General features: G+C 43.4%; 2 protein-coding genes and 1 long non-coding RNA gene across 10 annotated transcripts; 2 read left to right on the forward strand and 1 right to left on the reverse strand.

The window, feature by feature from the left end:
• Positions 1-17,690: 17,690 nt before the first annotated feature.
• Positions 17,691-88,764, forward strand: side (motor axon guidance molcule sidestep). Of its 8 annotated transcripts, none has more exons than XR_016196740.1 (19): positions 17,691-18,832; positions 39,930-40,715; positions 59,905-60,037; positions 61,241-61,455; positions 61,597-61,707; positions 62,897-63,109; positions 63,166-63,335; positions 64,718-64,853; positions 66,075-66,211; positions 68,884-69,022; positions 70,883-71,031; positions 71,794-71,944; positions 72,478-72,692; positions 74,061-74,235; positions 77,122-77,389; positions 80,283-80,533; positions 81,780-81,956; positions 86,802-86,907; positions 87,088-88,764. XR_016196740.1 is itself a non-coding variant. In XM_089259886.1 (18 exons), the coding sequence occupies exons 2-17, from the start codon at positions 40,403-40,405 to the stop codon at positions 82,001-82,003; spliced, it is 3,000 nt and encodes a 999-aa protein (XP_089116012.1). In that variant the 5' UTR covers positions 17,691-18,832; positions 39,930-40,402; the 3' UTR covers positions 82,004-82,006; positions 87,100-88,764. The 8 variants fall into 8 exon arrangements, 4 of the variants coding, with proteins under 4 accessions (XP_089116012.1, XP_089115978.1, XP_089116087.1 ...); XR_016196743.1 differs by having other exon boundaries at positions 87,100-88,764; XR_016196768.1 differs by lacking the exon at positions 81,780-81,956.
• Positions 88,765-92,148: 3,384 nt separating this feature from the next.
• On the reverse strand, positions 92,149-119,896 carry LOC115564255 (uncharacterized). The gene is given in 9 exon segments (XM_089263262.1): positions 92,149-93,942; positions 94,991-95,111; positions 95,180-95,459; positions 101,461-102,348; positions 102,350-102,570; positions 102,603-104,277; positions 104,344-104,656; positions 104,723-104,996; positions 118,882-119,896. Coding segments are annotated over 9 exon segments (4,539 nt in total). The 5' UTR covers positions 119,251-119,896; the 3' UTR covers positions 92,149-93,544.
• Positions 112,223-112,446, forward strand: LOC149092153 (uncharacterized). The gene is made up of 2 exons (XR_016196543.1): positions 112,223-112,344; positions 112,414-112,446. It is a non-coding gene; the product is annotated as an uncharacterized LOC149092153 (long non-coding RNA).
• Positions 119,897-121,896: the final 2,000 nt, after the last annotated feature.

A 121,896-nucleotide genomic window follows, 5' to 3' on the forward strand; every position in this document is an offset into this window, starting at 1 on the left:
CAGTTGATTGGATTTGGCTGTAAATTCGTTATGGTCTCGCTGATGTGTTTGCCATCAACGGTGAGGATATTAAGAACCTATATACATATATATATATGTATTGGTGTATATATGTATGCATCAGCGCCGACGTCGACTTTGATTTGCACTTAATTGCATTAAAATTGCGGCCGGAGCAGGGATCCGCTGGCGCGTCCCAGCTGCCTTCCTGGCAATCAACGCGATTCAATTTGTCGACGCCGAGCTCAGCCCAATCGAGCCAGACAGCAGCAGGCCCAAATGCCTGCCATGCCTTCTTCCATATACATATATCAGTTTCAGCTGCTCTACATTCCTTCAGCATATCATGCAGTTCAAGAAGAGGCACATACATACATATACATATATTATTCAAGTATAGACAGTTCCATCTTGAAAGAAAAATCATAAATTTCAGCACAGCTTCTCTAAGAGCATTCCCTTAAATGCAAATTATACATCGCCTGTGAATGCGTAACTTGTTAAGTGTATTAGACATTTCGGTTTTCCGTTGAATTTTGGGATTTTGCTCTTACATTGGCGTAAGACCCCGGACTCAATATTCAATTCCAGTCAAGATGCCTTAATGCGCGCACGTTGCCAACGGCCTGGGCTCCACCTTGGCCTGGGCTCCATCGGGTCAGAGCCGCACTGAGATAGAGAGAGAGAGAGAGAGAGAGAGTCGGACTCATAACCACTTGGGCTGCTGTGGCGCCGTTGGCTCATTGGCCCATTGGCCCCCTTTGACACTTTGCCTCATTTTTGGCAATTTTTAAGCAATTCAATTTAATTTTATTAGTTTTGGCAATACTCAAACAACTGGGACGATACAACAATAACAAGGTAGCCCCATCAGCAAGCCCCTACCTCCCCTCTTACCCCCTTAGCCAATCACAGACCGATTCGAGGAACCTTTTGTCCGGCTCTTTGTCGAGCTCATAAAATCGGCAACTGAAGCAAACTCGTAGATACACAGATACATATTTATATGTCGTTTGTTATGCTCTTCATTGGCTACATCTATTCTGGGTGGCTTTTCATTCGACTCGAATTTTTCGCCCTTGTCGCGCCCGCCACATAAGTTTCAAGTCGTAAAAAGTCCATAAAATGCATTCCAAATTTTTCCATATAATACGAGCCCTTTTTTTATTTTTGCTGTCCAGAAACTTAGCTCGGCTACTGTTTGGCTTGGCGCTCTGACATTTGATTTTATTGTAATGATTGGCAAAAATGATGTGGCAATGCGAGTCGATGTCGATGTCGATCTGTCTGTCCACTTGATGCCACTGCCCCGAAGCGCGAGCCAGTTCAGATGCTCCGACTCTAAATTATGCTCAAAAGTTGCCCACTTAAGCGTCAATTACTTTTACAGCTTAATTATGCGAATGGTGCCCGTATGGACAGCTTTCGAGATACAATTTGATGCGCGCCCGAATGGCCGGCTATCATGTTAGACAACCATAAATATCCCATCAAAACTAACACGATTATAATACGGGGCAGAGCACAGCGCCGTGCGTGAGTGCAGCGCATTCAAATTGTCTCTTGAGGAGATGAGGCGGAGGAGGCGCAGGAGGTGGAGGAGGTGCCGACTCAGCTAACTAGCATACAATTCATTAGGACTGTGATGCAAAGGGCCATTGATTAGCTGCTATTAGGCCGCGTTCGCCTAACGTTTTATGCATTTTTTATGAAATTCCTAATACATCAGCTGTGCACGCCCATTAAATACCGTTACGGGTTGTAACTTAGCTACAAACAGATGACAGCTGCACTACTACTGCTACTATCACTACTACTTATAGTACTCCTAATACTACTATAACTATGACTAATACTACTCCTACTATTACTACTACTAATACTACTCCTACAGCTGCTATCACTACTACTAATAGTACTCCTAATGCCACTGTCAATACTACTAATAGTACTCCTACTGCTACTACTACGATCACTACTACTACTAATAGTACTCCTACTACTACTACTACGATCAGTACTACTACTAATAGTAATCCTACTACAACTACTACGATCACTACTACTACTACTAAAAGTACTCCTACTACTACTACTACTAATAGTACTCCTACTACTACTACTACGATCAGTACTACTACAAATAGTAATCCTACTACAACTACTACGATCACTACTACTACTACTAAAAGTACTCCTACTACTACTACTACTAATAGTACTCCTACTACTACTACTACTAATAGTACTCCTACTACTACTACTACGATCAGTACTACTACAAATAGTAATCCTACTACAACTACTACGATCACTACTACTACTACTAAAAGTACTCCTACTACTACTACTACTAATAGTACTCCTACTACTACTACTACTAATAGTACTCCTACTACTACTACTACGATCAGTACTACTACAAATAGTAATCCTACTACAACTACTACGATCACTACTACTACTACTAGTACTCCTACTTCTACTACTACTAATAGTACTACTATTACTGCTACTACTACTGCTTTGATTTCCTGTAATTTTATTACCTTTTGATTTGATTACAAAAATAATAAGTAAAGACGTATATATGTATATGAAAAGCGAAGATACATGCTCGAAGCTTTTTCTGTTAACGATTTCCTTTAACTAACTAAAAGTTCTTTGTAAAAGTTATATTTATGTATGTACTTCTTATTTTATTAAGAACTACAAAAAAGTTCACAGAGATTGAGAGAGTGATTCAAACTGCCAAATAATTTTTATAAATAAATATTAAGTAAGAAAGCTCTACTCGAGACTACTCGACTACGATATCCCCTGAACCCTTCGAGGAACTGACATTTCAATAATGCTTCTTAATTGTTTATAATATTAAAATGTGTGTCTTTCCAAAAGCATTTGCAAATTTGGTGGGAATGGGGTGGATTTGGAGTCTGTATCCAATGGTATCAGGTCTACCACGCCCCGTTCTGCCTCTAGCATACCTTAAACAAAATCGTCATACCGTGATTTCCCATTTTCACAGAGTTTGGGGCATAAAAAAAAATAAATATTTGATACCAATTAAAAGCTGGGAATCAACCTCGCCCAGTTATAGGTCGCCAGAGCAGAATACAAATCTGCAATTAGCAGCTGCAACTTTGACAATTATTTTGTAAATAAAATGCTCTACGTCTGATACATACAAAAAAAATCTGTGAAATCTATGAAAGAAAAAAACAAATAGCAGAGAGATGGAAATCAAATATTTTGCTGGTATTTGCAAGCGTAAAGTTTCAGAATATTCTGACAGTGCAGCGGGGATGTCGCATTTGGTTGAACTATAAAGTGGACTTTGCCCTGCCTGAATAAACGAACGAACGAAGCGAATGCAATAAAAGGAGCGACAGGTCGCAACACAGCACCAACAATTGCTCGAACCGAGCGACAGCAGAAAAAGCCAAACCCAACCACAATGACCACGAACCAAACCGAAATTGCTAAGCCAAATCAATGCAGGCATTCAAAGGCAAGCAGGATTTAGAAAAGTGTTATCATTGCTCCGCTGAGATAATCCATGCGAATACCCTGGAAATTTGTGGTGAGTGTCAAAAAAGTCAAATCTGGGGCTTATCTACTAACTAACCTGCTTCTATATACCATAAATTTATAAAAAAAAAATCTAAAAGTTTCCCTTGGATATCTTCCGGATCGATTCGAATTTACCTGAATATCCAGCATTCAGCATTGCAGGGGAGTTACTTCGATAGCTCGACGTCAGTTCCTGTGCAGCGGGCGGAATTGAAAGGGGTGTGCAGGGGGGTGTGCGCTTTGAACTGGTTCGTAAATTTGAAAATAAACATAAATCGAGCGTAATTCGGGCATAAAACGTCGCAGCTGTGCAACTGGCCGCAATGGGACAGCCAGCTGTCCATGCGGACGCCAAAATTTGGTCGCTTTTGGCTTTTTATTTGTGCACAAATCGATTAAAAATTGAATGCCCAAAGAGCGTCGCTTTGTGGAGTGGCAGAGCAAGCGGGGGCGGCTGTAAAAGAGATAATCAGAGTAAAGAGAAACTGAATAAAGAATGAATGCGAAGCTTCGGGCTCTTTCAGTTAATTCCAATTGGAGTTTCTCTCTTGGCCAACAGGTGTTGAGAGGCTTTCGTCCTTAGCCCGTACTCGAAATGCCCCAAGATGCCCTGCCGTCCCGTCCCGCCCTGTCGACGCCGGTGCCGATGCCAATCCGTTTAAATTGATTGCTTTGTCGTACAGGCAAGCAGAAGAGGAAGAAATCAAAAACATGCTCAACTCATGCCGCACAGCGTCTAGAATATTATTCCGCACAAAGAGCAAAGCCCAGGTCCGAAATGAATATGAGAATGTTTTAATTACAAATTCTTCAGATGCCTCTCTGAGTAATTTTTCTTCTTTTTTTTTTTTTTGCCTTTGCTTTTGCTTTTTGTTTTTTGTATATGCAAAAATATGCGTCAGCTGTGCGTGTGTGAGTGTGTGTGTGCTGAATAGCGGGGCGTGCTGGTGTGATAACAATGTGCATTGCGAGTCCTTTAAGGGGGAATGTCTGTCAATAAATTTTCTTTGCATTTTTCTCCCACTGCCCGGCCACGTTTGCATTTCCGGCACTGGAGCGGCCGGAACAGCCGTGCACGGATGCTTTCCACGAACCGATGCAGTGAAAATGTTTTAAAATAACGCTGAGCCAAGCCGAATGTAACAACGATATGGTCAAATGGTTTCAAAAGGAACCAGGTGCCCAACACGCTCACTGCCTCCCTCTCTCTCTCTGTCATTCTCTCTCTCTCTTTCTCTCTATGCCTCACTCCTGCTCTCCCTTGCTCAGCTGGCACACACTTGTTTCGATTTCCCCTGACTGCTGCATGCCATACAGCTTCAGTTACTGCCTCTACTCCTACTCCTGCTCCTGCTGCTGCTGCTGCTGCTGCTCCTGCTGCTGCTGCTGCTCCTGCTCCTGCTGCTGCTGCTGCTGCTCCTGCTGCTGCTGCTGCTGCTACCGTTTAGTGTTGATTCATGATTTGGCCTTATGTAATTGATTTGCCTGCTACTACAATACAATACAATAAGCAGCATGATTTGGACAAATGTCCTTAAAATCCATGGACAAACACTGCATTATCACCAGCCAGAGTCGACAAAAAAAGGCAATTAATATTGAGCATTGAGTATCGATCCATATGGTGAGGTGGAGAGGGGGGAGGGAGTACAGTAGCTGGCCTCGCCTCGCCTCGCCCTGCCTCAGTCAATCCATTTGTATTCCATTCAATTTTATGGCGTAAATACACGCAGCACCAGATGTCGGTCCGTTGGCCAGCTGCTGGCTGCTGACTGCTGCCTCCCCTGGGCTGCCGCTGGCTGGGCCCTGCTGCATTTATGAGTTATTTGAAAAGGACCATGTCCTTGGCGCAGCAGCGTTCTGGGCTCGGCCAGCGGGGCCGTTGCATTTTGTGACAGCAGCGGCCGCCGTTAAATTGTTTTGGGCCTTGCTAATTTATCTGCAGCATTTGCCTAATTTATGTTATTGTCCCAGCGCCTAAATCGTATTGACAATGCGAGCCCCGGCACGCCCAGGGGCGGCAGTTTATGCTTTAAAGCAGCAGCAATTAGAAGTAAAAAGAACAACAATATTCGAACGGAAGAATGGAAATACCAGCGAACTGCTGAATAAATAAAATTAACTACGAGTTGCGGTTACACATTCCAATTTGCTGTTGTTGCATTTTATGCGGCTGTGAAAAAGGCGGCTATGAAAATAAAGTGGCCGCCATGAAAGCCCGCAACAGAGCCGCGCCACGCCACGCCCCGTCCCGCCTCGCATTTTGCAATTGAAGTTGAGTGAACAATCTCCCCCCATCCGCCGACTTGCCCACCTTCCAGCCCACACACAACCCCATGACCTATCCCAACACAGCGCCCGCATTCAGTTAAGGCATAAAAAATGCCAACAAATACAATGCGCAATGGCAATCGCGTTAAAAAGAGCAACAAAGTTGTTCGCAACTGCGGGACAGCCACCGAATGGAAAAGGTTGAGGGAATATTCGCACACACGCACCCACTCAGCCACCTAGCCACCCAGCCACCCAGCCACCCACTCTGCTCGCACCGAACTCCAGCCCAACCCGTCCGGCACAATAGTTTGCGTTTTAAACAAATGAAAAGCGCAGCCAAAAAAAAAAAAAATACAAATACAAAAATAAAATACCTAAAAAAAGAGTGCACAAACAGTTTTATTGAAGATTGCGAAACGCACACATCGGTACATAAGCACACACACTCAGCACTCGCTCTTTCTGTCTCTTTTACTCTCTCTCTCTCGCACGCTGCCAAAAAGGTAGATACGCAAAAATGCTAGCAATCGAAATACCAGGCTAGGCAATCGCCTTTATATACTCTGTTCTCCGTTTCTGAACGAGCATATAGAGTTCTCACAGACCTTAACTATCTATATACCTACCTACTCTATTTTATTGCTTATACATATTATATGTATGTATATAAATATCTTAAAATAATATAAAAAATATAAATATGAAAAAAATATGTATATAAAATATTTTATTGGGAACGTTTTTTATATATTAAAATTTTTTAATAAATATTCCATATATTTATAAGTGTATAAGAGTTAGGGAATATTTTTTTTTCAACACTTATATGATGTACTAATTCTAGAAAACAAAGAGAAAAAAAAAAAAGAAAAAAATATTGAACTGCCTTTTATAAGCTCCACTTTAACATTATTATTACTATTAATTTTATTAGAATTTTTTATTTTATTTTTATTTTCTTATTTTATTTATTTTTTTTTTTTTTCAAGCCCCTATAGAGTATTGCACAGCAGGAACTGTTGCCCTAGTCTTCTAGCTATTTGTCGTCCTCGATTGCTTGTGGCGCGAATGTTGTGCGTAGCCCCAGTCGTTCATACATAGTTGATAGAGTGAAATAGACAGTGACAGAAACATTCAACGCAACACCTAGAGCGGCTTCTACATCTGCACCCTGAGTAGCAGCAGAGGCAGCAGCACGTGTGCTCTGGTGTGGGTGAGAGCGGCGCACGAATTAACTCCACTGGCTGGAAATGCTCAAGCATTGCGCCATAATAAAGTGCGTGCCATGTTTTGTTGGCAAATCATGCGAATTGTTGTTGCAACTGTTGCAGTTGCAGTTGCAGTTGTTGCTGTTGTTCTTGTTGTTGTTGCTGCAACTATTTGTTGTCCTTATGCTGAGCTAGCTAAAAGCAAGCATAGGGACAGCGTCAAGTGGCAACTGACTATAAAGTTGCAAGCAGACCAATATTGTTGCAGACACGCACACACCCACACAAACACACACACACACGCACACATAGAGACAGAGAGAGAGCCTGCCACACGTCTGCAATAAACTTATTTGCATTTATTATGCCCTTTATGAAAAAAGCATATCCGTTGGGTACTTTGATTTCAGCTTATCCAATTTCCATTTCATGAGTAAAATAAAAATATATATTGCATAGAAGTTAGTTTTACTATAAGTAAATATAAATAAAATATAAATATTTCATGAGCTAATTTGCTTTGCTAGAACTGCTCGTCCCTATATGACTTTAATTCGCCTGACTGCACTAAAGTCCTGCAATCAGAAAGAAGCAAATTTTTCCCAGAATCGAACAATGTCTGACTGCAATAATAAGAAATAAATTATTTTGACCACTGAATATCTGCCATCGTTCGTATTTAATGAATCAATGTAAATATTTGTATTACAGCGAAAACTTTTCATATGATCCAAGCAAATATTTTCAAGTTTATTTAATATCTTCAATTGAACTTTCCGAATTCTCTGAACTGAATATGCAAAGAATTTCATTAAATATACATATGTATGTATATTAAAGAACAATTTCTACTTTATAAATTTTACTTTAAAAATGAATATTTAATTGAAATGCAATAAATTAATTTTATATATTACTTGCGTCTTTTTCTTTGACAATTTAAGTTTATTTTACATTGTTAATTTGTAATATTTAATTATATTTTGCTTATTTATTTCACATTTCTAGCAATTTATTTTCAAGGCGTATATAAAGTATATTAAATTGCTAATTCGGCACGGCAAGTGTTAAATGTATTTTGCACTATGCATAATATTATATTTCATTGGAATTCCTCGTATGGATTATGAGCGGAGCGCAACAATGAAATTCATGTATAAATATGTTTCGCATAAGTTGTTTTATTTTTTGCCCAGGGAAACGGACGGCAATGGGGAAAAAGCGCATGCAAAACTAAATGTGTGCATGGGCAGGATGTGAGGCAGCAGCAAGTGGCAGCGATTGTGGCAGCAACAGCAACAGCAATGCTAACAACAACAACAACAGCAGCAACAACAACTGTAACAAGCGACTTCAGCGCCATTCACATGTCCAGATAAGATCCGAGTGGTCATTAGTGTCGTGTCAACAGAGTGGACTGTCCAGGCGCCTTCTTTTTTATAGCTGGCAGAATACACAAATACATATTTATATATACATCCATATATATATATATACATTATACATTGTATATAAAAAGGAAACACAAGCCACTTGACCATAAACAAACTTTACACCTCACATTGTGGTGTGAAGAGTCCTGAAGTGGACTGAAATAAACACTTGGAAATGTGTGGCAACTGGCGAGACCACAGCCCGAGTCAGAGGAGCCACAACGGCGGCATTGTTGTTTGTTTGATAAAGGCACAGAGCTGGCGCAGGACACCGACACGCGCACGGCCGAACAGAACTGGCTGCAGCAGGGGATGGGGCAGGGGTTGGGGTAGGGGCCAGTTCAAAAGTCAGCCAGACAGCTGCTGAGCGGCACTAATGGGCACTGGACAGCGGCCAACAGGGATGGACATGAGGCACTGCCCATACCTGATGACACAGTGAGCGGAGGAGGGGTCGGGCAACGAGCTGCTTAGCACCGCATTAGACAGCTAATTGCGGCTCATTCCCGCTCGTGTTCCGCTACCAGTTGATCGATAAATGGGCTCGATATTTATTTTTATAGTTTTAAATGTCCACAATGGCATTTCGCATTTGGTATTTGGCATTGGAAAGGTGTGAATCTGTCAGAAGTAGAGCGCAGCAGGCGACAGTCAACCAGTCAAGCAGTCAACCAGTCAACCAGTCAGCCAGGTCAGCCGGGCAACACAAGCATTCAGGTAGGCACTCAGACGCTATTGGTGGCTGGCAGTGAATCAGCCGCAATAACAGCAGCATCCTTCACGAGTGCCAACTGACAATGGGCATTTGAATGGCCGTGTCAAGGACAAGCCAATCACTAACAGAGCGGCACGGGTGCTGCAGAAAAAAAAAAACAAAAAAAAAAACCAACAGCACTCAAAAATGTGAAATGTCTGTGGCAGGCATTTGTGGACTCCTGCTGGGGGCGTGGAGCTAATTATGAGCCCCATGCAATTTAGAAAACATATTGATTTTCGAGCTCAAATGTGCGACAAAGACAGCCGAGTGCATGCCCTGCCAAGAATATAGTCAATTTGAGTATATATTTATATGTATCTATATGAATATAAAAATCTATATAATGGCTGTCTAAGGAAATGAAATGATATCATTTATGGGATAAACCAATGGTAACTGTCGCTTAAAATTTGTTTATACAATTGATTTCGGCAGGATTACAGTGTGTTCGATATGGCCACGCCCATAATGGGTGTTCCTACATTATTCATATTTTTTGTTACATCTGATTTAGATGAATTGATGCTAAATTCATGTCTTGTAGCTCTTTAAAATGGAAAATACAATAGAGCAGATTTCAATTTGAGATTTGCCACGCCCCTAGCAGGCGTGTATATATGAAAAATTGTATTGCTTAACAGAATTACTAAGCCTCCAATGGAATATATAGAGTTTAATCCCAGCCAATGTATGGAACATTCATTGGAAATTATGAATTTAGGTAATTAAATGATCAAGTGTATTTTTCCTCTGAATTTTAATCTCTAATAAATAAATAAATTTATTTCAATTAAATGCATATTTTTATTTATTTTTGTCTTAACTTTTTCATTATGCTTTCTATAAATATTGCATACCATTGACCTAGAGATATTTGCGTAGGATTATTCAGCCAAAGATTTCCGCTTTCCCACTTCAAGTAATATATTATTTATATAAATAAATATTGTAAAGATGTTTCACGTTTAGTTTCGCTTTGTTTTCTGCTCTCACTTTCACGCTGATAAGAATTTGGTTCATTGCTCTGCCAGCTGTTTGTTTGTGTTGTTGTTGTCGTTCTCTGCTGTTGAGACGCTCTTGACACGCCAGCCTGACCACAAATGAGATAGTGTGTACCTAACGCCCACTTTTGCCGATGAACCAAATCCGGAGGTGTGCACCGACAGCTCTGCTTTGTTGTTGACGCCCACACGCACTGAACGGCACGTCGTCCTGCGAACAGGAGACTTATTCTTTTAGTCCATAGCCTGAGGCCATGTATTCGATTACAAAGGGTGTATTAAAGTGTGTAGTTGACAGGCACAAGTAGACGAAGGGCAAGGGAGGGGACTATCGTATATGCGTATTGAACACACACATTCATGCCAACTCCAAATATAAGCTGAAAATTCCATTTAACTCGAATGTTGTCGAGGCTTTATAGAGTCAGTAAATCTTTAGGAGTTCAATTCCCTCATACTGAAAGGTTGTCAGGCGAGCTGATGGTAGGACATCTGCAAGTCGTTGACTTTTCATAATGTTTATTATACCATGAACACATTGAAAATGGGAAGACTTTTGTTGAATGTATGTAACTGAAGAGGGCGTGGCAGGCCCGATAATGTATATGTACTCTTAATCTGAGCGCCAAGCTGTGTTTATTAAGGCCTATCTGTCTGTTACCAAGGTTGATAGTTTGAACGCGTTGATCTCAGAAGATGCAATACCTAGAGACTTTACGTTTGTTATGGTAAGTTCATATATACACAGCGCATATAGTGTTTGTTTCAAAAATGTAATATATATTGGCATTATTTTGTTATCGATTAAAATCCCTATTAAAAATTCTTATACAATTATATCTCCTATATATAACTTTGGAGATGGAGTCTCAGAATTTCAGACATAGACTTATGTGAATGGCATAGAATTTCGATAATCCACCCGCAACCACCCTCTTCCCACAAAAATTTGTAAAAACCTTGTTTCAATGGGAAAGATGTTTGCTTTGACACAAGATTTTTGCGAGTCCTTGACTTTATAATGTTTTATTTTATTTTATTTATTTTTGTTTCTTTGTTATTTGGGCCCTCTTATCAATGATTTTTCCCATTGTTCAGTCGTGTGGTGCGCCGTCGCTAGACAGAGCTGTCTCTGCAATTGTGTGAGCGCTCAAAACTTAAGCCGATTTCCGGCTCATCAATAACTTGCAATTAAATCAATGAGCGAGCCTCACCCTGCTGGCAGCTTTGGTTGAGGTGTCAACTCTGCCGTGGCTCATTAGACAGCATTTAACAAGAGGGAGAGAGAGAGATAGAGAGACAGAGATGCGGGGCGGTAACAAACGAGCGGCCTGAGAAAAAAATAGAGAGAGATTGTAATCTTGAAGTCAGACGAGGGCCAAACGGCCGCCCGCTTACCGCAATTGAATTCCCCTGCGGTCAGAGGGCAGGAGACGGGAGTTGGGCTCGCCGTTAAGTATGTTCGTAATTTAGATTTATACGCCCCGACCCCAGACCCGCTCAGCCCCAGCTCCAGGCCAGGCAGCTGCAGAGTCGAACGAGCATCTATTGAAAGTTGGCGTTGATTATGTTTGATTTATATGACAAGCCGCTCACAAACAGAAGGCTGCCCATGGGGGTTGCCATCCCTCGGCCTGGGAGATGTGTTAATCCATTACAAATACGCGATGTCGCACACACACACACTCGCACACATACACAGTTTCGCTTTCATCTCGACCCTTGAGGTAGATATTACTTTCTCTGGCTTGCCTTTTAATTGTCAGCCCAAAACTGTAAACGACACCCTCATAAATTGGCGTCGACCGGCAGAGTTCACTGGGGTCAGAGTCGCGCTCTCAGTGTCCAGCTGTCAATCACATTTGAGATGACTTGACTTGACTTGGCTCGAGTTGACTGGAGTTGCGAGTGCATAAAAAAGGAAACGATCGTTTAACGACAGTCATCAAAGCTGCGAGCTGGGAAATCGCAGCGCAGCCCTTTCAGCCAGGGCCGGGCATTTAATGAGCTCCACTGTGTGGGCGTGGCATCGAGGCATCCAGCTGGGCTCAAAGAGGAAGTTGTTGAAATCTTGTGATGCATTAAAATTTGCAAGTTTTCGACTTTGCTTTGTTCTGCTGCCGACTTTTGCTGCTCCTGCTCCTGCTGCTGCTGCTCCTGCTGCCAACTGCTGCTGCTGCTGCTGACATTTGTGTGTCAGTGGCACGTTTTGCATGCTTTTAGGCTCACACACACACACATACGCACACACACTCTCGCAAATTATGCAAATGTCGCTTTTCTGCGTAGCTGCTTCGTTTTTTTTAATGAGCACACAGAGACTGTTACGCACACACACCCAATCTCAACCGCAGCCCGCAGAGCGCAATGCAAACGAGTTGTGGACTGTCTGTGTGTGTGTGTGTGTGTGGTGTGCGTGCTCGTGCTCCTTATTTGTGCTGCTGCCTTGACTTGCGCCTGCAAAGCAATTAAAATGAAATAAGAAATCCCTTGCCAGTGGCAAGCAATAGGCAACTGCCACGCCCACAATTGGCCAGACAAGCAATGTGGGCAATGATTTGTCAATCAAGTATTATGCTTGCCATCCACAGGCAGGTGAGTAGGTGCCGGCAACAGTTAACTCACTTGTTAGCCATTTGTCGTGTTGCCAGAATGAAATGGAATTACTTTAAGCCAGAGCGCGACGTGCATGTTGCCCAAGTCATTGCCACAAGTGCTGCCAGCCTCGCTTGGCTACATTTGCAGCGAACAGCCACAGCAACACTTAACGAAAGCAACATGTGTCCAGCAACATGTTGCCCCGGCGCGCTGAGACCGCAGCACTGAAGACTTCTGACATTTGCTGTCGCTTTGTGGTGTAGCTGTCAAAGTTGACAGCCAGTTGAACTTTCTGTCAAGCAGAAATAAAGACAAAAGACTTGCGTTTCAGCCAGCTGACGTGCCTATCAAGGCGTTGGCATTGACATGTCAGAAAACTAACTCAGTTTTGCAAAATGTTGATAAGCCAGCTGACAGATTGAAAATGAACAACAAATCCTAGTTGAATTAAATGTATATTAAATACTTTGACTTTAACTTGGGTTTGGGGTTCATGTTACTTGAAATGTTATGTATAATGAGTTTCTCTACATATACTTGTTGTACTTCCCAGCTAGGGTGACCAAATTTTCAATTATGAATATGAATTAGCTCACATAGACATATTTGACCTCATTTTAAATATATATATGTAAGTATTTTTCTAGAGGAGTCTCTTCACATTTAAGCAACGCCTAAAATGAGCACAGGGTGTCATCACTCTCTTATTCTTTTAGCGAAATGTGTTTAATATCCAAAATGAACACAGGGTGCAACACTTACAGGGCTATTACACTCTAGGGTGTCTATTATGTAGTACCTCCATTATTAACTATACTTCAGCTCCATCTCTTGAGATTAGTAAATGCTTTCACTTTTGCCCCACTGTGCGCCGCTCGAGTCCGATTAGGCCCGTAATGCCTCTTGACCTAACTGACCTGCCTAAGCAGTTGATATTCAGAAAGAGTTCATTGAATTATAATTGCATAACTGTATTTGGCACTGGTCGCTTGAATGGGATTAACGGAGAGAATCATTCGCTTTTCTAGGAATCAATTTCAGCATTGATTTCCGCATAACTGTGAACCTGTTGGGTCAATGCAATCGTCTTGGGCTTCACTTAATTAACCGAGCGAAGACTTTGACGTATTTATAGAAATTGAAATGAATTAGTTAACGAGAGGTCATTGCTCTTTGGGGCTAAGCCAGTGACACAGCTGGCTCATAATCGTCCTTGCCCAGGCACACGGCCACGCCCACACAACGAGGCGAATAATTGACGTTGCTTGTCTGTGTGCGCTTCATTAATGCTGTTGACCAGCAGATAACTCAATTTGTGTTTACTTATGGCCAGGAGCGAGCAGCGAGCAGCGAGCAGCTAGCAGCCCGGACTGGGGTTGAGTGACCCAGAGAGAAGAGGGTTTTCGGCCACTTGCTGTCAAATTAGTGCCTAGTTCTGGGCGCATAATTGGCCTGGCCAAAACTTTTAACACGACGCCATCAAAGATTTATGGAAATTATGCATGTTTTTGTTTATGCTCTGCGCAGATTTATGACTGCTTGCAATAAATCACACACACACACACACACACAGGCTCAGGCGCTCGCTCTCTTCTGTGTGTGTGTGTGTGTGCTGTGCGTGCTCGAGTTGTCTATTAATTGGTTGCATAAAACAACAGTAAAAAGGCTGTTGCCAAAGGTCAAGTCCATGCCTGCATGTTGCCCCAACATGTTGCTGCAACACAGCAGCCGAGCGAGCATGTGGCGCACACGAGCATGCGAGATGAAAGAGAGCAGCAGAAATAAAGGTTATTGTCGTCGAACGGGTGTGTGTGTGTGTGTGAGTGTGGGCGGGGGGTTTGACCGACCGAGTGACGAAACGCCGAGCGCTCGTCTCGCTTTCGTGCCATGAATGTCAGTCACATCGAACGCGGTCGCATGTTGCATGCGCAACATTTTCGCTCGATGCTCTGTTAACAGTCGCAATCGCTTAACATAAGCAGCTGGACCGCACAGCATCCGATTATTTACTATGGCATTAATCCTATTTCGGTGTACCGGTTCCTTCATTAATATTGATACTTTGATTTAATTGATACTACAATATATTTATAGATTAAAGTCACCGAAATAGAAGGCAATCGATGATATACCATGGGCACAAGTCAGAATAAAAATGTATTCATTCAAATGGATTAACGTATGCAAAATATATTAGACTGAATGTAAAACAGTTGAAGAGGTTTCAAGTGCTACATTTGACTTAACAAAAAATATATAAAATATATATAAATTATATATGTAATTTTCTGGCATATTTATGTATATAATTGGAAGAGGTTAGAGGTAATATGGGATTAAAAACCAGACCTTAAATTGAGCACTAACTGCTGGAGCCTTCTGGTATATATTTACTTCATATAAAGCTGCATAAACTTTTCCGTTTTACTTCTGTTGCTTAGTAAATGTTTTTCAATTTCAAATTAACGTCTCGTCCAGCTGTCGGTTTGGCCTGCAACTTGGCCCGGCGGTCGAGCATTTGGTTCGAACATTCGGCTCGAGCATTCGGTTGGCAGCGCCTGTCGACGGCGTCGCCTCAGTTTCTCATTCGCTTCTCGTATTCGCAGTCGTTCGCACGAGCGCGCGCATTGTTCAGACGGTTTCGCAGACGCGTTTGATAAACAAACTGAAAGCTGCTGTGGCCCAGTGGATGAGGCAAGACATAGCTGAGACGCACTGAGCCCTGCTTTCACAGAACCAGCCCAAAGTCGTGAAAAAATCAAATTTGACTCGCATTTTATGCGTTAATTAGGCAGAAGGCTAAGAGAAAGGCCAAAATAAAAAAAAAACACAAAACAAAACAAAATAAAAGTAAAGTAAATAGCTCGTAAGCTACTCCAGAAATTATTGTCGTTGTCGCGGATGCTGTGGGTGTGTGTGTGTGAGTGTGAGTGAGTGTGCGCCTATCCTAACAACCGCATCCCACCCCCTTGGGCCAAGCCGGTTCAAAGTGCGTGCGAATAGTCGACGTTGTCCGGGCAGCGGTCGGGTCGGGGCAACTTGGCCAACAGCATTTGCCGTAATTTCGCGTTAAAATAAACACGCAAAAGCAAAAGCAAACCGACAGCAGAAAAAAGAGACTTAACAAGTAAGAAAACTCTAGTCGAGAGCGCTCGACTAGATACTACCCTGAACCAAACTAATAGAAAAGCACATTTAGTATGGTTCAAATTTCAATTTCGATATATTTAAAAATATAAATGAAATAGAAAACTCATTTAATTAAATATATAAAAATTTTGAAACAATTAAAAAAAAGAATTACGACACGCTCTGGGTTTGAACTCGAGTCCTCGTGATCAAGCGCAGCGCTTTCTACCTTGACGCCACCCTTCTGTACTGATTTTCAATGTCAAAACTGAAATAGATTCACTGCTACAGCGCCATCTACCAAATTTAAGTCAAACTAACTGCTGATGTGACTTTAAGAATGTGCAAGAACAACTAATAAAAACGTACATACATATAGTATGGTTAAAATTTCAATTTCGATTTTTGAAAAAATATAAGAGAAATTTAATCAAATAAATACAAATTTTGAAGCAATTAAAAGAAAACTACAATGTGCCCACAGCAGGATTCGAACCGGTGACCTCGCGATCGAGCGCCGCACCCTCTACCATGACGCCACTCCTCTGTTATTATTCGCAATGTCAAAACTGAAATAGATTCACTGATGCAACGCCATCTAGCAGAACTAAACGAAACTAACTGCTGATGTGATTCTAAGAATGTGCTAGAAGATGTTTGAATGTATGTGTGCACACGTATTGGAAAACTGCTGTTGCTGCAGCACGTGCGTTTGTTAATTGGCCAAACATTTTGTTATTTTTTAAAGTCGATTGACTAAACCGAATTTAATGAAACTTTCAGCATATGATCTACATATTCTATTGAATATTTGGCATTTAAAAAAAACATGTCAAATCATTCACAATTAGCTATACTAGAATCTGACCTTCACTGGGGATTCTGAATTTGGAGCCGGTATCCAAAATATAACAAAAACCGAAATTGTATAAAATGCATTGGAATATATTTTTAAAATTTGGAGACTATAGCTCTAAAAATGTAGGAGATATAAATTTATAACTTATTGCGCTTGGGTTGCGCTGCAGCGTTGGCAATATTATGAGAACTTATTTGTTGAATAATTTAATTTCTAGACGTACGATCGTAATGAAACTTTCAGAACGTAATCATGATGTTTTAAATGTATGTGCATACCGAAGCACAAGTCTCTAGTATTTGATATACGACTTTTACAAAGATGAGGGTGAGGGGGGTGGATTTAGGGGTGGGGGGTAAATTTTAACAAAAACCGAAATTGTATAAAATTCATCTTAATATACATTTAAAATTTGAAGACTATAACTTGAAAGATGTAGGAGATATAATTTTTTAAGTGATCTTCGATAAGGTTTTTTATCGATAAAAAAGTATCGGAATGAGTTATCGTTTTTTAGTGATAAACTCGATATCCGCGCTGTATTTACAGACATTTTAAAAAAAAGTTGAGGTCTCTAGCTCTTGTATCTTCTGAAATCGACGCGTTCAAACATACGGACGGACGGACGGACGGACGGACGGACGGACGGACGGACGGACAGACAGACGGACAGGGCTAAATCGACTCAGCTCGTCGCCCTGATCAAGAATATATATACTTTGTGGGGTCTGCCACGCCTCCTTCTGCCTGTTACATACATTTTAACAAAACCATTATACCCTGATTTCCCATTTTCAATGGGTTCAGGGTATAAAAATTTGCTCAAAGAGCAAAACACAGCAGCAGCAACAACAACAACAACAATAACAAAAATATATCAAATAAGAATTGAAATTTAGGCCAAAAGCGGATTACGAGAATTGTTGCTGCTAACAAAAACAACAACAGCAACAGCAACAACACAAAAGAAAGATTTTCATCTCGCAAAGGCTTTGTGCGTGTGCGTGTGTGTGTGCGTGTACAAGTGTGCGAAATAAAAGTGAATTGCAAAACAACAACCACACAAAGCGAAAGAAAACAAACAAAATAGAAATAAATAAATAAATCAAAAAAAGTGAATGAAAAATTCAGCACATGAAAGGAAAAACCAAATACAATCATCGCCTCAAGCAAATAAACGACAGCAAGCGGTCAGTGAAGCGCGCAGAGATCCACAGATCTCCACAGAGCAATTGGCATCGAGATTCGCTTTCGCGCTCATTAGTTGGCTGGGTAGGGCTGGTGCCACGCCTCAACGCATGAACGCCTCCAATGTCCATGGCAATTAATTGGCTGCCAAGCAAAACCTGAGCACGAATTGATGAACAAAAGTAAAGCAAATTAATGAAACTCGCTGCTGCTCTCCCATACATATATGTGTATGTGTGTGTGTGTGTGTGTGTGTGAACACAGTGAACGCAGTCAAGCATCGCTGGCATTAATACACCCGCACAAATAAGTCTGCGCTCGCGTGCTGTCATAATTTATCACAATTGTCAACGTCTGCCATAAGTGAGCTGGCAGAGTGAAAGAGAACGACAACGAGAGCCAGAGCGAGACAGTGAGAGACAGAGAGAGAGAGAGAGAGTGCTGAGTGCAAGTGCATTCACAGCTTACAAGCTGCAGCTGCAAATCTTCTGGCATTAGAACAAAAACAACTCGAACTACACAAAAATAAATAAAAACAAATTCGTTAAATTCGTCAAATTCTTCTTCTTCTATTGTGTGTTTTTTTTTCTTATGACTTTCTCTCTGTGCGCTTTGGATAAAAAGTAAAAGTACAAATCGCTTCGCTTCGTACCCGGATAAGCCCATCAAAAAGGAGCTGAGGCCAGAGCCGCAGTCAGAGCAGACGAAAGAAACTTTTTCTTTCTGGATTTCGCAAAGTTCTATGCTAAAACTTGCGAATTAAGTTCAAGTTTATGTTCGGACGGCTGCTTTAAGGAACAGCAATAATTTGTGTAAGTTTGCCCAAGGTATATAAACAACTACCTAAACATGCATGCGTACATATACACATATGTATGTATATGTGTATATTTATTTGAGTATTTCTGTATTTAACATAAGAGCTGGCACTAGGGAATTCGGCTTTAATTTGGCCTTACTTCAATTCTAAAAATAACAATAAAATAGCAAAATATTTTTGGTTTGTTCTTTTTAGGAATTTGCTGGCTAATTGAAAAAAAAAAAAGGAAAATTTTAAATTGAGTGAGATAACCAAATTGGTTTATATGAAAGAGAAAAACAAAATTTCTAGTATGAATGACAGTGGCATAATAGTTATTCTATAATAATCCTCTAGAATAATAACTTCAAAAAGTTCATTTTGTATTATCAGAGCTCTTATATCTGAATTGCATAAGCAAGTTTTTCTGCATTATAAAGCCAAATGTCAATATATGGCTTGATTACTCTATCTACTTTTAAAATGTTTTAGTTACAGTTAGATATACCCAAGTTAGTCTATGGTTGAGTGATAGTAATAGCTGAGTATTATGTATTGAGATGACAATGTAAATATTGGAATATTCTGCTACTACTATACATGGCATAGACAGACATTTAATCTTGTAATGCTAAGAAACAAGAGAAATTGATCTATGCCCTGTAAATATAAAAAAAATGGACTATCAAGTTATAATAGAGACATTGCACACCCTATAGAGTACATATACTCTTGATCAGGGCGATGAAATTAGTCTATATAGCCATGATCGCTAGTCCGTCCGTATGAACATCGAGATACCGTAAGCCAAAAAAGCTGGAGACTTGAAATCGTTCATGTATTCTAACATATACTGTAGGCAGTACAAGCGTATATTTGTTCAATAATCAACCATAAACTCAGAATAGATTAAAATAGATAATTGCACAAAATGGTTTTAACTTAGCTTAAGTACCATAAAAGTTGAGAGCATTCAATGTGGTTTATGGGCTTCTCCAACTAATACACGACCATACACATGTGATTGTCGATATCAAACACTAAAAACTGTATGAAAAAGATTCTCCTAGAAGATAAGTAAACGTAAATACATATAAACTCCTTCGGCATAATATTATTCTAATAGTTAATTACTCACAAAATAAAAGGCTGAGCTTTTATTTAAAGCTGTGGCCAATGCTCAAGGATCAATCGTGCATAACTCATCTCAATGAATTGAATTTTATTTCGTTTTATGATAAATTCTTAATAAATAGAAAATGTATGTATGTATTTGTATGTATTTACATATATGCAGCTTATTTATCTAAGACTTAACACAATATTTTTATGGCTTGTGGTAAATTTGAATTTTTATGTAGCTATGATACGAGCCTTCAATACATGCAAATGTATTTAAAAATTGAATGCTTTGGGAATTTTTATTAGTTTTAACGAAAGCTGGATTGCTTAGCCTAGTTTTTGACCAACGCAATTTATGCTAAAAATTTCAATTTTCAATTTAATTGTTGTGCTCTAAGCCAAAATGCCTTGAACAGAATTTAATTTGCCAGCTGCAAGGAATTTAGCTGCATGACTTGCTTATTGATAAATTCCTGATTGAGAGAGATCATAGATATAGATAGTTGCAATAAAACTTAATATTAAATTGAATCTAATAAAAGCTGAATAAACAAAAAAAATGAATAAATTCATTGGGCGAACCTAAAGGCAGATAGTTGTTCCATAATCGTCCTTTGTCTTAGAGAATTTCATTTCGCCGTTATTTACTTCTTTTATGTGTATTAGAGATAAACCAATGCTGACAAGCCGCAGCCAGAAGCCAGAAGCCAGATGGCTGAGGAGCTCACAGATTCAGTGCCCAGACAATTGCCCTAAGATCACTTTTGGCTACCTGGAATAAAAGCGTCTCAAAGCAGCCGCAATCCGACTGCCACCAGCCACAAGCCACAGCCGGCAGACCGAGGCTAAGACTAAAGTCTTTGGCCAAGTTCAGCTCGACGTCTTATGGCGCGCCTGCGAGGCAAAAATAAAAGCAGCGAAATCACCATTTGTATATGTAATTTTGCTACACACACACATACAAATATGTGTGCTAGCAGCAACCCAGACCAGCCCTAAGTCCAATCCAGTCGAGTCCGCAGTGTAGTAGTCTATTAAAACAAATAGAAAAACAAAACACACACACGCACCCACACACACACACACACACATGCATTCAGCTCGCCAAAAATATGAACAAAAGCCACGCACAGAAAAAAAAAAATGGAAATGGAAAAGAAAAATAGTCATTGTGCTCATATATAGTTGGGTTCCTGCCACAGACGGCGAAAACTAAGCAACAAAAACTCTAAACTTTTCGTTAAAATTCAGAAAAATTGAATTTTTTCTGAAAATGCTTCAAGCAACAGCAACAACAACAACTACAACAACAACAACAGCACACACAAAAAACATAAACATAAAATGTTGGCTATATGGAAATGCAAATAATGTATGTATACAAATGTTACATATGCATGTGTGTGCGTTTGTGTGTGTGTGTGTGTAAGTCAGCTTGCTTGTGTATTTGCGCTCAACTAACTAATAAAACTTTCAATATATATTTTATTGGAATTTCTGTTGTCATTTTATGCATAATAAATTTTGAAGCTAAGCTCCAATAAATGCTCCACTAAATAAAAGTATACAGGTGTACGTAGAGCAGAAGGGGCAGAGCGTCAAGGAGATGGAGAGAGAGGGAGAGAGGGATAGAAGGAGAGTGTACACAGTTGACAAAATGCAAACAAAATGTGAAACTGCATTTAAATAGCAACAATAATGTATAGGAAAAAGCTAACTTTCTGTTGGAGGAAATATTATTGCATGCATTGAAAACTTTCCATTGGCTCTTACTGAATTAAATTTCAGAAAATGACAGAAATAATAAAATTAAAAGAAGGGCAAAAAATAGTTGATTTTTGTGAAACTTCTATTTAGGCAAATAGAGACATATATTTTGTAAATAATTGGGAAATCATTAAACCAGACATTTAACAATTGCAACTAAAAGAAAAAAAAAAATAAAAATAAATAAATAAATAAAAACAATCCTAAAAAAAAGATAAATTTACTGAAATCGAATGTTATGCAACAGCAGTAAGTTGGGCAATTTAATTTTAATATTTCAAAAATATATTTTTTGCATACTTTGATTTCAGCTCAACTGCAAATTTTTGCTCAGCTTGACCCAAAGAAAAACTTGTTCAACAAACTACTTTTCTTATATATTATGAGTTATAAATGCTAGTAAATTTATTGAATAAATTTCTTTTATTATAATAATAAAATATTTTGTATATTTATTTTGTATTTTAGTAGTTTAATTAAATTATTGATTATAAAATTATTTTTATTGGCTGAAGAATGTGTCGATAGAAGTTCACTAAACTTTAAGACTCTAAAGCTCAACAGTTCCTTCAGAGTTATTAAACTTATTAATTATTAATAATTAAAGTCTTATCAGCATCATTCCAGAATCACGCATTATTATTAACATAAAAGCCCTTATACCATCTACACATTGTCAGCTAGAGTACAATGAGCAGGCAGTATTCATTGTGAATGTGTCAGAGTTGCTAGAGTATAAGAGGTTAAAGTCAATTTCTAGTCAAATCATCATCTGATAATCGATGAAGGGTCACGTGCGACGGCAATGAATGCATTTATAAATGCATTTGGCCAACGAAGGCAAACGAAAATGAAATTTGAAAATCTGTGCACATTAGCCAATTAACGTAATTTACGGAAACGCAACGTGTTTGCCTTTCAACTTCCAATTAAAAGCTGGGCCTGCCTCACGTAGCCCGAACCGATGCCAAAATGTTGGCCAAGTGTTTGCCGAGTGCAGCTGTCACTGATGCTGCGTTGCGTCGACTGCGACTGCGGCTGAGGCAGCGGCGACGACTTCATTCTCACGTAGCATGCAAATTGTTGCAAATTATCGACATTTCGTTCTGCTGCTTGCTTTGATGAGCAGGCAAAGGAAGCAGCCGACTGGCGGCGCCTAGATGCTGCCTTGGGTACCTTGAGGTAGGACTGCCACCCCTCTGCCACCCACTGCCACCACAGGGCACCCCTCTTTGGCAGCCTTGTCCCCACAGTCCCCACTCTCCACACGCCAAGCGTTCACGTTCAGCTTAAAGTTCAATTTCGTCGCCGTCTCCTGCCACTGTTTGCATTTAATTTTAACTTTTCTCATCTGATTTATGTATTTCAGCCGCGCCAGTCGAACGATTTTACATATTTATTTTGCATCAATTTCTCGCCGAGAGCTCGCTTAGAGGGAGGCTTTCGTAATTTTCTGCTGGCTCTGCGGCTTGTTGGTTGTTGTTGATGCGGTTACCATTGGCATTGGCATTGCCATTGCCATTGCTAGGCAGTAGATATGCTTGCTGGCAAATGATATTTGTAATTCTAATGCCATCAAAGTGTTTCTCCGATATACGGTATTTGCATATACTTTACGAAGAAGAAGAAGAAGGAGAAATAGAAGCAGTAGAAGTAGAAATAGAAGAAGTGGAAGTAGAAGAAGTTGACGAAAATACAAATACTAACAAATTGCGACATCTTGCTGTTGTTGTTGCTGTTCTTTAAGGTGAATCATGCGGCATCGACTGCTGCAGCATCCCAATTAAAAAACACGCTGACCTGAATGGAAGCATGTTGAGCTAGTAAATGCTTATCATTGGACTGAACGTCTGTTAGGCGTCTTGTAACTCAATTATTGCAATAAAGAATATATGATTATCGCATGGGGCTAATTGTTTTCGCCTGGCTAATTGCATGCAATTTATGGTTCAAAAGTGGGCGCACAGCGGTGCGCCTGGGCGTGGGCGTGGGCGTCTGGGTGCTCGACGATAATTTATCAATTTGCACAGCGACCATGTCGGGCAGTAAATGAAGCGAGCATGAATAAACGAGCTGATCCCATTGTTAAGCATACTTGAGCGTAAGCACACACATACACGCACACACACACACATAGATGAGCAGCCAGTCGACATATCGAACATTTGTGTGAGTCTTTGCAGCAATAGAGAAGCAAGTCAAGCAAAAAAAAAAAAGAAAATACTCCAATGAATTGAATTGCATTGCATGCATTAACATGGCCAAGCTGAGTTGGCCATTAATGAGCACACACATATCCCTGGCAGCAGCCCTGGGCTTCTTGGGCAATCGCATTGCCGGTCACGAAATCCGCAAGCGACTCTGATTAGCGCCGGTCGCCTAATTGACTTTCTGTGTTGCAATTTCACCTGCAGTTGCTGCCCGTCTCCTGCTGCCAAGTCATCAATGCTAACAGCAGCAGCAGCAGCAGCAGCCGCCGCTGGAGCAGCGACAACCTCTATAGCTAGAGCATCAGCTTTCCCTCTATGCGAGGGAAAGGCGAGCCATTTGCATTTAGATTGAATTCGTCTGCCGTTTGGGTATTCCTCTGCTTTTTTATCTGTTATTTTTTTTTGCCCTTCTGTGAGCGATGCAAGCGAAAGAAATCAAAATTTGTAGCCGTGGCGTAGAAAACAATGCGCAGCTATCGATGAGCGACGAAAACAAAAAGTCGCTAGAGAGAGATATGGAAACAGAGAGAGAGAGAGAGAGAGAGGGAGAACAGAGAGTGAATGTAGGAAAAAAAGAATGTAGAATGGAAATTGTTTGTTTTAACGTCGAGAGCTGTGTGGCAAATCTTAATTAAATGCATAATTCGTATCTATTATTCAAATGCTTTTGATTTATGCAAAGCGTGTTCTCACTCAGTTATCGTTTATAAATATTAATTAAAAGCTCTATGCGAAGCCTTCGAACTGTTCGCTACGGATATTTATTGAAAATTTCGGGCGAGTTTTGCGTGTTGCTGTTTTTAAATTGAATAACTATTTTATTATGTATGTATGTATGAGTGTGTGTGTGTGTGTGCCTATAATTGAAGAGCTACACAGATAGCCGACACACACACACACATACATATGTATATACGGCACTTTCCTGCTGTCTTGCAAACTGCTTGTATCCCTTTTGAATAAATTAATGTCAGAAGTGCTTTGGCTTTGGCTTTTGATTTTGATTGATGATTGTGCGCCTGCATGAGCATCTACAACAAAGCACATACAGCCACCCACTGGCACACCCACACCCACACCGACGCTACCTCTGATCCGCATCGACTCTTGTCTGTGGAGCCTTTGCCTGTCTTGTTCAGGCATTTGCTTTTATAGCTGATGAGTCGCTACGTGTGTGCATAGAAAATAAGCATAAATAACCAAAACCGGAGCCGAAGCCAGAGCCGTAGCCGTAGCTATTGCCACAGCCAGAATCCGAGTCCTGTTTCGACCGCATGCCTTTGCCTGCTGTTTGTCGCTTGCTGCTTGCAGTTGACTGCCAGATGCAACGTAATTTCGCCCCACATCGATGACAGCGCCAAGCTCAAGCCAATGACAGCAGCATCAGCGCATAGCACAGGTCTTCACTCTCTCTCTCTCTCTCACTCTCTGTGTGTCACACACATGTGCCTCAACGATTATCTCCAAGTCTGCGTATGTGTGTGTGACTCTTTATAGAGTCATTGTGCGAGTCGCAGACGCATCAATCAGCTATTTTGTCGCACTCTTTGAGGTTGCAAAGCATTGCACGAGAGCTACGCTCTTTTTGCTTATGGGACACGTTTCGAGCTTGGGGCGTGGCCGTGTAATCAATTACGTGGTTTCATTAATCATGCAAAATACTCGCCACAGCAGTGGGAGCAGCAGCCATGGCGGCTTATTGATTTTGTCGAGCATGTTCCTTATCAGCTGACGTCACGCGTTGCCTTAAAAATTAATAAATTTTGTAACAGCCCGTAAAGCCCACAGAAGACAGCAGCAGCAGCAGCAGCAGCATCAGCATCAGCAGCATCACCAATACCAGCAGCAGCCCGAAGGCATTCGTAAGAGCCTCTCAAGGCTGCCATTGTTCTAGCCAGAGATACAGATTTGCATAATAATCTACATCTCTTTAAGACATGACTAAAGCGGAGTCTATCGCTGATGCTGTCACACACACAGTCTCACTCTCCCTCTCACTCTCCTTCTTTCTCTCTCTCGTCTGCTGCTGCTTCAAGGTTAATTTGTTTCAGCAACAAACTTTGTGGGCGCTCAAAAGTATGCTAATGTTTTTAACTGCCGCTGCCAATTTCGAATGCGCCTGTTACGAGTGTGCACAAATGTCGAAACTCTTTTAACAAAGTTACAAGTCTTTTGTATAAGAGCATACACACATACACACATATATACATACGTATGCACACTTGAGCAGATTTGCAGCACACAAAGGACTTGTCAGCGCCTGTTATTAAGAACTTAAAAACTTTGCATTTCGCTTGTTCAACATAAATTAATGCATGCAAATTCAATGTTTGTATTGTATAAATTTTCGATTCTATATAGAACTCAAGCATATTTCTTTCCATTTCCATTTGCCTTTAAACAGAATAAATTAATTTTGGATTTGGCTTATATTTGGATACAATGAAAGTACATGCACATGTAAATATATTAACTATATTTAGAGTTCTTTGTTGAGAGTTTTGTATTTTGATTTACTTTTTGTTTTCAAAATGCGAAATTACGCCTAAATAAATAAAGTTTCTTAATATACTTTTATTTAAATCTCATTTTATTGCTAATAGAATTAAAATTGATAATGATGAAGTTTTGCTATTGATCATAATCGCTTTCGATGATCAATGACTTCAAGCAAACGATAGAACGGGCTGTCCATATTCTACGGACCCATCTGACAACCCTATATCTTTTAACAGAGATGGGCGATATACAGGCTCAAGGCTGCCCTTTGAGAGGTATGAAATAAATGGTCATTATCGGGAACATAAATAATAGGGTTTTTCTTTGATTAAAAATAAAATAACATGGGTCCGTTATCCGAATATAAATCGACTTTTATTGTTGCTAGATGGACTCTTCGAATATATATAACCCGGTATAGGTTATGTGCTATTCAGATAAACAGATATCAGACCAACACAGTGAAAGAACTAGACTGTCTTAGCCAATTTGTAGCTAACGGCTTCTCCTGCTTAGATAATTAAATTCCAATATTTAATTGAGTAAAAACGATATTTAATTATAAATTCACATTTCTTCACTTTCCTCTTATAGCACTACTGCAAAAGTACACAAACCGTCACATATCTTAGCTGTATTTTAGTACTCCTCTGTACAGCACACATCCTGTGGGCTTTAAATTTCTAGCCGCTGCCTTAATATACTACTAGCTCGTAGTTTGCTAAACCTATTAGGAACGTTTAATCCAAACTTCTTATCTTTGTGCACTTTGCGCTGGCTTCATAGTTCCGTGTTATGCAAACGAACGGGCGAGCCGAACGAGCTGTAACGTCCGCATTCCATGGTCCGTGAGCCCGTTTTTAATGCGCCCTAAAAATGTAAATTTACGTTGACATAGCCAACTTCCAGTTGGCGACTCTGAATCCAGCCGCCCCGTGACTTAAGGGGCTGGCTCTAATTAGGTGCAGCCGCACAAGTGCTTCAAGTAGGTGACTGGCTGAGCTGTGGGCTTTACGGCCCGATAAGCGCCGAGCACTAAAGGCGCTCTCAAGACAGTCGACAGTTGTCACAGGCGTAACGCAAGTGCCACGTTTTTCGGTAAAATTGACAGCAACATGACATTGCTTACGACTTTAATGACAGGCAGCACAGCATGCGAACGATGCGATGGGAATGCGGTTGCCCCTTTCTCCATCGATGACAAGTGGCGGCGATATTTTGTGCGGGGGCTTGCGAGTTATTTGCCTGTACTAAGTAGAGCTTAAGTCGCAAGGCGCATCAGCTTCCCACAGGGCTCAGCTCAACATGTGTGCTTCACATGCAAGACGTACTGCACACCCCCACACCCCACTCCATTCACTCGCCCACACTCACCCCATTGACGCTCTCACTCAATGAGCAGCTCATATTTAACATTTGACACTTGGGGCCCGCATTACAAATCGTGGCTGCAGCTTTGGGCAATCTGCAGCGAAAATGAAATGGGAAAAATGATAAATTGAAAACTCATAAATTATGTAGAAATTGCGGCACGGCAATCTGAATTTCGAGCACTGCCGAATGCGAGCTCGTTGCTCAATGTGTCAGCTGAGCGGGCAGAATTTTGACATTTATTAACATTTACCTACTGTACCGAAGACAGGCGACAATTAAATTTGCTACAGCCTAAGCACTCTCTCTCTCTCTCTCTCTCTCTCTCTCTCTCTCTCAGTCACTCACTTTTGATGATTCTATGTTGTACATTTATAACAAGTAAGAAGACTCTAGTCGAGACTGCTCGACTAGGAGATACCCTGAACCCTCCAAGCTGATATTCTTATCATTCTGCACTTCTTTTATGCACGCACACATACATACACATGCATCCACCCTCACGCGCCCGCGCTCTGCTAACTGCGCAGTAAGCAGCGACTGCGCTTGGGCTGCGCTGCAGTGTGGGCAATAGTATGAGAATTTATTTGATGAATAACTTTTTTTGTAGACATGCAATCCTAATGAAATTTTCAGACCGTAATCATATGGTCAAAATGTGTGTACATTCTAAAGCACAAGTCTCTAGTACTTGAAATACGTTTTTTGCAAATTGGGGGCGAAGGGGGCGTGGTATCCAAAATCTGTTGATTACAAAATGTTTGTATTCATCATATATATATACACAGTAAATCTGAAGTCTCTATGTCTAATAGTATTCCAATGAGGCTCAAAAAACAAAATCAATTTTTCGATTATTCTCGATAAAAAAGTTATCGGATGAGTTATCGAAAAAATAAAGCAAACTCGTACTGCGTATGGTATACACGAGTATGCACAAAAAATTTCAGCTCTCTAGCTCTTATATCTTCTGAGATCTCGGCGTTCATACGGACGGACGGACGGACGGACGGACGGACGGACGGACGGACGGACGGACGGACGGACAGACGGACAGGGCTATATCGACTCAGTTCATCGTGCTGATCAAGAATATATATACTTTGTGGGGTCTGCGATGATTCCTTCTGCCTGTTACATACTTTTACACAAAAACATTATACCCTGATTTCCCATTTTCAATGGGTTCAGGGTATAAAAAGCAAAGCGCGTAGGTAGTCAAAGAAACATAAATCATTTTGTCTATTTTTCTTCCTGGAAATGTCAGGCACATTTATGCGGCAGTAGCCTAGAATCCTCTAGGCTGCTTCATAAGGAATATGCATATTCCGCCTGAGCGGCATGTGCTTACGTTGTCTTGATGCTGACCAGATACTGCCATAACTCACTGTCATTGCGGACAGCAGCAGCTTTGTCTGTCGCACGGCCAACCGCAACTGTTGTAAAAACAATCGAATCAAGAGAGCGAGAGAGAGAGAGAGAGATAGAGAGTTATTTCATTGACCAGCATGAATGCAGGCTCCAGAAATCTATTTTATACATCAGATGGGCTCAGTCAATGCGAAGTGAGCTCCACAAAAATCTGGAAGTGAAACCAGAAACGCAAAATTCTGCCTCTGCGTTGGCTATTAAATGTTTTCAGATTCTAATAAATGCCGAATAAATTGTTTACACAAATGTGATTGTGCCCACAGAAAACATTGTTTGTGTGTTTCTATTAGCATTTACATTCGAATTCGATTTCGTGCATAAATAAATATTTGAGAGTCTTTTGATGCCTCACTCAGACAACAATTTGCTTCTTATTTTATTTCATTTCAATATTATTTTATTGCATTTCACAAACTTTTCTTATCTCCTCCCGTGCTATTCACTTCAATAATCGACATCTGCTCTTAATACATTCAACTCGAATCTCGTGAGCGCTTTCCAGCCAAATGCATCTCGTTCTCATTCGCCGCCCAGACGCTTGAATATTTTCTTGTTGCCGCAGGTCTAAAATTAAATCACTCAGACAGCGACTTGTGTTGCTTCGTCGTGTGGCAAGGTTATATACAAATATACGTTGTATCTACTACACGACAGCAACAGAAAATTCTAAAAGCAAAATCATGTGTTTTCAAAAAATCTCCTTTTGAGCATTTTATTGGCTTGTTGTGTTAGTTGTAGCTGCTCGAAGAACTTCAACAATTTGTCTATAATCCAAGCCCATTGTAAATGGGGAATCTGAGTGTGTGTAAATGGCAGAAAGAGGCGTGGCAGTTTATATATTCTTTATTAGGACAACGAGCTTCATTTAGCCCTGTTTATCCATATGTCTGAAATCTTTGAAGATATAAGAGCTAGAAATTTATTATTAAAATAATATATTAAATACTAGTAATTCCAAAATCGTTATTAGTAATTACATAAATTAAATAAAAATTATTAAAATAAAATATTAAAATAAAAACATTATTAATTCGAAAAAAAATCATTATTAATAATTACAAAAATTAAAAAAAAATAAAGCAATTAAAAAATTAATTTAAAAATATATAAAAATTTAAATTATATAAAAAATATTAAAAATAAAAAACAAATAAAACTAAATGCTTCATTAATTAAAATTGTTAAAACAAACAAATTTTAAAGGCATTCTATAGCACACGTAAATAATGAATTAATTAAAATTAAGTTTATTTAATAAAAAACGGGCCATAAAAAATACTTTAATTATATATTGATTAACTGAAAACAACTAAAAATTAGTTATCGATATGAAAAAGTAATCTCAACATTTTTATTGACTTTTTCCGCTGGGATTAACATTTCACACAAAGTCAGTTTTCAAATATTCGAATTGATTTTTAATGCTACAAATTGAGTGAATTAAATCACAATCGCGCGCTGTGTGCCCCGCTTTAAAGCGCGCTGTAAACATTTAAAGCCAAACATTTGTATTGCATCAAAAGGTATAGAAAATATTTTCGTTTCCCCACCGACTGCAACGCCAACAAATTGTTTTAAGCTGCCGCCATAATTAATTGAAAATGATTGTTTTTTACAGTTTTTGTTTTAATATAAGAATTTTTTCATACTCATTCACGAATCGAAATTGAGTGTATTAGGCTTGTGTAATGTTCGTCTAACTGTTCGTTCGTCCATTTCGCCTTTTCACTGTTGAATAATACATAAATATCCCAATTGGGGGCATGGCATATCGGGAAATGGGTTTGACAGCGCTTGGGCAGTGAATGAGTATGCTGCAGTCGACAATGCCTGACTGTTTATATTTGTGTATATATAACACAGAAATGTGATATACTTTAATGGATAAAGAGTATATATGTACATATGTATGTCTGCAATTTAGTTGAACTGAATGCATAGCCAGCCACGCCCCTTATATCAAGCTACCTAAGATATTTCACAGTATCCGAATCACTCTCATGACTACATCTAATTCATAAGTTCAGACACAAATCAAGTCGAATTTGTAGCTCTTAATGGAATAGCCTTATAAGCAGTGTATCATATCAGTCGGTGCAATCCGTTCGCGTTCTTATCTTGGATTTCGTGTGCTGTACGCGTTTGTTTGGGGTACGTGTGCCGGTGTGCGGTTTGCGGCTATTATGCAAATTATTTATTGTGTGAATGAAATGTAAATTTTTAATTGATTTATAAGGAAAAAATTAAAACAAGAAAAAAAATCAACAACAGCACAAACTGATTGCGAAAGTGTGTCACACAGTGACGCACGCGATTTTTGTCGCGTGCGATTTTTTGTTGCTTTGTTGTTGCTCTGTTGTTGTTGGTTTTGCTTTTGCGGGTGCGCGAAATGTTTGTAGCAGCAGCAGTTACATCAGCTACTGCAGCATTTACCGTTACTGCTGCTGCTGCTGCTGCTGCTGCTGCATCGAAACTGTTGACATACACGCACAAATTGGATTTGCTAACGAGGCGGCCGGCGAGGGGGCAAGGGGGCGCGGCGCGGCAAGCGTGGACAGCTTGACAGTTGCCCGGTGTTTGTCACTTTTGGCACTTTTGTTATCGTGGGCTTATTGTTGATGTTGTTGCTTCTGTCATGGCTGTTGTTACTGCTGTTAGCCAAAAAAACAAATAAAAGACAAAAAAAAAGGAAAAAAAAACTCGTTCGCGCCTGTTATTTATGGCTTCGATTATCCCCACACAATGGGCTGCAAAGCAAGCGATGCCCCTCTACAGCCAAACTCCAAGCTGAGCCCAGCGCTACCGGGGAAAGTGTTTGCAAAAAGCAAATCCTGGCAACGAGTCAGCCTGGCAATAAAACAAAACGTACACGCGCGCCGCTCGACTCGCACAATGCTAAGGGGGTAAACGGGGCCGGAATAAATGCTGGGCAGAGCAAAGGGCGTGCCGGTGCGGTGCGGTGCGGTGCGGTGCGGTGCGGTACAGTTCGGGGTCTTTGGAGGCAGCTAGCATACAGAAATCACAGAAGCAGCACAAGGACACGCCGGCAGGCAGGCAGGCAACCAAAGAGGCTTTACGTATTTTCAATAGTTTCCATTGTGTATTCAAACACACACCAAGCACTAAACAATCAAAGGCACACGCACACACATGCATACATATAGTTAAATATGCATACACTCACACATATGCGGACTGGGCCAATCTGTGTGCTGATTTCAACGTTTGAATTATGATTTTCATGTGGCGAAGTTTTAGTTTGATTTTCGCTTCGTTTCATCGCTTTTGTCGTTGTCGTTGCCTTTCGCTGATATTACTCTTGCTCTAGTTGTTGTTGTTGTTGCTGTTGAGCGACAAAATTTATATGCGCCACTAATGCGGGCACTTAAACTACACAAACAAAATGGCTCTTGTTCCCATGGAAGCTGCTCCCATCCATGTGTGAGTGAGTGTGCTTATGTTTGTATGTGTGTGTGTGTGTGTGTGTGTGTGTTTGTGTGTGCTGCTAGTAAAAGTCACTGGAGACTTCTGGCCCTGGCCATGTGAAAATGACTGGAATCGTATCGAAAATCAAAGGTCACTTTTGGGATCAATTCAAAAGGAATTGCCGCATTCAAATCGCTGCGAGGCACTTGTGAAAACACACACACACACATACACATACGCTGAGTAAAAGCAACGAAAACATCAAAATGGGTAGCTATTGCCACACATACACACACACATACACATATATATCTTTGACTATATGTATATGTATGTATATAGATTGTGGCTGCTGCCATAGATATTCAAACTAAATTGCGTCATCTATAACAAGCGTATGTGTGTGCGTGTGTGTGTGTGTGTGTGTGTCTTTGCTGACTGTCGATAGGAAATGAATTTTAATGATTACCCAAAAAACTTTGGCTTGTTATTCAGCCCCATAGGGTTCGATGTGTTTTCTCTTATTTTTTTTTTAGTGGGCGTGGCAGGCCCAGGCAGCCAGTCAGCCATGGCTTGTTTTGCACAGCGATCGAAAACTTTATACATTAAATTGTTTACTTTTTGGCTGGCCGAGTCGCCTAAGTGGCCGATAACGATAACTGAGCGCGCATGAATTGAATCAATTCAAAATACAAATTCCGCAAGCCGCCCAGCAGCTTGACCTGGGCCAGGCCTGGCAGGCTGGCAGGCGCCTGACAAACGCCCCAAATGCACTTCCATGAAATGGCGCGTGGCAACGCCTCAGCCATCGCTCCATTGCTGCTCACTCACTCCCACTTCGCGTGCGCCGCTCCTTCGGGCTCCTTCGCGCTGCTCTAGCATTGGCAGCTGTTGGCAATATGTCAAGAATCCGCAGTGCACTGCTCCGCCCAAATGCCAGACACGTTTGTGCAATTTATTTTTAGCGCAGCTAATTAAAAATCAACTTTCTGTTTCGACTCGCGTGGCCAAATGCGAAATGCGAAATGCGAAATCTGAAATGTGAAATTGTGAAAATGCGAAATGGGAAAATGGAAAAGCACACACACAAATGCATTTTTGTCATTTGAAATATTTATGAGTATTTTTATTAAATTGTTATTTTGTTTTTGCTCTCACTATCAGCCTCTCCCTCTGTCTCTCTGTCTCTCTTTCTCTGTCTCACTCTCTCACATGCAATACTCCATTGGCAGCTGCTCGAGTTCTGCTTGAAGCGCTTCAGTTTTAGGCTCGTCTATTTGCATTCGATTTGATTCCTTAATGCTTGGCGCTTTTTCTGCTCCTCTAATTAATATGAAAACAAGATACACTCACTTCCTATTGCTGGCCGTACGCCAGGTGTGGGCGTGGCAGTGGGAGAATTCCCAGCTGTCAAAAGTGGTTTAGCAAGAGTTTATGTTGTTCTGCGAAAGGAGGAGAACAAACAAGAAAAATACAAGAAATACGCATACGCCGTGTGTGCAACTAGAGTTGCGTCCTGCGGGGCGGGGGTAGCGCATAATTAATTATTTGCTGTGCTGGGCTTTTTGCTGGAGACGTCTTGATAAGAGAATAAATAATGAAATACAAACAGAGTCAGTCAGCAGCTGACACCAAGCACAGCGGCCACACACCACACACTGAGGCCGACTGGGAGTGGGTTGAGACGGCTGCCTTGAGTGGGTCATGTGTTCTAATGATACGCCCACCGGGCAGGTGGCTGGCCTTGCTGTGTCTGCTGTTTGCATTGAACGGGCGGAACTTTAAGCAAACATTTAGTCTGCGACAGGGGGCGGGGTCTGATGGGGAAATATCATCAAAGACGGACAGCGTTCGGTTTTAAAGATAAATTACGAATTTAATGCGAGCCAGCAAAGTGTGAGAGTTTGTTAAGATAATTTTGAAAATGAAAATGAAAAAAAAAAAAGTGGCAACCGTTAAATAATTGCGAGCTGCAACCGAAAAATTCCAACCACGAAAAGGGTTTGCAAATGCCAAAGACTTTGGGTCACATTTGCTCGTTTCGGGGAGCCGAAGAATATTAATTGAAGGATTAGACGCCGCTCAAAGCGTTTGCTCCGTGGGTGGTAGGGAGTGTGGGGGGTGGGGTTGATAGGGTTGGGGGGATGGCTGTTGCCAAACTAACTTCCAATTTAAATTCAAATTTGGGCTTTGGCCTGGGTCGGGCCGTATTCCGCCCCGGGTCGTGCATGCCACGTGCAAATATTTCTGTAAATTAAAATCGTTTAATTTAATTGCAGCTGATGTTAATTTAAATTGCAAAAATTTCATCGCTGACAAATGCCGCCTCATTAATATTGAACAAAAGTTGAGCGAAGCCGCTGCGGAAACTTTAAGCCAGCAGCCACTTTAAATACATAATTTGACAGCCCTCAGATTGACACCCGCAGGGTTGTCCGACCTCTCGCCGTCTCTCCCTCCGTCTCTTCGTCCTCTGGCGTGCTCGCTGAAAATCATAGTCACAGCTGCGCCACCTGTGCGACAGCCGCATGTTGTCAAATTTAAGGTGGATTTTGGGCAACCGCATCGCCAGGACACAGAGCAATAGCAGCTGTATCTCTCTACGTCCGTCTCCTGTCTGTACGCCCGTTTTATTTATATGGAGCTGTCAGAGCAGTACGCGGTGTGTGTGTGTGTGTGTGTGTGCGGGTGCTTGAATCTGTTGCGGACTGTGAATGACAGTAGAGGCCGCAGGTTTTGGCAATTGCCCCTCACGGACGCCCCCTGCCAACCCTGCTGCCCCTGCCCCATGGCCAAAGTGTGTTTGTATTTGACATTTTACTACAAAAGTCAAACTAAGAGATTCACACAGTTTGCACTGTGTGGCTCACGCCACAAACTTTGGCCAGTCATAAAGTCGAGGCCAAATTTAATTTAAGAACTAGTTAACAAAGTTCGGCAACTACATATATCTAAGACGTTAAGATATTGCTTTTATTATATCAAAGCTAAAGCAAAACTTTGCCTCAATTCGCTGCAGTTTAAGTAAATAATTGCAGCTGGGATCCGAAATTTCAGTTTTTAGTATTTACGTAGGCTAAACATCAACTAGAGATTAGAGACTAGAACTAGAGAGTTACTGTATCTATGTATCTGTGTATCTATGTATCTATGTATCTATGTATCTGTGTATCTATGTATCTATGTATCTGTGTATCTATGTATCTATGTATCTGTGTATCTATGTATCTATGTATCTATGTATCTATGTATCTATGTATCTATGTATCTATGTATCTATGTATCTATGTATCTATGTATCTATGTATCTATATATCTATATATCTATGTATCTATGTATACCTATAGAATGATAGTTCGAAATTTAGATCATTTAGCTAGACAATTCAGTCGAAAGTTCAGTTGATGCTTAAAATATGTAAAATTTGCAAACCTTTCAAAATTAATAAATAAAATGCGAAATCATTTTCACTATTTCAACAGCTGGGAATTATTCATAATTTGAGCATATGTTTCACAGATAATATTATATCTGCTCGATCACGCCTTCATTGTTCCGCATAAAACTCAATTTTCATCCAAATGCACAGAAATACAATTTTATAAAAATTTAATTATCACTTTAAATGAACACCTTTTAAGGGCTTAACAAAAAATAACAACAACAACAGCAACAGCAACCAATTTTTTCCGAATTGCAGCATAAATAACGAAGCTGAATGCTGTTAGGGCTGATGTGAAATGCATGTAAATCTGCTCCTCGTGCAACCAGATATGCACGCTGAACTTTTTAAAGCATTTGCATAGGCTTGCTTTGTCCTATTTGCAGTGCAAGGGTAAAAAGCGCAAATGAATGAGCGTAGCTTAATAAAACGATTTCACGTGTGGCTGACAAAAAAAGCTAAATAGGCCAAAGTGACAAAAGCACTAAAATTAAACAATAATAAATAGAAAAAAAGATTTTAGCTAAATAAAATATTTACCTATTCAAGCTGCAATCGGAGCGAAAGAATTCGGGCCAAAATGTCAGCTGATCAATTTATGCAGGAAACTGAGCGAAATTATTACATTATGGGCATACGTAATCGCTGTAAGCCTATTGAATGCTCTCGAATTATGGCCATTAAGTGGCGTTAATAAATGATTTTGTGGAACGTTTTGTGGCTATTAATAATATAACATTGTCTGATTGATTCGAGCGACCATGCGTTAGGAGCTCTGCCATTGTTTAACTAATTAAACTGTTTTTTTTTTCCCCCCCAACCCCGAGCTCTGGCTGCTCATTTCGTTATTGTTTTGTTCCGGTTGCGCCGTTGCGCATTTATTAATCTTTTTCATAAGATGCTGCCGGGTGGTGTAATAAACGCATAAAGGATATTAATGAGCTGCTGTTTGTTTAACGTCGCCTCCAGCTCCGTCTCGGCCTCTGTCTCTGACTTGGCCGGAGACCCACACAGAACTCTTATTCGAATTGCTTTTATTTCAGCTGAAAAGGCAACTAATTGCTTACTCACACACTACACACGCGCGCGCACACACACACACACTCACACACACACACACATGGGCATGTTATTGCTCATGTCGGCTGAGAAGGCGCTCACATATTTCACAAATTGCGCATACGACATGTTAAACGTAAACACACGATGGAAGTCGGGTGAAAGTCAGAAGAGTGAACAGCGCATTATCAGGCCATAGTTCTTATTATTGTTATTGTTGTTGCTGTTGTTGTTGTTGCTGCTGCTGCTGCCTGATGCATGCCTTTTGTCATAATTCAACTTTTATTTACACACGCACACACACACACACACACTCAAGCTGAAAGTGAAATGTGCTTTGAGTGGCGCTAAAAGTATGCCGCGCGGTGTAATAACACGCATTGCTGGCAGGCGCTGATGCTGGCGATGCTGCTGCTGCTGCTGCTGCTGCTGCTATGACAGTGACAGCAGCGGTGCTTATGCTTGTCAGACGCACGCTTATGTTATTACACACACACACACACACACACACACACACACAGTGGCAATTGCAATCTGTGCTGTGCTCTTGTTGTCGCCGCGTCGCCTGACAGCATCTTAGGGCACAGTCATCGCACGAACTGTGATTGCCCGTCAGGACTCAGTGCCATCTGCCACGCCCACTCATTGCCAGATAAGCACCAATGCTATGTCTATCCACATAATAAATATCTATGCGTGTATGCATGTGTGTGTGTGTCAACGCCTCGACTTCAGCTAAAATGTATATTTCTTATAATATTATTATTTTTATTTCATTTTAAAATTTATGTCAGCTGCCATCAGCCGCTGTGCGGCAGCAAAAGTAAAACGAGTTATGCGCTCAGCCACTTTATGGGCCATGAGAATTGCACGAGTGGAAGCATGGGGTACGCCGTATGCCACAATGGCCATACCCATACCCACACCCCTAACCATACCCATTCGCATTCGAATTCCTTAAGCTCATTCGATGGTTCGGCGCCCGAGTTGATGCGGCGTTAAATCTTGAGGAAATTGTGTCACATTATGATGAACATTTATGGCAAAGTTGAGCATTTGCTCATAAATTTACGCTCCTTCGCAGACAGCCGCATGTATGTACATATGTGTGTGTCTGTGTGTGTTGGTGACTGGCTGCACCTGCCAGAGCTTGAATTAAATATGATTGAGTGCCTGCGGTAATTTGACAAGGCTCAGCTCATGTTCCAGACAAGCTGCCTCTGTGGGCGGGTCCTGGCCCGAACACCTGTGCTGAAAGCCAATCAATGGCCGAATAGCGGCAAATGTGTAATTGCCTCAGGGTCCAGGGCTCGACATAAAATACATAAATAGATAAGACGGCAAAGACGCCAATCGCAGAGCAAATAGTAAATTTAGTCAAAACTTTTGCCAGGCTATTTATAAAAAAAAAAAAAGCTCGGACTACACTGGACTGTTAACGCATGTGTACACCGCTGTCGAAAAATGTCAAAAGTTCTACCACACACACACACACGCAGACAGAGAAGGCGCCAAGTGGATCAAGAATGTTGGGGTGGATAAACACCTTATTGTCCTGAGCTGGCGAAACTTTTTTAATTAGCAAATCCAGCCGCAAGTTCAACTTGGCCAATGAATGGCGCTAATGCCGCCGAGTTAATTAATCAGTAATTAAATATTCCAACTAGCTGACAAGAGCAGCAAGCAGCAAGCGGAAAACTACTCATGTTATATGTTGCGATGCCTTCCACGACTGCAGCTGGCGCCATAAAATTTACTAATGAGCAAAGTTTCGGGCCTGTAGGCCCGACTGGCTGGCTCACCTATGTATCTGCAGGTAACAGGCATTGAGAAGGTAACAAATTTCAGCCCTGCAATTAAATGCAAACGGCTGACAGTTGGGCCAACATTGCGTTCGCTTATCACTCTAATCAAAGCAGCTCTCCAAAGTTCAAAGTTTCAAAGTTTATTTATACGCAGATCACAGAGTGTAATATGTGTGTGTGTGTGTGGGTGGGTGCATGCGTGTGCTACTCATTAAACAACGTGGCTGAAAAAGGTCCACCCCAAATGTTGCATAATTATCAATCAATCATATCAATTTTGATGCGTTGCCTAATGAGCAACGCTCGTGCTAAGCACGCAATTAAATGGCAACATTTGGCTGCAGCTCCTGCTCGAGCGCGGCCAGAGTCAAGGTATGCTCCGTGCTGGACTGGACTGCGGCATCCACGTCAATAAATCGACTTGCGCCGCGCCTTAATTACGAAGACTCGCATTGAAATGCGCCATTAATCACACCTCATCGATGCGATGCGTTTGCCTCATAAAAACAGGCAATTTGCAAGCGAGCAGCGAGAGCAGTTTCTATGCCAATAAAAGCAGCCGCTTACCCCCTTGGCCAAGTTTATGAGTTCAATTTGCTTGATGTGCGTGTGCGTGTGTGTGTGTGTGTGTGTGTGTGTGTGTGCGAGTCAGTAAAACATTTTATTAGCACTCTTCATATTTGCCGAAAGCAGCAAACGACAAAAGTCGAGAGTACGGCTAGTTAACTTCGGCCTGGCCGAATACTCCCTAAGAAATAAATTATATATACATATTTACAATACATATACTCTACTTTGCAAACTCTATAACATTGTCAAAAGTATATATGAAGAACGTAGCATAACAATAACAATGTATATCCATCCGAATTCGGAGCTGTTGTTATGTTTAAGAGCAGAATCCCTGGATGTTATTGTGTTGGGCTCATGTTTCATGTCTCATGTTTTGTTTCTGGCTTTCGCTCTTCTATTTGCAGTTGCCGGCTGAGGGACGTCTCCAATCTGCCATGCCAGAAAGGCAATAAAAGTGCAAATAAACATGTAAAAGGACATTAAGATTCCCGTGGCAGCAGGACTTGCTTTCGATTCGAAAGCAGCTGAGGGCAAACAAGCAGCGGCTGACTCACATCTAAATGCCATTTGAAATGTGCCTTTTATGGGCCAAGTTGAAGACGATAGCGAACTAAAGGCGCGTTGGCGCTTCATTAAAGTCAAAAGCGGAAACGCCAGCGGAAACGGAAATAGCCAACAACAGCTCAAACAAAACGCGCTCACTCACGCATTCACCCACACAGACTGACTGAGGCATTTGTCTATTGACGCCCAGGCAAGCTCATGTATTTCCCTAGCTGTTGGCCCACTCGTTTTTGCTTTCGTTCCTTTGACCCTTTGGGGAAACTGAAGAGCGCGCCATAAATGACGAAAAGTTCTTTCGCTCGACTACAGCGAGATGACTTCAATACAATTTTTAATACCAGCAAGCGACATGGCAACTGCAAGAGGAACCACAAAAATGCGATTCACAACTTCAGGAATAGCCATATTCGCCAATTGGCAACAACAACCACAACAACAACCAGAACAACGACAACAACAACAACAACAGCAATTAGAACACAACACACATCGAAAATCACGAACGCGAACGGCGCTGTTCACAGGGAAAACGGTTTCAATTGTCGTTCCGCTGATGTTCCTGCTGTTGCTACAGCAGCCAACGGCGATGCGAGCGGAAGAGGAATCACAGGACTTTCAAAAGAACAGTAAGTACTCGAGCACACTTTTCAATTTCAGTGATTGGCCAGCAGATACCCTGCAATCACCTGGCAAACCTTTTACCCTTTAGGATTCATTGATAGGCGCCTGTTCAAAAGATGATATGCTTAAATATTTAACCAAGAGAAGTGCGAGAGAGAAAATCAAAAAGAGATTAAGAAACTAAGATACAAAAATATTGAGAGAGAGAGAGAGAGAGAGAGAGAGAGAGAGAGAGAGAGAGAGAGAGATAGAGAGAGAGAAAGAGAGAGCGAGGTGGAGAGATGGAGAGAGACCGACAGAGAATGAAAGGCGGTGTAAGCGAGAATAAGAGGGGGGAGAGAGAGAGAGAAAGAGAGAGCGAGAGAAAGAGAGAGAGAGAGAGAGAGGAATAATGAAAGGGAGAGAGAGGGTTAGAGACAGATAGAGATAGCTGTAAAGAGAGAGAGAGATAGATAGGTGGTGTGAGAGAGAACGACAAAGAGAGAGAGAGAGTGAGGGGTGGAGAGAGATAAGTAGAGTAAGGCAGAGAAAGAAAGGGGGAGTAAGGGAGAGAGGGAGAGAGAGAGAGAGATTAAAATATAGGTGCAGAGAGAAACTTGGTGTGAGAGAAAGAAGGACAAAGGGTGTAAGAGATACGCACAGAGAGAGGGAAGCTCCTCTAAAAATAAATAGTTACTAAATTCCAAACAGTTCCCTCACCTATAAATACAGCCCTAAGAAAGTAGCTGAATCGACTTCACAGGCACGCCCACTTCCTTCGACAGCAAACCCAGTCAAGTCAAGAGTATCAATAAATATTCTGGGTAGATACTATTGAATTATATGTTTCATTAGACATGCGCTTCCACGAAATACCCTTTGATTTCGCCACAGCGCTCGAGGGCTACAAACAAATCAAATCATAATCAAAGAGTTCATCTAGTCATTGAGTTAGATCGCCGGCTATCGCAATCATATTTACTCGCCTGCCAACTGCCGAAAGGAAAACTTTTCGCATTGAAGTTGAAGTTATGCAAAGCTGTGCCTGCAGCTGCAGAGCTGCTTGTGCTTGGCCAGCAGACGAAACATTCGGCGGCGCCCCTTCGATTCCGGCTCCAGCCGACCCAGTTGCTCGTCCGTGCTGGAAACTGTGCCAAAAGGGCAGCCGCATCTCTCTGATGCCGATAGATATTCGCACACGTTTGCACAAAATGCTGCCCTGTGCGAAGCAGTTTGTGCAAACTTGCAAATCATTCACCGACAAATGCCAAAATGCTTATCAATGTGCGTTACATAAAACGTGCTGCAGCTTTCCCTTATCCAAATAGACTACAACAAGAAGCAGGAGACAAAAAAAAACGTCGAAAAAAGAAAGGGAAAACTTGAACGAAAACTTGCCAGCCAGCAGTTTTGGCCCAAACAACTTTATAATTTGCGAGGTCGAGCATGTGTCTGAGTGTGTGTGTGTGTGTGTGCGTGTGTGTCCAAGTGTTGTTACAACTTGGTGCCCAGTGCTTTTTACGATGCCATCAACTGGTTGTTGTAATTTACGCTCAGATTATTATAGAGCAGCTAACCTTGAAGCAGCAGCAACAGCAACAGCAGCAACAGCAGCAACAGCAGCAGCAGCAGTCGCCGCAGGAACAGCAGCAACATCGGTCATATCTCATTTCCCAGACTACCAACGAGCATCGTTTTTTTATGTTAGGATGTCAGCCACTCGAAAAAAAAAACAAGCAAAAGCAAAAACAAATCATATTTCGACATCGACATCAGCATATTTTCCTTTTGGGTGCCGTCTGGGCGGCGTCTGTCTTTTGTTGCCGCTCGCTGGGCGCGGCAGGGCTCGGCAGGGCTCGGCTGGACTGGCAGCAATTTATGACAGGATTTGGGCTAAAACGAGACACATTTTCTGGCATTTTCTATTTCGCTTGGCATTGGCTATGGCAGCGCGCGGGATTTTGTTGTAAATTGAATTTCGATGCCTTCGATATAGACATTGCCATGCCCCCCAGTTACGCCCTCGCCTGACTGTTTGCCCTGCGCATTGGGCATTAAATTTAATTATGTGTGCTGCTGCTGTCGCTGCTGCTGCTGCTGCTAGGTCTACTGCTTCCTCTTAACTTATTAGCAGGCAAGCACTTGAGAGCTTAAAATGCCGAACGTTTCTTGGGCAATTTCCATCTTTTGACTTTTGAGACTCTCAAGAGTTCGCCCCACTCGATAGTGGCGCATTTGGCACTGACGACGCCTTAAATGGAACTCGAATGTGCTGCCTAACGTTGCCACATTAACGACTCACAGACACACACACACACACACACACGCATACGCATACGGCAGGGGAAGGGGAAGGGGAAACATGCTGACTCCTGGGGCATTGCCTTGGCACTTGGCTACGGCTTCCGTTTGTCGCATGAATATTTTCATCATAATCGTCACTATTTTTATGTTCACAAGTCTTTTCTGTCACACACAAACACACATATATATACTGCACACTCTCGTTTATGTATGTATGTAAATTGAAATTCTCGGCATTAGCATTCGATTTATGTGCTCTCGATTGTTGTAGGCAAATGTCAAGCTGCGCTCCTCAAGCCATGCCCAGCTTTGTTTTGATGGGCAATCAGCACACGCAACACGGCCGCATACCCAACCACCGCCAGGGGGCGTGGCAGCTCACAGTTCAATTGCAATGCAAACATTTCGCGCCCTCGAACAGCAGCAGTCGACGGCGGCTGCTCTGCTCTGCTCTGCTCTGCTCTGCGCTGTGCTCATCAGCGCGTCATTTGTGCTCTAAATTGGTTTTTTGTTAATTTCATATATGAACTTCAAAGGGAAAAACAGCCAAGGGGTGCAGCACCGCACCGCACCGCACCTCGCCCCGCCCCGACTCCTGCAGCCGTCAGTCGAATGCGACACATGTGCGCTGTCAGCCAGGCAAAAGCGTGGAAATATTTCTCAAACATATTTCCATATTCACGCACATATGTATGTGTAATATATGTGTGTATGTGCGTGTGTTTATATATACCAAATATTTATTTATAAACACGCGCGCGCGTTCGCAGTGTCAAAACAACGTCACAAGCGAGAGCTACGGACGAAGGGTGCAGTACGTTCGAGGGAGGGGGGGCGCCACAAGTCAAGTGCAACATTGCTCGCAGGGGGCGGGTGGGGGGTGGGGCGGCCAGAGGGAAGAGCAAAGAGGAGCGGCGCACTGGCACGTTGCGCCAAGATGCAAAGTTCAATTTCACATGTGGAAAATAACAGAGAAAAATATTGTGGGGAGTTGCTACAAAAATACAACAGAGGAAGCACATGTCACCGTGAAGTACGTGCAAGGATGGTGCGGCACTGCAGCCAGAGATCCAGAGATCTGCAGAGATGAGGGACACCAATACAAAGTGGCAGCAACTGGCAGTGCAGCCCGAAAGACGACAAAGGCGCTGAGCAGAAATAAATGGGCTAGAATGGCTAAAGAAAATGTCGCGCATAGAGGATAAAGTGTGCGCAGGCAGAGTCAATATATAAATATATATACATACATATACATATATCTATATATGACGGCCGCTGAATAAATCGTGGAATTGACAAAAGTCGAGGTATCATTGCACAGTACATGAATAATGCGGATCGGGAAAGCGTTTTATTAGAGCACAGATTCAGCTTAAAGTCTTCTCTGTTCATGGTGCAAAATTGAATTCGCTTTATTTGGGTTTCCCGAAACTGTGCGCACTCAGGCGCAGTTATTTCAAGCGAATAAAAGCAAGCGATCTCGATTATTTTCTTTGTGCAACATGTGCTCTGCACTTGGGCCAGTGCAGCTGCAGCTGCCCCATAAATTCATAAATGCAGCACTCCGGCACTCTCATGAACAGCGCTGGCCAGCCAGCTCGTTGGCCCTGCCAAGTGAACCTTCCAGGCACAACAAGTGTCTAGGAATGCTGAGCAAATGCGGCTACTTCCTGTTTAGCGCGAAATTTCAATTATGAACAAACATGGGCAGGGCACTCTCTCTCTCTCTCTCTCTCTCTCTCTTACTTTCGCTCTCCCTCGTGGCCAGTCAACGTCCGTCGTTCACATAAAATACAACACAAAAATGTTTTATTTGTCAGTTTTCCATGTCTTTTTTTTTTTTCCTCTTTGTGCTGAACAAAACGGAAAAAATCGCTTTGCTCCACTTTCATGGGCGTTGGGGCGTGCATTCGTGCAGCTGTTTCATTTCTGGACAGGCATCAGATACGAGATATATAAATATATATATAAATATATGTGTGTGTGTGTGTGTGTGCGCTGTTATAAGTTAGGGCACCCGCTGACTACTCAAACGTGACTGTCCAAAGTTTTTCAATAAACTTTAACAAGAAAACATTAAAAAGCCACAAGGCTGAAGCAGAGCATTTCCATTGCCATTTCCACATTTCCACATTCCCACATTTTCACATTTCCACAGCGCCGGCAGCAGCCCCTGGGCAGAAGTCAGAGAGCTTCAACTCTATAAAGCGAGCGGCAAATAGTTGTGTGCGCTGCCCTGCCACGCCCTCGCCTTCCCAGTGCGTACGACACAAGTAGATTTACTCTTTGTTATTACGCCGACTAGCTGTTATCTCCCCTCTCCCTCTCTCTCTCTGCTTAGGTCGTTGAAATATAAATTTCACATAAAAGGCAAATCTATAGCACATCTTTAGCTGCTCCACAGTTGGTGGATGGCTTCAGCGGCTGGCTGAGCCACCCGCCAGGCAGAGCACCACCCGGTTAGTGCGCATTACGCGGCAGCGAAATGAAATAAATATCATTTTATGACTTTTTAACTTGCTGCGGCGCCGCCCCGCTCCTCGGCTCCCCCGCTGCGCTGTTGGCCTTAACAGGCGCAATAAATGCAGCCAGCCAAAGCCAAGGCGCATCAGCAGATGGCTGGGGGCTAAGACATCTCTACTGCCACTTACTGCTGCCCGCTTTTATGGTCCACAGTTTCCTTTTTGTGTTGATGTTTTCAGCTGCTCGAAACATTTGCATTTTGCACTTGATTGAGCCCCGCTCTCTGTGAGTAATGCTTCCGTTAATCAACGCAATGCCCCACGGCCCGCCTCTCCCTCCCACCCAACACCCAACTCACAGAGCTCGATTGCTTAGCAGTCGTGGTGAAGCCCCAATGCCAAAAAGGTGTGAATCAACAAATGGAGAGGCGAACCCATACCTCGCTTGTTACTGTATACATATTTATATATGTATATGTATCTGTGTATGTGTAAGCAGACTATATCCAGTGTTGAACATCGTTTGCTGTTGTCAACAGCGTTTGGCCTTTGCCTTTTCCGCTTAATGCTTCGCTTCGCTTCACGGGGGTTATTTCACGAAATTAACCCTTTCGGGCATAAGGCACTCATAAAAAATTCAATTTTATGACCATTTTTATTTGGCCACTTTTCGTCTGTCTGCACATGCCAAAATCGCATTAAAAGCGACTGGTCAAAGCTCTGAATCAGACCAAATCACTCAGCAGGAGTGTGCGGGTGTGTGGGTGTGTAGGCGTGGCCCTTTACAACTACTTAGCCCGTAATTACAGCTATTTACAGGGTATTTGAATTGAAGCGGAATGGCACGCAAACATTTTGTATGCTATCACTAGCTATAGTGAATGACTAGGAATATGGATATGGGTGTGAGCATTTGACAGATGTGTAAACAGAATGGGGGAAATGGAATTTTTAATATCTGATTTTTAATATTTGCTAATATTAGTTGATACTTAAGCATTGATTTCTTAGCATCATTAGCCAGTCTTGAAGATCTTAAACCTATTTCACTGTACTCTAGGAAATATATTTAAATATTATTTTGAATTTAACTAGAATTAAATTGTGCTTGTGCTTATTCAGCTGAATTGATTCCACTTAAATCCTTCATAAATAAATATGTTATAAAAGCCCGCACATTGAAGCATGTCCAATACTTGAAGCCTTTTAATGATCTAAAAAGGAAAATGCGCTCGTTGTAAATAAGCTGCAGAGGCTTCAGTGAGAGTGAAATATTTACCTTTGCTTCCTCCATCTATGTACTTCATATACTCCAATGAGCGTACTTCTCAATATAGAGAAATATTGATATATAAATGGATTAATACTCTTGCATTCGATTCAATATCAGGGAATTCTTTTCGAGTTCAGTTTTGAGTAAATGAGCTCTAGCTGAGTTTAATTTATGAAATTAGTTAATATATCATAGTCCAGGCATTTTCCGTTTGCTTACATACTTTTCCTTTTATTAGCTTAGATTGATTTCTTTACAGGGTATAATTAGCACATGTATGTAAGTGTAAGCGAGGCGCTCAGATGTGACCAAAGTGTCTTACACAGACTGGCATGTGTGTGTGTGTGTGTGTGTAGCTGTATAGCTATATAGCCCAGCTGAAGTTGTGATTCACATTCCGTCAACGGTCGCTGGACATGCCCAACGATATATCCTTCAGCAATGCAGCAGCAGCAGGAGTAGCAGGAGTAGCAGCAGCAGCAGCAACAGTCACACTTCAGTGCACCCATTCGGAAGCCTTTGTTGTTGTTGTAACTGGCATCGAGTTGGTATGAGCTTTGTAATTTTTATCGCCGCCCGGCATGCGCTTTGAGCCGAGCTGGACAGTCGGGGGCTTTGGTGACCCATTGTTCGAGGCGGAGCGGCGATTCGGGGCGCCTGTTTACGTTTATGCTGGGGCAACACGCCTTTATGATTTCTGTTTGATTGCCGCCGCCAATGCCGCCAACAAGCAAGCGCCATTAGTCACACATTGCCGGATGGAAGTGTGAGCGGCGGGGCGGGTCAGGGCGCTGGCTAATGGGTGGGCGTGAAGCGGTTTTTGGCGTTCAAGTGGAAAATTGAATTTATCACTTGAACATGCCAAGCGGACGGACGGCATTTGCCCCTTTTGGCTTTTGTTTCGCTTTTTCTTTCGCTGCTAATTCGCAACAAAATTCCATGAAATCTATTTGGGACACGTAATCAACTCGTTTGTGAATACTTTACTGCCAGCCCCCACCCACCACACTAGTCCCCCTCACCCCAGACTACACACAGTCACCCACAGTCACCCGCTGTCAAATCATTTGTTTTACAATATTTTCCGGTAGGTGGCGCTCCAAGCGACTTGGCCGAGACGAACATTGTCTAAGCGTTAATTGAAATTCGCCCAAGGTGGGCGTGGCATGGCCGGGCCAAAAGCGGAAATGACCATCGCATGCAGGCGCATAGTAATTTGCGAAATTTGCATAGTTTATTAAATTTTAATTTACAAGGCTGCAATTTTTTCCATTTTTATCGCCTTACATACTCAGCGCTGGGGTGATTAGGCACTGGATTTGCATAATATGTTGCCATAAATTGTCGCAAATTGAAAACGCACTAGAGTAGCAGCAGCAGCAGCAGCAATAAAATGCCATAAATGGCATCAGTCGGAGTAAATAAATTAGAGAGCAATGCGCTGGCTGCATTTGAAGCTGGGCTTTGATTTATTTATTCGATAGTCGGCGGACCATAAATTCGAATAGTTTGTCAGCTGTGCATTTAATTAAAAAATTATTTAAATTATTGCCCAGTGCAGACAAGCCTATTGCATTGCGTTGCATTGCATTGCATTGCGCTTCATTTCAATTCATTTGAGTTTGCGTCAAAACGCAGAGAATATAAATCGCTGGCCCAGCCGAGTCCGTTTCGGCGGCAACATAAACTAAACTCGGCTGCGATTGCCGAATCGCACTTGTAAATCTAAACACACAAACGCCCCAGAGTATGCACTGCTCTGCATAAAATATGTACGTACTCCAAACTCTATTTGCTGTTGCTGGCATCGTAAATTTACATATTTTCCGTATAAATAAACTCGTAAAGCGTATTCTGTCGCTCAGACATGGTAAGCAGCAGCAATGCCGCTAGTGCGCCACCGTTGCAAATGTCACGCTGTAAATGGCAAAAGAAGCTCCAAATAAATATAAAATAAAATAGCTACAAAATGGCCAAAAGAGAAGAGCAGAGCACACACACACGCACACACACACACACACACACACATAGTTTGGTGCCAGCAGCAGCCATGCAAGGGTGCTGAAAGGACGCTCGCTGAGGTGTGTCGAGCGCACCACAGGCAAATTGAATGAGCCGCCTCTGAGTTATGGCAGGCTGGGACAATGTTTTATCAGCTGGGCAGCTGATACCAAGGCGCCGCCTGGCTGCGATTCAGAGGCAGACTGCTGGGCGTGGCCATAAACAAGCGTATACTTGATATATTGTCAATGGACTGCTCTAGCATCTTTTGCGCCACTTGAGCTTACTCTAGATTTGGTTTATTGGCAACTGAAAGGGAGAGAGTGAGACTGAGAGAGAGAGAGAGTTTCTCAATCTTCAGCTGCTTCAACTATTGATTACTTTGCTGTCATGATGTTAAATATGGCCAAAGAGCAACGCATTAAATCATCTAAATGTTCATGCTCATTAGCAATCAATGCATAACAACAACAACAACAACAATAACAACAATAACAACATGAACAACAAGCCTGCCAACACTTCACACTTCATTTGTGCTCAACACACACACACACAGCTAACATTAAGGGTAAGCGAGCAGCTCGATTAACAGGCAAATTAGCATTAAATTACTTCTTCTTCTTCGTCTTTTTTTTTTTTTTGAAAACACACACTCGCTGCCTATTACCCACACCTTCTGCCCCCTGCGCTGCCCCTGCACGCACAGTAAATAAATCAATTAGCAGCGAAATGAAAAAAAAAAAGGAAGAAAATATTTGCTGCTGCTGGCTTCTAGTTAGCATTTAGGGTCAGCGAGGGGTGGGCCGCTGTTCGGGCCGGGGGTTGGCGACAGCTGACGCATTTATTGATAAACAAAAAACAAAGCGAGCAACACAGAAAGAAACAATTAAAAGCTTCAGCCGAAGCATCTGCACAACACATTGCAGTCCAATATTAATGATGGGCCCCAAAATGGGCCAACTTTCGAGTTCCCATCGGGGAGGAGCTCTCTCCACTGTGTCGATATGCTTGATGGCAAACGCAGCTGCAGCTGCAACAGCCTCGTTACATTATTTTTTTTTTTTTAATTATTTGTTTATGCAACGCAAACAAACTTGGCTGGCGGCACTTCTCTAGCTTGTCTCATTGTTATTGTTATCGTTATGCATATGCGCTTGTCGGCCCCATAAAGAGTAACGGCTCGAAATTCTCGGAAACTCTTGCCCCGAAAAAGAGACAAAAGGCAATGCCAAGGCGCCTAATTAGCCGCACTCATCGTCATGCGAATTTGTCAAATTAAGCAGCTGGCATTACTACACCCCCCCACCCCTGCCCATCCCTCCCATACTCGCATTTCAGCTGCTGAAATGCCAGTGTCAAAATAAAACGGGCTCAGAATGTGCAGGAAATTACGAGCAGACACCATTCCAGCTGGCATTCGAGCAATGCGCCCTGAGCTCGGACAGCGCCAAACATGGGCGGCATGCGCTGATGCGGCGCCAGCAGTCAGCTGAAATTAAATATCACCAACTGCCAGCGCAGAGCAGAGTCGCAGCTCCCTTCGAGCTGAAAGTCGACTCCATGGCCGTGGCCGTGGCTGAAGCGACGCTGATTAAAAAATTGTTTGACAAGAAATCAGCGCGACGTTTGTCTGGCCTCGCTGCCCGCGCGCTTATCCTGAGCACCAACTGGCGGAAGCAGTGAAGTGTCGCCGTTAATTCGCCGTAAATTTAATTGTCGCCTGCAATTAAATTGATTTTCCAGCCGGTAGCAGTCGATGTCTCTGCTCTGCCCCCGACGCCTGACATCGCATCGACTTTCATTATTTTTTGTTGGTTTACTTTTTTTCTGGCCCTATGCGTCAAAGGAATTCCTTCTCTTCATTTTATGGCCAAACTATTTCTGAACGATCTGGGTCAACCAGGCCAATTAAGTCTTTTATGTCGCATGCATGTAAATAAAATGCAAGATATAAATAAAAATATTTAAATAAACAACTAAAACAAAGGCAAATACGGAAAGATTGGGCGAGTTGGTTTTTTCTTTGCAAAGATTTTTTTTTTCCCTATTTTTTAAGCCTTTATAAATTTTGGCTTTTGAATTTAATCGTTAACGCTCTAGTTAAACATTTCTGAATATAATCTTTAAAAGTTGTACCATTTTTTCCAGTAATTTCTAAAGTATGTGCGATGCGTTTGTTTTATTTTTGTTTTAGTCAATTAAAAACAAATTTTTTTTATCTTGATAATAATCATTATATTTGATTTTTTGACATCACTTTTTGAATATGATATCTCTCAAAGGGCCACCTTAAGCCTGTAAGGCGTATTGTGTCCGTCTCTGTTAAACGATATAGGGTTGCCAGATGGGTTCATCGAGTGTAAACAGCCCTGTAATGTAAAACAAAAATTCAAATTAAACTCTTCCTATTAAGTTTTACTAAAGCACCCTCATGCTTTGGCTAGAATTGAAATTCTATTCTCAAGTACCAGGGGCAATAGGAATATGAGTGGCACTCGAAATGCTAGAAATTTATTTTTACGGGCTGTGAGATTTATTACTCAATTTTGAGACATTTTGCATGGTAATGAACAACTAATTAGCTAAATTGACTAAAAGCTAAATGAATTGCATTGGTTAGGTTTACTGGTATCTAATCTGTAGACAGACAATTCCATTTAAATCCTCTTTTATGCAGTTTCTGATTAATAACATATATATAGAGCTATAACTTGGCTGGCCGACCTTGCCTGATAGAAAAATCCATTTACATAGAATTTCTATTTCAATTTCTATTCCAATGAACGCAACTAGTTTAGCTAATAGTTTGCAACTATATTTCAATAGACTCTCTACTAACAATAGACCTTAGCGTGCAGCATCAATAGCAAATGAAAGTGAATGGAATTCCGAATAAAATTGAATTAAAAATACATAAATATATTTTAAGCGCGCTTGACTCACGGGAATATTTTCTAATCGATAGCAGCAGCAGCAGCAGCACTAAATACATATGTAAATATATATAATACTGTATATATACTATATATCTATATATATGTATGTATGTATGTGTACTATCTATTGATGCTGCAGGGCAGGGCTGCGCGCTTCTGTTTCTAGAACGAACAAAAAAAAAAATAAAAAATAAATAAAACTGGCACACATTCAAAAATGATTTTTACGCAATTTAACGACAACAACTTGAAGATAAACTATAAATAAATGCCCCTTAGTGTTGGGCGAGCATCGTTTTAAACTATTTCTAGTTCGTATTTGTGAGTTACTGCTGCTGCTGCTGCAGATGTTCTTTCTATTGCTGCTGCTGCTGCTGCTGCTGCCAGGGCCATGAGTCACGAGAGCGACAGAGTCGCTGTCAAGCGGTCATGTTTATCTATGATAAGTGCTCAGTGAGCAGTTTAATTGAAAATAATAAACACGCGTGTAAATAATGCGCAATGTCTCGACCAGTTTCACAGTGCAGCTGCCTAGCACAATGATGCCAAGCGTTGTCCTAGTTTCACATGCAGCAAAGAGTCCTGCACAAAGAGCTGCCCTAGCTAACCACCCAACCACCCAACCACCCAGTCGCCCAACCGCCTGCCGCTTGGCATCCAAAATTGTCGCAGCAACTACACAGCCTGGCCCATGTTGCACAGCATGTGTTGCATGTTGCAGTAGCTGTCGCTGCCGTTTCGATTGTTGTTGTTGCTGCTGCTGCTTCTGTTGCTGCTGCTGCTGCTGCTGCTGCGACTGCTGTGGTTGCCTGCTACGTTTGCAAAAATGTTTTGCTGCATGCCGTTGCCATATTTTACTTTTAAATGCCGTTGCCGTTGCCGTTGTTGCCCTTGCTGTCCTTGCTGGCAGCTTTTTTAATTTATTTGCTCATTTTCACTATTTTCCAGTTGCACTTGTCTTCACACCCTCACCACCAGCCTCTCCTCTCTCTCTCTCTCTCTTTCTGCACTTCGATATTTTTGCTGCGTTGTTTTCATTGCGGTATATTTTCATACTATTTGCAGAGCATCAGATTCTTCTTACTTCTCAGTTGAGTATGACAAATGCGAGGCTAGAATTTCGAAACCTAAATTATAAATTACCTAATGACTCGGTTATAATTGGAATATGTTTCGGTTTACAATATATTAAACTATAAGATATGCATTTAAAATCTTAAACAACTTAGATTATTAATTGAATATGAAAATGGTTTTAGAAACTCGCAATTGGACATACGTAGAGAAAAGTAAACTTTAACAGTTGCAGTAAGAGTTCTTATAAAACTTTAGTTGGGACTCAAAAAGTTGATTATAAAAATGTTTCTTTAATACATGCTTGTATTTTGTATACATATTTTTGTACATATATATTTTATATGAATTTAGTATATACATTATTAGCTATTCTTTAAATTTTAATTGACTTTCCGTAAATGTAAAATATTATAAAATAAATATTTAGTCAAGTATAACAGTTCTTGCCTCTGACTTCTGACTATGCCATCCCTTAAGTTAAACTTGAAAATATCCAGCTGAGCACTTGGAATATCTACATCTAAAATCTGTTCGCTGCTCAAGTTCAATCTAAATCAAATGACTCAATATGATTCATATTAAAGAGTATTTAAATTTCGTTGCCGTGGGAATTACTTTTGTTTGATATACATATTTGCATTTGGTCAAAATGAAAATCGCATAGTTTTTCATAAATCATGACCACATGTGCTCGCACACAGAGTTACTTTCTACTTATTATTTGCGCATTGCCACGAGCGTGGTGCATGCCGCAAACAGCATAAATACCACGCCCCCGCCCTGCTGCGCCTGCGCCAACGCCTATTGCAATACAGCCATGTGTGTGTATGCGTGTGCGTGTGTGTGTTTTTAACAATTTAAATCAAGTAATTTACGCGCTATTAGAGCAACCGCTAGGTCATATTGCGCTTTCTGAATTCCCGAAAGTACTGCAATTAACATGGAATAAAATTCCATCATCTGCTTGTGCAGAGTAATTGCGGTCATTTAAAATGTTTATGCCCACCAAGTGGTTTTCGATAATTTGCAATTGAAATATTATAAATATTTCAGTATGCATTTCGCCATAAATTTAAAATGCAGCCAAGGCAGAGAGACTGCATTAATAATAGCCCTGCACGCAGTCCATAATTAACGGCCACGGGGCGTATGCGTAATCTGTTTATTTATCGCAGTCGCAGTCGTAGTCGCCTAAGAGCATCAAGTGGCTCGTTGCCCCATCAGCACTTGCTTTAATAGAAAATTTAATATTGAATGCGCGCCACTAAAAGGTTCTCAGGTCGTCCTGTACAAGGACTCGCCACACAAGTCCAGGCCCAAGCAACAGTTGCACAGCCACGACAAGATGAAGAAGAAGAAGAAGAAAAATAGATATATATACAAAGAAAAACGATAAAAAAAATGGCAGGAAAAACGAAAGGAAACTAAAGGAGACACGTAATGGCCGGCCAACAATGGCATCAACAAGAAGGACAACAAAGCGCTGACTGGAATATTTTCTCGTATTTTATTATTAAATCACGTAGCGAGTGCAATACGGCGTCCAAAATGACAGCGAACGCATTTTAATTGAAGGCACAAAGGAGCACACGAGTCCCTGCCCGAGGGAAGCGAACAAACTGATAAAAAGTTGGAAATGCTCGATGATGAGGCGCACTCACTAGAGTCGAGACAAATGCCAGTCCCAGTCCCAGCTCCTGCTCCCTACTCCTGCTGCCCACTGCCACACCCACTAATCGTGCTTTGCTATCAGCTCCTGCGGCCTAGCATTGAATTGTCGGCCGGACTCCTGCGAATGACTTTCTGCAAAGAAGTTTTCTAATTGAAAATGGCGTCGCTGAATTTAATTTGAAAACTTTCACTGACAGCAACTGACCCAAGCACCAAGCAGCGCGAGCAACAAATAATAAATAACAGGCAGAAACAAACTCTCGGCGGCAACAACTTGTAAGATTTATTAGAACAGAAATCTTTAAAGCGTTTCGCATGCGTTCAAAGCGGCAGTGGGTCATAAAACGCTTGCCAAAACACTCGTATATTTGCGTATACATTATATTTGCTGCCTAATTGACTTGCCGTGGACATTTGTTGCTTGACTGCGCGCCGCGCCGCGCCGCCGACTCGCCGAGCTCGGAGTGGCGCCAACTTTTTGCTAATATATATTTTTGACACAGCAATTTGGGCAGAATGCTTTCATATTCCGGTCCCCGGCTACGCAAAGATTCCCAGAAATAAATACATATATATACATATACAATGTGTGTATGTAAACAAGCAAACGAAATTGTTCAGCTTTGGTCAGAATAGGCATAGAGGCAGCAAAGAAAAAAGTTCAACGGTTTCAGCTTGTCCGTTAAAAGTTGTTAGCTTTGTTTGCTACATAACATGATGGCAAACGGAAATGCACACAGACCTACATAAACACCGCAGTCGGGATGAAAAAACATGCAGGCATTTCTAATTATAAGTAAATACTCATATACATGCATATTAGCAGGCACTGTACAGTGTCTGTGACTGTGTCTGTGTGTGTTGTGTGTGTGTGTAAGCACTTTAAAAGTTTGCTCCGCACAAGGCTGCCCGGTTCGGTAGTCCGTAATGCATGCGAGAAGTGTGAGAAAGTACATTAGGGTCAGTGACGACTTGGACTACACTCGAGCTGGGCGGGCCAAGGGGCGTGGCTGGGCATGGCTTGGCATGGATGCTGTCGCTGCTTGTACATTTACTTGTCGTGGCAATGGCAACCACTTTCGCTCTCAACTTGCAACATTTTGTGGCCGTGCGCAGCCATGTGTGCGTGTGTCTGAGTGCCTGAGTGTGTGTGTGTGTGTGCCATAATGTACAATTTAAATGTAAACAATTTGCCCCAATGTGGCGCAACGTGGCAAAAAATGTAACAGGACAAAGGCAGCTGAATAAAATATTTAAAAAGGCAGCAGCAGCAGCAGCAACAGCAGCAACAGCAACAGCAGCAACAGCAACAGCAGCAGCAGCAGCCATCAGCATCTGCGGCAAACGCCAACACCATATGCCAGACGAGGCAGCTGCGAATAGTGAAACTCAAATATTTATCTTGGCAATTGCCTCTAATTTAGTTCAAAGTTGCCGGAGCTCTAAATAAACTTTTCATTAGCAGCAGCAGGAGCAGCAGCAGCAGAGGCAGAGGCGAAGGTATAAGTTCTGCTAATATTAATTCATTAACTTTCTTTTATGGCTGTAATTGACTTTTATGTGCTTTGCACATGTTTCAATCAAACTTCAAGCACACCAAAAGCCACAAGCCAGCCAGTAAATTAAGCCCCTAATACCCATCAGGCCACACGTATTAGGAGGCCTCAGCGCACCGCACAGAGGCTCCCAGCCGTTGCATGTCAAATTAGCCACGCTTAATAAATGTTTATTATATGTAGTTGCATGCGTACGAGGAGAGACTTGACTCGAAAGTACTTTGATATTTTTGATAGAGGAATTCACGACTTTAAAATATTTATATCAGTGGCATGGGCAACTAATTAGCTAGTATCGTATTAAGGTATTTTTACAGATTGCTGCTGCGTGTCATCTTTAATGTGCAACAAGCACACATATTCATAAAAGACAAAACCGCAACCGCAACGAACAACAAAAACCACAGCGCAGCCACTGTGGGGCTGTGTTTGCTTCAACCGCGCAGCCCACATCGATCGCTCACTCCATTGCGTGCTCCTTGCCAGGATAAACTTTGAAATGAATCCAACCCCAAATCAATTGAAAGCTCTGCTATGTGTGTGTGTGTGTGTGTGTGTGTGTGCTGGGCTGTGCAATAAAACTATTTGATCAAATTGAAAAACTAAAACAAGGCACAGATATTTTGCCGCTATTGAAAAGCTGCCAAGTTTTTTGTTGTTTGGCACATATACGAATCCATTGCTGTTGTTGTTGTTGTAGTTTCTTTTATTGTTGTTTACATTGCGTGCTACATTTGGCACGCTGCTGCTGTTGCGAGTTTGTTTAGCGACACGTTTGCTGATTTTCTATTATTGTCAATTCCTATTCCCTTTTCGCTTTTCGCATTTCATCGAGAGTTCATTAAACTCCTCTGCCGCGCGCAATCCAATAAAATATATTTGCAATTAATTAAAATAGCATTTGCTTTTCAATTAAACTAACTAACTAACGGTTCTGTTCATTTTCTTTTTCCCACTTTTTTCTGTGCCAAGCAAATATTATGATTTCAGGCAATTCGCAGCTGCCAGCAAACGCTGCGCTGCCCTGCTCTGCTCTGTGTAGTGTCTGTTGTCTGTTGTCTGCATAATTTATGGAATGTCTTTTGTGCCGCAACGTGGTGCCAGCGTGGTGCGAGGGTCGGGCGAAGATTGAGGGCTACGCAAATGTTGCACACGATGTTTGCTACGCCCTTTTACGACTCTTATTTAATGCATGCAAAGTCCCACGCTGCGTATGCGCAATATCTACATTGAAAGCATGCGAAATTTCACACTTTAAGGTTTTGCTATGAATTTTGGCTGAGAATAGGACAGAAAAGAAAATAGCAGTAGAATTGCTTAGATTTATTTTTTATTAAATAAATAAATATATTATTTTTCGTAATTAGGGAAAGACTACTATTATTAGTATAATAATTATTATTATTTAAATTTAATTTTAATTGAATACATTAAATTATCAAGGTTATTTTTCTGCAATTTATATATTTACGACTACCTAGAAAAAATTCTATACATAATCAAATTTATTTATAAATACATTTTTAATTAATCTAAATACAAATAATAATCATTCACTTACAGAGTAAATAAATTCGAATAGCAAAGTTTACATGGCTAATTGATGTTAATTTTAAACAAATATCAATAAAGTTCTCGAGCTTCATTTGATGCACATGCATCATGTTGTTTTCTTGCTATTTATAGCATAGAAATAAAGTCAACAAAATGTTTATTTATAATCGTTCATCATACAAAGTATTTTCAACGAGCTGCATTTCTTCGTAATTTATTTATAGACCTGCCTCTCTCGACTTCGTTTAACATTTCCTGTGATAGTGTCTTAATTTGAACTGGAAAACGCACTCAGCACATTCGATGGATATTAATTGATCCATGTTGAGAGCCCGTCAAATGCGCCGATGCCTGAATAATGAGCCGCCCAAATAACTTTGACAAGCCGTAAAAATTTCAATTGAGTTGATGCACACCCTCCCTAGAGCTCTCCCTCTCTCTCTGTGATCGGCGGGTCTCGTATGTGCTAAGTAATTTACATGAGGCCCAAAATAGCCGCAAATAATGCTATGTGTCAAAACAGAACATCAAACGGAAGCGAGAGCTGCTATGGGAACTGAGGCCACCAAGACCTAGGGGCGGGCAGGTAGAGCTCAAGACTCGAGAGGAAACTATTGCTTGTGCCTTTTCTCTTCTTTGGGCACAGACATCAAAGTCGTCGTCCCCTGGGCTGCCAATAAAAGAATTGAATGAATGCATAAATCATTAAAAACGGACAGACGATTGCCGCCAGCAACTGGGCAAATGCTGCCGTGGGGCAGCTAAAAATAGATTTACCGAGGGGGCAGCATAGAGTTGCTGCTGCTGCTGCTGCTGCTGCTGCTGCTGCTGCTGCTGCTGCTGGGCAACTTCAAAGCTATTGCTGTTGCAATTGCAACACAAAGCGTCTAATTAGATGTTGCAACAGGCAAAACCGCAATGGCTAAGCAAATATAATCTAACTGCCGCCCAACCCTCCTCCAGCTCCTGCTGAGCGCGCTTTGGCTGGCCTTAAGCCATTTATATAGATTTACGACTAGGTGTTGCCTTGTGCCGCTTGCCAGCGCACATTTGCGGAGCTTGCCACAAGCCAAAGCGTTGACAAATTGCCGATGCCGCAGCGGAAGCTGCGCTGCCGCCATGTTTGCCATTTTGCTCAAGCTGTCAGCGAATGTGCGCCGGAAAGTATGCAGCACAATATAACAAATGGCTTGTGGTGCTCGCTGAGCTGCGGTTCGCTTTGGCCAGCATGACCGGCACGGCTCTATGTGTGTGTGTGTGTGTGTGGACTTACTTCAATAATTTCCTAATACGTTCGCTCAACAAGACTGCATAAATTTATGCACGTTGCTGCGGCATGTGCTCTGCTAATCCTCTCCAGTGCAGTGGCGCCGCCAGGTGTGCGGGGAGCTACGATAAAAATTTGCACTCCACTTTCGCCAAAAAGTTGTCGAAAAACATTTGAACATCAAAGTGCCACGACAACAGGAGGAAAAAAAATGGAAGCGGAAAAAAATTGCTTCACTTTTTTCAGTTCTTTTTCCCCCCCGTTTGTTGTTTGCCTTGCTGCTGCTCTAAGCACTTAAATTGGAGCAACTCAACTGTGATGTGAGCTGAGCTAAGGAAATAAAGAGTTTATTGATTGTTGAGGCCCAAATAATTTGCTTAAAAATTCCCAAACGCTGCTTTAATTGAGGACTGCTGTTAATCAAGACGCAAAGGCAAAGGTGCTGGGGTCCCACATCGAGCGAAATATTTATGAAATACAGAAGCCATGCTAGGGAAAACAATGTGGAGGTTGCCCTGTCGGTTGAAATAACAGGGAACGCGAGATCGAAATTCGAGGTGAAGCAGCGTAGCATGAAAGAGAAATATTTTCTCTTTTCATGTCTGTTATTTTTATTCTTTTATTTGCTTTATATTATTTATTATTTTGGGCTTTTTTCAAAAGAGAAACAAACTCGCGCCAACAACAACAACGACAGCCGGCAAACGGAAGCGTCGAACAGACAATGGGCGCAACAGAGGCGTGGGCGTGGCCATGGTAGTGGGCGCACGAGTAGCTAGGCGTGGCCCACAGCGCACCGCCTGCTGGCTGGCTTTGAGTATCTCGTTTTGCGCTCCGCGCCAAACTAAAGCGGAAGCATTGTGTTAAAATAACAAACAATCAAGCGAATCATGCAGGATGTGCAAATAAGAAATAAATATATTTTTATCAGCGCCAACGCCAGCGCACAGCTTCCTACCTGACAGCTTCAATTGGCTGCCGCCTCCTGGGCCACCTTTAAATGCTTTGCTGAATGAAAATATAAAAACGAAAAAACGAAAATAAAAAAAATGAAAATAAATAAATACGAAAGTAGAAATCAACTTTTTCTTTGGCTTTTCTTCCATTGCAGTACCCGCACGCCTGGTTTGGGCCGCTGCCGGCAAGACCGTGGAGCTGCCGTGCGACCTGACGCCCCCCACGCCGCAGGACTCGGTGAAGCTGCTGCTTTGGTTCAAGGATACCACTGGCATACCGTTATACAGGTGAGTGCTGCTGCAAGTGCTCGAACATGGCAAATCAATTTCAAAGCCTGGTCAAACTATTTAGTTGACAGAGCGCTACAAAAAAAAAAAATCCTGACTGAGCCGGCGCTGAGTAGATGTTGCCGACTAGCGGAAATGTTGCCCAAGTGCTGCACACACACAGACACACACACACGCACACATTGACACACGTTCACAGGAGCACATCCTGCAGGCGACAGCCATCCATCAAAAACGTGAAGTAATCGTCAACATCCTTTGCTGCCATCACACTTGGCGCATTTTTCACATCCTTTTTCTGTTTTTTTTTTCTTTTTTTGGCTTCCATTGAGTCCTTTTTTCTGTGCGTTTTGCCTGAGCTCCGGCTACGGTGTGTGTTTTTGTTGTTATGTGACGGTATTTTGGCGCAGGATACCGGAAGAAATGTTTTGTGTACTCGCGCACGTGTGTGTGTGTGTGTGTGTGTGTGACAAGGATGCGCCCGTCCACGCCGTCATAATCCACTTTGTTATAATAAATGTAAAGCACATCCGATTACAGTTGCCATCGCTAAAGTGTAGCAAATTTTCACGCACATACGCATCAGACACGCCCTCCCCCCCATCTACCATCCGCCCGTCCGCCCAGTCGCCCTTCCGCTGCCAGCTTTTATAAATTTCAGTTGATAAATTTTCAATGTGGTTCGCGCATTTCAAGTGCCGCTGCCGCGAGACTTGCGTGCCCCAGCGGCAACTATCCGGCATGTATGTAGGTGCACAACTGGCCACCGTCAGTCGATAATCATAAAGAACTGCAGCTCTGGCTCTCGCTTTGGCTGTAGCTACAGCCGGGCAACAATTCAGCCATAAGAGTGCCGGGCGTTGTACATGAAATAAACAGAGTAATTTGCTAAAACAGCAACAAATTGCTGCAATTTGCGCAAAGCTGCCAAAGTCGCAGCGTGGCACGCAGCAACAGTAACGAAACACACACATACACACACACACACACACACTCGTGTGCAAATTGAGCGTCATTTTTTATGGCCGTAAATTATGGTAGCAGTAGGACAACCTGGGCGCCAGAGCAAACGAATGGCCAAGAGATGCTTGCATATGTTTATTTATGATGTATAATAAGCAGCGGTGCCTGCTGCCTGCTGCCAGCTGCCTACTACCAGCCACGCCCACACACTAAATTCACACTTAACCATTCGCTTTGCAGTCTGGACTCGCGCGGCGGCAACGTCAAGCTGGCGCCACATGCGGCCATAGCTAGCGATCTGGGCCAGCGTCTCTTCTTCAGCATTGGCGATAATCCCAAGGATTCGCGGCTGCAGATTAAGGACGTTAAGCCCGAGGATGGCGGCGTCTATCGCTGCCGCATCGACTTCTTCAACTCGCCCACGCGCAACTTTCGCCACAATCTGACGCTCGTTGGTAAGTCCCAATGATCTGAGGCAAGTCCCAAATGAACTTTTTTACTCACATAGTCTCTCTCTCTCTCTCTCTCTCTCTCTCTCTCTCTCTCTCTCTCTCTCTCTCTCTCTCTCTCTCTCTCTTGCTCTCTCTCTCTTGCAGTGCCGCCTGAGGAGCCGCGCATCTTTGATGCCCAGGGCAAGGAAATCTCTCAACTGGCTGGGCCATTCCGTGAGGGTTACGAGCTGTTCCTCTGCTGTCAAGTGAGAGGCGGTAGGTTCTCAGTTTATATAAAATAAAAAATATATGTGCATATATATCATATCAAAGTGAATAATTTGATATGTGCAGTTAAATTTAATTAAATTATTTCCATGTGAGACAAACCAATGCCTGACCTCAGGCATGTCGAAGTTGATTTTCCATAATTGCAAATATATATTTACCTTTTAATTATGATATCAATTACTACTGACCTTTGCTCAGACTTGATAAGCAATTAAATAGTGAGCTTAGAGTAAATGTGAAAATAGATTTAAATTTGCATAGAATTTATTTAAATATTTGCATTTGGCTTCAATTCGTATCAGGCATGGCAATTAAAAGCTATTTAAAAAAAATAAATAAATAAATAAATTGAGGATATTTAAAAAAATATATATATATATAAAAAACTGATTACTACTAAATTTTTTTTTTTTTATATTTAATAATAAATAATAATAATAAAAATTAACTAAAAAATAATTTGAAAAAAAAAAATAAAAAATAAAAAAAAAATAACTAAAAAATAAAAATTAACTAAAAATTAATACAAAAAAATAAAATTTTTTTTACTCTATTTTAATATATATAAATCAAAATCAAAAGCTTTTTTGTTAATATTGGTTGTAAAATTTGAAAATCAAATATTTGACTTAATTATTCTTATGAAAAATAAAACTATTAATTATAATTATTTGAAAATATATAATTATATTAATTTATTTTTCATAATAAAAATTAATTTCAAATTGAAATATATATTGAAGAAACGGAGCTAGATCATATATAGACCCACGCCTTAAAATAATCCGTATAGTACTGAAACACATAAAAGCAAAGTCTTCGCTCCTATTATTTCAACTGGGATATCAATTGCAATAAATAGTGAGCTTAGAATATATATTTAAGTTTTAATTTAATCTGTTCATATTTATGCACTGCTTCAATTCGTATAATAATATTGCAATAAGCCAAGAACAGAGTCCACGCTAGGCCCAGCCACGTGGCAGCCTGCCAGTCACACTGACTGCGGTCAGCCGCTCACCTGTCCAGGCAGTTCATTTGTGTGTGTGTGTGTGTCACACGGACAAGGCTGCCGCACAGCGGCTGGTCGACCGCAGCAGCACACGGCAATAGCTGTCACTGGCTGCCGAATCGACGTAGCCGGAACTCATAATGCGCCATTGATTCTCTGCAGGGCGACCGCCGCCGAAGGTCACCTGGTGGCGCGATGGCAACGAGCTGATCGGCACCAGCCACACGTCCGTGGAGGAGGGCGCCACGGTTATGGTCAACCAGCTGCTGATTGGCACCACGACGCGCGACTACTATGGGGCGCGCATTGAGTGCCGTGCGCAGGGCACACGCCTGCTGCAGCCCGTCACCAAGGACGTCACCGTGCAGGTGCACCGTAAGTGGAACCCCTTTGTGCTCGAGTCAACTGCCTCACCCCAATTGTATTCACAGTGAAGCCAATTCGCGTCAAGATCATCACGCCCAACGACCTGCTCACGGCGGGCCATCCCATTGCCATACGCTGCGAGTCCTGGGGCTCCTATCCGGCGGCCAAGATTGTCTGGCTGCTGGACGGCGAGCCCATACGCAATGCCGAGGTGACTCTCAACAACGACAAAGAGGTAAGTGCAGCTGGCTCTGAGTTGCCTCAACGAAATGAAACAAAAACAGGTATTTGCAGAACTTTTACGACAATTTTTTTTTTTGCTGTTCATGTTTGACATTTGATAGGAACAGCCCATACGCCCACACGCCCAACTTTGAGCAACTGTGCGGCGCTTAATAACCCCCAAAGTGCAGCAGCAACTGCCAGGACTATAGCTCCCGCTACTGCTCCTGCTCCTGCTGCTGCCGACCACTGGGTGACCCTAAAAGGCGACGTGAGCCAGGCAAAGTTTTGCAGCTGCAGACAAGTTGACTTCAAGTGGCCCGTCCGCCTGGCTGGCTATCCCTTGGCCCGGCCCCCGGCCCCCGCCCGGACTCTGGTGCAGCTCTTTGATTAAGTGCACTGCCAAAAACTTTCAAGCGAGCTATACAAATTTGCACTCGACAAGCCGGACGGACGGACGGACGGACGGAGGCTGGTCCGACTAATGTGCGAATTTTTATTTGAATTTATGTAGATGGGTGCCGGCCATTTGTTAAGGGCCCATCGCAATTTTTGTGCATCTTGCTGAAATTTATCAGCAGTAGTTCGCATGCAGCACGACTTCATTTGCCTGCGGCACACAGAGCCACAGAGTCGGACTGTAACCACCACAGCCAGGACAACAGCCGGACGGCAGTTTGGAAGACATGCGAACGCCCTGTGCAAAGACAGCTCGGCTTTCGGCATCCATTAGTTATCCATGTGGCACACTCTGCCTGCCACAGGGTATGCGAGCTATCGGTCAGCCTCTATGCCATGCAGATATGATAGAGAATCATATTTGACTCCCTTTTCGGGCAGAGCTTGGGTTCATTCTGTGTGGTTTCTCTATATGAGATCTTCTCTTATTTTATGTGAAAGTTAATTTATTATACTTTGCCAGAGTATTTACACTTCGTTGCTTTTTTTGTTGGCTTTGCGTTTTCCGCTTTCTAATTATGCCCATGCTAATGGATAGAGACAGCAGCCAGAGCTGGAGCCTGTGCCAGAGCGGGCTGGGGCCAGTCGAAAGACAGACGTCGCCTGACATTAGGCAACTCGTGCATAACCAATTCGTTCGATAGCCGAGCACAATATGTGCTCATGTGGGTGGGCGGTGGGTGGCAGTGTCAGGCCATTATCCTGCTGTGCCTCTGAGGTAACCCTACACGCAGCTCGGCACGAGTTGCCAAAAATGCGCCTCATTATTTGCCAAGCTTGTGCCGAAATGCAACTCGAGCCTCATGCTGGGGTACTCGCTTTCGGCCAACAAATTCGGTTGCCTGGCCAACTGAATTCACCACCTGAAAAAACAAGCAAGATGAAAAAATTTAATATAACCCATAACTGAGCAATATTCGTTTAATTATTTCGCAGGATGCCAACATAACGACGAGCATTCTGACACTGAAGGTAACAGCGGAGAACGACAATGCGGAGCTGACGTGCCGTGCATCGAATCCCTGGTTCTCCGGCGGCGCCATCGAGGACAAGCGCATCATACGGGTGGCCTGTGAGTATACAGATTGCGCAGAGATTGCTTAAAGGCCCTGCCGTCTCCCCTGACCATTGACCCCTGCGCATCAATTTCGAACTCTCCCACATAAACTCGTTCGGTATTCGAGACATGTATCTATTCCTTCCTTTGTCAGTGTGTGTGTTTGTGGGTGCCTGGCCTAAAGCACTTTCCGTCGCGGCAAGTCCAATTAGAAGCGTATTAGGGCCAGAGCAACGTAACTTGGTTAAAGCTCCAGAGTTTGCATCTCTGCAGACGCATCGAGCAGCTGCAGCTCCACTTCAAACTAAGCCCAAGGCTGACGGCATTCACCTGTTGTGCCTGCTGCACGTTAAGCTGCTTATGGAGTGCAGTCAACGGCATCCCTAACGTCATTATACACGATCATCATCGTCATCAGCATCAAGGCTGTCGTTGCCATTGGCGCTGTTCCTTCCCTCCTTGTTGCTGTTGCTGTTGGCCTTTGCGCAGCCTTCGACTTGGCTTGATTAAATTTTCACTGTTATGTTTCCGGTGCTCATTTTTCGCCTAGCCATCATAATATTTGCAACATCCGCTTCCGGCTTCCGCTTTAGATTACTCCTGCCCGGCTACAGCGAGCAGCCAACAGCCAACAGCCAACAGCCAACAGCAACAGCAACAAAAGCAAATTAAATTACCTGCACTCAGTGTGGCCTCGACAACCTCTCGGTGCGACATCAGACTTCATTTCGATTTAATTTCGTGCCGCATTTTTAATAATTCACCATAAATGCCAGCAATTTTTGCCGTCTTGCGCTCAGAGGCCATAGTTCTCTCCACCCCCGCCGCACAAGGAGACCCCCCCACCCCTGGCGAGGAATGGCAAGGCAAGGCGCTCGTCCTGGCGCCAGTCTCGGTCGCGTATTAGATTTTTACAACCGTAACTAATAGTCCCATTTGGCTTATGGCCAGGCGGCCGTGCACCACAATGGACTGGCTGAAGAGGCTCGCCACTGGGCCATAGGCCCCGCTCGATGCGCGGACAGCAGCTGACCATGCGGAGGAGCAGCAGGAGCTGATACTGCTTGCCGCGTCAGCTTGGGATAACTACATTACGCAATGCTGGCTACGCCCGGTCGGGTGGCTCACCTTATGAGCCATTTGCGTTTATTATTTGGACTTTTATCCGGCCATTTGCAGCGCTCATTCGATTTGACGCCCGCACTTACTTATCTGCCCTCTATTGCTTTGTTTCAGACCCGCCCACCGTCTCGGTGCACTTGGCCAACGAGGACCCCAGCCGCATGGTTACCCGGGCCGAGGGCCAGAACGTCACATTCAAATGTCGTGCGGATGCCAGGCCACCTGTCACCAGCTACTCCTGGTTCAAGAACGTAAGTACGCCACAGACTTTCATCAATTGCCTCAACTCCCGCACTCCCACACTCCCACTCCAACTGGGCTGGGCTCCGCCTGACCACTGACGCCTATTAGGCAGCAAACACTTCGGCAATTTTTATTATCAATTGCCGCTCCACTAGGCGCTGGCGCCCTTCCACTTGCGGCCTGTCGAAATTCCTGCGGCAACTTAAGCAGACACTTTGCGGTTTAATTTAATTTACCGAAATTGCTTCGAGAGCTGCGGGCAGCTCCCATTCGCAAGATGCCAGGCGCCAAATATGTGGCCTATTCGGTTACCAAGTGGCCAACATTCGAGGCCTTAAACAGTTTTCTTCTCCTACATTTTCTCAAGTCTCTCTCTCTCTCTCTCAGTGTATGTGTGTGTCTGTGTAAATAATTACTAATGATGGATTTTGATTGAAGTTGGCTTGAATTGAAAATTATTTAAGCATTAATCATGCGACAAATAAGCACAAGATTGGCCGCACGAAGCTCCCCAGCTTCGAGCTCGCTCAGCTCAGCTGGCAATCGTATATATTTATACTGTGTTGCCATAAAAGCCACAAAAATTGACCGGCATTGTTCGGCCGTTCGGCTGTTGGGCCGCCCGTGCGGTATTGTGTTGTTGTTATTGCTAAATGGGCAAGGTTTTGACAACCTTTGACAGTTTTGTTCACATGGCACATCATCATTTTTCATGGCTCACACACACCTACACACACACACACGCACACACACACACACACACACAATAGCATTAAATTATGTTTTCTTTTTCACTCACATTATTATACAATATTTTGTGCGAGTGTTTCGGCTTGGCATTTAACAAATTATGTGGCCGAGCCCATTGTGGGGTGAAAAAAGAAACTTTTTAATATTTAAGGCATTTTGTCTTTCGTCCTTCGGGTTTGCCTTTTTCCACTGCCATTTGCCGTAAACAAAAAGCCAAAATCGACAAAAATTATGAAAAACGATGCGCCCAATGTGAACAGAGAAAAACTTCGAAGTAGCAGCAAAAAGCAAGCAAACTTTGTCACTTCTTCGCCTGTCAGTCCTCAGTCCCCTGTCCTATGTCCGCAGTCCTCTCTAGATTTACTTTATCAGCAGTTTACTTTTCTGCTGCCCGGCCAGAGAGCCCGCAGCCTGAAAGCCAGGTTAGCTTTAAGATTTCCTCAGCCATTTTCTTATTTAAGTAGCGCTGTCAAAGCTTGTTGCACTTGGCCGTAATCTCATTGAAAATACGTTGCAAAGTACAATTCGGATTAGCATCAGCTCATCAGCTGAAAGTTACCTTGAGTGCTGGAAATTGGCAGATGTATTGAAATATAATTGGGAATAAATGCAGATTACATTTTAAATTATATTTAAATATTTATATATTTTCAATTTTATTTTTTTTTAAATTATTTTTTAATTATTTATTTTTAATTATTATTATTATTTATTATTTAAATTATTATTCATCTTAGGATTTATTATTTAGGAGGATTATTTATTAGGGATTATTATGTTAATTCTTATTTATTATTTAGTAGGGATTAGTCTTATTTAGGAGTCTTATTTATTATTTATTATTTATTATTTATTTCTTTCTTCTTTATTATTATATTATTATTCTTATTTATTTATTTATTTTCTTCTTTATTACTTATTATTTCATTATTATTTATTTATTTACTAAATAAAGGATTTATTATTTAAATGCTATATATGTATATATAGCCAATGGATACTAATTCCCATTAGTTGCTATGAGACCGCAGAGCTATAAAATGAAATTAATATTCACATTCAAATTAAAATACATTTCGAGGCTGTTTCAATTATAATTGAAGTGTTAATTTTTTTCACAGCGTCAGAAAATTTGATTTCGTTTTAATTTTATATATTCAAAATAAAGCATAAATATAATATAGATTTATCTATGCTATATTAAATATGTATTCACTAAGACACCATCAATATGAACTCATATATGCACAGGATATGCGTGAATATTGAAATGCATTTGGATGCCATTTCAATTATAATTGAAGTGTTAATTTTTGCATATTTCTGCACAAAGTTAACTGTGCATATTGATGCCAACCGAAATAATGGAAAAATGATTGCAAAATGTAAATTGTGCTGCTGGCATCAGCCTCATCGGCCGTAGAGCGCGGCGTTAATTGCGCGTTTAAATCGATTGTCACAGTATAATACATTTCAGCGCATTAGATAATGCCAATAGAGATGCTTGAATACCATTTAATTCGATTTTCAATCGAAACCGAAATATTATTGAGAGCACTTTGCGGTCGCTTAGACCGCGACATGCGCTGAATTTGTTAATGACATCAAATCGAATTCGGCTGTCATTGCGGTGTCTATGGTCTCTTCCGGATTCAATTGCACTTCCATTAGCTGCGATTTAAACATTCACTTCAACATACGATAGCTCGCAAGATTCGATATCGATTGGCAGCTGAACGATAATGTTTAGCTAGATTTCAGTTAGTTAAAGTACTAAGTATACAAATAGATAAGTCAAGTTCTATATGTAAGCATATTTTAATTTCTATTATTATTGCGCATTACGATCTCTTATTGTGTAAACTGCAATCAGAGCTTTGATGACGCCTTATCCCTAATCTCTATTATGTGCGATTTCTTTCTATTGCAGGGCATGCGTATGTCTGGCGAGAGCTCGGAAATCATGCACCTGACGCACCTGGAGCGAGAGAGTGCAGGCGCTTACGCCTGTGGGGCAACGAATACGGAGGGCGAGACGCGCAGCTCCAGCCTCACGCTGAAAGTGCAGTGTAAGTAAGCAGCTTTGCTGCGGCCAGGCTTGATAGAAAAATAGGTGAACTGTGTGAGCATGGCAGCCACTGACACTGCCAGCAATATGACGAAATAACATGTCGAACGGAAGCGGAAGTTGCAAAATAAAATCAACTACAGCTCGTGGCCATAGTAACAAAAAATATATATATATATTTGTAAGTTGGCAACTTGCGCAGCGGATGAGGAAATTGCTTAGAAATAATACATCGGCCCTCTGTGTGTGGCCGGCTATGCGCGCGTACTTGTTTACAATTGTGGAATTGTTGCTGCCATCGGGCTAAATAACCGCCATTGATTTACACACAAAAGTTTCGGCCATAAATTTAACTCTCGCAGCGGCTCTGGCAACTTTTTTCATAAACCTCACGCACTGCCTTTGGGGATTTGGCTGCTGGGCTGCTGCCTGCAATTTTTTATCACAAGATTAATGTGCAGTGCATATAAAAGCGATTGAACTGTATAAATCAGTTGATCAATGTGGACCTTCGTGTATGCCGAAAATTTGAAGGTGTTGCCCAAAATGGAGCCAAATGGAGCAAGCGCTGTCATCCAACGCAAATTGAATTCGTTTCGCGCACCTTTCACACTCTAAAGCCGATTGAGACTTTATCATAAATGGAATGGTGCTTTGTTTTGAGAGGAATATAAATGCAGCTCTCTATATAGTTGATATGTCACCTGAGTGAATTGAAAAACTCCAATTGGACTAAGTCCTCTCGCGATGAAAGAAGTGATTTGATTTCTCGTATTATGAAATGCGTGTAACGAAGAGTTGCTTGAATGGAGCATATATGTATATATATATATATATAGATTATAAATCTTCTTTATCCACACACACACACACACACACGCAGGCACATAATCCTCTTAGTTGACGGAAATCTACAAAGGAAACTGAGTCATTTTTCAGTGCTTGCAAGTCGGAAATACGCTTTTTAAGCTATACGACAGTTAAAGTAGTTTTTATTTGGAATTATGAAAGTTTAACGCCTTGAGTTGTGGGCAACTTGAACTCAACTCACACACATTAGCAACAAGTACTTGTGCACACACACACACACTGGCAGACTCTGCTGCGAAGTAGATGAAGAAGAAGAGAACGTTTTAAACATATTGCGCTGAAATACAGGCAACTTGTGATAACAGCAGCAAGTAATAAAGCCTCAAATACTTATCAGCCTTGCCGTGACTTACATACAAAGATGGCTTTCAGCGCACGCACACAAACACACAGACACACACACGTATATAGCAGATGTGAATAAGTGCACAGATGATGCGTCTTCATGCATGTAGAAATTACATGTACATATGTGTGGCAGACGGAGTTGCCTTGAGGGCCTGAGCGCTGCTTCCGCATATCTGTTCTCATTTTACATTGAAGTGAAAGTAAACTCGACAACATCTTCTTCAATACCTGCTACACACACACACACTCGCACACAGAGACTGAGATTTACTCGCTTTTAAACATAAAGAGGGCAACAACAACAACAACAACAACAACGAGATCCAGTACCCACGTTCGTGAAACGGAAACATGTTAATTACTATGCTCAAGGCTATGTAGCTGGCACGACTTCCTCTTGGATTTAGTCTCCAGCTTAATGTTTTTTTGTTTTACTTTTTATTATTTTTTACTTCTTGTTTTTGTGTACTTTGGCGTCCGGATGGCCAAACTCCGGCAGGGCGGAGACTGTTTACTTTCACGGCTGCTCTCACATCCGAGCGAGCCCCAAGCAGCAGCATTATAAAAGAAATGCTTCTGCGGCTTAGCGACCTTTTCTGTGTGACACGACTTGAGATGATTTTGATTCTGTTTCCCTTTGCAGTCTCGCCGCGCTGTAAGCCGGGCTCGGAGCAGACGTCCATTGGCGCCATCAACATGCACTCCATACAGGTGAAGTGCGAGGTGGACGCCGATCCGCCAGAGTCGGTCAAATTCAGCTGGACCTACAACAATACGCGCAATGTGTCGCCGGTAAGTGCCATTAGGCCAACTCCCCGAATTGCATGCCAAATAAATTGAAACCGGGGGCTGTGATTGCTAGGAGCTAGCGATTCGCCAGGTGCAAGGCTGAGCCAGCCGGAGGTGGGCAGCTATTAGCAAAGCTTGTGTTAAATACTCGGCAGCCGGAGCTGAAAACTCAACTCGCACAGAGCACAGAGCACAAGGACACGAATCCGAACGGGAGACAGACTGAGCAACTTTGTACGTGACTGAATTAAAATTTAATCAAAATGTATAAATTGTGCAGTGGGAATGCTGAGAGAGTGGGAGTCGAACTGCTAAACTGCAGCACGGATAGAAAGAGAGAGAGAGAGAGAGAGAGAAAGTGAGGGAGAGCTTGCGAGAAATTGAGCGAAAGACATGCATATGCGATGCACTGGGGGACAGCTGTGCACAATAAATAAAGTAATTCATTTAGCTCAAAAGTTATTTGAGAATCTGCACGAAAATCCAGTGAGCAGAGCCACAAGTTGAGTCCCGTCTGGACCGCAGAGAGCTTGGCTTGGCTCGACTCGACTTATCCAACTGCATTGCAATAAAAACCTATTTGCCTTGAAATATTTATGCCAACTCAACTGCTCGAATGCTCCACTGCTCCATTGCTCCACTGCTTCGACTGCCTCGACTGCTTCGACTACCTCGACTGCCTTGACTATTCGACTGCCCTGGCAGGCTTCAATGATTTTGCTTACGTTTGCAGTCGAGATGTAATCCATGCTCTTGTGCTTTCAGGTGCTGAACTCCCGGATACAATCGAATGGACTGACCAGCACTGTGACGTATCTGCCGCAAACCGACTCCGAGCTAATAACACTGGCTTGCTGGGCCAGCAATGCGGTGGGCCGACAGACGGTGCCATGTCTCGTTCACATTCTGCCAGCAAGTAAGTAAAGGAAATTGTTATCATCTCAGACCCCCTGCCAGCCCCACCCCTCCGTCCCAAACTCTCCCTTAGTCGTCTGCCTGCCCACATTGTATGCAATTTAAACAAGACGCCGCCGGTGTTTGTATTGGTGTTGCTGTCAGACATTGGGCGTCCATGTGTGTGTGTGTATGTGTGCGTGTGTGAGTGGATGTATTATGCACATCTAAGGATCTACTTACATAATTGGTTACCTGGTGGGCATGTGCATGTGTGTGTGTGTGTGTGTGCTGGCAGCCAGACAGCGGTCTAAAACTCATAGCAAATAATCATCAGAGCGCGCGGTCTGCCTCAATTTCCACTTACAGCTTGTACGTTATTAAGGCAAACTGTGGGCGTATGGGCGTGTCCCTGATGATGCCTTTATTTGCCTAAAATGGCGAAATGCGAAATGCAAATTTGTTGCCAATGCCAACCGTAAACTATCCTGCCATCGAGTCCATTATCATCACCTCTCACTCTCACTCTCTCTCTCTTTTCTCTCTCCTCTGCAGATGCACCAGAGGCGCCAAAGGCCTGCGAACTGCGCAACGATACCGTCCTCGAGGTGGTCTGTGTGGCCGGCAGCGACGGCGGACTCACCCAATACTTCATGCTGGAGGTGGTGGGCGGGGATCTGCTGTACGCCAGCGAGTCGGCGACGGGCAAGGGCCAGTTCGGCGACGCGAATGGCCAGGTCGACAATGAGCTGTCCACGCTCAACGATCAGGTGAGTCCCCAATTGAGTTGAAACCAAATTTGCAACACGTGCCGGCGAAGAGGCCGGATTGATTGAATTAAAATTATGTCATGGATGGGCTAGCGAGCAGGCGAGCAGGCGAGTTGATTCGCTCGAAATCCATATGGTCAATTAGTGTGCTCGTCCTTTCTGACTTTTCTGCTTGAATTATTAATGAATATGATTTTGAGTTGAGTTGAGATGAGTTGAGTTGAGTTGAGGCGAGGCGAGGTGAGTGGAGCTGGCCGGTCCGGTCCGGTTCGGTCCAGTCCGGTCCAGTCGTACGGGTTGAGCCACTAGGCTCAAGCGTAAAAAGGACAACATAATTAATGCTATAGGTTGCCATCCGGGGCGAGCAGTTTAACCAACTGTGAGGACGCTGGATGACGGACGAGATGAAGGAGACGTCATCCATAAGCCAATGCGGCGAACACATGCTGAGTTATTAAATTATCTCTGTCACTCGTAAAAGAGAATATCATATGAAAATTTCATTTCATTTCGTTTGGTTGCTTTCAGCAACTTAAGTTAGCAGCCGGAGAGGTCCTGCAGAGGGGCAGAGGGGCAGTTGAGAGTCGACGAAGGCGGGACAGCAGCAGGGTGGGTGGAGGATGGGGGCCAGTACAAGTAAACTGGGCAAGCAGCTGAAGGGCTGGGCGGGTGAGTTTATTAGCAAAGTAACCAAGCGCAAAGCAACGACAGGTCGAGGAGCTGAGGCAGACGAGGCGAGGCGGGGCGAGGCGGGGCGAGACGAGCAAGGGATGATGCGCAGGACATGGACTCTGACCAACCGACGTTGGACGTTTGCAGCTTAAAAGTTTCACGCTAGATAAAAACGGTATACAGCAGGCGAAGCAGCAGCAGCAGCAGCAGCAGCAGCAGCTTGTGTACTCAGTGGTGCGGTGGTGCGCTGGCTCGGTGTGGGCATGCATAAGCGCCGCAAGGACAACATAAATTACTTACGCTTACTTGAGTGGGAATTTGTGCGTAACCAACGAAGCTCACTCGATTGTGTCCCATTACGGCAAACGGATATTCAGTTTAAAATTTCAGACAGCGCTCTGGTCCGAACAATGTGGCTCTGCTACCCCCATGCATGTCTCGCAATCTGAGCACATTTTTAGGCATGAATAATTATTTATTTGCTGTGTGTGTGGCCCAAAAGTTGGCAACAAGCAAGCATAGCGCAGCATGCTTTGGCTCAGCCCAGGCATATGGCCAGCATATTGTAATGCGACATATGTCTATCTAGCATAAACATATCCATATATTTATATTTATATCTATATTTATGTATATATTTACATCTACATATACATATACTTACTTTGTTTTTTTGGCTCGCCCACTTTGTTTCAGGCTACATCTGCACCCATCTTCCGCATGCAGGAGAACAGTCCACAATTTCGTTTGAATAATTTAGAGCCGGGACGTGAATATCAATTTTTAGTTTACGCCGTCAACGCAAAAGGACGCAGCGAGCCGCCGGTGGTGATTGAACGTGTGCGAGTCGCCGCCCAACTGGGACCATATGGTGAGTAACCAAGGCGACTCCAAATACAAAGACAAGCCCCACATAAAGTGTGCCAAAATATTTACCAATTGCCATTGCCTCTGCCTCAGCCTCAGCCTCAGCCTCTGCCTCTGCCAGTTGCGGGTCATTTTTTTTCTTTTGGCAACGGCAATAAAGTTCGTCGGGTTGGGTTTGTTGGCTGCGTGGCATGCGGGTAGTTTGTAGTTGATAGCTGCCAGCAATCGACGTGGCTGTCTAATTCAACGCTTCAGTGCATTTTCAAATCAACGCAAGTTCAACAAAATCATCTTCAATCAGGCGCCGCGAAAACTGTGCGCAGGCACTGGCAAAAGCACAAGCAAAAACAAAAAGGACCTTATGTCCTGGCTGCGAGGCAGCGAGGGGGTGAGGCTGTGGGGCTTGCCTTGTAGGCTTGCTGTTGAAGACGCCCTTTTCTAATCCACTGACTGAGTTATGCAGCGATGCGTAAAGCATTTCAGCATTTTCCATCAATGCGGCAAGCGAGCTACGCATATTACGTATACGCAGGGGCGTGCCGCTACAGCCTCTTAATTTTTCCCATTCTTAACGACATAACGACAACTCTGTGCGCCTCTATGTGTGTATGTGCGTGTGTGTATGTGTGGTCACATGTGTGTGTGTGTACGAGTGTGTATGTCATTGGCAGTGCCCTTGTTTATTTCATACCATCGAGCGAGAGGGCGAAGCGAAATTGCTTCAATTTTCCTTTTGCTTAACGGGAAGCCGTAGACACTTTGCTTTTATTGTTCGCCTCTCACAGGCATTCGCATTCGCATTCACATTCGCATTCACACTCGCACTCGCACTCACACTCACACTCATTCATTGCGTACATGCACGTAGGCAGCAACGAGTACAACGTTGTCATTATTTTCATGTTGATTTTTATTTTTATCTGCATTTCCATTACCATTTTCATTTTCATTTTCGTTTCGGTACCCGTTTGCACGGCCACACTTTTCTTTTTCTTCTTCTTTTTGTGCCATTTCCATTTCGAGCAGGCCATAAATCACATATAATATTGACCGATTTAATGCGACTAATTGTGCCTCATACGCAAATGTTCAATTAAATGCGCCAAGCCAGACTCCCCTGCCCCACCCGCTGGCGCCTCTGATGTCGTCCAAAACAATAAATGCGATTACCACGGGGCGACGCCTGCAAGCAGATCCCTTGAAAGCCCGATAGAAGTAATTTATGCGAGATTTTAACAGTGAGCCAGCCAAGGTCTGCCTACGCAGCTTCTATTATTCACACACTGTCTGCAAATTGTGCTTCCGCATGTGTATGTGTGTGCGTGTGTGAGTTACTTGCCAGTAGATAGGCCAGAGACAGACAGCGCCGCCCTGGAGTCGCAATATTCACGTGTGAATAACGGCAAAGCCGTCGACGCCTGACGCTGATTTTTGCTGTTGTTGATTTAAATCAGTTTATGCCGAAATGAAACACGAACACATGGGGCTAAAATATTCGTAGATCTCCTTTTATTTTTTATTTAATGAAAACCCGAGAAGGCTGCACAGCAAATAAATTGCCAAATCTGCGAGGAGAAAACAAATCTTTTAGCCCGGAGCCAGATGAAAGCAGACCCAAGCAACTGGTTAACGAGAGAATAAATCGAGAAAGCGAAGGCAATAGATACCCATTAAAAAAGATTAGAATATATTATTCTTTTAAGAAGCAGGAAAATATGGATTAGGCCAAGGATTAAATTACAAATTGTGCTCTTAAGCAAATCATAGCTCAAGCTGAAATGTTAATAGAGTTCCATAATCGAAGCGACCTTTGCTTACATTCTCCTGCATTTGCAGAGTATGAAAAAAAAAGCCTGAAATTGGCCAAGAACATTGTTAAGAGAAGCGTTGGCAAAGGCCAGCAACATCAATGGTAGCCACACACCAACCGAAATTCAATTGAGCCGCAGGTGTAGGCAATTTCCACCTAAATGCTCGCCTTAAAAGCCAGACCAGAGCCACTAGAGCCAGCCGTAGCAGGCCAACCACTTGGCAGTGTTTCAATTCGAAGCCCGCAAATGGAGCGGAAATGTTGCATAGCGGATAGAGGCGAAGGCGGCGACTCCCACTCCTGCCAGGGGGCATCTGGGCACCTTGGCAGGTAGGGCAGGCAGACAAGACGAATGAATCGCATAAATCTTGCCTGGGGATCATCTTACAAAGAGTTGGCTCCTGCAATTTCCGCCTCTAAAAATCTAATAAACATAAACAATGCCCCTCGCATGTTGCTAATAATTGGCGCAGCTTTTGCAATCTGGCGCAATCAGCGTCTTGATTTCGTTGCCCTTGGCAGCGGGGAGCAATTAAAGCTCCATCGAGTAGCCACTCGACCCTCACACAGAGCCAGGTCAATTGGGCTAATTTCAATTTTCAACACAATTTGCTATGGCAACGTGAACGAAAGCGAAACGAAACGAAAACGAGAATCAAAACGAAAGTAAAGTGAAAGTGAGAGCGAACGCGATAGCGGAACGACTTAATGCAAAGAAAACAAAAACATCCCCAATAAGAAATACAAATATAGAAAAGCAGAAACAGTTAAAGCAATCAGTTTAGCAAAAGGCACACACACCCACACACACGCGCGCGATACCAAAATAAAACAAAACAAACAAATAAATAGCAATGAAACGAGAAAATAAAAGAAAGGGAGCAGCGGCAGAGATGAAATTGGGGAGCTGTGCCAAGGGCTGCTCCCAGTCCCGCTCCCACAGCATCATACTAATTTCGAGCAAATAACAAATCATTGTTCACCCCGGCCCGGCGGATGCCTGGCTCTGGGTTGGGCCAGCAAAAACTATTTGATGTCTAACCTGCGTCCACTTTATGCTGTGTTTTATCTCACTTGCAGATGAATCTATACTCTCGGAGGATCCGACGCCCGCGGAAACCACGCATCATGTGGGCGGCAGCGGCAGCAGCGCGGGCGGCCCCAGCGGCGTCGGCGCCGGCGCCAGCATCGGCAGCGGCCCCGAGAAGGAGTCGACGCTGCTCATCCTAGCCGCAGTCGTGGCGATAGGCGCCGTCATTGTGACGTCAATTATCGTGGCCGGCATTGTAGTTGTCTGTCGGCATCGGCCGCGGCCACCTGAGCCGCAGGAGGTGCGCAAGAGCATGCGGTAAGTTAACCACGAATACCCTGTAAAAAGACAAGTCGAAATGGGGGAGTGCCTGAAGCGAAAGAGTGGATAAAATGATGAAGGGGGTTAGCTGTTATTGAAGTCAACATACCCTGTAGCTAGAGAGATGAAGATTTGTTTTTTATGTTTACAGAGAGAGAGAGAGAGAGAGAAAGAGAGAGAGAGATAGAGAGAGATAGAGAGAGAGAGAGTAGGATGTATCATAGTCGAATCATTGTGTGTTTTAGGATGAGCCCAGAGAGAAACTTATAATACAGTTATGCAAGTAGATTCAATTACTGCTATTCAACTCAGTATACCCTGACAAAGGCTTGATTATATCTCGACAATGAACAGGATATTACATAGTCGAGTACTTTCTGATCAATTATAGTTATTCAAGTCAAAGGATAACAGGATATCTCCCAGTCGAGTACTTGTTGATCACATATTGTTATTCAAGTCACATAGGTATGGGATATATACAGAAAATAAAACAAACCTTACTTGTATAGGAAAAGAAATGAAGTCGAAAAACCTTGCATATATCTGCAAATCGAACAGGATATCCCATAGTCGAGTCCTCAACTGCTCCACGAGCTGAGCGCATGGAAAAACTAATAATAAAATTGTTTGTTCTGCTGTTGCGGCTGTGTGTGCGAAAATAATTACAGCATTATTTATGTAGCGCACGTGGGCTGCAGCAGAAGTAGGTGCTGAAACGGCAGTGCGAGCAGCATAAATAATTGCAACATATTTCACTGACCCCCTTCGCTGATTACACACAATTAAGAATCACGTCAATTGCAAGAGACGAGTGCATGTTAAGCTGCAAAGCCGTGCCAGGGGTTCGAGTCTTTAAACTCGGTGCGGGCCAACGGCCATGGGCACAATTGTGCACGGGGCTTCCCATCAGGCTCATTAAACGTTTCGCACGGCAATGGCTGAATCGATTAGCCCGCAGCCATAGACCCGAAGCCATTCGTCGGGCCGGGCTAAACAAAGAGCACGCAGCTGCCCACTAAATTATGCTTAGACTGTAATTAAATTAATTAAACCTGCACCTGACTACGGACCACAAAAGGCCAAGAGAAAAGAATCGAATTGAACGACACTAGCCCACACCGGTGTCTGTGTCTGTGTGTCTGTGTATCTGTGTGTCTGCGTGCGTCGGTGTCTGTGTCCTGTCCGGAAGGGGAAGCCGCCAGCCCTGACACTCTGGCACCATCAACCAAGTTTCATTTAAGATAAGAAATCAGCGTTAACTTTGAAAGGGTCGCACGGCAGAGAGAAGATAATTAAGCAGCTGCTTAACCTGCCTGCCACACGCTCTGTCTGTCTCTCTTACTCGCTCACATTATCTCTCTCCCTCACTCTGTCAACTGTCAGCTGCGGCCCAGGCTGAAGCCTGTTTCTCTGTGCCGCTGCCTCTCCTAATGAAAGACAAACTCTCAATGCCAGTCGAACTGGGTATGTGAGTGGGTGTGCCACGCCTTAGCCGAGCACCCGTTCAGTTAGCCAAGCATACCTTTTGGCCCCAACCGGCTATTGGCCGTCGTGCCATATTTGTACTGCCACTTAATCGTATCAGGTGCCTGATTATCGAGCGAGCACCAGCGTAAGACGAGATTATTAATTACGAAACTTTAAAAACTTGATTGGCCTTTCTCTCTCTCTCTCTCTCTCTCTCTCTCACTCTCTATATCAAAGCGTACCACATGCGGGTCATTAAATACTCGCTTTACATACTCAAATAGTGAGTCGCAACTTTTGAATATATATATAGATATATAATAGAATATAATGGCAGACTTTCGTGTCTATAGCAGAGGGACTACTGTATATGAATAGATCAAATGGCTTACAATTTCAATGACATGTAGGCATACATAGCTCAAAAGTAACTGCTGAACGCAACCAATTGAGTCCGTTCATTCTCGTCTTGAGTTAGATGGAAGTCTTTGGCATATGTGTTGCAAAGAGAAAGTTCTGTTAGCTTAACACATCGATGGAGCATGTGAATCGATCGGAGAGAGCCTTTCAACAGAACATTACAGTTATTCCTGAGTCACAGTGTGCGAATGCCAATTGTATCGCTCCCTAACTGATGTTCGTGACACGAATAGTTCGATTACTGATACCCAAAACGAAAAGACACGAAGGCTTTTACTCAGAGCGACAGCGAGCAGAGTAAGCAAGCAATTAACAGTTATTTGCAATCTATACGTGCAGGTGTACTGACCTTTCGACCCTTCTACTGGCTGCCGGTTTATTAACCCTTCATCCCTTTGACTTCTCATAGTTCTCATGTGCACCACAGCATAAATTTGAGCGATTTGTCTTTTGTGTCAAGTCATAGAGCAAATATTTAAACACCCACTCGCACACGCACACGCACACTCACACTCTCTCTCTCACACGCCCACTCTCACACCCGCACGTCTGCAGGGCAGTTTCAACTGATAAGCGCTCGTCGGATTTAATTACCATATGCGCCAAGCGTGGTGCAAAATGAGTTAGGGCTAATCAGGGGAAAACCAGCTGGAAATTGGGTCCAGCAAAATGCGCGCAATCAGCCAATGCGATATTGCGTATACGCCACGTGCAACGTGAAAATATGACACGGCTAGAAAAGTAGCAGCAGTTGATCCCATGTGACCTACCCCTAGGTAGTTGTTGTTGTTGTTGTTGCTGTTTTTGTTGACCTGTCGCTTAGGTTGAGCTGCTTCAGTTTGAAACAAACTTGTCGCAGTGCACCGAAAACAAGTGGACGTCGTCCTGGGAGCTATTCGAAAGTTGTTGTCGGGCATAGCTCTTTGGGCCAATGTGTTTTTAAAAAAAAATGTATTAATAGATTTCCGCAACTTGTTTTTCTCTTCTATTTTCCCCACAGGCCGGCGCGCAACGATGTGCCCTCCATGTACATTGAGGAGGACGAGCTGAACGAGCTGGAGGAGGGCGGCGGCCGGGCAGCGGAGATACGCGCCCGCATCACACCTGCCAGCTCGCACCTGTGCCACGGTGCTGGCGCCATGAGCGCCACCGGTGGCGGCAGCGGCGTCAGCGGCGGCATCGTGGGCGTCGGCGGGCCACATCACTACATCTCCGAGAGCTTCATCCAGTACGCGCAGCCCAGTCTAAACGGTACTATTCCAAAATCTATACTCAACAAACTGTAGCCAGTAGCCTTAGCTGTAATCTAGTTATCTAGTCCGACTCCCTCTACAATTATGATTTAGTCTATGTATCTTGTAATTAGCGCTCTTTTGCATCCACTTGGTTTGCTCTTTACCTCTTCAGTTCTGTTTGGAATCGCACTCTGTAATTAGTTAATGGATTGATTGCTGCAATTGAATCAAACTATTTCGAATACTGAACACTGTAAATACTTTTTAGATATTCATGCACTCGCATACGTATTAATATGTAATTTTATCGAGTAACTCTATGACCTATGTTTACATTTATTAGCCAAATACCAGCAATGGATGAGAAATCAAATTAATAAAATGCCAATGCGACTGATGATTCGGTTCATCAATGAAGTCCATCTGTCATGCGATACGATTTTATTTTCCCGTATTTTACAAAATTCATTTTAAATAGCTTCAAGTGCATGTGAGTTTAGATTTAATTAGTTGTAAATTGACTGAAATGGACGACGCGCTTGTGTATATTATTTGTGGTTAATATTGCGCACTTATTCCACTTACATACTACACACACACACACACAAACACACACATACACTAATTCATTCATATGCAGTTCAATTATATTTTAATAAGTTGCAAATCATTTATAATATATATATTTTGAAAATGATCTAATTGGGCATTTTTCGATTTGCTAAGTAGCTTAAAACATGTTTTATTTTAATTAGCGCACATCGAAGCCATTTACCGTTCTCATTTGCAGTGAATCATTGAACGCATTTAACTCTGTAGAGCAGCACATTGCAACACGTGCCCAACCAGCATCCTATGTACTTACATTGTAGCTGGCGTGGGGCCCCCGACTGTATTTAGAAATAGCTCTCTTCTAATTTTCCCCCTGCCGAGAAGCGCATTCAAATTAACTCTACCCACTTTTGCTCTCACTCTCCCGCTCTGTCTCTCTCTCTCTCTCTGTCTCACTCTTTTACTATGTACCTCTCCTGTTGGTTGCTTTTAGCTCATCACCAAATAACATAGTTGAGTTTTAGAGTTGAGGGTTTAAATACCTTGAGTAATACTTAAAGCAATGTAGTGCACAGAGATTCTTTCGTAAATTGCAATTTTCACCAACCTTTTACTATTGTACTGCTACAACACCCACCCCCCACCCCCCTCTGCTATCTGTGTCACCACTAACGATGCATTCAAACACTGTTACCGCTAACCCATCCTAGGCGACGTGCTGCTACCTTTGCTTGTTACTGCCAGCCAGCCGACTAGCCGCTACCACCGAGCCGTTGCCCCGCTCACCCACTCGGCCACAATGTCGGACGTGGTCGTGGCCATGCCCCACCCGGCTGCCGCAAAGCTATGTGCAACGGCTGCCGATGCAGCTGCCTGGCCGCCTGAATGTATGCAAACTGAATTTTATACAACAAAATCTGTGCACAAAACCTGAAAGGCAAGAACCATTGCAGAGAAACAAAAACGATTCTACAACACAGACACGCACACACACACACACAGACACATGCACACTTCATAACTGCAGCAGGAGCAACAGATTGAGCTTTAGCTGGGTCTTAGTCATGCGGTGCTCCACTCTGCACCACCTGCACCACCGGCAAACGACGATTCATCAAGATTTAAGTCGGCCAAAAGACTTCTCAAATACACTTTGGAGTATCAGAATTCAAATGAAAGCACAAAAACTACTTGATTTCACAATTTTTTTGTCACACTTCACACAGCCCTCAAATGCCACACTCTATTCACTGCAGAGGAAGGGGAATGCGAATCATATGAATACCATTCATAAAGAACAAATAATGAAATTCTATATCATTCAAAATTAAATCATTCAGAGCACTTGGAATGACTTACTTTCGAATTTTAATTCACACTTATTACAGGGTATTTGGCAGTCGTGTTGCAGCTCTTGTGGTTTTATGTTTTCAATTCGTCTGTGTCTTTTGTGGATGACTCTGTCCCTGGCATTTTCTCTTTATTGTGTAAATTGTGCTACAAAGCCACAAATTTCTTTTAATTGAGGGAATTTTGGCAATTGGTGTTGGTACTCCAGCTGCCCAGAAGGAGCCGTAATTGCTGCAGCAGCTGCGACAGCTGGAGCATGTAGACTCAGAAATGAAGAGTCTTTTAGCCGTTTACTCTGCTTAAACGTGATTGCAGTTCAATGCTGCTGCCCAACGGTAACCAGGCTCTATATTAGATACTTTGCAGGCAGTTAAAGCCTGGGCAGAGGCAACATGCAAGAGCAAGGCATTGAAGAGCTCGCCCTGAATGGCTTTCGAGAGCTGTTTTATGTCAAGTCATCGCATAGCTGGTCAGGAGGCCAATGCAAATGACAACAACAGGCATAAAGGAATCAGCCGCACAACAAGTGACAGGACAATGGCGCACTTGCATCTTAAATATTGCATTTAAAAAGGACAAACGCAGCAGGCAACTGCTGCACTCACTGCAGGGCGACTGCAGAGCCGCTTTGAGTTCATTTCGCTCGCCAAGGACAATGCTGGCAGCATGCCAGTAATCGAATATCCAAATGTCTGGCATTGTTGTGCTCACAGCTAATAAGGGCTAAAGTATACATACATATATTATATTAATAGAGATTCAGTTTCTAAAAATGCTCCACAAAATATTCAAGAGCTTTACTCAAGTCGTAGCAGTCCGATACGAGGGATAGCTAAGAGCTTCAGTTTTTCTCTGTTGTGCAACAAAATGTTAGATTTGGCCAAAACTGGAATATGATGCGGCTGTTTCTTATTTTTGCCATTTTTTAGTGCTCGCTTCCACTGTGCCTGTGCTTTATCGACGCAGCTCGTTATGTAGTCGCTGTGTATTGGTATTTGTGTGAGTGTGTGTGTGAGCGTCGACAAAGCCCTTTGGACATGTTGCATAGAGCGCAGCAGCAACACGAGCACACACATACACACACTCACACATATCTACATAGACAACTTGCAAAGTTATATGCAAATACTTGCTCATATCTAGTGCTCGTATATTGCACGCTCGGAGAGTGCAGCAAACAAATTTGCAGAATTTGTTGCTCGCTCTGTTTATTTTGCGAGCTCTTGTATACTTTGTTTTTACTTTTGAATTGCATAAATTTCAATTATGTATTGCAAAAGCACTAAATTAAAAGGCACAAATACGCGTACATGCACGCGCTCGCACACACACACACCCACACACACACACACGCACACACGTGCACACACACAACATGGCAGTATGTCAACATGGCAAATGCAAATATTATTTAATGGGCAGATGTGACGTATACGTGATATTATTTTTAATTTAATCCGGCCGCCCTTTGGCGCTGTCCTCCCTGCCTCGTGCAAAACTCACAAATTAGCTACATTTGATTTTGTCAACGATTTAATTTGCTGCTTTTTCAGCTTTCTCTTTATTATGTTCGCTTTTCATGAATTTTGATGGTTCGCATGCCCGACAACTTTTAATTTATAGGCGCCCCAGGCAGCCAGCTGCGACATGCCACGCGGCCTCTCACATTTGACTGTCAAGCGTAGCGCGTAGCGCTGCTGCAAGCGTATTTGTACAGCTCCCCTCACCCTCAGCCTCCACCCCCGCTTGGCACTCTGTTGTGCCAGACATAAAACAAGTTGACTTGTTCCTGCTTACAAGACACTAACAAGTGCCAAAGTCAGGCTGAAGTGTGCAAAGGCTGCGCAAAAAAAAAATAAAAAAAAAAATACTGAAACTGTTTAAAGTTGGTCTTGATGAAAATACCCTAAAGCTAACCAAAAATACTGCGTAGGACGCAATTAGGAACTCAAAGCATTTTTAATTCCGCTTTCAATGGCTTTAGATTGACAATTTGTTGGCGAGCGAAGAAGATTGGCATGAAATGAAAGAGATGTCGGCAAAGAGACAAACATATGAAAAAAAGATAAATAATAAAAAATACATCTGATTGGAAAAAGTGATCTACTTGCATAACATATGCACTAAAAGGGAACATTATTCATTTGGTATTTTTTCTTTATTTTTGATAGTCCATAAACTGAAAGTTATTTATAGTAACTGCTCGGTGATCTTTTTACCAGTGCTGCCCTTTTGCCAAGTTACCTGTAATTCCAAAATGCTTTTGGTTATTCGAGCTTATGGCCTGCCTTTACGTGTCAGCCCTGCTCGCTCTTCTGCCAAACTTCTTCCATGCACTTATGTACTCCGAGGGCGCATAGTGCATAGCTGAGACTCAGACTCAAAGATAGCACTTAGAGCGCACTAATTCAAGTGAAAGAAGTGAGCTACTCTTATGTGTGTGTGCGTGTGTGTGTGTGTGTGGTACACAGCCCCCATGGCTGTCAGCATTCAGCGACTGCTGCTGTTGTCATTAGCCAACATTTTTAATTGCATACGGTCCCGCTAGGTGGCGCCCAAGTCGCAAATTGAATGAAAGGTGGGCCAGCTCAGGTACTGCTGCTGCCTCTGCTACTGAAGCCCCTGCTGCTGCTGCTGCCTCTGCTGCTGCTGCTGCTGCTGCTGCCTCTGCTGCTGCTGCCTCTGCTGCTGCCTCTGCTGCTGCCTCTGCTGCTGCTGCCTCTGCTGCTGCTGCCTCTGCTGCTGCTGCGGGGCTGCTTGTGTGAGTTAAGCGCGTGTTTTCTTCAAGCGAACTTCGAGCGCAGGCAAATACGTTTGACTTTTTCAGCTGACATACACAGTTGTATTAGTATGTGTGTGTGTGTGTGGGGGGGGAGGTATAGTATATATAGTATGTATATTTATATACATACATATACTTAAGTGTTTGTTTTTGCGTATGTTTTTCTTTTTTCTTTTTTTGTGCACATTTGTTTCGTTTCATGCTGCAACATTCATTTTGCTCGACTTTTTGTCTTATGCTTGTTGTTGTAGTTGTTGTAGCTTCTGTCGCTGTGTGGACGTTTGTTTTGTTTGTCATGAGTCGCTTCGCCAACTGTATAGCATTTGTGTAGCTGTCCTTGAGCCTTTGCTTTCTGCGCCAGCTGCCGCACACACACAAATGTGTGCGGGAGTGAGAGGCATATTTGAGTATGAGTGTGTGTGGGTGGCTGGGCTTGGCTTGTTTTTGAGTTCTTGTACACTTCACTGGCACTCGTCTAATTAGACAATGTTGAAACTGGGCCCGCAGTGGCAGCCAGCGAAATGGATGCTCGCTCCAGACGACTAAGAGTCATCATTTGTTGCGGCGCTGCTCGCTTAAAGGCGCCTTAAAGCATGCTGTAAAGCAGCAGCGATGGCTGCTTTGGATGCCTTGGGCGTTCGGGCATCAACTTTGATGTCTATGGGCCAGCCACACGAACTGCCACACAATTTGCTTTGGCAACATTGTTGATGCGGCCTATGCTGGCACACGCACACACACACGCACTGGCACCCACACAGGGTTACGCTGTGCCGCCACTTCAATGTCAACGCTCATTCATTTGTCGCCGCACTTCCGCTCCGCTTGCTCTATTTGCCTTTGAGACCCAGAGCTGGCAACATTTTTGCAACTTTTGACATTTTTAATGCTGCCAGGCATGGCGTGAAAGTAAACGTGAAAGGCCACAGACACGCACACACACCAACACACCAACACACACACACACATACAAAGTGTGACGCCATTTGAGGGCTGCTTTAGTTTGTGCGTCTTTATGACTCAAAGACGCCGCACAAATGTGACATAAAAGGCGATAATAATAAAATATAACACAGGGCGCTGTGACAGTGCCGAACCTCACATAACAAACTGCAAAATCGTAAACAACGTTGCCGTCAGCCAAACGCTAGATGGCGCTTCAGTTTCACTTGACCCAAACTCGAACTCAGACTCAAACTCGAACTGCAAACTAACTTAATGTGCATGTGGCATGGGCGAGGGCAGCACAATAAAATGAAATCGGACATAAATGTGCGATAAAAATTAAGAAATTGTTGAAATTATTTTATATTTACGAGCCAGCTGGTCTCAGTGCCGGTGTTTGGGGGAATATTAATATTTATATGCCACTTGCTGCTGCTCCTGCTGCTTCCTGCTGTTGTCGTTGTTGTTGTTGCTGTTGTTGTCGTTGTTGTTGCTGTTTTTGTTTTGCTTTTCTTGCTTGGTTGTTGCTCTTATCAGCGCACAGTTGGTCACGCTTTTGATATTTGCTAATAGTTACGATATCTTTTTTCTTTTTATATATTTTTCATTTGCTGCCAAAACAATTTGCAACTGTTATATGATGTCATTTTGCAAGTGCTGTAAATTTCAGCCAAACAGCAAATAAAACCAAACAATAATAATAATAGTAATCATAATTTTAATGCTAATACAAGAAACAATGAAACAAGCCAAACTAATCGGTAAACACAATTTGTACTTTTGTTTTTCTTTTCACTCGCAACCATTTGTCTCTCTCTCTCTCTCTCACTCACTCACACTAACACTTGCACATTATTCATTTATAATTTCATCACACTCACACACACACTCACACCCATTCACCATTGCTGTTGATTTTGTTTTATGCCAACCAACCAAAGTGTATATTGCAGACCCAGATCTGATATTGCCGCGCGGCGAATTGGAATTTACGACTCTGGATCCCACGCTGAAGTAATTGTAAAATGTAATAATATCTAACCGCAGCGCATACCACAAACAGCCACGCCCATTGCTCCAAGCGGCGACTCGAGACGTCGCGACGTCGTACATTAGCCAAAATATTATTGATGGCCATCTCATTTTACCTAGCTGTAAATTTTTAGCCTAAATTTAAATATATTAATGTCAAAGGTACACACGCATGCATCTTTATAAGTCTACATTTACGTGTGTGTGTCTGTCTATCATACACATGGGATAAGCCCTTCTTTTTGTATAAGACAAAAATCAAACACAAATAGAAAGAAAGAAAGAAAAATGAATCCGGCTTTGCCACTCTATAAATACACTGCAATCTTGTAACTGAAATCAAAACTTGAATATTGTAAATATTATTAAATACTCCAACACACACATACACACACACACACACTCACTCACATTTTTATACAGAGATAAATACTAGAATAGAGCCCGACTTCAGCTGGCGCCAACAACTGTACATAGATAAGGGAGAGTCATGAATCAAAGCGCATTTAACTGTTAAATTCTAAATGTAATTGTAATAAATAAATCAGTTATTAAACTAGTTTTAAGGCCAGGCCAAGGCGCTCGGGCCAATCATGTGTCTGTGTGCATTTCAAGTACTCAAATTGTAATTAAACTCGAAGGAGCCGAACGGGAAGCAGACGAGAGCCAAACGCTAAATCAAATCTCATCAAAATTAAGTAAGCAGCTAGCATTTAACTAAGTAAAGTACTCAACGTATGCTAAGGTCGAAACGAAATCTTCATAGCAGAATATTCAAGTAGCCGATCTCGAGACTGGCGGCACTTCAAATAGCCCAGAGTTGCGCACATTTGCAAACACTTTGAATTTATTAGCCACTCATGGTCGTTATGTACTCGTGATGCGAGAGCCACAGCATGAATTTATAGCAACAGAATCAATATCAAAATTGTTAAACGTCAGTCGGTTGGCCAGCAGCAGGGAAATTCTTTCGAACTCGATTCCTGCGAGGCCTCAATGGAAATGTCAAGCTGGCTGGAGTTATTGTACAGTGGCACGAGCTCTCTATAAATAGGGGCTGCTGTTAACTATATAACTATGTATATATACACCTATATATATATATATATATGACTGTATTTATATACCACTCATGAATATTCTATTACCATAACAAAGGCCGAAAATAAAGTGAGCGAAAACTTCGAGTGCATAATGAATAAATGTTAAATAAATTACAGACTTACAAGCCAACGCAGCCACAAATTTAACTTAAATAATAACAGCAACAGCAACAACAACAACAACAATAAGAGCAACAGGAGCAAAATGTAGCAACAACTACCGTTGGCAGATAAATAGCAACGGCTACAATAATACACAAATTAATTCATTGTATGTAAATGTTATAAATAACCAAAGTAATCGACTAAAAATACATAAAATTTAAATACAGCAGAATTCATGCGTACAGACAGACAGACATACATACATATATTTATGTGTTTGAATGTGAATGTGAATGTGAATATCAGATATGCAAAACAAAATAGCAGCCTAGCAAAATATACACTGCGTATGCGTAATAAAACGAATTAAATTTATACCACATAGATCAACAGTGAAGCGAGACGGGGGAGACAGGCATTGGGGGCGTGGCAAGTCGAGTGCACTCACAGAGCACACTTGGACTTGCGACTGTCTCCCATGGCTCGCTCTCACCTACCTACCCTAAGCTCTCTCTGTCTTTCTCTGAAGATATTGCAAAACTAAACTGATTAATTTTAAGACGAGGTTAGTTTTACACAAAATACAAATTTAAATTAAATGGTGAATGGTAAAATTATTTTACAATTAAGCCGAAACTACTGAGTGTGTTAATAATATAAATGAATACTTAATAAACTGAATTTAAAAAACCGAAAACTAAAGATGGCAAATCAATTACTATTAACCGCTTTCAGAGCAACATCAAACTTCCAATTGATGGCGAGCAGTCAGCTGACTAAGTGATATTAATACACCGAAAATCCTTTTGAGCAGCGATGCCGCTGGCCTTGCAGAAACTTTAGCACTTGCTCCCATCAACTCGACTCCCAAGTGCAGCCACTGCCACGCCTGCCCCGCCCACCTCCTGCCCCGGCCGGCGGCAAGTAATCGAAACAGCACAAAGGCGGTCAGCTTAGTCGGCCTTCATTAATTTACACGGCAACATGGCCGGCGCAGCTTCACTTGAATGGCTTGCAGCTTGGCTTGCGCTCGAGATTAAAACACTTGGCCGCACATTCCCAGCGAAGGAGCCAAAGAAATTGGAAGCCAACTCACCCAGCGAACTTTCCAACTGCAGTTCATACCATTTAATACCAGTTTGCTAAATTGCATTGCGTATTTTGCCTTCAGACACAACTTTTTAGCTCGCTGCCAGCTGAATGGGTTATCCAAAAGCATTAATATAAATACTTCAGATGCAATTAAGTAACTGTCTACAATGGCTATTGCAAGGAGGAAACTATTCAGTAAATATAGAAATATATGGTTGATTAGGGTCAGAAGTGAGTGTGAGCTCAAAATAACTAACAAGCTGAAAGAGACCTCAAGCAAACAAGAATTGACTTCAGAGCGAGCAACTCTTTCTTTTTTCGATACTTTTTACTGTTCAGTTTTGGTTTTCATTTCGATGAGAAATGACTAAATTAATAATGATAATGATAGCTATAAGAGATGTGAGTGTAGACTGGTGTGAGCTAAATGAAAAACTGATGTGAATTGAGACTAGGAGCTATTTCGAAACATATTACATTTTCTGCAATATCAGATCAATAGACATATATATATGCTACCAAGGTATGTATCTATGTATCTTCAGGCAGCTGAAACACTTAATGAATGGAACTAAAAATAATTAAAGCTAATTCAATTCTGGTTTCTTCCGTTTCTGAATTCTAAGTCTGTGAATTTTGTACGGAATTCAGTAAGACATCTTGAACTAAGCCTAAGTTTGAGCATCGCATATTCCTCTAACTATTATGATTTTTAATTACATAAATTAATTATTATTGTTCTCTTCCTTTGATTTGATAAAATAAAACTGTATATATAAATTGAATATATAACTGTTTTACCAACTCGAGTCAGAGCAATGGATGAGAACGTGGGAAAACAGAGTTGTTTATTTAGATAATAATAGCTGTTAACAGAGGTAGATTATTTGAATAGTGAGATAAATATATAAAAATGTGGGAGTACGGTATGGACTCTTGAGATGAAGATGCCGAAATCTTCTTGTATATTAGAGTTTTATGGTAAGTAAGTTGTACTTGTTTTATGAACTCTTATGATATATTTTGTATATTATATATCCGATGAAGCGTTTATTGAGTTATTACATAATGCGATTGATGTTAGTGATATATATACTTAAAAGATATTTTGAAAGATCTTCTTTATTATCTCAGTTTAATTGATATATCAGAAATTACACAATCATTCATCGTTTCCACCGATCGATGTAATATCCTTCACAATTTACAAAAGTTCTCGAAAATGTTCATCCCTTCTTTAGACATATGTATATAATAATTTGTGTACTATATTTTTACTTTTCCAAAGGCTGTATGTCAACAAGCTTAACGAATTTCGAATGAAAGCACATTATACAATCCTTAAATATTAATTTGCCTAACTGGATTAAGCAACGAAACGATTGGAGCTGCAGCTCAGCTCGAAATACACAAAATGTGGCATAAAAATAAACCATTAACGAAACACTGCATTATTATCCAAACTTTTATTTCGCTTAATAAATAATAATATGTTACCATACATAATTTATAAATACATAATTTTCGGGGCGAGATTTTGCCATTTAACTTTTGCTGTTCACGTTTCACGTTTTGGAAATGTTCCGAATGCAGCTGCACGAATTATTTGTTAAATCCCAGCGAGTAAGAGGAACATAGAAAGACGGAGAGAGAGAGAGGGACATGGGGAGCAAAAACTAATGCCAGATAAATCCAGGGATTTTCGCGTAAGTTCGTAAATCGAAATGTCCTCATTGCAAGCGCGAGCTGGAGTGGGATTTGTGGCAGATTCGCTGACCAGTTGCTCGCATGCCGCTCGATGACAGGCCGCGCTTAGATGGACAAGCGGGACGAGGGCTGACTGGCCTGATCTTGAAGCATTTAGCATACACAAAGGCCTGCTTAGCCAGAGCATAGCTGCTGAGATATTAATGCCACGACTAAATGCCGGCTAGCGGCAGCACAAAGGGAGGCCTTTTGGAATCACTTAGTCTGGTGAACAGCGCCAGCTGGGGACTGGCTGGTCCAACAGGCCGCATCCATTGCAGAGCTGCAATAATTGAGTTCTCGTGTTGACAAAACCTTTAAAGGAGTCGGCCCACACCACAGGGCGCTTCACTTCACACACATGCCAGCCATAACAATCACAATTCCAATCAGCACCACATCAATGTCTGCTCTGGCTCTGTGCAGGCCAGGTGGGCCAGGCGGGCACCAGGAGCTGGTCGCAGCTTAAATTTGTCGGGCCACAAACGCCGCGACGTCGAGGCCTGCAGCGCCTGCAGATATGCCGAACATCCTGTAACAGTCGACTCGTTTTTTGTTCTCCGACTCTCCGTCAGCGGCTGCCTGAGGCGGGGCTGTCATGTTCTGCCAGGTGCTTGCTAAGGGAGCAATCAGCTCAAGCGACGAGCTGCTCCGCAAATCTATGCCAAGGACATGACAGGCAAAATTGTTTTGGCGGTCGCTTATTGTCTCGCTCTCCCTCTCTCTGTCTCTTTGCACGCGCTTTGTGGCTTTGTTATTGTGTGTTTGTATGTGAGTGTGTGTGTGTGTGTGCAATCAAAAAATGCTTTAATTTAGACATTTTCAACTTTTATTTGCAACAGCTGCCTTAAATATAGTTGTAAACTCTTGAAAGCAACAAGGTCGCTTCTTTTTTATTTTTCATCAGCTTTATGTATGTATATATATATTATATTTATGTAAATTTTGTTGTCAAGCGCAGATATTTTGTTTTGCTTCTATTTTGGTTGACTGTTTGTTGCCTAACACAATTTGCAAATCCGAACTTTTTATGCTGAATGCAATTATTATCCATTTACAATGCACTCGATGCAAAATGGATGCAGACGCGCCAGCTGCAGGAGTCGGCGATGAACGACTAGAAAATACCTGCACCAGCCGCACGTCGACGATGTCTATAATATCCAATGGGATTCGAGCGCTACTCGAACTCATTTCAAGTGCCGATTCTATCTATCTAGTATATCTTAATCTACTGAAGCTGTCAGCTCTGGGTTAGGGTATCGAAAGTGTATGCGAAGGCGAGCAGCTTGAATGGGACGCGCAAGCAGACAAGTAAATAAAATTCGAAATAAAGAAAAAAAAAAATGCTGAAATGCGAAAGAAATGCACGGTACATATTTTACATTTATTCATTCAGCGCTGGAGCAGCAACCAGACGAGCTGAAGCGAGGCGAGCCAGGACACTCTCTGTGTCTGTCTGTGTGTGTGTGTGTGTGTGTCGACTCCTCATGTTCGCTGCTGCTGCTGCTGCTGCTGCTGCGTCGTGCTGGTAAGCCGAGCGTTAATAACAACGCTTATCTGTGGCATTAGCAGCGTACACAGCAATAGCAATAGCAGCGGCGTCTAAAAAAAGCGATGATAATGAAAAACTGAAATAAAAGCGCAACAACAGCCGTATAGCAAACAAAACAGAACACAACTGAGGGGCGGTAGGGGTGGCAGGGGTGCTGGCAGTGAACTGGGGGTGTCTGGGAGTTGACTGTATAAGTAATTCAAGCTGCTGTTGCCGCGAACGCTGCTGGCGTGACAACGGCAACTGACAGTCGCAGCGGAGCAGCCAGCGCAGCCAGCGCAGCGCAGCGCCATCATCCATTATCAGCAGTTGGCCATCTTAAAGTGCAGCAAAGCAGCAAAAACAACTCAGGAAGCGAGCGCAGGACGCAAACAAACCCAAAGGCAACAACAACAACAAAAGCTACAGACAAAAAGCCAACATACAAAAAGAGTTGGACAACGGGCGGTCTCACTGAACGGAACAAAAATACACAATAAACAAAAAGAACAACTGAAAAAGAAAAAATAGAGTAAAAAGCGGACAGCAGAAATGTCGCATTGTTTTAATGCATTTGGCGCAGCGCCGCTGCCGCTGCTGCTGCTGCTGCTGCTGCTGCTGCTGCTGCTGATGTTTGATGCGTGTTGCGACTGGAGCTCACACTGCGTATGGGTAATATAGCGTCAGACCACAGATGGCAACGCCCGCGGCTGAGGCTCTGTCACATTACGTATACGCCGCATGCTGCATGGCATTCGGGTCGCTGGCAGCGCAGCCTGATTGCTGTTATTTCTGTTGCTGCTGCTGCTGCTGTTCCTGTTGTTGTTGCTGGCTGTAGTGGTGGCTCGGCTTATGCGCCTCGCTTGTAGCAAACTGCCCGGGAGAATCCTTCACTGTGAACGTCACATAGTAGCGTTTATTGCTGTCCAACTTATTTGCTGGCAGTGAAATTAGCTGCTTGCTCTTGCCGTGTGACAGCTCGAGAGCAACTTTGTGGCTGCACTTGCCGCTGCCGCCGAAGCCGACATCGACGCCGACGCCCACGTCCATGCCGGCAGCGGCGCGTCCGCTCGAGGCGCGGCCAGTGGTCAGAATTTTTGGCAAATAAAAACTGCTAACGCTGCCGGCCTTTTTGTACGGTCCAAAGCCAAACTTGGGCATCGTGTGGTGATTCATCATTGGAACTGCCAGACACATAGAGAGAAAGAGAGACAGAGAGAGAGAGAGAGAGCAGAGTTAGTGGAGTGAAGCTTTAGATTAATGATCTGCTGCGATCAGCCTAATTAAGTGGATGCCATTTTTATGAGCATCCTCGAAATGAATTGCAGCTGCCAGCGTCAACTGGACAGCCAGTCAGCCAGCCATAGCTAGTCTGACTGTTGGCCTTCACGGCTCGGCGCCTGGGGGGCGGATGTGTGTCAGGTGACAGCAAGCAAGGACACTCTGCAAAATTGCATTCGATGGAAAAAGTGCAATAAGAAAATGAAGCCAAACGCGCAAACATTCAGCATTTCAGCTAGAGGAATGTCAATTGCCATGAAGTTGTTACGCGTCGCTCGAATCCCATTTGTGCGGATTAGAGGAGATTGCCGCTGACTGAGTTTCAGGCGCTTACAGGGCGTTAAAATAAGTGTATACACATAAACAGCGAGCGGAGGAGCTGGCCCGAAGCTCGAGGCAGCTGCGAAATGAATGCGTTTTTAATTTGGCATAAGCCGGACGCATCCTTTTGGCCCGAGTCAGCCTCGGCGTCCGTCGCATAGAAGTTATTATAAAGAGAGACAGAGAAACAAAGTTGAAAAGGCCGCACGTGGACGGGAGGAGCGGGCGCAAGCCGAGGGGCAGATTTTTAATTCGCTTGCCGCTTGGCGCTTGGCAGCCAGGCCAAATGAATAAACTGCTCGTAATTAGGATTTATTTTATAGCCCGGCGCATTTGGCATCCACGGGCGGGGCCCGTGCTTCGGCTGGCGTTCGAGTGCTGGCCATCCGCTTGACCCACTCAAAGGGCCGCAGCAGCCAAGTGGCAAAAACTGTAACAGCTCGTGGCCAAGTGATTCGGCTGACCGGAAGACCAGCTGACTCTACGTCCGTTCGGCTGTCCGGCCGTCCGGCTGTCCCGCTGTTTGACTGTTTGTCTATCTCTTTGGCTGGTGTCATTTTTCACGCTCTTTGAGAAATGCTTAGGGACCAGCGCCCGGCTGCGCCTCCTGCTCCCCTCACTCTGACTTACTATAGGCGGCGCAGGGTATGCCCGTGTAGGCGTGGGCGGCATGCAGGCAGCGATGCGTCTTGGTGGTGCAGTGCAGCGCCTTTTCGTAAGCATTGTAGTCGGGACTCAGACGACGCTCCGCCTGCAAAGGAATGACAATTGGTATATGTCTATATCATCTACGAAATATGTATATGCTGAGCCACTTACCTCCTCGTACACCTCATTGATGTTCTGGAAGTTGTTGGTGCCCGGCTTTTGCAGTCCCTTGAGCGTCTCGTAGAGGAAGAGCTCGAAATTCTTGAACGTATATTCGCTGAAATTGTAACGCCTCAGCCTTGTCCCAGTTTCGCCGCCCAGCAGCACGCACGACTTGTGATAGTCGTCAACGGCACGCTTCACCAGCACCGCCTCGTTCAGCTTGTTGGAGCGTATTTGCAGCGACTTGAGCTCCAGCAGATGCTGGAAGATCTTGCGCTCCATGTAGTATCTGCAAATAGAAGTGAAGTGCGCCAGCATTGAGAGATGGCTGTGCAGGCGGCGCTAGCTGCTGCTATGCCAACTAGAAAACCCAGAAAAGCGCAGCATTGTCCTGATTCCTGCCCCGCTGCCCCGCTGCCCTCTCTCCGATCCTCTTTGCAGACTTTGTCAGCGAGCAGAGCTCATAAAATAAATGTTTGCAAATGTACGTAAATTGTCATTTTGATATTTCGCCCGGCGAACAAAGGCCGCGCCTGCTGTGCCGCCACTGCCTGGGCCTGACACAGCACCACGGCTCCACAGCCCCACAGCTCCGAGCCCCAAACCCCCAGCAGGACGGCGCACAATCCGCGAACGCAATAAAAGGCAGCGTGTTATTACAATTTCAGAAATACTAAAGTGCGTAAGCAGAAAGAAAAATTCTATTAATAATTGAGAGAGATAGAGAGTGAGAGAGGGATAGGGGCGAGCGCATAAAACGGAGCAAGGCGAGTCGAGTCGAAATTAAAGCCGTGGCATAAAAAGTTATTGACAAATTTTATTAAAACTAAGCAAATGCTCGGTAAATGAAGCAGCGCCTCCTCCCCCCTTCCCCCGCGAACCGCTCCGCCTGTGGGTGCACTTGAAACTTGGCAAATCAAGCGCTTTTGGCAGCGAGCCCCGACAAATGCATTTGCCCAAAAACTGAGCAAATTTGTCGAGTGCCCTCAGCGCAGCGCAACGTTGAGCGGCGTCCTAAGCTTGTTTATGCATTGGGGCGCAGGGGCCGGGTCGAATTGGCTGGCAATTTATGCAGTTGCCGCTTGACACTGTTCGCCACTTGCCTGCATTACAAAATTATGCGAAACAATTTCGGGCTACGCAACAACAACAACAACAACAGCAGCAGCAGCAGAAACAAGAAGAAGAAAACGGATTGGGGCAGGTGGAAGTGGCGCAGCTCCTGGCAGCTCTAAGCCAAAGTGGTCATTGGCAAGCCAGAGCTGCGTAACAAATTGCCCCTTCAGGCAGCGCATTGCGAGCGGCAATGATGAAATCGCCGTGCAGCCAGCATTTGATCTGCCTGCCTGCAGTCTGGGTGAAAGCCACAGCTACTTGGCCATTCAGCAGGCATTCATTTAGCCGCTTCATCTTCATCTTCATCTTCGTCTTCATCTTCATCTCCGTCCGTCGAGTGGTGCGAGTCAATGCGGCTTGTTTGGCGCAGCGCTTTTCAATTTTACGCCTCGCTTTAGCTGCACTCAGCTGTGCCTCGATGCCCTGCTCGAGTTTCCTTTGCTAAACTATTTGTGCCTCACACTTTTGCCTTGGCCAACGAACGCTGCCATTTCTTTTTTTTTTTTTTTAGTGTCCTTGGCATATTTTTTGTATTATTTTTTTTTTTGCTTTTGGTTTCAGTGTTGCTTGCCGCTGCCTGCTGCTGCTGCTGCTGCTGATTTCCGTTTCCGTTTTACGTTCGCTTAGCACAACTTTCATTGCATTTTCTTGTGCGCTGCGCTGCTTTTGTGTGCTACATTTTTCAGTGACCGACTGACTGTCACAGCCACACCACCCGCACCACCCGCACCACCCCCGCCACCCGCACCGCCAGCGGCATCCTGTTTGTGACACAAATGTGACAAGCAAAAAGTGCGCGCTGCCACCAAAGTGGATGGAGTGAAAGCACGGCCCACGGGGACCTGGCGCGAGCTAGAGCGAGCGCTGCATGGGATGCTGCCGACTGTTGACAGCGCCACTGACAACGAAATCCAAAGAAATTAAGCGCTCCACGAACTGCACTCGCAACAGCAGCAACAACAATAACAGTAAATTTGTACCCACCGGCAATTTGGTATGCAGAAGCGACAAAACAAAAAAGAAAAGAAAAGTAAAGAAAACAAAAACAGAAATGAAAATGAAAACAGAGGCAAACAAAAGTGCAAATCTTCACTTGCCATTTGTGAGCTGACATATGCACAGCTTGACGCATAGTGTATTCGGGCCAAAGGAAACACAGTTTTTGCCACTAAATTGGTGGGAATCCATTCATGGCCGCCCGCCAGTTGGGGCAGTTGCCCGAATAAGCGCCGCAGAGCTCTGCGAAAGCTCTTTCGTCTGCGGATTTGGTTACTGGAAAAAGGCAAAACGGCAAAGTTTCTCGCCTCATTTTTCATCGGGGCCTAAGTTTTTTAGGCTGACGCTCAAAACTTTGAAGTGCGCCGCCCGAAGAGCTACGCACATTCCCAGAGGGGAAACTTTCCCTACACTGCCTCAAAATGTGGCGCACTCGATGCGCGGAAATTGAGACTCTCTGGCTCGGTTACTAATTGAAAATGGCCCAAAAGAAAACTCTATAAATGAATTTACATGGAATATTAAAGCTAATCTGAATACTTCAATAAAATATGTATATAACTGACTATATAAATTTCTATTAAGCATTTTTAAACTCTTTTGTGGCTGCTGAACATATTTTCTGCACTAATCGAAAATAATTTAATTTGCCAAGCTCGAACGTATTGTGCACCAGGATAAACAGAGACTCTGTGCAAAAATAAATATAAACATGTTTGCAAAAAAATATGTACATTAAAAAAGAAAAGAGAGAGAGAGGGAAAAAGAAGTGAAAGGTGAAAGTTCGACCAAGTGTAGGTAAAACGTAATCCAAATATTTAACAATGTCAATTACGTGAGCGCACATTATAAATCCCAAATCTCACCTGTGCTGTTGGGACACGCACACAGGCTGAGTAGCAAAACACACACACACACGCACACACAGTTACAGGCAAACAAGCACACACACACACATACACATACACCGATATATGTTTGTACGCTCTGCTGGCAAGTTATTTGTTTAATTTATGCGTCAGATAAAATTTTAATCTCTTCGGAGCCAAAACGAAAAACACGAAATAAAGTTCACAGTATACAACAAAAAAAAAGAAAAGCTAAAAAGCAACAAATAAAAAAAAAGTGAAAAATAAAACAACAACAAACACACGACTGACATAAATAAAATTCTCTATTTACACACTTCTCATGGCGTTAGCATCGCCGCCAGCAAAACTGTCCGCCAGTCCGAGCCGAATCCTGCTAGCTAGCCCAGAGTATTCTACTGGGTGCTTTGGATTTGCTTCTATTCCATTTTTTTTCCCTGCATTTTTTTCTTTTTTTCTGATGCTCCCCGAGTGGATTTCGTTGGATTTTGTTTTTTATGTATTTTACAAGAATTAATTGACTCACACTGCCGACTTGTTAAAAATTTCGTTATTCGTGGTAAGCAAGACGGCTCTGACTCTTGTTTGACTTGCCGAACATTGCGTATACGCGGCGTAATATTTGCATTCATTCAGCTCCTGCTGCTGCTGCTGCTGCCCCTTCTTCATCAGAGGCAAACGGAAAAGTTACTTTCAGTTCGGCTTATGCAAACCGTACAAGCGAACCGCGTAAATATTTTCACAAGTCAAGTGGAAAATATTATATATTTATGAAATGCGTTTTCTTTTACACTTGCGTCGCCGAGTGCCTGGAAATTTATTCATAGGCGAAGGCGCGGCGCGGTGGCAGATTATGGAAATTAATATGAGAGTGATTACTTAAATTTAATTAAGTTTCGCAACTCTGCCCTGGCTGGCCTATGCAAATGCCCAAATCACAATTAAAGTCACAATTGACTTTTGCACGAGCAGAACGAGAGAAATATGTGCGATTGCCTCAACTGAAGCGAGACGAAAGCGAAACGAAACACAAACGGAAACGGAAACGGCAGCGCTGTCGTGGGAAAGCCACAGGTCTCAAGTTAATTACGTGTAGCCAAGTACGCATCGACATCTTAATCCTTTCGCCATTAGGATTTCCAGAACAAGGTCGCCAACAGCAGCGATTGAGACAAATTCCGAGTGCCTGGCGCTGTTTGTAACTGTTTGTGCCTTAAAAATTCGCCCGCTAATCTGCGCTAATTCCACTTACAATTAGCATTAGCGTCTTGTAAATGAAGACGCCGCCTGCGCCCCGGCTCAGGAGGAGGCACAGGACGAGGCCCAGGACGTGGCGCAGGACGAGGCTCAGAGCCAGGCCCAGTTCTATTTTCATATTTTGTATAAACAAAGAGCTCGCCGCAGGTGGGCGTTGTCCGCCTATAGCTCAGCGGTGGGTCGCTGGGCTGGTGGTTCGGTGGGCTCATTGGCGTTGCCACCTAATTAAAATGCGCAACTCTTTGCCGGAAATGAGCATTTCAGCTAATGACAAGAGCCTGGGGCAGGCGAGATTTTCAGCCGTTCGTATAAATTAAAATAAATCAACAGTAACAAACAAGCTAGAGGCGCCCCAAGCTAACCAACTATTTGATACTCTACAAAAAAATATAAATAAATAAACAAAAATAAAAAATGGAGAAAAATATAGAGAAAATTTAATTCTGTTCACAATTATAATTAAAATTATATATTAAATAATAAAAATGTACAATTTAAATTATACTATACAAACTGCCTAGAACAGAGGAATATAATTCGTATCAGGTCGTAGGAAAAAATATCCCAGTCCATTGGACAGATTAATAGATATATCTATAGCAGCTACTAATATATAATATGGATAATCATAAGATATACCATAGCTATTATAAGATGTATAGCTATATATAGGATAGACTATCCTACGATATACCTTAGCTATCATTAGTCAATTCAACTATATAATATATGATATATATATTTAAATTATACTATACAAACTGCCTAGAACAGAGGAATATAATTCGTATCAGGTCGTAGGAAAAAATATCCCAGTCCATTGGACAGATTAATAGATATATCTATAGCAGCTACTAATATATAATATGGATAATCATAAGAAATACCATAGCTATTATAAGATGTATAGCTATATATAGGATAGACTATCCTACGATATACCTTAGCTATCATTAGTCAATTCAACTATATAATATATATCATATATAGATAATCATAGGATATGCCTTAGCTATCTTTGGTGAGTTCAACTATCTAGCCTTTCAACGCAGCTTAGTGCTCGGATTATTGCTGAAAATAATTGCTGGGATTTGATGTTATTATTTGCCGACTTCAAAGCTGGCAACTCGCCTAGGGCATTGCTCCTATTCAAAGGCCAAAGCAGCCAAGGCCGACTTTCAACAGCATTTTTCATTTTGCAGAATGCCTACAGAGCCTACGCTGCCCCGCCTGTCCTCGCCTGCCCTCGCCACGACTCCTTTGCAATAATCAATTATTTAAATTGTAATGTGATCGAGCAAGTTAATCAAACTAGATTTAATTATAAACTGCATACAAAAACTCGCCGCAGACAATGAGCGCGCATAAAAATGCCAGCGCATGTGTGTGTGTGTGTGTGTGTGTGTGTCGGCGTGATAATGAGCAGCACTTGTTACAATTACTGTTTAATCTATTGTGGTCATGGGGTCATCGTTAATACCCGTGTACATGGCCAATGGACATTAATGCCGCGTTTATTGCCTTTAACCGCATTATGATAACTTTAAAGCGTGCGCCTCTCGCTTTTTATGGCAACCGGAAGCTGGGCAATTTATTTGTTCGCCCGGACAACAATGGCGACGACTGCCCGGCCGGCCGGGCACGTTAAAAAATGAGAAATGTTGCCAAGGCTATTAAGTGCCCAACTAAATTAACTTTAAGGCGCCCCAGCCACGAGTCGAGTCGGCTGCGTTGACTGAATCGCCAGCCACTTTGATTACATTAAATGGACGAACGGCGGCTGCGGCTGCCCAGAGGCGCGTGCGTGATGTAATGCGAAGTCCCCCAGCCAACCGAGTGAGAGTGAGAGAGAGAGAGAGAGAAAGATGCAGTCCAGTCTCGGCAGCGGGACATTCAAGTTGATTAAAATCAGGCATCAAGTAAATAAATCTACGGCTACCAAAAAGGCAGCCTCCAGCGCACGGCATCCGCGGCCTGGTGATTAATTTAAGTGAATGAATCTTGGCCAATGGCCATTTCAATTGTGACGCATCAGCTGCTCGAAATCTGCGCCGGCGACTCACCTGCGGAATGTTGCGCTGGATGGAGCGCGTGACGGCGCCCATGTCGCAGGCCCCCTTGTCGCCGGGCTTGCGATTCTCCAGCCGGCTGCTGCACGAGCGCCCGTCCAGGGTGGCGTAGATGGGGCGGCGGGGCATGGCCGTGTGGGCGGCGCGCGGCGTGGGTATCTTTGTGCGCTCCGCACGCGGACTGGGCTCGAAGCCCGAGTCCTGATCCTTGCTGGCTGCAGCGGTGGCCAGCGACGCGTGACTCTCGTGCGACTCCGGCGAGTGCTTCCAGTTGCTGCGCGTCTTGGCGCCGCTGCGCACGCGCTTCTTCAGCCGCCGCTTGCGGCCGTTCGCCAGCCCATCGTAGCCCTCGGCGGCTGCTGTGGCGTCACTGGTCACGCCCATCTCGCCGCCAACGCCATGGCGGCCGCTGCTCAAGAACCGGCGCAGAGCACTGTCGTGCTCCGGATCGATGTCGTCTGCATCGTCGTCGTCTGCGCCATCGTCGAACTCCTCGTACTCGTAGTCGGCCTTGTCCAGCTCCGATGCGCTGGGCAGCTTGGAGCTGCCGGTGCCCTCCTGCACCACCTGAAAGACTTGATTGCCGCCGCTGAAGCCGAGCTCTGCTGCACGTGCCGACTCCTCCAAGTCGCCAGCGGACTCATCGCTCTTCAGCACCTGAAAACTGGACTTGCACACGGGCTCATCGGAGGCGGTGGCAGCAGCTGCCGCCGGCTCATCATCAGCCGAATCCGAGGGCAGCAGCGTAAAGGAGCGCCTAGATTCCTGCTCACGTTGTGGCTGCTGCTCATCATGTTGTTGTTGTTGATGTTGCTGTAGCTGCTGTTGCTGCTGCGTGACTGGTGGCTTGGGCTGTGGATTTGTGGGCTCATGCTTGTGGCTGGGTAGGCGTGGCTGAGGGCTTTGTCTCACTTTTCGGCTCAGCCGCCATCTGCTCCAGTTTGCTGCCAGCCTCAGCCTCAGCCTCTGCTGCGGTCTTTGAGGGTGGCTCAGGTGTATCCGACTGCGGCTGCTCAGCAGGAGGCGGAGGCGGAGGCGCTGCGGTGCTGGCAGTGGGTGTTTCGGAAGGCTTCGAAGGAACTGTCTCTGCGTTCTCCAAATCAACCTGGAGCTTTTATTATCCACTGGGTCATTGTTCATTGACCCCTCGGCGGTTTCCTGCTTATCCTTCACTGATGCATCTTCGGTGGAGCTCTTCGACTCGCTGCTCAGTGCCGTGGCAGCAATCTTGATCATCTGCTCGACCTCAGTGGACACCAGCTTGGTGTCCTCCTCGCTCAGCTGCTTTTTCACATCTGCTCCACTTCCGGCTGCCGTCGCTGGCTCTGCTGGTGGCTCGTCCAGCGACTTGGACAGCTGCAGCTCGGCATCGTGGTGCACATCCACTTGGGTGGTCACCGACTTGACGGCCTCCGGCTCCTCATCCGTCAGCTCCATGGCATGGCTCTCAGCCACCTTCAGGTTGTCCGGCTCCACATCCGCTGCCTTCTCGCTCTTCGCGCTCTGCGGAGGCGACTTGATGAAGGTGCCCTCCTTGGTGGCCGTCGGTGTGGCCGGCTGCACCTCACTGTTGTCTGCTGCTGCGTCTGGTGGTGCGCTGGCGCCGTCCACCTGCTCCTGGGCTACGGGCACCATGTGCTCGACCTTGCGCGGCGAGCCGTTGGCCTCGTGCTCGCTGCCCGGCAGCTCCTTGGGTCTGTGCGAGGGCGTGGAGCGCTTGCGCTGCACCACGCGCTGCTTCTGGCGCTTGTGGTAGCAGCAGTTCTCGCAGGAGTCCTCGTCATCCTCGTCGTTGTCGCCATCGCTGGTGCTGGCGTAGCGCTCCCTGGACTTGCGCCGCCGTATCTCAATGTTGCTCTTGGAGCGGCAGATGTCGCCGCAGCGCTCGTGCGGGCTCTCGCCACAGCTGTTGGTGCGCCGGCGCAGCTGGCGTCGCTTGTGGCGCCGGCAGATGTGCTCCAGCCGCTGCTCCTTGCGGTACGACTGCTCCGTGCAGCTGCACTCCTCCTCCTCATCCACTCCAGCACCACCAGCACCGCCGCCATCCGAATCGGTGCGCTTCAGATAGACCACATACTTCTTGGAGCTGCGCAAGTCGTGCAGCTCCTCCTTCTCCATGTACTTCAGCGGCCGCACAAGGTCCGCGGCGTTGCCGTCGTGGAAGGGATTGCCGCGCCGTGCCGCCAGCCGCAGCTTGCTGGACGGCTGGCCGCCGTGCGACTGCAGGAACTTGGCCGTGGAGCGATGGCCGCGCTGCAGCGCGCAGTCCAGCGGCGTCAGCACCAGGCCGCGGGAATTGCGATAGAGCGCGTTCACGTCGCCGCCGTAGTCCAGCAGGAGCTTGCACATGTCCGTGTAGTCGTTGGCGGCAGCTGTGTGGAGCAGGCTGCGGCCGTCGTTGCTGGTGGTGTTCACCTGCTTGGGTCGCTGCGAGAGCAGCCACTCGAGCAGCTCGCGGCGCCCCGAGGCAGCCGCCTCGTGCAGCGGCAGGTCACCCTTGGCGTTGCGCAGCCAGAGATTGGCGCCGCGCTCCTTCAGCAGCTTCAGCGTCTCGAACTGGCCCTTGGAGCAGCCGCAGTGGGCTGGCGTGCGGCCCTTGCGATCCTGCCGATTGGGATCGGCCTCGAGGTCCAGCAGCCGTGCCGTGGCATCCGCATGGCCCAGCGTCACGGCATAGTGCAGCGCCGTGCAGCCATTGGAGTCGATCAGATCGGTGGGCGCGCCGCACAGGCTGATCAGCGTGTCGATGCACTCGGTGTGGCCCCGCGAGCCGGCGCAGTGCAGCGCGGTCAGCCCGTCCCTGCAAGCAAACCAAATCTCAGTTATGTCAGGTGAAAGCATTCCATTTCATTTCATAGCAACTCACTTGTCGGCGCTCTCGACGCGTGCGCCGGCTTTGACCAGGGCTATGACCGCCTTGGCGGAGCCCGCCGAGGCGGCCCACAGCAGCGGCTGGCGTCCGTCCTTGTCCTGGACGTCGACGCTGGCCTGCGGATGGGCCAGGAGTATGCCAAGAATCTCGAGGGCCAGCTTGCTGGAATTGGACTGCTGCTTGTTGTCGTAGCTGGCGCCGCACATCTGGGCGGCATAGTGCAGGGGCGTGCCGCCGTTAACGTCGGGCTTGGCCACGCTGGCCCCGGCCGCCAGCACGGCGCGCAGTGCCTCAATTTCGCCGCACACTGCAAGGGCAAAGTGAGTTTGTTATGGCAGCAGTTGGAAATAGTTGCGCTGTGAGGGAATCTTACCCGTTGCCCAGTGCACCACCGAGTGGCCTTCATTGTCCACCGCATTCACATCGGCTTTGTTCGCTAGCAGCAAATTGACCATCGCCAAGTTGCCCTGAATAACAGCCAAGTGAAGCGGCGTGAAGCCATCCTCATCGGCCGACTCCAGCAGCTCGGGAGCTGCAATCGCAATGCTGGCGGCCGCCACGAGGTCGCGCGTCTGCTCCAGATCCTGCGCGGCACAATAATGCAGCGCGTTGCGGTTGCTACGGTCACGTTGCCGCAGCAGCTGGGGCTGCAACGAAACGGAGCACAGACAGGCATTCCAGTTATTTACTTGTGTTATTCACTTGTGCCATGAATGCATAATTCATGCACTCGTTCATTCATTCGCGATGCCAATTTTTCATTTATTTATCGCCACATTCAAAGGCGACCTCCCCCCAAAAAAAAAAAAAAAAACAAAAACAAAAAAAAAGTAAAAAGAAAATTAATTATGGCTTACAGACACGCCCCTGCGCACACGCTGCAACAGCGACGCCCAAGCGATTAATAAACTAATTAAAATGTCATTTGCACGCTGCACAAGCGCTTGCCACAGGCAGAGTATCTCTCGCCGTATATAGCTGGGCGGATATGGCTAGATAAATGGCTAAGCAGAGTGAACTCTGGCATACCCTATATTCAACAATGTTGCTGCCTATGCGATATATATCTGAGACCGACTAGATCGAGTCCAGGCTAACTTTGATTTCCTTAGCACTTCAAGTCATGCATGCCCACTCTCACTTGTGCTAGGGTATTATGCTGGCTGAGGCCAATTCAGAGTTTAAACACGAGTTCAAAACTATAATTGCATTCAAATGTTTTGCTTGCATTTGCCTTCAACTCATTTCATTTTTTATTTTTTGTAATTTATTTATGTTAATATTTATTCGAGTGTGGCAATGCTGTAACTGCTGCTGCTGTTTGTTGTTGTTGTTGTTGTTGTTGCTGTTGTCGCTGCTGCTGGAGTGTAATTAAACATTTTACTCTACAATGAATTGGCAATTTAAAATTGATAATTGAACATATTTTCGCGTTAATCACGTGCAAATTGTGCGACGCTATCAATAATTAAAAATTACTTTTTCATTTGCGACCCGTATGCGGTCGCTGCTTGTTAGTAACTAAAGCAACAATGGCCACAACCAACGGCAACAATAATAAACAAAGCGAGGGACAAACAAACGGAGACCCGCCTTGGCCGGCTGCAAGTTGCGTTCCGTGGAAAGTGCAAGTGCCGCCTCGGTGGCTCGGTTGCGCCTGGCAACGTGGTGGATTACCGTTGCACGTGACGCCCACGAGGTGGCACTCGCCTCGCCTCGCCCCGCATCGCCTCTCCGGAGAGGTGTAATGCGATGACCCCTGAGTGCCGCCAAGTGCAATTACCAAATTCACATTGGCCAGTTTGGCGCGCAGCACGACATCGAACTCCAGTGGACTGGCGAACATTTTAACGAGTCCTGCCAAGCAGCGCACCGCCTTTTCCGCGTGTCAAAACATGTCAAGTGCACAAAAAATACTGTCGCCGCCTTCGAGAGCTGTGCGAAAACTTTACTCGCCATCGACTCAAAGTTCGCATTGCGACGACAGCAACTTTAACAGCAACAGCAGCAGCAGCAGGAGTAGCAACGGCAGCAGCAGCAGGAGTAGCAGCTGCGGCAGCAGTAAAAGCCGTTACACGCAAACCAAAAACTCCTCAAGTGAAAATATTGCTAAATCATCGGCTCAGCGCCAATTTACACGTGAGCCCACACAAAGGAGTCGGGCATAAAAGGCAGCCACTGTACTCTATTTGCAAAAGCCAAGAATTTGATATTCAATTTAGACTGTCATATAAATAAAATTATTAAATATTTAACATTTAATATTTTTGAGGCTAATAGTGATATTAGTTAAAGAAAATATAAAAAAATAAATAAATAAAAAATTTTGTTTAGTCTTTTTTTTTTTCTTTTACATCAACATTATATATAGCATATTCTAAACAGAGACCATCATTAAAATATATGAATCTAAAATATATGTATATATGTAAAGAAATAGCAAACGGTTAAGAATATAAATATAAAAATAATTAAAGTATAAATAACCATAAATAAAGGAACAATACAAATAATATAATACCCAATGATGCTCTACAAACTCTTATAAAAGCTCTGAATTTTTATACAAATATATATATGCAAAATGCAATGGCAATGATTTCTATAAATATTAAATATTTAATATTAAATGTTAAATAACTTCAGGCCAATTACAATAGTATAAATTGAATGAAAAGTACTAAAATAATATAAATATGTTCAATATATGATTTAAACATCATATTAATAGAGTATGTTAAATATTCGTTTGGCTGGCAAAACTTCTTGCTATAATAGTTTGGCTAATTTCGGCATAGTCGAAAAGTTTGGATTTACAATGCTCGATTTGGCTTCTGTTTATCTTGGCAGGCAGACAGAATGATTGAATGTGTTGCTTTTCTAACCAACATTCAATTTCGGCAATAACATTTTAGGCACGTCCCGCTCGCTATTTTTATCTGGCGCAAGACATCGCGTGACTGTCGACAGGCCTGAGAGAGAGAGAGAGAGAGGGGGCGGGAGAGTGAGAGAGTGAGAGTCCTTTGCAGCAATTTTGGGCAGCAAATGCCGACGACGCGTCGTTGTAGTTCAATTTATTGCATATTTAACTGAGTCAACTACAGAATAGTTCGATAGCAGCCGCAAAAAAAAAAAGTGAGATAAGAACTCGGGCGAAAAGAAAAGCCCAACAAGACCAGGCCGAGTGAAGCCATTTGAAACTTGCGTGTTCCCAATGGCAGGCAAGGACAAGAATGCCCGTGTAGTCAGCAGTCACGTGGTGGTTATGAATTTAACAATAGCATTAGGATATTGGCTTTAGATTGCCGGCTCAATTGATTTCAGCGTGCGAAAGTGTGCCGGAAAATCATTATCAGACATGACTTGGCTTAGGTGTCGCGGCGAATCAGCTTGAAAAAGGTTACACAATGCCGAAAAGCTCTTTATCCGCAATGTGTTGCAATTGAATAAATATTTTAATAAGGCTTAAGCCTGCAAACCGCTTGTCGGAAAGCAAAACAAATAAAAAATTGATGGCTGAATAAATCAATTTACATTACATGATAGCATTGCTCGAAAACAACAAATTTTATTTGCGTAAATAATTATGTATTTGCCTTTTAAAGCAAACACAGTAATTGTTTATTATATAATTAAAATCATGGGTAATAATTTGTGTAGACTAAAGTGACTAGAAAGTAGTATTCCCATTGGTAAGCTGAAGGTCCCAGGAGTTTATTTCGATTTTATAAATATTGTTTATTTTAGCTCTAACAAATTATATATAAATAGATATTGGTGTATGCCAATATCCAATAGGTCTGATAATATATATGAAATTTCTTTTCATTTCAATAAAGAAGAAAATTTAATAATAATGTTTTAGTCCCTCTCATTCAACTGCAAAAACAGACTTATGAAGAAGCAAATGATTTCATGATATTGAAGGTTTTCGATGTTCAAATTCTAAGTGGAGTTACTTCAGATGGTAAACATACAAGAAATCAGAGTATTTTAAGACTGAATGTATGTTTTTATAGATTTTATTCGAAGTTTTCATAAGTGTTCTCTTTAGATTAAGTGTGAAGTTCATAGAGAACGTCGGCAGTCGAAGGCCCATAACTCTAGCAGTAACAGAGCACTACAAATACCCAAAACTGATAAGCTTACCTTATATGAATGATGGAGACTGAGAAAATATCCTTATTTTTTTATAAATGAATATAAATAATTTCCCATTTTCAACATCCATATAAAGTACTCAGCATCTGCTGATTAAACCAACTCCTGCATGGGCAAGCTGGGACTTTAAGAAATTACTTAAAGCTTACATATGGCCTATAGAATCTAAAATGCGCCTTTAAGCATTTGCGAACAAATTATTTGATGTCTGCGCTGGAAGTGCGTGCAGCTGTCTAACAAACAGTAACCAAAAAAAAAAAAAAAAAAAAAAAAAAAACAAGTCTAAAATCATCATCCCAGCGCTGGCTTTCAGTCTGGTTGTGGTTGCTGTGGTTTTGTTTTCTGCTGTTCGATAATATTTTTGTTGATTGAATCAAAATTGTTTTGACGATGCTGTTGGCTCTTTTGTTTTCCCTTCTTTTTTTCGTGTTTCTCTGTGTGTGTTTGTGTGTGTGTGTTTAGAATGGAAATCGTAAATTTACATTGCAATTGGCACAAAAAGTATTTACAATGAGGTTTATTTGATGCTACTTCCGTTATCTGGGCGTCCCTTTTACTGTGTGCTCTGCCCATATCGGGCGCCTCTTCAGTGCTTCTTATAGCGAACCTGCGCTGCCAGCCGGATTATGAATAATTCAAATAAACTGAAATGATACCTAAAAACTTTGACAACGAGCGAGCGATGCGGTACAAAGACGCAGCCAAGGGTCACAGCTGGGTTCTACGGATGTAGAAGGAGGAGCAGGAGGAGTAGGAGGAGACTTGGCTTAACGCAGCATCAAATAAAGTTCTCGTTTTGCTGTTTTGCCTTTGTTATTATTACGATGATGGTTGGTGTGATTGTTGGCGGTGGCACTGGCCCACTCCCAGCACCACAACTGCTGCCGTTGGTGTCAAGCGAATTTGCATTTAACTTTCTACGTTTGCCCAACACAAAATGAAATGCGATAATCAAATACGTCCAACAACAATGCGTTCGCTCCAGCAGAAGCTGGAGCAACAGCAGCATCTGCTACCACCCACCGCCCAGTCCAGTGCGAGCCGAGATAAAACTTCGACATTGCCAGTTGGCCATTCAGGGCGGAGCCTGGTCAGTGCAGCCTTGTTCTTGTTTATGCCATTTTAATAGTTTTAAAAACAAATAAAACACGTTCTGGCCGCACAAAAGCGAAAGCCACAAAGGCAGCAATAATAGAAAAAAGTCAGTCCAGGGAATTATCGTAATATTCTTGCTGCTTCTACTGATACAAATGATGAGTACGAAACGAATGAATGCAAATATTTGCTTAATTATATGGACAAGGTTGGCCCAACTTTCAGATAACTCAAAAGGGTCATCCGATCCACAACTGTTGGACAATGGCAGGCAAACATTTTATAGCTCTTCCGACTTCGAGATCGGCAAATGATTCAGAGAAAACGAAACTGAAAACTTTTCATGGTGCATTGTGGAAGGGTGTGATAGGCGCCCAGTTCCGAGCTGCAGAGGTGGGACTGGCTTTGGGCTGGGGCACTCTTATTATTCATATATCGTAATCCATTAGCATAACAATGAAAAGGAGTGTCCAGAAGGAGTAGCAAACGGGCCACCGGAGGCGTAGGCCTCTGAATTTATATTTGGCTCTGACGCACACAGAGACGACATGCTGTACCCATACATTTTATTGTTTACACGCAGGAAGTGCGTACACATAGACACACATACATATAAATAAAGCATAAATAATAATGAAAGAAGACACAGCAGCCGCAGCAGCAGTAAAGCCAATGCCAAGGCAGGGGGGGAGCGGGTGTGGTGCGATGTGGTGCGCACAGTGACATGATAATGCATAAAAAATAAAATACCATACATGGTCTGAATGCCACGGCACGGAATGGGCACAAATGGCATGCGGGCACCTCCGTCTGCCTAGGCAGAGCTATGTGCCCTGCGCCCTATGCCTGCCTGTATCCAAGTGAACATGAACCGAGAATTCGACTTAACGCTTCGTTGGGCAGCACATCCGCCATAATTATGTGTGACGCGACAACAGAATGGGACATTAAAAGGCCAGGACAGGGCCAGAGACCGGCCAGCCGAACTCAGTTCAGTTCAGTTCAGTTCAGTTCAGTTCAGGAAGACCACATCGTATTTTCCTGTAGGAAATGCGAAAACAAACCAAAACAAATCCGAACCACAGCCGCAGCCACAGCCGCAGCCGCAGTCACAGTCACAGACATGCCGGAAGCACTTTGCAAGCGCCTTAAGGTCGCCATTTTGGGCCGTGTGGCCTGCTTAAGATGTCAAGTGACCAGCAGCATCGCAGCGGGGCTCACTCAATGGCAAATTTATGCGCACAATGCGTAATTCATATGTTAATCACATACAACCAGGCCAGGCCCAGCCCCAGCCCCAGTCCCAGCCCCAGCCCCAGTCCCAGCCCCAGCCTAGGCCCAGCCAGGCAGCTAACAATATAGGCAGCCTCCCAGTCAGCTACTTACGGACTGAGTTTTAATTAATGCAAGCAACAAAATGCGCAGGTAGCAGGTAGCTACAGCTGAAACTAAGTACACACACCCGCACACACACACACATGCACATGTCCTTTTGCTGGCTTGATGCTAAGCAACAGTGAAGGCATGTGGGCGTGGACTCGTCTCAAGCAGCCAGACTTTGGCCAACAGCAGCAGTAACTATAATTTACATGCTTAGCAGACAATGGCAGAGATTGCGGAGGCGAACGGGGCATTGCCTGGTTGTTAGGCAACAGCTAAGTGTGTGTGTGTGTGTGTGTGTGTGTGTGTGGGTGTTTGGCAGAGACAGCTCTTAAACTGTTGTTGTAGCACCTTTTATACTTCTAATTAGTGCCACATTGGTAGCTGCAACAACAATGGCTTGCATGCATTGCAGTTAACGTGGCTTGAATAGCTTTGCCTTTGTTGCGGCTGTCTTAGAGCTATGCCCCACACCAGCTACCCCGCCCCACCCGTCCACCCCCCTTCCATGACTGCGCGACAGCAGGCAGCGGGAAACGATTCGCTGCACAGCATTCTTAAGTAGTTTTGGCAATTATTTACAGCTACTTTGCTGGCAGCAGCCCGCTCCGAGCCCGCGACTTAACGCTTGCCGCACGGATTATTATTATTATGCCGCACAGTGTGTAGCATCGTTCGCCGTAGTTCAACTTTTGCATAGTTTCAATGCCGTGCAACGGATTAACAAGAACGGCAAACTTTCAGTTTGATCTACAAACTTTCTCGACCGCCGCCCGGCATCCGCCATTCAATCTCCAGGTGGTTAAACTGTTTGCCAAATATGAACGGGGAAATTTTGTTGACTTCGATGCTTTAATTGCTTTTAAATAACCAATAAAGAGTGAAGCCAACTAGGTCGATTCATCGAGCTCAACTCGAATTTCTTTTGTTTGACTGATGAGAAAACTAAATTCAAAAACCTTTCACACTCATTCAGAATTTAGTTGCCTCAGCTCAAACTCATTCGAGTATCTGCATGGACTTGTAAGTTTATCATAATAATAATATTCATCTATTTATTTCGTAATGAATATTTATTATGTAAGCCAAGTTGATGCTGCATGCGACCGGAAGTCAGTCAGGAGCGTAAAAGAAACTCTGAGCTGAGGAAAATCCAATATGCGTATGCTACACGGTCCAATCCCCCTATATATACATATATATACAACCTATGTATACGAAGAGAGAGCGTAAGTCTTATGAATACTTTAGGATGGGCGCAGCTGACGCTGCTGCTGGCTGGAGCCGAGCTCTCGGCTTGGCCGATTCGGATTTAGCATGCGAACTGAACTGTCCTCTGCATAATTCATTGGCCAAGTTGTAAGTCATGGCTCAAGTTTTCTCTAAATCAAATTAAGTTTACAAAATATTTTGCAAACTTTGCACTAGCTGAGCTCAATTAAAAATGATGCATCCCCTGTCCCGGCTCCACCATCCGATGTAATTTCCGCAACAGAAACTTTCTGGGCGGCGGAGAGGGCGTGTTGGCCCGGCCCGGCCCGGCCAGCTGGCCAAAGCTGTGTGCGATGCGCATTAAAATTAGTAACAAGCACTGCTCATTTATGTCAACTTTTCATGTCATTATGCACTTTGAGCAAATATTGTTGGACTTTGGCGAAAGTTTCAGTTGGCGCACATGTGATTAGCCTGCCGAGCATATATCCCTGATCAAAGGCGAGGCAGGAGGCAAATTCATATGCGGATATCCTACATATGCCAGACAGCAGGCGAGGGAGATAGAGCGAGAGAGAGAGAGCGGAAGAGGGAGACAGAGAGCGAGTCGCATCCAGTCCGGTTTCAGTTTAGTTGCCACAATAACAACAACTTTAACTTCGACTGCAACTTGGCAACTGGCAGTTGGCAATTGGGCGACCGCTTCGGAAGTCATTTCCAAAGCCAAACAACAGTAACGAACAGGCGGCAGGAGACGGGAGACGGTAGATGGGAGACAGGAGACGGTAGACAGGAGACGGCTGGCCGCCGACCCAAGCAAGACAAATTTCTACGATTTCAGTAATTAATTTGCCATTTCAAAGTTTGCCAGTCATTGCGACAGTTATCCTTTGGTTAGAGCTGCCCATCATGATCTGGTCAGCTGTTTCAGCCAGTTTCTAATTAATTGGCCAGCCGGGCCAGCAGCCGAATAGGCCAACCCATATGGCCAGCGCATACGTATCAAATTTGGCTTTTGGGGCTAACTTTGTGGCGGTTTTTTCTTTTCTTTTCGTTTTTTTTTTTGCACAATTAGCTCCACGCTCATTTTGGCCAACTTTAGTTGGGCTATGTGTGTGTGTATTTTGATTGTTTTTGTTTCTGTTTCTTTTTTAGATGATGACTCAAAACGTCACACTTGACCACGCAATCAGATGCTCAGCGCCATTCGTTTAACTCATTGGCGCTGACTTTTATTTGGACATTTGTTGGCCCACAAAAAGCGAAGGTAATTAATTACAGTTGGGCATGCAAAACAGTCGAAGCGGGGCAATAAATTTTGAATTGAGGTGAATTTGCGTGGCCCAATTGAAATGGCAGCAACAGCAACAGCAACAGTGAGAGACACAGAAGCAACGGCAAATGGCCGCCTAATCTATTTTCAATTAAAGCAACCAGCCACCCAGCCACCACCCACCCAGCGAGCGAGCGGGTTCGCTTATGAAGTCATCTCACATCCTGCAAGCCTTCCGCTGGGTGCGGTCCGTCGGTAATTACAAGAAATGCTCAAATAGCTTGCAATTAAGTCGAACACAAAACATTCAGTTGTACCAGAGAATCGGGCACACCTCGCCCCCCACACTCCCTCGCCACCCTCACTCGAACGGGAATGCCATTTGGGCCACGTTGGCTGTCAATATCATCTGAATTCGGAATTACCTTTGGCAAGCAGCAGCGAACAGCTAACGATTAATTAAGAATTCAAGTGACTGCGACTAAAACTAAATAGATATTGTAAAATAATTTGAATGTGCGCGTCGCTGGCAAATCAAACGAACGTAGCTCCACAATCGAATTGAATGGGAAGCCAAGAGCGAATGCAGTGGCTGATGAGCGCTGATTCGTCTCGGAAAATGCCAACGGAAACTGGGTAAAAGCAAACTTTTCGACGTCGTTTTTAATGAAATTTCAACAAACTGTTACAAACGTGGCCAAAAAGAGTTGCCAAATGAGAGGACGTAAAAGAGTAAGAAAGCGAGAGATAGAGAAAGAGAGAGAAGGAGCGAAAAGCAAAAATTGCAATTAAAATTACCAAGCGAAGGCCAACACAGCCGGACAGAAAGACAGACAGAGTCAAAGAGAGAAAGAGAGACAGACAGAGAGTGATGAGGGAGACAGAGAGAGATGGCACGCTGCTAGGTGCAGACAGAGCGCCTTCAAATTAATAATAATTTGCGCATTGATGGAGCGCCTACAAAAACAAAAACAAAGCGAACGCCAGGCAGAAACAAAGTGCAGCTGGAGAAAGGAGAAGTGTAATTAAAAAAAATGGCAAATGGCCGATAACTGGCACAAGGTCAGGCAATCGACGCTAATGGAACGCTGAAATATTGAAACACAATTGAAAATAATTACGACTTAAAGCACATCAGCAGCGCGAGCAGCCGAACAAGTTAAGTATTCGTGTTGCGAATCAGAAGTCATCATGTACGTGGCGCAACATAAATATGCAATTAAATGGGGAAACCTGCTCGCCATTTCATATTTTGCTAAACTTCATTCACGAGCTGAACAACGTTTGCACTTGTAGCTCGTAGCTGCCGGCATTAAATATTAAACATTACCCGGGCACTAAACAAGTGCGCTGAAATATAAATACAAAATCAATTTTCAACGCCAACTCTCGCCGGATGGCAGGCAGCCCGAGCCACCCACGCGCTGTGAGCTGGAACAGGTGCAAGCGCCGAATACCCTGGAATGCGAGCGAACTGTGACTGGGCCGTGCTGGAGGTATTGACGGTATTAGCAGCTATGGCTGTAAGATTCTCAAAGTGAGTGAGCCAGGAGGCGGGTTTACTCATCAATCGGCTGCTGCGTGCCCACACAATACTCAAAGAAGCTAAGCATGCCCAGCTGCATGTTTGTATTTGGACTATATGCTGACTAGCACTGTTAACATTATTTGCAGCAAACAAAAGTTGGCTATTGGGTGGTTGGGTGTTTGGGTGCTGGGGCAACATTGCTCTCTGAACGAGAATCAACTTCTGCAGCTGACTTTTTAAACAAAAAGTTTTGCTTAGAGCTTGTAAGCGCGGTCGAGCGCCAGTTGGCCGAGAGGGGCTTGAGTGGAGAGTGAAAGCTGGCAGAGTGGTTGAGCGGCCGCTGTAAATCTGAAATGAAAATAAATAATTTACACCTGCAGCTATCTTATGAGCGCCAGACATCCGCTGCTGCTTCTTCGTCTTCTTCTTTGGGCCATGCTAACCAATGGTGGACAGAACGTGGCTGAAAAGTTGCAGCTTCAAAAATTGTGGCTTTAAGGGCAACGAGCAAGAGGAACAGCAAATATCCTGGCCAGGACGCAGAGTTGGCACAATTGATCCGTTGAGGGCGAAGGTAAGAGAATATGCTGGCGGCGTGCCAAACAATGCCCGAAGCCAAAAAGTTTTATTTTCTAAGAAATTAAGACTTAATTGGTAAAAGCAGCAACAACAGCACCAACTTTGGCAACAACAAAAGCAACGGCGCACAATAAAAACGACAACGAAGACAACAGACGTTGGCCGAGGGAGTGGATGAGGAGGAGGGGGAGGTGGAGTTGCCTGTAAAAACCAACATCAATGAAAAGTTTAAGCAAAACAATGGCAGAGATGTAAACAAAGCCTATGAATGTTGCGGAGGGCTCTCGAGCTGCGGAGAGGCCGGTCAGCCAGCCAGCCAGGATGTGCTCCAAGGCAGCAGCAAATACACTTGCGAGGCTAAGTATAAGCCCTATTTGGAAGTAGACAATAGATTTTATTACGCATACGCCATGTTAAACAGCAATATTGATAACCCACGCTGGCCGGCTCAAAAGCAGCTTACTAACCATTCTATCCCATATAAGTAATCGATATATAGAGAGAATTTCCATGTAACAAGACGAACACATTTAAGGCCTTCTGCCTGTTGCACAAGGCCATAAAAATCCTTTTGCATTCGCTTTAACAATCGCGCATGAAAGCAAATGACCCCAAGGCGCCAGACATGACAAATTAAAGGCATTCATTCATTTATTAACGCAGTCAGACTGTCGTCTAATTTCAGAATCAGACATCATCTTAATTAAAAGGCACAAAAAACTCGTAAAAAGGAGACAGCAACAAAAAATAAATATATACAAATCAACAAGAAGCATTTAAATTATTCAATAAACACGCGCATAATGAGAGCAGGAATTCTGCTTTAAAGAGAACTCAGCGAGCAGAGCGACTCATCGAGAGGCTGGCAAAGTTTTAATGGGTTACGCAACCTTATCGACTCAGGACCTCCCTCCAGGCACAGGATTCATAGCCGGAAATTCACAACTGTAATAAACTTATCTCACAACCAAATAACATGCATACATAGGTTTAAAAATAGGAAATAAAAATCACATGTAGACAAATTATATTATAGAAAAATTAAATAAGTAAAATTAAAAAAAAAAAAAAAAAAAAAAAAAAAAAAACATAAATATATATGATACACACACATATCTATGATGTAAAAAAATGTTGATGATTTATTGTATATTATATAATTATTAAAATTGACATGAACACATAAGAAATTTCAGAATATTAAAAAAATAATAATCATAATAAAAAAAAAAAAAAATAAAATAAAATAAAAAAATAATTTTTTTACACATAAACTAACACTAGAATAAAATATGTTATATTTGAAATAAATTTTTTTAAATTTATTTTTTTTTTGTTTATAAATAATTATATATAAATGTAAATAAATTTCATTTTGTTTTAGACTTGCAGCAACAGCTCTTCAGGCTCGCCCTTGGGATTTTCCAAGAAATCATTTAACTTGACGTTGGACCGTGAACGAGTATTATGCACTGAGCACCCAGCATTGCTTTATTACATTTTACAATATTAACATTAAAGCATATCGCTGTGAAGTTCCTTAAAGGATAGCCTGAATGCACAGCATGATCACAGCATGGCAATCCAATCAGAAGTAATAATTGGAGTGTCACAAATCTTGATTAAATGATAGAAAGGTTTTTCAGCTACGCATAGGACTACAGTAAAGTTTTTCGCAACCCAAATGAACTTGAAGAGAAATGAAATTTATTTTCATACTAATCCGATAGAGAATTAAAACTCAATTTTAATAGGCTTATCGTTTGATGGTCTTTATGAACCAAACATTGCTACAGACATATACATTCACAATTCCCAAAATAACAAGAACTTTTTGCCATGATAGGCATTGTAAAGAGAAGGAAATATCTAAGATGCATATAATTAAAATTAGAGCAAATCCAATTATTAATTTTGGCTTTCGGCCCCATTGAACTTTGAAAGCGATTTTATTGTTTTCTTGGCTGTAATTAGAAATCAGGCTCAATGCGACTCCGTTGTTTATGACGCATATAAAATGCGAACTCTGTCACAGCCAAGCAAATAGTAAAGAGATAAAAAAGTCATAATTGCCAACATTTGCTATATTTCACAGGCAAATAAACCAGTTGAGTTGTTCGGTAGACCAAGGCTGGGCGTCATTTGGCAATTACATAAGTGAGTGGACTGACGTCAGGCATCAGCCTTCGCAGTTTTCGGTGAGCAACTGAAATAGACGAGGAGCAATTCGCATCGAGCTCGCTGTCGATATCAATTACGAGGCCACAGGCAACAAACAGTCTTCAAGCGCTGCCCAATAATAATTGCAGAACTAGCGACAGGACAATGCGGATGGGTGGATGGGTGGCTGGGCGGGACAGCGGCGATGCTGGTGACGGTCATTAGAGAGCCTTGGAAATTTATCTGCGTTCAATTAAAAAACTTTTCAAATTTCAATTAAATGGCAAAATTGGCATATTTAGGCGCATGACAAACGAACCATGCGACTATTCACCATTCACCATTCACCATTTACCATTCACCATTTACCATTCACAATTTACCATTTACCATTCAGCATTCAGTATTGTGGAGCGGAGGCATACACGGCTGCCAAATTGCGCAGCCATAACTAAGCCTCGGGATTATTTTGTCAATTTCAAATGTCCTGCCATTTACAGCATTTTAATTCGACCCTGGACTGAGACTGAGGGCCTAGGCTGGGCTGGCTGCAGGCTCGGCCAGGGCCAGAGCTTGGGCCCTTTTGTTGTGTTCGGCTTGTTGTAGAAATGTTTATGAAGCAATTAGGCTCTGAGCTGAGAACAATGCGGCCAAATGGCTGCAACGGAAATTTTAAAGTCTTGTCATGCTGCCAAACACCTACAGCCAGGCGAGAGATGAGGCGTGGCGAGGCGAAGGGCTATTGCCATGCTGGCTTTAACTTTAGCGCCAGCTCATCGTGACAACAAAAAGATTAAAATCTTGTTACGCCTTCGCCTGATTTGGGCCTTTGTGCTGAGACAATGCCAGGCGGCAACATCATGATGCTGGGATTTTCCTTAACTTTTGATCTATCTTCCCTTTTTATATATACAAGTCAACTGCGGGTACTTTCACTTTGTGATAGTCGTGCGACTCTATTGGCAGTCGAGGTGAGTGCAAGAGTGTTTGGCCATCGGCTTGTTTTCGTTGCTGATGTGAGTGAGCGAGCGGCCAAGTTGGTCCATTGCTCCCGCTTAACCCCCAACACATGTGGCTAAGCGCTCAAACTTTTGGCTGCTAGAAATTGTGGGTTAGCTGCAGCCGCTGCTGCTGTTGCACCTACCTTGGCGCGCATCTGGGCGAGCACCTGCACAATGTCGCCCCGCAGACACGCATACATTAGGGTGGTGCAGCCCTCGGCGAGACGACTTCTTATTGCCGTAGTCGCATCCGCAGCCGTGTCCGTGCTGGCATCCGCCGCCGCATCCCGCTGGCTGCTGGCTGGGGGCGTCTTCGACTTGGCTGGAGTTCGCCGCGGCTTCGTCGCCCTCTTGGCCATTGTCGAGGCAGCATCAGTGGCTGCCGCTGCACGTGACCGTCCCGGCAACGGACTTTGGAATTGCAGTTGTTTCTTAACGTGCGGCTCGGCATTGTTGGGCTTCAGACGCGGCGGCTTGGCCGGTGGCGCCACGGACTTGGCTTCCGTTTGCATTGTGACCGAGCTGCTTTCCTTTGGGCTTGCGGGCACTGCGATTCGATGCGTTCATTTTACGAGCACTCAACACATAGTCAGATGCACACACACACACACTCACTCACACACTTTTAATTATAATTCCAGTTCGCGGGCTTACAGTTCTATTTGGATTTGCTGCTTATGTATAATTAAACGCTAATTTGTTTGCGCGGAAGCCCTTGCCACATGCGGGTCTCTTCGCCCTTCACTCTTTGCTCTCCACTCTTCTTCGGCTGGCTGCGGTTAATGGTGACAGTTTTGCTCATACAAAGTAAATACATTCGGAGCTTTCAAGCGTAAACGGAAGTTGTGTTACATGTGTGTGTGCGCGTGTGTGTGTGTGTGTGGGTATGTACTCTAATGTGCCAACTGCTTTCGCTCGAACGCCTTTTAAATTTTCAACAGCCTACGACATGCGGTGAAATGAGCGCGAATCGACGCGACGGGACGCGACGCACATGAGCAGCCCTTTCAATAATTAATTTCAGTTTTTATCAAAGCACTCACACAGACACACACACACACACACGCGCTCGCACACATATGAAACTTGGCTGGCTGACTGGGGAATTAGATGACGCTTTGGTAACTGTCAAATAGACAACGACAGCAGCCAACCTGCATCCCCACCCCACCCCCCAGCAATCCGGCAGTCCTTGATCAGCGCAGCGTCGAAGCGCACAAAAGTGTGCTATGAAAAATTCAATACGCTTACATTTGATTTAAAATTTCCCTCAAACTTCTTACAAACACACACACACACATGTACGCTTGTGATATCAAAGTAAAATTCGTTGTTAAATCGCGTGGCAAAATAGTTTTCGAACGACTTTACTAAATAGAGAGAATTTCAAGAATTTTGTTTATTTTTGGCAATCATCATGTATAAATTATGACAATGCGGAAAGCAGCATGGAAAAGGTTCTTAGCCCATGATGATAATGATTATGATGACGATAACGAAAGGCAAGAGAAAAAGAAACAGCAACAACAACAACAACAACAATAGCAACAACGACAACGACAGCAGCTGCTACTTTTTGCCTTTTATAAAGCGATAAATGGCGAAAACTGCGCAAACCTATCGGTTGATTGAAAACCGAAATGGAATTAAATAAATACGAGAGCGCGCATGCAGATAGCTGCGTTGATGGCATCGCATTGTGGCCATGGAACGGCGATTGCCACGCATCGCATTAAATTTGAGAGCACGTAAATCGCGCGACTGCGGCTTTTATCGATGTTGCCTCTGCCATCTGCCACTCCCACTCCCACTGCCTCTGTCTCTGCCTCTGCCTCAGTCAGCCTGGGCTGCAGCTGGTACGTTTGTTGCTTTGCGGCCGCTTTTTGTGCGGGCCGCAGAAGATTTACATTTCATTTGTAGGCAACGATGACAGCAAACACTGCAGCGACGTCGCCACTTGATGATGATTTCGCCAAGGTTTACGAGGTGCTGAGCATCGTTGGCATCGTCGTTCGCATCGCTGGCGTCTTCGACACGCGTTCGTTTTTAATAAATTAATAAAAAACAAGACTGCTGCAGTCGGGCGTAACCGACTGTCGTATACACATTCGCAACGCAAGCGTTGGCAGCTTAATTTACCTATTTGCCACACCTTCAGGGGGCATATACATATATGTACATATATTACAAATTTGTCATCTAGTTTATACAACGTCCGATTGGCTGCAAGACGAACATTGCAGCAAACCAATATGCCCATCTCACTCCCGTGAATGTGTATAAGTATAAAAGATACGGCAGCCTCGCGCCGCAGCGTAAGGCCATAAAATTTCCATCCAGCAAATAGTGAAAACAATTTAACGGCTTGAGACAGCAAACAGTTGCAGCCTCATTAGCTGGCATTAAGATTTCAGTGAATGACTTAAATCGTAGCCACCGAGAGTTTCGACGTAAGAGGACAACTGTAAATGAGCAATGAAAGGATCCGAGTGGGAAAGAGAGGATCAGCTGGACGATCTACTATGCAAAAATGAACAGGGGAGAAGGCTCTTGATATAAATCGGAAAAGAAAGAGGAAACTTTTAATATATAATTAATGATCACACACTGATCATCCAGTGGAGAGCATTGAGGAGTAGACAATCATCCCAACGACAAAACATAAGTAAAGCACGCTCAATATCTCCGCTATGTATATAAGAACTCTGAATAGAAGTTGTCGCTCTTTGAAGCGATGAGCAGAGCAACACACCTCAAGGCATCTCAATCAACATACAATCCATGCACACACATACACTCACGCACACACAAATAAGAAGATGATCTGCTCACTCTGCGACTGTGCGAAGGCTTCTGCATGGAGATCGAAATTAGCTGTACTAATACAGATGAACAGACTGAGCGACGGATATGAGTAGACCAACTCTGATCGTCGTTCTGTTCAAGATTATATACCCCAAGAGGCTCTGGCAAGACTTCTTATGCCTTGCGACATACATTTTAAGAGAGCCATTGCAGTTCGTTTTTCGCTAATGAGATATTTCTGCTTCCTTAGTGCTTTCTCTATATTCCCAAAGTATTCAAATCATTAATTGCTATGAATATGAATATCTACTATTGGGAAAGAGCACGTTTCCTGTTCAATTGGGGCAACTTAA

The sequence above is a fragment of the Drosophila navojoa genome, chromosome 2 (genome assembly GCF_054131105.1).
Source record: "Drosophila navojoa isolate 15081-1374.11 chromosome 2, UAZ_NAV_1.0, whole genome shotgun sequence".
NCBI classification, from domain to species: Eukaryota; Metazoa; Arthropoda; class Insecta; order Diptera; family Drosophilidae; genus Drosophila; species Drosophila navojoa.

Excerpts from the sequence above, each read along its gene's own strand:
- side (XM_089259852.1), top strand. The coding sequence starts at position 40,403 with ATGACTTCAATACAATTTTTAATACCAGCAAGCGACATGGCAACTGCA. Across the intron at positions 69,023-70,882 it reads CCTCACGCTGAAAGTGCAGT|TCTCGCCGCGCTGTAAGCCG; the intron begins GTAAGTAAGCAG and ends TTCCCTTTGCAG. Across the intron at positions 74,236-77,121 it reads CGCCCAACTGGGACCATATG|ATGAATCTATACTCTCGGAG; the intron begins GTGAGTAACCAA and ends TCTCACTTGCAG.